This window comes from Podarcis raffonei, chromosome 17 (assembly GCF_027172205.1).
Source record: "Podarcis raffonei isolate rPodRaf1 chromosome 17, rPodRaf1.pri, whole genome shotgun sequence".
NCBI classification, from domain to species: Eukaryota; Metazoa; Chordata; class Lepidosauria; order Squamata; family Lacertidae; genus Podarcis; species Podarcis raffonei.
The window spans coordinates 35,859,650-35,981,138 of NC_070618.1; the positions used below are offsets into that span (position 1 = coordinate 35,859,650).

A 121,489-nucleotide genomic window follows, 5' to 3' on the forward strand; every position below is an offset into this window, starting at 1 on the left:
CGTGAGCCGGCGCTGTCCGCAGACACTTCCGCGTCACGTGGCCAGCGTGACGAAGCTGCTCTGGCGAGCCTGCACCAGCGCAGCACACGGAAACGCCGTTTACCTTCCTGCTATAAAGCAGTCCCTATTTATCTACTTGCACTTAAGAGTGCTTTCGAACTGCTAGGTGGGCAGGAGCTGGGACCGAACGACGGGAGCTCACCCCGCCGCGGGGATTCGAACCGCCGACCATGCGATCAGCAAGCCCTAGGCACTGAGGTTTTACCCACAGCGCCACCCGCGTAAGTGACCTTAGGTGGCTCTAAAAAGTCTACTCATGGGGTGGGGGGCAGCAGAAGAGGACTACTGCCCCCATGTCCTGCTTGCAGATTCTCTAGAGGAAGCTCTGGTTGACCACTGTCCAGAACAATGCTCCTGCTTCAAAACTGTCATGCAAAGCCTGTGTTGGCAGCTGCTGTCTAGCACACTCTTCTCTGGTTTTCACCTAGGTCCTGCCAGCCGTATCCAGTAGCAGGATGCACTCTGCTGTGTAAGAAGAAGAAGAAGAGTTTGGATTTGATATCCCGCTTTTGTTGTTGCTTAGTCGTGTCCGACTCCTCGTGACCCCATGGACCAGAGCATGCCAGGCACTCCTGTCTTCCACTGCCTCCCGCAGTTTGGTCAAACTCATGTTAGTAGCTTCGAGAGCACTGTCCAACCATCTTGTCCTCTGTTGTCCCCTTCTCCTTGTGCCCTCCATCTTTCCCAACATCAGGGTCTTTTCCACGGAGTCTTCTCTTCTCATGAGGTGGCCAAAGTCTTGGAGCCTCAGCTTCAGGATCTGTGAGCGCTCAGGGCTGATTTCCTTCAGAATGGATAGTTTTGATCTTCTTGCAGTCCATGGGACTCTCAAGAGTCTCCTCCAGCACCATAATTCAAAAGCATCAATTCTTCGGCGATCAGCCTTCTTTATGGTCCAGCTCTCACTTCCATACATCACTACTGGGAAAACCGTAGCTTTAACTATACGGACCTTTCACTACCCTAAGGAGTCTCAAAGCGGCTAACAATCTCCTTTCCCTTCCTCCCCCACAACAAACACTCTGTGAGGTGAGTGAGGCTGAGAGACTTCAGAGAAGTGTGACTGGCCCAAGGTCACCCAGCAGCTGCATGTGGAGGAGCAGGAATCGAACCAGGTTCACCAGATTACAAGGGGCGTTGCTCTGCCTGACCTGCTGCCCACACTGAGCCTCCCAGCAAGCTACTGTCTAGATTCCAGTCAAGCATCTTGAAATTACACTTCCTTATTATGTACTGGAGGCAGTTGGTGGGGTGGGGGGCAACATTACTCAATTAAGCACTGTTTAAAGAACTGTTTCTTATATATTGTGTGACTTTTGATACTCATTTCCAAGCCTTGGCCCTTCTGGTTGGCTGGCTTGGGAGGGTGCAGAGTTAAGCTTTGCTAGACTGGAGTGATTCCCGGAAGGTGTGGGCCTGCCCCAAAGTTCTTGGGGAAGAGCAGGGGATGCGCGCTGGCGCACCTGTCTCCCGCACTCCTGCCTACCTGAGAGCATCCCTTGCGCAGCAAAAAGGAAGGCAGGAAAAGCGGGAGAGGCGATGCAGAAAGGCAGAAAGACACCAGGAAAGGGGTGTGCGATGAGAAAGAGAGGGGTGGGGACTCGGAAAGGCTAGAATGGAAGGAACGGAGCCGACCTCTCCCTCTCCCTCTCATACTTAATGCATGGGGAGCGCGGGGGGGGGGGGGGGAGGCGGAATTCGCCATCCTGGGCTCCCCCCTCCCATTTGCACTCCAATCCTCTCCAAAGCCGGGTGCATTAAAGCGCGAGGATTTTCCGAGCGGATTTCCCTGCCCGCCGCTTCGCTGCCGTCTCTAATTCCAGCGGGCGCCCAGCGGCTGGGCAGACGGGGCGTCAAGGCGCCACCCGCCGCCGCCTGGGGACGCAGGCGAGCCCGGGGGAGTCCGAGATGCCGCGCGGAGACGGCGGCGAGAGCCAGGGACCCCGAGGGCAGGCGACACCGGCGGGGGACCCCGGGGTCAGGTAGGAGGAAGAGGGCGGCGGGGGCGCAGAGGAGCGGGAGGGGGGCGCTTCAGCTCCGGGGACCCCCAGTGCAAAAGAGGGGGCGCGATCAATAGAAAGGCAGTGCCTCTGAGCGTGTGCAGAGGGCTTTCCTCCCGCCGCTGCCTTCTGCGGGATGCATCCAATGTTAGCCCGGATCAGGACCCGTCGCGATCAAGGGACGTGACTCCCTCAGGTCCGTTGGTGTCAATGGGTCTACTCTCAGCGCAACTTAATGGTATATATACAGCCCTGATAATAATGTAAAGCCGGTTCCCACCAGATGCAAAAGAGGACCCCGTTTAATTTCTACACGACAAAGAGGCGCGGCGGGTTCAGATGCGGTTGGAATTGCTGCCGCCTCTGATCTGAAACCCCCTGTTGAATCACTCCGGGATGAAGGAAATGCACTCTGTACCTGCTCAGAGGCACTTTCGTTTGTTTAATTTTCTAAACCGGACGCTGGGCTGGGGCTGAGCCCTCGGAACAAGTCAACGCCGCCTCCCTCCTTTCCTTAAACAATTGCAATGAGAGGTGAGGTTTGTTTGGTGTGAGGGGTTGTAGAAACAGCTTGCGGGGGGGGGGGGGAGAAGAAACTGCCGTGGCTGTTGGGAGTTCCTTCTTCGACACAACTCTTGTTCTTAGTGCAAGGCAACAAATTAAAAAGAAATGAAATTCCGACTAAACATCGGGGGGGGGGGGACTTTCTGACAGTAAGAGGTGCTTGACAGTCTCCCTCTGGAGGTTGTGAAGTCTCCTTCCTTGGAGATTTTTAAGCAGAGGTTGGATGGTCATCTGCCATGGATGCTTTAGCTGAGATTCCTGCATTGCAGCGGGTTGGACTAGATGACCCTTAGGATCCCTTCCAACTCTACAATTCTGTGATTCTATACCTTCTATGAACATAGAATATATGAAACAGACACCCCCCCCCAAAAAAAGCATGGGGAAAAACAAACCCCACCCTCCCTTCAACTAACCACAAACCCATTTTACACTTCATTACCCTGTTAAAGAGGCGCAGAGATGGCAGGGAAATGGGTCTTTGCTTTTGCTAACTTGGACAACAAAGCCAGCAGGATTATTATTCTTGGGCCTTACAGGGCAGGGCAGAAGTGGCTTTTCCAAAGGACAAGGTGAGGATTGGGGGAAAGCATTAAAGACCACAGCAGTGGCATGCGGTGCGGTTTTTCATAGGGGAACAGTTAGGGCCCGAGATGCACGTGAGCATTGTGCCTCCCTCCCTTAAGCTGAGCAGAAGCTTCCCGGGCTTTGGGAAGGAGGCACCAGGCTGTAATACTTTAATACTCTAATTTACCAGGAACATTTAGGAGACTAGCCTAGTCCACTGACCACACGCCACTGGACCACAGGGTGGGAGAAGGACAGATCTGTTCCATGGGAGACAATCTACTGCACATGGTAGTGCTCTTGTGCAGCTCTTGTTCATGTCAAATAATTTTGTGCAGGAGAACTTCCCAGTGGGCTGAGCCCAAAGATAATTTGTGCACAAGGAAGTGCCATTTTGGATATTCCAAGTCGGGCACAGGCTGGGCCCTGGGCCCGCATCAGCTCTGAGATCAGTGCCTCCTCTACAAAAAGACAAAGACCTCACACTGTCACTCAGCCAGCGAATTGGTTGGGAAAGTGATCATTGCTCCCACTTTGCAGGTGAACAAACTGAGAGGCAAAGAGCAGCTTCTGCAATGGCCTCCAGGAGCCACCATGCTGAATTCTGGTGTAAAGGCTGGTACAGGAGGTGCTGCCTGGTGCAAGGGATCTGGTGCAAGGCAGCAAAGCAGAAGGGAAGAGCTCATCATTTCGCAGAGGCCAGCAGGGCACATGGGGCAGCAGCCCGTTCAGGGCAGCTAAGTGGAAAGAGCAATCCCTTTGGTAGCCAAAGGCCCAGGCCCAGCCCAGGAGCCCAAGTAACCCAAGGGGCTGCTTGGGGTGGTGGTGTCTTTAGCAGTGCCCATGAAGCAGCACTCTCTCTCTAAGGGAAGCAACCCGCAGGGTCTCTTGCGATGACACAGAAAACACACAGAAGTTGCCTTATACTGAGTCAGACCAGTATTGGTCCATCCAACTCAAAACTGCCCCAACAGAAGCTCTCCAGGGTTTCAGGCAGGGAAAAGTCCCAGCCTTTACCTGGAGCTGTCAGGAATCGAACCCGGGACGTTCTGCATGCCAAAACAGAATTCTACGCTTGGAGGGCTACAGCCCTTCCTCTTAAAGGTTTCTGATCATGTCCAAACTGTGCATGATCTCCCAGCTTTTGTAATTCTTAAAGGATCCTCTGGGTCAAATCTCTGGCATCCGTTGCTTCATTCTGTTCTTGTAGGAAGAGTCGTGAGATACTCCTATAAACACATGATCAGTCAATCACTGCTGCTGCTGCTGTGGTGCAGGAGAGCACACTCAGAGTGGGTGACTTTGCTAGAGTGAAGTCTGCAGGCCTGCCGTTCAGGGATTAAAAACTGGATGAGTTTTGCAGGGCAGCTGTGCACCCAGGGATCTGAGCTAGCAGCTCTATGAGGTGAAGCAAGAATGAGAAGGTAGAACATGCTAAAAGAAGTCAAAGGACTTAAAAGATTCCTCTTCGTTGCCTAACTGTGCCAGCCCTGTTGGCTGTCATGTGGAGAAGACCAAGGGAGGCTCTTTGGAAGTATAGAGAGAAGGGCATATTTGGGTAGTGGCGCCATCTCTTGACCATCAGAGACATCGAATCATAGAACTGTAGAGTTGGACGGGACCCCATGGGGTATCTAGTCCAACCCTCTGCAGTGCAATGCTTTTAAAGGAGGTGTGGGTACCTGTGGCCCTCCAGATAGTGTTGGGCTCCAGGTTCCATCAGGCTTAGCCAGCAGAGCCAATGGTCAGGGAGGGTGGGAGCTCTGGAGGGCCACGTGCTCCCCAGCTCTGCCCTAAAGCAGCTGGTCCTTGCTCTGGACTGGATCTCTTCCTTCCGACACCAGGGCCTAGTTCTCAGGCTAGTATACAGTACTTACATTCCACCTTTCCTCCAAAGAGTTCAAGGCGGCACACAGGGTTCTCCCACCTCCCATTTTATCTTCACAACAATCCTGTAAGCTAGGGTTGAGTAATTGGCCAAGGATGACCCTCTACAGTTCTAGGGTTTTAGGATTGCCTGGTGAGTTCATAGCTGGAGTGGAGATTTGAACCCAGCTCTCCCAGGCCTTAGTCTGTCACTTGAACCACCACACCACAAGGAAAACCTCAGGGTGACAGCTCAGAGCCAAAGGGGCCAGGTGTATCCTGTGAAGCTTGAACACTTTTGTTATTCACTCTACCTTGGTGCCCAACAGCCCTGTCCCTTACTTGCTGTCACAGCCAGGTTGTGTCCTCAACCTGCCAAGCGATGTTCTTTGCCCCCTACAGCTTCTGTTAGCCTCTCCTGCTGCTGCTGCTCTAGCGTCCTGCCCCTTCTTAGGAGCTGAACCTGAGGAGAACTGGCAATGCCTCATCCAGGGGTGAGGAGGCCTCAGACGCAGGAAATAAATGCCTGGCTTTAGGAAGTCTCCCCAGTCCTCACCCTCTACCAGTCCTGATTCACACACTCCTTGAGGGTTTTTGCCTGGCTGGAAAGTGTCCTTGCACTCCAATTTTATCTTCATCTGCCTCTACCAGACAATCATCTGACATCTTGATCATGTCAGGTGACGGACAGGTGGGCGGTCCTGCCCAGCTGTCAAAGTTGACCTGCAGGGGGTGGGTTGGGGGTGTCTGCTTTGCCAACGTGCTCCCCACAGGGGAAGCAGCACCCAGCAGGATTGAACCCCAGTCCTGCAAGCCCATCAGCTGAAGCCACCCAGTGACATCAGTTGATTGATGGGCGGGTGTGGTTTGGGGGACATGGCCAAGCTGGACCCTTCTGGCAGAACCAGATTGACCCATGAGGCAGAGGTTTCCCACCCCATGTTACAGGCTGCCTCAAAGTTCTGCCTGCACTGGCTGAACAGCAGGTCTGTTGGCCTCTCTCCTGGCTTGTTGCCCCAGCCTCAGTCCTGGACAATATCCGTGCAATGCCATGCAAGGCGGCAGTTGCAGTCGATCCAGGTGATCCAAGGCGGCCATCTCTGGACCAAATGGGGCAGGCATTGAGCCAATGCAAATCAGTTGCTCTGAATCAGCCCAATAGAAGGGGCCCAGAAAGGAGAGGTTCAGTGGAAGAGTTCATGCTTGGCTTGCAAACGGTTCAGCCCTTGGCATCCACAGATAGGACTCGGAAAGACTCTTGTCCAAACCTCGGGAGAGTCACTGCCAATCACTGTAGACCAGGAGAGGGGAAGCTGGATCCAGCCAGATCGACAGTGGCGGCCAATCCACTGTGGGTCCACTTTCCAGCTGGGCAAGGAAAACCACCCGTCAATCACCTAACATCATATGGCGTCCAGTAATTGTAACGTCAAGCTGCAGCTGCCAAGGAAGAGTTGGGAGCACACACTGTCGATGTGGACCATACAGAGTTTGATGGTCCAGCTTGGATGGCGTGAGGCCTGCTTCCTGTATCCCAAAGTAGGCAAGGCTAGGCAGACAGTTGCTCTTGCCCAGGCTAGGAGTGTGGGAGGTTGGGGTTGGAAGCGACCATTGATCCAACGCAAAAGGCAAGGGGAAAGGTTTGCTGTGGTTTTTGGGGAGGTGCCTGTGCATGAGAGCAGGTCCCCAAATCCTGCTCCCTCTTCCCATCTGCCCCCTAACGTGCTTGCCCTGGGGCACGCTCTCCCCCACCCACCCCTTGCCTGGCCAGTCGTCCTCTTTCCTTTTTAATCCTATTTGGAAAGAAGAGACCCTCCATTTTCATCCCCTGGCCCCAGCCTGATCTCCGCAGATGCATTCCCTTCTCTCTGCCTAATGTACTGTGCTATTATCCCAGCCGTCCAGGCTTTGGCACCAATCCCCTTTCCCCGGAGAGAGGGAGAGAGAGGGAGAGAGACCACTTTCAGCTTTAATCGGCTGCATTTCAGTCACAGAGGGAAGTAAATAAATAACACACACAAACAGCGCTCAGAAATCACAACTCCATATTGAGGGTCTTTAGCCCCGGGTGGCTACCGCTGCCTTTCCTCCAATGCAAAGCCATCTCCACCCTCCTCAGTTCTCAGCCACTACCAATTCCCCCACCTCAGGGGATTCCAGTCCTTGTTCCTGGATTCAGATCTGATCTGACCTGTTCATTTGGGGGGTGTTCATAGCGGTGGTGGTGGTAGTAGTAGTAGTAAATAATAATGCTTGTAGTCCTTAAGACTTCAGAGAAATCGCAAAATTATATAGGCAGATCCTGATGGCCGCTGGGTTCAGCCAGACTTGGATGAGACTCAGCACTCTGCCCAGCTTTTTGCCATTCCACCTTCCTTTCCCCTGTCCCTGAATCCCCTTCCCCAATTCCTATTTCCCCAATTCTCAGTCCTTCTCATACTATTCCGAATTCTTGGGAAACCTGACTCTTCTACACAAATCAAAAACAATGTTTTTTAAGTATGTAGTTCTGCTCAATGTGTGCACTATATTCAGAATGGTGAAGTTTCTTTTGAAGCACTGGGGGCGGGGAGGAACCCTCTTCTATTCTATGCTCAATTGGTAAGAGCATGAAACTCTTAAAACTCCGATTTGTGGGTTCGAGCCCCACATTGGGCAAAAAGATTCCCGCATGGGGGGCTTGGACTAGATGACCCGATGGGACCCTTTTCAACTCCACAATCATTCTATAATTCTATTCCAGCCTTGGATTCTCTGGCACTGACTGCCTCTTCTCTCTTTGGTAAACACACAAGATGTAACCGGCTGTACGTTTGAAAAATTAATATATACTATTCATTATATTGAATTGTAGATTTCAATGAAAGTAGCTCATAAAGTTCAAGGAACAAAGTAGAAGACCCAGTGGATCAGTTCATTCTCTAACCAGTTTATGCATAAGGTCCATATATGTGAAAGTGTCTATTCCACTTGTCTCTTCATAGAGTCCAACAGTCTACACGAAAGGTTGTTGCAGTTCCGCAGAATCCTTTCACAGAGTCTAAGACAAGGATTTTTGGAATATTAGCCTTGTTTCGCCGTCTTGGGCTTCATCAGTGGTACAAACTCATATATGATATCACAGGACAGTGGATCTTATAGCATAGTAGTAGCTGCTGACTTTTGTTGAAATCTACAATTCAATACAATGAATAGTGTATATTATTTTTTCAAACGTACAGCCGGTTATGTCTTATGTGTTTACAGAATAGGTTTCACGTAACCAGAGGTTTGTTGTTGTTTTGCGCATCTCTCTTTGGGGCAGGAGAAAGCATTCCTAACCCAACTATCACTGAGAGCAGTTGCAAGCGGAAAGTCAGGCAGATTTCTGGGGGAGAGTCATATTGTGTCCAAGGACACTCAAGCCCCAGACATGCCTTCTGTAGGAACCACCAATAACCAGGCCATCCAACCTCTCAGGCCAAGTGGGCCGCAATAATACTTAGACACAGGGGCCACACGCTGAATTAAATTCCTGTAGCAATAATTTAAAGTGTTTGCAATAGAGTTAATACAAGACAATTTGTTGTTTGTTGTTGTTGTTTAGTCATTTAGTCATGTCCGACTCTTCGTGACCCCATGGACCAGAGCACGCCAGGCGCTCCTGTCTTCCACTGCCTCCCGCAGTTTGGTCAAACTCATGCTGGTAGCTTCAAGAACACTGTCCAACCATCTTGTCCTCTGTCATCCCCTTCTCCTTGTGCCCTCCATCTTTCCCAACATCAGGGTCTTTTCCAGGGAGTCTTCTCTTCTCACGAGGTGGCCAAAGTTTTGGAGCCTCAGCTTCACGATCTGTCCTTCCAGTGAGCACTCAGGGCTGATTTCCTTCAGAATGGAGAGGTTTGATCTTCTTGCAGTCCAAGGGACTCTCAAGAGTCTCCTCCAGCACCATAATTCAAAAGCATCAATTCTTCGGCGATCAGCCTTCTTTATGGTCCAGCCCAGCCTTTCGTTTGATGAATTCTGCATATAAGATAAATAAGCAGGGAGACAATATACAGCCTTGTCGTATTCCTTTCCCAATTTTGAACCAATTAGTTGTTCCATATCCAGTTCTAAGTGTAGCTTCTTGTCCTACATAGAAATTTCTCAGGAGACAGATGAGGTGATCAGGCACTCCCATTTCTTTAAGAACTTGCCATAGTTTGCTGTGGTCGACACAGTCAAAGGCTTTTGCATAATCAATGAAGCAGAAGTAGATGTCTTTCTGGAACTCTCTAGCTTTCTCCATAATCCAGCAAATGTTTGCAATTTGGTCTCTGGTTCCTCTGCCCCTTCGAAATCCAGCTTGCACTTCAAGACAATATTCACAATTAGTCCATATAATCAAGCACACAAGGAATTGATTTGATATATTTATTTTTTAAACAGATCAGAGGCTGCCAAGTGTGATGGGAATTGCTGGATTCAGGAAGGACTCTGGTCAGGAAAGAAGGGGAGGGAGAAAGTAAGGAAGTTCTTGCCAGCTCGCGGGGCGGGGCGGGGGAGGCAAAATTTATAGTCAAATTATAAGCTGTAACCAAGATGCTTACAGTGATGGCAAGGTGGAGCAGCAGATGTACACCCCATACATGTAAAGCCCACTTAAAGCACATGGCTTCCTCCAAATATTCACAGGAATTGTAGTTTACCCCTCACAGAGCCACAATTTCCAGCACCCTTAAGAAACTATAAAGGTAAAGGTAAAGGTACCCCTGCCCGTACGGGCCAGTCTTGACAGACTCTGGGGTTGTGCGCCCATCTCACTCTATAGGCCGGGGGCCAGCGCTGTCCGGAGACACTTCCGGGTCACGTGGCCAGCGTGACAAAGCTGCATCTGGCTAGCCAGCGCAGCACACGGAACGCCGTTTACCTTCCCGCTGGTAAGCGGTACCTATTTATCTACTTGCACTTTGACATGCTTTCGAACTGCTAGGTTGGCAGGCGCTGGGACCAAGCAGCAGGAGCGCACCCCGCCGCGGGGATTCGAACCGCTGACCTTTCGATCGGCAAGCCCTAGGCGCTGAGGCTTTTACCCACAGCGCCACCCGCGTCCCATTAAGAAACTATAGTTCCCAGTAATCTTGGGGGGAAGTTGTGTGCTTTAAATGTTTGGTGTTTCTGCATGTTCCTAAGTGATTCTGCCCCATGTGAATGAGTGGAAATCCCCACCGGGATTTTCCATCCCAGGCAATCAAATGTCTTCGCCTCACCCTTGGCGTGATTCTCCCATGAGTGATTTTTCAATGCCATCTGAGTGCAACATCCCATTCATGTGTAACAGATGGAGAAGGTGTTTTCATTCCCACTAGGAACAACAGCCTTGCTGTGGGGTACATGTAAACAATCATGTTGCTGTCAAGCACTTTGCAAAAAAAATAACAGCAGCTAAATGAGTATTCATGAGCATGGGTTTTACTGGAGAGGAATGCAGAAAGTTCAGATGATGATGATGATGATGATGATGATTTATTTATACCGTGCCCATCTGGCTGGGCTTCCCCAGCCACTCTGGGTGGCTTCCAACAAAATATTAAAATACAGTAATGCATCAAACATTAAAAGGTTCCCTAAACAGGGCTGCCTGTTTAGAATGAGGCAGAAATGAAAGAATGTTGGTGTTGATGATGATGTTGTTGTTTTAAAAATGAGATTGGATGTGGGGACAGCAAGACAAAAGCATCTGATGGATGCACCTATGAAAATAACCTGGCTGTAGCCAATGCTAGTCCTACTCAGAGTAGACCCATTGGAATTAATGGACACAAGTAAGTTAGGATTATTAATTTCAGCAGGTGTACGTTGAGTAGGGCTAGCATTGGAGACAACCCCCTGGAACTGTCCTAGCAATGAATGGGCTGTTTGTGAAAGAAGCTTTGCATTTCCCCTGCAAGCAGATCAGAATGAATGCACGACAAATAGCCATCGTCGTTTAAACTCCCTGCAAGCTTTGTGCAAACAAATCAGGATGGATGCACAATAAACAGGTTCTCTGGAAGCAGCCACAGTCCACAGGGAAACCACAGAATAAAAGCAGCAGAGCCAACAGCCTAAACCTATTTAAAGGAGACAGGGTGAGCTCCCATTGCTCAGTCCCTGCTCCTGCCAACCTAGCAGTTCGAAAGCACGTCAAAGCGCAAGTAGATAAATAGGTACCACTGTGGCGGGAAGGTAAATGTCGTTTCCGTTCGCTGCTTTGGTTCGCCAGAAGCGGCTTAGTCATGTTGGCCACATGACCCAGAAGCTGTACGCCGGCTTCCTCGGCCAATAAAGCAAGATGAGCGCTGCAACCCCAGAGTCGTCTGCAACTGGACCTAACGGTCAGGGGGTCCCTTTACCTTATAAATATCATTAAAAGTGTGTAATAACTTTCCACTTTCCCCAAGAGAACTTACAGTTAATTCATTACCCTTCCTACATGTCCAGCCCAAGGGATCTGCCCACCCTCCAAAGTCACTTTTCACTTCCCAAAACTTGTACCCTGAGTAACGGCATTATTGTATTGCAAGGAACAGAAACCTGTATCCTTCCAGATGTTGCTGAACTTCCATCAGTCCCAGCCAATATAGTCAAGGATCAGGAATACGGGAGCTGTAGCCCAACCACATATGCAGGGCCAGAGATTCACCCTCTGCCTCCCACTGCCTTACTGAATACTTCTCAAGCTCTCATGTAGAATCCTTGATCTGCCAAGCAATCACACTCATCCCCTGCTGGTGCACAGGGCTGTCGACAGGAACGGTGGCAGAGTCCGTGTGGCAACAAAGACCAAACACCTCACTCAAAACCAGGGCCAGCCCAAGACATTTTGGCACCTGAGGGGACCCACAAAATGGCGACACCCTCCCTGCCAGGGCAGAAGGGCCGAATGAGCATTCCCTCACTGCAAGAAGTGAAGTTACAGGGAACAAGGCAGAGGGCCTTCTTGGCAGTGGCTCCATTCCCATCAGATGTCAAGGAAATGAACAACTATCTGACTTTTAGAAAACCCTGTATTGGGAAGTTTTTAATGTTTGAGGTCAGGGGTACCATCTCACCATCAGGATTGTGGGTGCCCGCTACCGCAACACGAACGTGCGATGTCACAGACACTACGGGCAGGTGTGTGGGTGTGACGTCGCACGTCTGTTTGCGGCGGCTCCTCTTCTCCGCAGCCAGCGAGGCACCCTTTTCCATGGCGAGGGGTTCATACTCAGAGTCTGCCTTCATGTCCGAGCCCCCCACCCTGGTCGGAAAAGGGTGCTTTGCTTGCTGACTGCAGAGGACGGAGCTGAACTGCTTCTTTCTCAGAGGCAGCACTGCTGCCGCCTGTCGGCTTTTCCCATTGGCTTTGCGGGTGCCCAGCCCCCACAATTATATTATTATGGGTGCCCAAGGACCCTCGGCACCCTGGAGTTGGCTCTCACATTTGAAGTTTTGCTATGTTTTTATATGTACTGTAAGCCGCCCAGCGTGGCTGGGGAAACCCAGCCAGATGGGCAGAGTATAAATATTACCGTATTATTATTATTATTATTATTATTATTATTATTATTATTTATTATTATTATCAGGAACAAGAGCAGGGGGAGGGATAAAGATTAAAATCAGGGTCAACACATAAGCTACGGGACAAGGATAACTGTGACTTTCAAGATGAATGGGAACCCTTTACAAAGTATTTGAAGACGCAACAAAGCAAACTGGACTCCTTGGCTGGCTTTGAATAAACACTCACAAACTTTTTATTGACAATAATCAGTTAAATAATTTAAGGATTTATACAACCTCGTAACATGCAGAGAAGAGCATTCACAGAGAAACCAAAGACTGGAACTGAGGGAAGTCGGGGGGTGGGTGGGGGTTGTGTGGGAGGGTGGGGGGAGGGAGGGAGGAAAATGTGGGGGAAACTAAGGACAACATGTTTTTGGATAATATGTTTTGTTTAAATCTTTAATAAAAATTATAAAAAAGAGATTAAAATCAGAGTCTGCTGCCCCTGTGGATCTGCTGTCTGAGGCAGTCGCCTCAGCTTGCCTCATGGGTGGGTCGGCCCTGCTCCAAAGAGTATCTCTTTCTGATTGCGCCACTGCTGCTCATGTGCACCAGAACAGAACTATGGGAAGTGCCCATAAGGAGACAATAACTGGCAGGGTTGGAAAAGGCATGTTTAGCGCTTTAGGGCTGCCTTGGTCTCCTGTGGTGCAGAAGCTTAGACTCAGTGGTGGAGCCAAAATGCAAGGGGCAGTGCTGTAAGATAGACAGTAGCAGTTTTTGCCTTCTTTTAAATTCTCCTTTCAACACCAGCGCAGAATTACCCACTGCAGAATCGGAACCCTCTTTCCTTTGTGCTTTCAGAAAGGTTTGTTACTTGCAGTCATACAATGGGGGAACAGCTATAGCTCCGTGGCAGAGCATCTGCTTTGTGTGCAGAAGGGCGCAGGTTCAATCCCTGGCATCTCCCAGGAATTGTATGACTGTAAGTAACAAGCCTGCTTTTTAAAACACAGTAAGAGAGAGATACTGTATTGGCCCTAATATAAGCCGCATCCAAATATAAGCTGCACCTTTAAAATTGGAGGGACAGAAAGAAAAAATACCTGAATATAAGCCGTTCCGTTCCTCGCTGCTCTTGGCTGCATGCTGGAAAGTCGTGAATATAAGCTGCACTTTAACTTTTCACGGTCGGAATTTGGGGGGAAAGTGAAGCTTATATTCAGGCCAATACGGTAAATGTCTCTAATGGCCTTCTTTAAGATGGTCAAAAGCTTCCTTTTTAGGGTCATAAATGGTTCCTCCTTTTCAAAGTGGTTTTAATTGCTGCCATTATATTATTTTTGATGGTGGTTGCGTTTTTAAATAAATATTTTTCTTGTACCTTAGTGTTGTATGACTCCCTTGCTATATTTATTGCTGTGGTCAAATTGTTTAAAAAATGGTTGCATTGCTGTTAAAGGTCTTTTGTGAGCCACTCTGGGCTCTTTGGCATAAGTGTTTCAGGCAGCAATCTTACGTGGGGCTTACTCTGCAGCAAACGACACCATCGAGTGTTCCCCCTCCAATTTCCATGGACTGAAGCCGGCCAGCCAGCCAGCTAAATTTAGTCCTGGCACTGGCAATGGGATGGCATTATCCACCATGGCTTTCCTTCACCCCTGAGGCCTCAGGTGTTGTTGGACTACAATGCCCATCTTCCTCAGCCATCTCACCCAGTGGTCAGGGATGGGAGTTTGTTGTCCAACCCCCCCCCCAAAAAAAGAATATTTGGAATAGTAGTTTAAGGGTGCTGGGAATTGTAGCTTTGTGAGAAGCAAGCTATAGTTCCCATGATTCTTCAGGGGGAAGCCTTCCATGAATAATAATAGCTTAAAGGTCCTGGGCCCTAAAGCAGCCAGACTACCCTCCACCAGGGCCGGGGCTTTTTCAGTGATGGCTCCGACCTGGTGGAATGCTCTGTCCCACGAGACTAGGGCCCTGCAGGACTTGATCTCCTTCTGCAGGGCCTGTAAGACAGAGCTATTCTACCTGGCCTCTAATTTGAATTCAGCCTGATCTTTTATTTCCCTTTTCCCTTTCCTTTTCAATGAAGAAACCCATCTGGGACCCCACATTTAAACTCTTCCCTGGTCTCCTCACTGGCCCTAGTAGGACCAACTTGGCCAGTTAGCCCTGGTGATCATTTGATGTTTACTGATTGGGGTTCCCCCCCAAAAAAACCCCCTGAATTTTTGTATTTTATTGTCACTGATGCTGCATTTATGTTGTATTTTATGCTGTTTTTAAGTCACATTTTTAATCAATGTTTTATATCTGCTGTTAGCTGCCCTGAGCCCGGTTTTTAAACCAGGAAGGGTGGGGTATAAATAAAAATTATTTTATTATTATTATTATTATTATTATTATTATTATTATTATTATTAAATGTATGCTGTGTGTGCGGTCAATGGGACAGGGGGTTTTCCAAGAACGCTGTGCCACCCCACCAGAGGGCAGCAAACTAGTTTAAGGGGCCAACCCCTCACTGCCACTCCTCCTGCACCCCAGCACCTGTCACCTGAGGCAGCTGCCTTGCTCTGCCTCAGGGTAGGGCCAGCCCCGCCTGCCACAGGAAGAGGGGAGGGGAGATGGGTAGGCAAACAGAGGCAGATTTGTCTGGGATTGCTAGAAAACAGAGAGCCCCTCCCTCCCCAGTGGCCTCATTTCATCCCAAAGCGGAGCTGTATCTCTTGTTTCAGAGCTAAAGCAGCTGAGAAAGAGTGCCCTTGTGTGTCTTGGGTCAGGTACTAGGAAAAGCTTTTAGAGAGCCGCTCCTTGCAGCTTTCCCTCTCTGCCTTTTCCTCGCTCCCTCCTTTCCCTCCCGTCCCTTTTAAGCGCCTTCCTTTCTCACTGGTTTTCTTAGCTTCGGCTGCAAGTCAGGTGGGTACAACTCTTGCAGGCTGCGGGCCACATTGCCTTCCAAGCAGCCTTCCAGGGGCCACAAAAGAGTGATGGCCGGTGGGACAAGAAGAAGTGCGCAGAGCATGGAATAGAAACTTTTGCCATATGTGGTGGGGGTGTAAGATGGTATGACAATTTTGGAACGAGCTCAACATCTCTGCCTCAACCCCAAAAGCTTGTGTCCGGATTTTTTACTTTTTGAAATTGGCAACCCTAGCAGAGTGGGGCTGGTGATGAATTGCCTGAGGAGAAGGGCTGTGGCTGAGGAGGAGGAGGAAGAGGTGAGCCTGGGAATAATCTTGAGGGTCAGAGAGAGGGAAAGGCCTGGAGGGATACATTTGGCCCTGGGGGGTGAGCTTCCCCACCCCTGTGTTACTGCAGTGAAGGCGAAATGTGAACTCAACCAAGGGATTTTATTTTTAAAAAATAATCTTTATTAATTTAAATTACACACTTATACAAAGAATTTACAATCTCATACTACAAAAATAAAATTAAAGAAAAAAACAATTAAGAAAAAAGAAAAGAAAATACAGAAAAAAGAAAGAAGAAAAAGCAAATTTACGTACATAAAAAAAAAATCTTCCTCATTAATACTTAATTAAACACTTAAATAAAAAAGACTTCTGACAAAATGAGTCTTCCCATCATTCTCATTGTACTGTTTATACTGTCGTTTCCCCCCCCCCCCCACAGTTTTATATTCTTTAATATTGTTCCAGTCTACTCCACAAACAGTATTTGTTGTGTTTACAAGTATCACTCAAGTTCTGCCAATATGGTGTGATTGGTACAATACGATCTTATATAATCCTTAAATATTCTCCATTCTCCAAATATTTTCTGGTTCAATACTCCTCTAACCCTTCTCGTCAGTTTTGCTAGTTGTAAATATTCTAACACGAGTATCTACCAATCTGTAATTGTCGATATTGTTTCGTTTTTCCATTTCCTCGCCACAAGAATTCTTGCTGCTGTGGTGGCATACATGAACAGCGGTCTTATGTCTTTTTTAATTTCTAATAGTAAAATGCCTAAAAGAAAGATCTCTGGGGGTTTTGTTAAAGGTAAGTGAATAATTTCTTAAATTCCTTATAGATATTATCCCAGAAATTTTTTATTGTCGGGCTAAACATTCAGATGGCACCTTCCCAGTGCTGGCTTTAAGTTTGAGGGCTCCATGGCCAAAAGTGCCCTCTGATGGACTACCCTACCCTGCTCCCTCTCCTAACTCTTCTTTCTTCCCAACCCAGACCGTAATCCTCCCAGCATCCCAGCAAGACAACCCAACATGGACCCAGCCGGCTTCCTGCTGCTCTGTCTATGGTCACTGTGGACCTTGAGATGCAGCCAAGCAGCTACGCAAGCAGACTCCATCAAGATAGAAGGAGACATCACGCTGGGAGGGCTGTTCCCCGTCCACTCCCGTGGCCCCGCTGGAGTGCCGTGTGGGGAAGTGAAGAAAGAGAAGGGGATCCATCGGATGGAAGCCATGCTGTACGCCCTGGACCAGATCAACAGTGACCCCGACCTGCTTCCCAACATGACGCTGGGTGCTCGCATCCTGGACACCTGCTCCCGCGACACCTACGCCTTGGAGCAGTCGCTGACGTTTGTCCAGGCCCTGATCCAGAAGGACACTTCCGGCGTGCGCTGCTCCAACGGGGAGCCACCCATCATCGCCAAGCCCGAGCGCGTGGTGGCTGTCATTGGCGCCTCTGCCAGCTCTGTGTCTATCATGGTGGCCAATGTGCTTCGCCTCTTTGCTGTGAGTAGAGGGGCAGGACTTTAAAATGGCATTTCCCCAGAAAAGGCCGAACAGCTATGGGGTGGGGGGCAGGGTAGGAATGGGGGGAAATCATAGAATTGCAGAGTTGGAATGGACCACAAGGGTCATTAGCCAACCCCCGCAGTATAGGAATCTTTTGCCCAACTCACATAATTCACAGCTTCTGAAGCAAACGAAGTAAGCACCTAATTGTCAACACAACCTACAACCTTTGACTGGTTGTAATAGTTCTCTGGCTTCAGTATATTGAAATGAGCTCTTCTTAGCCATTGTTGTTGTTGATTAGTCGTGTCTGACTCTTCGTGACCCATGGACCAGAGCACACCAGGCACTTCTGTCCTCCACTGTCTCCCGCAGTTTGGTCAAACTTTCATGCTGGTAGCTTCGAGAACACTGTCCAACCATCTCGTCCTCTGCCGTCCCCTCCTCCTTGTGCCCTCCATCTTTCCCAACATCAGGGTCTTTTCCAGGGAGTCTTCTCTTCTCATGAGGTGGCCAAAGTCTTGGAGCCTCATCTTCAGGATCTGTCCTTCCAGTGAGCACTCAGGGCTGATTTCCTTCAGAATGGATGCATTTGATTTTCTTGCAGTCCATGGGACTTTCAAGAGTCTCCTCCAGCACCAGAATTCAAAAGCATCAATTCTTCGGCGATCGGCTTAGCTCATACCCTACAACATTTGTCCAATGAAAATAGGGACATCCCATTCCATACTGATAATTTTACTGTTTATACCCCACACATCTTATTGGGTTGCCTCAGCCACTCTGGGCAGCTTCCAACGTATAAAAAACATAACAAAACTTTAAACAGAAAAAAACCTTCCCTTTACAGGATTGTCTTCAGACAGTCAGGGGTCAGATAACTCCATATCCTCTAGCATTTCTCTAATGGAAATAGGGACATTCTAAGGAAAAGCAGGATCAAATCAGAAACCGGGACGGCTTCTCTGAATCAGTGACGTCCCTGGAAAATAGGGACACTTGGAGGGTCTGTTAGGTGATGTGTGTTACTGGGTGTTCAGAAACATTCCAACTGCTCAGAAGTCAGCACACTCAGGTTAAGAACCAGATGGCACTGTTCAGGTCCTAAGAAGGGAGAAACATCTCTATCAAAGTGACAGTCAACTGCTACTAGACCAAGAAAGGGGAATCTGTGGCCTTTCAGATGTTGTTGGGCACCAACTCCCATTAGCTCCAGCCAGCATGGCCAATGGTCATCGTGAATAGTGGAAGTTGAAGTTCAACAACATTTAGAACAAGGCTGAGAGAGCTTTTCTGAATGGAGGAGAAAGAGAGAGAGAGCGTGCACGCTAAAAACTGATGTCTTGTGTACACATGTCTGATGCTGCCCGAAATGTGGGTGCCTGAGAATTTTAAAAATGTTTTAAAAAAGTTCCTAGTCCTCATGTTTGTGGAGATGTGTTTGAATAACAGGACTGAAACTTCTAAATTTATTTGGGAACTTCTCCCTTTCTCATGGCTTCCTCCTTTTTACCCTTACTGCTCTTGCACTTCATAGCCACATAGTTATGGTAGCTAAAGAGGTTTAAAAGTACAGAACTTTCATATTTGCAATTACATCAGAGAGGAGAGTTTGCATAGGTTGGGAACTGAACGTTCATTTTCTCCAAAGATGGGGAGAAAAGCAATGGAACCGAGCATTTGATACCAGACCTTAAAGACTACCATCCCTTTTTAACTCAACTCCTGTGCCTTTAACCCATGAGGCAGAAAACCAGCAGGCAAAGTACTTCCTGGCATGAAATGTGATGATGGGAGAGATTCACCTGTTGAATTTCTGCCTGTCACGCTGCACTTAAAGGCACAGCAGGAGCCCTGCAGGCAGAGAGAAACTGAGGCGAGCCTCCCTGAGCACTTGATCATGGATGAGTAGCCCAGTCACACATAAACACATGCCTGACCTTTTAACTATACTCAGCTGGGAGTCTCTGGGGTGGTGGTGGGGGGTCGCAGGGTCAGTTTGAGCTGTAGGACAGATGGCTTTTCCCTGACATGCCAGATTTGGCAGAGGTGCTTAGCAGCTGCCTAGGGAGGGAAGCTAGAACTGGCAGGGCTGGTAAAAGGGGCAAGGGAGGTGGGCTTGGGTGGAAGGGTGGGCAATAGCTACAAGGCTGATAAGTGAGTGTGGCAGGGAGCCTGGCACCACCAGAACACCACCTTAAAACCATTACAAACTGCAGGACTTTGGGGCATCTGCACCACACACAGCTCCACCCCACCTCCTTGTTTCCCTTAACCTCCAGCCCAATGAAGCGTTCTGCGGAACCTGGAAGCTTGCTCATTATTTTGTGACATTTTGCACAACGTCAAAGGAAGGTGCTGCCCTGTTGCGACTTCGGGATCATGGGGCTCATAGCCAGACACATGGACACAATGCAATGGACATGCATGTTTATCCATGGGGCCCCTTCCCCACACCCCACACCAGGGGTCAGCAAACTTTTTCAGCAGGGGGCCGGTCCACTGTCCCTCAGACCTTGTGGGGGGCCAGACTATATTTTTTTGGGGGGGGGAAATATGAATGAATTCCTATGCCCCACAAATAACCCAGAGATGCATTTTAAAGAAAAGGACACATTCTACTCATGTAAAAACACACTGATTCCCGGACCGTCCGCAGGCTGGATTCAGAAGGCGATTGGGCCAAATCCGGCCCCCCGGCCCTTGGTTTGCCTACCCATGCCCCACACCAATTACACTGGGGCTGCAGGAGGTGGGGAGAGACAGTGCAAAGCTTTCCTGTCTGCTGTGCTCTCCCGATCCTTGTACTTTTGGGTTTTTGGGGTTTTTTTAAGCATGCACATTCATTGCCTCCATGCCATTAACACCATATCTCGTCTGATCCTTCAATGGACACAGAGAAATGGAGGCAGACACAGAGAATGAACTTTCAATGGTTAATGGTTGAGCAACCTTTTTTTACTATTAGCCAACACCCCCCAAAAAAAGCACACACCCCAAGCCTTTCTAGAAACAGCTGATTCATCAGGGCCAGCCCTACCATTAGGTAGATTCCTTAAGTGGCAGATGGGAGGGAGGGGAGGTAGAGCCATACATGCCACATGGTCTACCCAGTGCCTCCAATGTCTGCTGACATGGGTGGTGATGGGTGCCATCTTGCCATTCCCCTCAAGCAGCAAAATGCCTGGGAGTGGGGGTGGGGAACGTTTTTCAGCCTGGGGGCCACACTCCCCCAGAAGCAACCTTCTAGGGGCCGCATGCCAGGGACAGGCAGGGAAAGAGTTGGCCAGGCAACAGATAGTTAGATGGTTAGAGCTAATAACTGATAACTAGTACCAATCCCAAGGAGCAACCAATTTGTATGGTTCTTGAGTTTGCAGGAGCTGAGAATATGAGTGCATATTTCATATTGTTCAATGTTCTGTATAGATTATATAAAGAGTTTATATTGACATCGCATTGTTGTACTTGGGCATGTGTTGCCTTTGGATATTACTGAGATGCAGACCTGCCTGCCTTGTCCACATTCTTGCTATGCAGATCTAGGTAAATGTGCTGTTCCGCACATGGGTCCTGCTGAGCAGCCTCAGCCTTGCAAGCCCCCCCCCTTCCCCAGCCTCAGCTGTCCCTGACTGGAGCTGCTGCTGCTCATTTTGCTAAAACCCCTCTAATCCCCATCACTAATCGCTTTAATGGGGCTTCTCACAGACCCAGCGAGGGCGGGAAGCAGAGACATGCTGTGGAAAGGGAAATGGGACAATTTGGTGCAGCTAGGAGAGGAGGACGGGGGTGGGTGGGGGGCAGGATAATGGAAGCCAGCATTCTCACTGGGAAACTGGATTTTGGTGAGGGGGAACCAGGAGTCCTGGGATCCATCTGCCTCAAAGATTGGGAGACGATCCAGGAGACGTGGGTTGGAATTGGGAAAGAGCCAGGATGATCAGCTCAGTTCTGTTGGATGCCCTCTGCCCTCAGTTTCCTCACACTGCCCCCAAAATCTGGTATAAAACACCACTCTAATCTCTGCCTTCCATTTCCCATTTAGCATTTCTGTAATAATTATCCACAGACAAGCACAGCAGTGCTATGATATATGCCAGCTGTCCCCAGCCTGGTGCTCTCCAAATGGTTTGGGCTACATCTCGCAGCATCGCTGACCATTACCCATTGAGCTTCATCATGGATCTGGGTTTTGAACTGCAGCCTCCTGCATCTTCTAAGCCCAACTCTCAGTCCTCTTCTGTCAGAGCGGCTCCAGCAGCTATTTTTCCGCTGCCTGGCCTGGCGCACAGCCTCTCGGGTTGCTTCTGTGCTACAGGCCCTTTAACTTCTGCAATCAGCTGGAAGAGGGATTGTGCACCATGTCCACATGGCACTATGTTAAATGGCAATCTCCTTCCCCGTGGTCAAAATCTTTCTCCTATGTTTACTTGCAATTGAATGGTAGCCACCAATGTCCCCTGTAATGTTAATTGGTAGCTTCTTGTTTTCAGGCTCTGCTCATTTTATTCCTTCCTGTTCTAAACAGCTGGAAGTTTTGAGATGCACTGCCCCTCAATAAGTCACGTTCTTTTCACTATTATGCAGGGAGAGCTTTAATTACAGGCTTCCTTTCACTATTATTTTTCTTTTATAGCAAAATAACTATTTTTCTTTAAAAGAAAAGAAACTGGTTTATTAACTGCACCACCACTAGGCAGGAAACAGAAGCTACCTAATTAAGGGTCTCTTAAGGAGCAATTGATCTCTAACCACCTGGCAGCACTGAACAGGAAGTGATAAAAAGCGCAGAACCTCCAAAGAGGAAGCTTTTAATCAGAGGCACAGTAGTTAAAAGCCTCAATAGCATTTTGACTGCCTGCAGTTGGCAGGCAGGTGCTGCAGTTATGCTTTATTGCAACCCCGCCCCTGAAAACCCCCTCAAAGTGGGGGGGGGTTCAGAAAACACTGGATTGGAAGAGGGGGGATCATGGTGTAATCTTTATTCTCTGAGAGGGGGGAAAGGCAATATGAAAGAAAGGGGCTAATCTGGAAGCTTTCCTGATCTCATCTGCTAGCAGCTAGGGAATGTAATGCATATGAAAAAGAAATCATATTCCAGAACCTAGAACTGAGCCTCACATACCTCATTGCCCTGTTACAGCATCTTTGGGTTTGAATAGTTTCCTTCACTAGTCTGGAATTGTTTTGACAATACATATTTATAGGCTGGTACTTGGTTTCCTGTTTCAAGTGAATCACCCTTTTCAATTCTACAATAACAAAGCTTGGGTATTAAGTGCGCACACTGGGGCCAGACTAGAAACACTGTGTTTGCCATGTGGCATATAGATGCTTCAATCTGCTCTGGAGTTTGGCATGGCTGTGCAATGATAGTACCCCATAGAATTATTGTTGTTGTTGTTACTATTACTATTATATAGGTTTCTTACCCACCCTTCATAATGAGGTCCCAGGGTGAGTAGCAACCATTTTAAAATACAGTATTAAAATACTGATTGGCTAACCTTTGGTTAAAGGGATGCGGGTGGCGCTGTGGGTTAAACCACAGAGCCTAGGACTTGCTCATCAGAAGGTCAGCGATTCGAATCCCCACAATGGGGTTCCTTGGTCCCAGCTCCTGCCAACCTAGCAGTTCGAAAGCACATCAAAGTGTGAGTAGATAAATAGGTACCGCTCCGGCGGGAAGGTAAACGGCGTTTCCGTGCGCTGCTCTGGTTCACCAGAAGCGGCTTAGTCATGCTGGCCACATGACCCGGAAGCTGTACGCCGGCTCCCTCGGCCAATAAAGCAAGATGAGCGCCGCAACCCCAGAGTTGGCCACGACATGACCTAATGGTCAGGGGTCCCTTTACCTTAACCTTAACCTTTGGTTAGCATATTTGTGAAATGCTGCGTTCAGCCACTGGAAAGTACAGCAGCCCATTATCTATAAGGGTCAATTCATATGTAATAATTTACATATTTTTATATTTTATTAGGTTTATGTTACATGCACTCAGTGCTTTTTTCTAAAAAAAAATGTTTAGGGGTACTCTCATCTTCAAATATCTCAAGGGCTGTCACATGAAAGAGGGAAGAAGCTTGTTTTCTCCTGCTCTGGGGGGTAGGACACGAACCGATGGATTTAAGTTACAAGAAGGGAGATTCCGACTAAACATCGGGAAGAACTTTCTGACAGGAAGAGCTGTTTGACAGCAGAATATTAGGAGCTTGTGGACCCTCCTCCCTTGGACGTTTTTAAGCAGAGGTTGGGTGGCCACCTGTCCTGGGTGCTTTAGTTGACATTCCCATATTGCAGGGGGTCAGTCTAGATGAGTCTTGGGGATCCCTTCCAACTCTAATTCTATGATTCTAATGGAGAAGGGAAGGATATTCCAGGCCTAGAGAGGCCTGGGAGCAGGTCTGTAGCATAATTAGGGTAGGACAATGTACCAGCACCTAGCGATTCCCAGTGTGGGGAAGTGGTTAAGAGTGGTAGACTCGTAATCTGGTGAACCGGGTTCGCTTCCCTGCTCCTCCACACGCAGCTGCTGGGTGACCTTGGGCCAGTCACACTTCTTTGAAGTCTCTCAGCCCCACTCACCTCACAGAGTGTTTGTTGTGGGGGAGGAAGGGAAAGGAGATTGTTAGCCGCTTTGAGACTCCTTAGGGTAGTGATAAAGCGGGATATCAAAGCCAAACTCCTCCTCCTCCTCCTCTTCTTCTTCTTCTCCTTCTCCTTCTTCTCCTCTCCACCCCTCCAGATACCCCAGATCAGCTACGCCTCCACGGCGCCTGAGCTCAGTGACAGCAACCGCTACGATTATTTCTCCCGCGTGGTTCCTCCGGACTCCTACCAGGCCCAGGCCATGCTGGACATTGTCAAAGCCATGGGCTGGAATTACGTCTCCACGCTGGCCTCTGAGGGCAACTACGGCGAGAGCGGTGTCGATGCCTTCATGCAAATCTCCCGTGAGGCTGGTGAGCCAGAGGATACCTGATGGGTGAGGTGGGGGGGGGCAGCAGAGCCAGGAGGAGAACCCAGAGAGACCTTTCCGCTTGAGCCGCCACTTTCCTCTGGGAGAAACTGCGGTTTGGCGCTGACTCAGAACAAACGACAATCGGGTTTTCTGCAGCTTGCCGTCTGTTCCGATTGAGCACCAAAGAGAGGGTTTTCCAGCGGGGAAAAGGCAAAAGTGCTCAGAAAGGACAGGGCAAGCAGAAGGGACAAGCAGAAACAGCGCCTTCAAGGAAGGTGTTCGATGATCGTAAAACGGTCCAGGAGGTGGCCGTGGCAGAGGACAGAGGGGGGAGGGGAGGGGGGAGTTAGCAGGTGGGTGGGGAAGCTGTGGCAGCAGCAACAGGATGGTATCTCAGCATCCCAGCGTGCTCCGTCACAAAAAAAGCACTGAGCAGAAGTGTTGACAGGCCCTTGGCCAAACCCCATGGGTGCAATAACTATGCCTGACATTCTGGAGTGTTTGTGGGGAGGGGGAGAAGACACATGCCAGTCATGGGCATAAAAGCAGGAGTCTACTTCCCCATACCCACCTGTCTTTATATAGTTAGAGAATATCTATCTAAGAAAAGATGTCATCATGCTGCTGTTCTTGCCCAACTGCAGCTTAGGGAGGGAACAGCATGCAGCACAGGCAGGTGAGTCCGCAAATGGGGCAAGCTGCCTAGGATAGCGGCCCCATGGGAGCCACCAGGATGGGCCAGGCAGGGGTGTAGGAAGGGGGGTGGGGTGGTCCACCCCAAGTTCCATCATAGAGGGAGGTATCAAAAAGGAAGAATTACTGCCCTACTAGGGCGGTTCATAAAAAAACTTTTTTTAAAAAAAATGCCTGCTCCAAAGGTCTTAACTTACTAGGGATTACATAGCTATATCTGAAATTTCACACATATCAGTTAATATCTTGACCCTCCTCCACGAAAATAACTGCTTACTTTGCCATTTTCATACGTCGTGAAGGCTGAAATTTCAATTCAGTGGAGCCAAAACACAATCCATCCTGTATATTTAAGTATCTGTCCACAGTCCCCTCCTTGTTATCAGAGGCCCATAATCCACATTCTTTTGTAATAAAATATGAAATAACGTAAAACTATTTTTGCAGGCAAAAAAAAAAATCAATGGGGGGGGGAGGTGACAAGAAATTTTCCACAGTGGGTGCCACCTGACCTTCCTACACCTCTGGGACCAGGACAGCTCTCCAGCAACCTCACACTGATGTGAAAAAGGCACTGGGGAGGGGGCCATTTTAAAGAGGGAAATGTGCCAAAGAGAAAGGCTCACGAGTCCTTTCCTCCCACAGTTTCACCTGTGGCTCTTCAGCTGCAGAGGTTTAAGTGCTGGACTAGGACCTGGGGGACCAGGGTTCAAATGCCCTCTCAGCCATGAATCCCATTAGGTGACCTTGGGCCGGTCTCTCAGCCCAACCGACCTCACAGGGTTGTTGCGAGGATAATAATGGGGGGAGATGCATGTCCGAAACCTTGAGCTCCTTGGAGAAGAAGGTGGGGTAGAAATGAAATGATATGAATAATAAACTCCCGTAAGGCCTAGCAAACATGGCCAGTGGTCACGGGAGCTGTAGTCCAGCAATTTCTGGAGGTCCTTGCCTGCTCTGAGCGGTGGCAGCTGCCTAGGAGTCCAAGCAAGGCTCTGTCATATCTCCTGGCACCTTGTCCTTTCTGAAATGGAGGGGCTAGAGACTTAATCTGGGATCCGTCGGGCTCCTCCCAATCACTTCCTGAGGCTTTCTTACACCTGTCAGGTGGAGTCTGTATCGCCCAATCCATCAAGATCCCGCGAGAACCCAAGCCGGGAGAGTTTGACAAAATGATCAAGAGGCTGATGGAGACCCCCAACGCTCGTGGCATCATCATCTTCGCCAACGAGGACGACATCAAGTGAGTGCGCTGTTAGCAGCAACGCAGAACGCGTCCTCCAGGGGGAGCGTTGGGTGAGGTATTACCGTACTTTTCCGTGTACAAGACTAGGCTTTTTTACTTTAAAATTATGTGGAAAACTGTGGGTCGTCTTATACACAGGGCAATCTCTCCCCCCCCCCATTTTCTTAAATTGGAGTCCTAAAAATAGTCTTATACATGTGGGCGTCTTATACATGGAAAAATATGGTAATAATAATACTATAATAATTTATTATTTATACCCCGCCCATCTGGCTGGGTTTCCCCAGCCACTCTGGGCAGCTTTCAACAAAATATTAAAATACTGTAATACATCAAACATTAAAAGCTTCCCTAAACAGGGCTTCCTTCAGATGTCTTCTAAAAGTCTGGTAGTTGTTGTTCTCTTTAACATCTGGTGGGAGGGCATTCCACAGGGCAGGTGCCACTACCGAGAAGGCCCTCTGCCTGGTTCCCTGTAACTTGGCTTCTCGCAGTAAGGGAACCGCCAGAAGGCCCTCAGCGTTGGACCTCAGTGTCCGGGCTGAACGATGGGGGTGGAGACGCTCCTTCAGGTATAACTCTCGCCCCCTGCAGGCGAGTGCTGGAGGCTGCACGCCGGGCCAACCTGACCGGCCAGTTCCTTTGGGTCGGATCCGACAGCTGGGGCTCCAAGATCTCTCCTATTCTGAAGCAAGAAGAGGTGGCTGAAGGAGCCGTCACCATCCTACCCAAGCGAGCTTCTGTGGAAGGTAGGCGACAAGACGGCACTGGGGCCAATCGTAGTAGGAGAGAGTATGACAGGCAGACGTAGACCCCACACCTTTTTGGACAGGATGTTTTGGGACATGGGACCTCAGCTGACCCTCATTCTTCCCATTGCTTTATTTCTCACCCGAACGCGCTTGCTTTCTAAATTTAATCTGCTCTTAAGCACCGCACCATAATTGCCCTGGTTGAGAGTACGAGAAGGCGCTAAAGGACATTAAGTGGTAGCTAATCCATTTTAAGGGGATCCCGGGTCTGTGACTTAACACACTTGCAAACCAGCCATTCATAGCTATGAGAAAAGACTCTCCGTTCACTTTTGTTGCCTGCTTGAGGGTTTTAATCTCCGAGTGACTTTGAGTACAGGACCATGGCTGGCAGTCATTCTGAATTTATTCCTCTGGAACCAAAATAGAGGAAGGGAAAGATCAGGGAGCCTGAACGAATATTTGCTTGGAGGGTAGACTGACTATTTCTGTAGAAATAGGATCTTATGACTTGGGCTGCCATTTTTATTCACTTGCCAGCAGCCTATGATGCAGGCAGAAATCAACAGGTGCAACCTTTCCCTGTCTCAGCAGCTCTAGGCTGAGCAAAGCTGGTTGATTTCTGCCTGTTCTGGGCTGGGGAACTGTAGTCTTCCAGATTTTGTTGGACTACAACTCCCATGATCCCTGATCGTTGGCCATTATATCTAGGGCTGATTGGATCCAGAGGTCAACAATCTCAGAGACACACACACAGAGAGAGAAAGAGAGAGATTTCCCATCTCTGCCTTAGATAAGATAGAAGCATCACACAGCATTCCCCCTACAGGATCACACAGCATTTTAAAAATAAAGTACTGTAAAGGTGGGATGCGGGTGGCACTGTGGGTTAAACCACAGAGCCTAGGACTTGCTGATCAGAAGGTTGGCGGTTTGAATCCCCGCAACAGGCTCCTGTTGCTCGGTCCCTGCTCCTGCCAACCTAGCAGTTTGAAAGCACATCAAAGTGCAAGTAGATAAACAGGTACCACTCCGGCGGGAAGGTAAACGGCGTTTCTGTGCGCTGCTCTGGTTCTCCAGAAGCGGCTTAGTCATGCTGGCCACATGACCCGGAAGCTGTACGCCGGCTCCCTCAGCCAATAAAGCGAGATGAGCACCACAACCCCAGAGTCGGCCACGACTGGACCTAATGGTCAGGGGTCCCTTTACCTTTACCTTTATTGTAAAGGTTGGGTTGCCAGCTGACTAGAAAAAAAGTCAGCTTGGCTGGCTCTTGGGCGCTTAATAGCAGGATGATCTGATGAAATCAGTAGGCAAAACTTTTCTTGCATGGATGGGGAGAATATTATCAGCTGCTTATGTCTACAGAGGTCAAGCTCCTATTACAGCTGCAGCTACGGAGGCTGGTGAAAAGTTGGCCATGCAGTAGAAGGATGCCCACAAAGGCCATGACCTCCCTGTTTTCTCCCCCAAGGTTTTGACCAGTACTTCACCACACGCTCCTTGGAGAACAATCGGCGCAACATCTGGTTTGCTGAGTACTGGGAGGAAGATTTCCGATGTAAACTGACTCGTCCAGGGTTGCAGCCTGATGAAGGGGCACGGAAATGTACTGGTATGGAGGCTTTGGGAGAGAGCTTAAAACAGGGCAGGGTGGTACCAGGGATGGGGGAGGAATTCAAGTAAGTTCTCATTTGAAGATGAACCTACCATGGAATCATAGAATCATATAGTTAAGGGACCCTGAGAGTCATCTAGTCCAACACCCTGCAATGCAGGAATCTCAGCTAAAGCGTCCATGACAGATGGCCATCCAGGCTCTGCTTAAAAATCTCCAATGAAGGAAAGTCCATTCCACCCTCAAACAGCTCTTCCTGTCACAAAGTTCTTCCTGATGTTTACTTGGAATCGCCCTTCTTGTATCTTGACGTCACTGGTTTGAATCCTACCCTCCAGAGCAGTAAAAAACAAACTTGTTCCTTCTTCCATGTGACAGTCCTTGAGATAGTTGATGTTGGCTATCACATCTTTTCTCAGTTGCCGCTTTTTCAGGCTAAACATGCCCAGCTCCTTCAACCATTCCTCACGTGGTTTGGTTTCCAAATTTTCACTTTCAGAAGCCATATGTGAACCAAAACACAGGCATCCTTCAAAATTTGCAGTGCAGCTATTCAGCCAAGTAATATGCACAAAATGCATATGCTAGGCAACAGTGTGCATAAAAATGCATGTATTTGTGAAAACAACATACAAACATGCATTATATTAGGAAAATTTGCTTTGCAAAAATGTGCATGGTAGGCTTATTGGGAGAAGTATGCAGTTGAAATGCCAACACATTCTTATGAGGATTTTTCTTTTAAAATCATAAATTGCTGCAGAAATGTGGGGAGTTGAAGTCAGAATGCAGAAATGCGAACAACTTCAGGGTTAGAAAAAGGAGAAAGTGAGAGAACCAAAAGTGACAGATCCATCTGTTACTTAGAAGATACATAGAACAGCTGTTGCCAAGTGATCCCCACTCACCTGGTTCACAACTATTTCCTCCCAGCCTGGCTGTGCGCTAATCCCTATTTTTGAGAGGCAGCGGCTTAGAAAGGGAATATTATCGGGGAGCTGCAGCGCCTGGGTTTATTTCACCGCTCTGCAGGGAATGGAGGGGATTAGAATTCCAAGTGGTGCCATCCCAACCCCTCCACAGAATGTCAAAGTACTGGTTTTCCCTGCCTGGAGCCCCCAAATCCAGCCTCCCCTGGCTGAGATACTCGGGTTGAATCTGGCTTTTCTCTGAGGGTTCTGCTATTGCCATTATCACAAAGGTTCCCAATTCTTCTCACCTTCTCTCCTGAGCTTCTGCCTGGACCCAAACTGCTCCATGTTGCCTGACAAAACCATTTGGGGGTTGGTTTGTTTTCCTTCTCAGCTGACACCTAGCTGTAGCTGAAATTATCAGTATGGTGCTGAATTCTTCAATCAAAGGATGTGCATCGTAAAATAATGAGATGTCTGCGTTATTACAGGAAATAATTTTTTATTATTACAGGAAATAAGTTATTAGTTGGAAATAAAACCGGCAAAAGTCTGTAGCCAACAAAAAAAAATTACTGGCCCACTTGTCCACAATATACAGTCATACCTCGGGTTGAATATGCTTCATGTTGAGAGCGTTCAAGTTGCGCTCCGTGGCAACCTGGAAATAATGGAGCGCGTTACTTCTGGGTTTTGCCGCTTGAGCATGCGCAGACGCTCAAAATGATGTTACGTGCATGCGCAGAAGCAGCGAAAAGCAATGCGCACATGCGCAGACATGCCGTCACTAGTTACGTTTGCTTCTGGATGCGAACGGGGCTCCGGAACGGATCCTGTTCGTATCCCGAGGTACCATTGTACATAAGTTGGCTACCTGTGGCCTAAAATGGGGAACTTTTTCTAAAGCTTCCTTCTTTGCCCACCTGGAGGCAATTCGTACCCACAAGGGGCAAAGAAGAGTCTCCTGCCTCTTTCCCATCTTGCTTATTCAGCTTAATTAAAAGTTGAAAGTACATAATCCTAGTGAGCAATGACTAAAGTGGTTATCCTGGTTTTGTTTCCTGCCTTAAAGTTAATCTTACTATTTGTCTGTGTGGCAACCACTGTTTCACAGGAGGTGCTGATTAGATTTTACTGGTAACTAGATTACATGTGCTGATCTTTACACAAAGTATTAGGAGCTCAGGATAACTTCCAAGACACAGACTGCTTCTGAGGTCAAGAAAGATCATAACGGAGATCTCTGTCATATTAAGTTATGCCAGCATTTCCCCATGCAAAAGACCATGGCAAAAGTTTCAGAGTAACACTCACCTATTCGCAGTTGCACTCCAGCTCCCACCCTCTTCCTCAGCCGTTGGCTGGTTGGAGCTGATGGGAGCTGGGAGTCCAGAGAGCCACAGCTTCCCTTCCCATTGTCATACTCTAAGTAGACTCATCATTGGCTCTCACCCCTCTGTGCTTGGTTCTGATCCACATTTTACCCTTCCCCGCCACAGGCGAAGAGCGGATTGGAAGAGACGCAACGTACGAACAGGAGGGGAAGGTGCAGTTTGTCATTGACGCCGTCTATGCCATGGCTCACGCCTTGCACAACATGCACCTGGACCTCTGCCCAGGCCACATTGGGGTGTGTGAAAAGATGGACCCCATCCATGGCCAGACTCTGCTGCGCTACATCCTCGCCGTCAACTTCAATGGTGAGATGGGCAGAGTCCCTTTGACCGCAGTAGCGTCAGGTTGCTTCACCTGGCCTCAGATACAAAGGGCCCTTTTAAAGATTTGCCTGCATTTAAGACTGAGGGTTGTCTCTAGTGCTAGGCCAACTCAAGAGTAGGTCAACTGAAATGAAGGAACCTAAGTGAGCCAGGTGTGCCAGGTTAGGAGCATCCCAGACCCTAAGATTTCAGGGCCAAAGCTTGAGATCTGGGAATGGCCCCCAGTGATGTCACAGGAGCAGCCCAAATCAAAGACATTCCCACCCACCTGGAGACTCAAGGCCACCATCTGCCAACAGGGTGACGGGCAAGGAAACCTGAAGCCTTCAGGTCAGACCTGGAAGTCTGGAAACCCAAGCATTGAGCTAACAACAGAGGCTGGTTTGGCCAATTCAGTAGATCTCTTCTACAGCAAACCCCCTTCTTACAGATACTAGATACAGGCTTGGTTGGGACCTGCGGGCCTCATCCAAACCAACCCCCAATACTATAACAGTCTGAAGAGCCCTACTGGCATCCATCCCATTTAACTCAGGACCCAGTAACTCACAGTGGACAGTCAGACACCACAATGAAGTCTTTCACTGCTCTTCCAGCAACTGGTAAATTAGAACTGTGTTGCCATGTTGCCCTTGAAGGTGTCACAAGCCATTGTGTTGATAGCCCCGTCCTCCTTGAATTTGTCTAACCCCCTTGGAGAGCCATCTCATTCAAGAGAGGTAGTGAGCATCCTGCTTGCAGTAACCCTCCTCTTCCTACAGGCAGTGCTGGGACACCTGTGATGTTCAACGAGAACGGAGATGCACCCGGTCGCTATGACATCTTCCAGTACCAGCTGACAAACACCACAACCCCCGGGTACAAGGCAATCGGGCAGTGGACAGAATACCTACGTCTGAATGTGAGTGACCCAAACATAGCACTAGAGGTTGCTGTGGGGCCTGGAACACAGTGGGGATTTGGCCAGGAATCTGTGTTCTCATTTGCAGCCACATCATGTTGCATTCTGACACCATCAGACCAGGATATTTGAGGTGTAGAAAAAGGCCAGAGTGCAACACAGTCCTGCATATGCAGGGCAGGAATGCAGCATGGTTTCTAGGACAAACCACTCTGCCCTCTATATCTCTATGGTGCCTAGATCTATTTGCCTGTCATTGGTTGCCTCACTGGTCATTCAGTCGGTGGCCTGACTTTGCCTTCTCACCTGCCCATCCCCACCCCTCTTTTTTTGAATGAGGAGAACCCATACTCTTTTCTGCTAAGTTCCCATTCAAAGCCCAGGCCCACAACTCACAACTCACAACTCACCTTCCAGCCCAGAACCCATCACATTGTTCTCCATGGAAGTTGTCCTTCAAGCTTGTGCTTGAAGGCTGCACAAGTCCTATAGCCTCCTCCTCCTCCTCCTCTTCTTCTTCTTCTTTAAATGCACCACATTGGTTCAGCACTGCCCATGACAACCATGGTTTGCAAGACCCATATACCGGGAAAGCCCATAACCATGTTTCCAATTTGTTGTACATTTGGGCAGTGTGATCATGGCAATTTCCTCTGTCAGGCTGGCATTCTTTGCAGATGGTGCAGCTGTGTCTCATGGTCATTGAAGAAACATTTTAGTAGAAGAGGCGTTTCCACCTAAAACATAATAAAGATACAAAAAAGATACAAATAAAAAAACACAGCAACAACCCCCAGCCAACAAACCCCCCTAAGCAATACCCCCTATGCTGTTCAGCACCCTCAGCTTTTGTAGCTGGAGTCAGTGAGGGCCCTGCCCTCTCAGGCCAGGTGGGAACAAGCCAGCCGGTTTCACAGGACTCACAGCCACATTAATAATTTTTCTCTGCAGAGGTGTTTTAAAAGTGTTCTGCTTTTAAGAAATACTTTCCACAATGACCTTTAGGTGCCCAGGAAGCCCTGAGAGTCTAGTGTGGAACCCCCTGTTTGTTACAAAGGATTCTGGGGCATGCTCTGTGATACACTCGGTTCACAGAAAGGCCTCCACAGGTTGGGCCTCTCTGGCCTGGATGACATTGCAGAAGATGGCCAGTAAACTCTGTCAGGGAAGCTTTTCCACAATTACTGGTCCTCTCACTGGTTTATCCAGGGATGGGGAACCTTTGACCGTCCAGAGAAGTTGCTGGACTTCCATAATCCCTAGTCACTGGCTGGGGTTGATGGGAGCTGGAGTCCAACATCTGGAGAGCCAACATCTGGAGAGCTTAATCCTTGATACACTTCCTGGAAATGCTCAGGTTCCTTGGAACCGTTTGGAAACCACTGCTCTGTGGCTCCCATCTTGTTTATGTATCTCCCTCTATAGATTGATGACATGCAGTGGTCAGGTGGCCAGAAGGAGATCCCGTCCTCCGTGTGCAGCCTTCCCTGCAATCCCGGCGAGAGGAAGAAGATGGTGAAGGGCGTGCCCTGCTGCTGGCACTGCGAACTGTGCGACGGCTACCAGTACCAGCTGGACGAGTTCAACTGCGAGATGTGCCCCTTTGACATGCGGCCCAACCGTAACCGCACAGCTTGTCGCCCGACCCCCATCGTCAAGCTGGAGTGGAGCTCCCCCTGGGCCATTCTGCCCATCTTCTTGGCCATGCTGGGCATCCTTGGCACCGTCTTCATCATCATCACCTTCATCCGCTTCAACGACACGCCCATCGTCCGAGCCTCCGGCCGCGAGCTGAGCTACGTGCTGCTCACAGGGATCTTTCTGATCTACACCATCACTTTCCTGATGATTGCGGAGCCTGGCACTGGCGTCTGTGCCTTACGGCGCCTCTTCCTGGGCTTGGGCATGGCCATTAGCTACTCCGCTCTGTTGACCAAAACCAACCGCATCTACCGCATCTTTGAGCAAGGCAAGAAGTCGGTGACGCCACCCAAATTCATCAGTCCCACCTCCCAGCTGGTCATCACTTTCAGCCTCATTTCAGTCCAGATAGTGGCTGTGGTCATCTGGCTGGGGGTTGCACCTCCCCACAGCATCATTGACTATGAAGAGCAGCGCACGCCCAACCCAGAGTTTGCCCAGGGGGTGCTCAAATGTGACATGTCAGACTTGTCCATCATCTCCTGCCTCAGCTACAGTATCATCTTGATGGTCACCTGCACAGTCTATGCCATCAAGGCCCGTGGCGTGCCAGAGAACTTCAATGAGGCCAAGCCCATTGGCTTCACCATGTATACGACCTGCATCGTCTGGCTAGCCTTTGTGCCCATCTTCTTTGGCACAGCGCAGTCAGCAGAGAAGGTGGGAACAACCAGGCCAAGAAGTGGGTTGTAGAGGAAAGGAAACCGGGTAGGCGTGGCAGGGGTCGGGCTAAGCAGCGCACAAGGACCAAGCTATTTATTTCCATCTAGAGGCCACCTTTATCTTCCAACGATCTCAAGGTGGTGTACATAGTTCTCCTCCCATTTGATCCTCACAAAAACCCTGTGAGGTAGGTTAGCCTAGGAGATGGTGAGTGGCCCATGGTCACCCAGTGAGCTTCGTGGCTGAGTGGGGATTTGAACCCTGCTCTCCCACATCATAGTCCAACACTCTAACCATTACACCACACTGGCTAGAGGAGAACATGTGAGAAGTTATTGATAACAGCAGCAGAAAGGGAAGGGATGTTTTTCCCTTCTGCCTTTTGTCCAGTCAGAATTGCCCTCTCCAGGCTGCCTTTCCCTCCTCAGGGAAAGGATGCAGGAACCCTCTGTCTTTACAGTTAAAAAACAAACCCAGAAGGCCCAATTTCAGGAGACTGTTCACACATCTTCTATATATTGTATGGTTTGGCCCTAGGAGCTCAAACAGACAGGCAGAAGCTCTCTATGAAACGTTTCTTGCTGGGCTGTACCAATTCAGATTGCAGGTGGGAAGTGGGGTGGGCACTTTGTGAAATAATATGAGAACTGAAACATAAGCACCTTTCAAAATTTGCATTTTTCCGAATTTTGCAATGCAGTTATCTAGCCAAATAATGGTTACAAAAATGCATATAATTAGGGGAACGTGCACATAAAAGTGCATGTTAGTGAAGACAACTCACAGAAATGCATTCTATTAGGCAAAACTGCTTTGCAAAAATCTGTATATTAGGGGAAATTGCATACAAAACTGTTCATATTAGGAGAAATACACACTTAAAGTGCTGGTGAATTTTCATGAAGTCTTAAAACTAAGAGAAACCAAAATTGACAGAGTGGCCAATTTCTAGTCAAGACTTTATTTCCCACATTTGCATATGTAATACCTACTGGTTTGTCCCTTGTTGAGTTAACCTGAGCTGGTCACTATTTCTGTAAGCTTAGCCAACCTTACAGGGTTGTTGTGAGGAAAGAGGCGGGATAACCCCACATCTGCTGCCCTGAGCTGTCTGGAGGGAGGAATACCATTGCAATAAAGCAAGCAGGACGGGAACTTAGAGCGATGACCCACCCCCAAGCCTTCCTCCAGTTCTGTGCTGCTGGGATTTAAATGTCACAACATTTCCTGAACTATCGAGTCTGTCATTCTCAGAGGGTGTGCAGCGAGAGAGCTGCTAGGGGTGCCATGATAAGTCACATTCATTCAGTAATTAACGGTTGCCTAGGAGCGCAATGTGCCTGCCTGGCGCATCTCTGCGCCAGCCGGTCCCTCTCGCCTTTTTGCCTCCCACCCAGTTCGGCAACTCATGTAGTGAGTGAGACAGATTTCTCTCCAGGTGGGTAAATCCTGACTCTGCCCCATTTCCAAAGTGAACCTTCTCTGGTATAAAGGTGAGGCATGCCTCTGATTTCAATCCAGGGCAGAGTTGGGGGGACAAGGGTTAGCTCTCAAAAGGTTGGGGCGCAATGGACTTCAGTAGTCCAGGCAGACTCATATGAGCTGACATGGCGCACCAGGACAGCCTGATCCAGTCCCAAGTTATATAATAATAATAATAATTTATTATTTATACCCCGCCCATCTGGCTGGGCTTCCCCAGCCACTCTGGGTGGCTTTCAACAAAATATTAAAATACCATAATACATCAAACATTAAAAGCTTCCCTAAACAGGGCTGCCTTCAGATGTCTTTTAAAGATAAGATAGCTGCTTATTTCCTTCACATCTGAAGGGAGGGCGTTCCACAGGGCGGGCGCCACTACCGAGAAGGCCCTCTGTCTGGTTCCCTGTAACCTCACTTCTCGCAATGAGGGAACCGCCAGAAGGCCCTTGGTGCTGGATCTCAGTGTCCGGGCTGAACGATGGGGGTGGAGACGCTCCTTCAGTTGGGTGTCTCTTAGGGCCCCTTTCGGGCAAGGGTGCCAGTTCCTGGGGACTGAAGCACTATGGGCCCCCAACCCTTTTTAAGGAGGCCAGGGGCTCCCTCCATATTCAGAGGGCCCCATGTGCAATGTCAGGACATTGTGTCAGGCCCCTTCAATCATTTGGAGAAGCTTCCATATCAGGGATGATTTGTGCCTACTGGGGCAGTCAGACACAATCCTGCTTTAAATTCTGTGCCGGCCTGCAAAGGTTTTGGGATTGTTACACAGCTTCATTTCCTATTTGTGCATATCCGGTCACTTCCTGCTAAAATCCTGCAACTTTTCAAACCATTAATGTTTGAGGCTGGGGGTGGGAGAGGGCTCCTACTACAGCCCCTCCAGACAGCAATAATGTGTTAGCATTGAGAAAGCAGCTAGTTAAGCGGAACAAATCTGCCACCAATACACTATTATTGCGTCAAGAAGGTGTTGCAGAATGGGCCCACAATAAAGCACCATTCCAGAAGGGTCTTAAGTCCACTGACATCAACAGTCTTAGACATCAAACATTTAAAACTTCCCTAAACAGGATTGCCTTCAGATGTCTTCTATAAGTCAAATAGTTGTTTATTTCCTTGACATCTGATGGGAGGGCATTCCACAGGGTGAATCTGATGGGACATCTGATGACATCTGTGACATCTGATGGGAGGGCATTCTACCGAGAAGGCCCTCTGCCTGGTTCCCTGTACCTTCACTTTTTGCAGTGAGGGAACCACCAGAAGGCCCTCGGAGCTGGACCTCAGTGTCTGAGCTGAATAAAGTGGCCCCAATCCAGTAGAGGGAGAAAAGATAGCCCTCCTACTTTCTTGGCCAGCCTCCCGTTCTTCTCCCTGCCAGATCTACATTCAGACGACAACACTGACCATCTCGATGAGCCTGAGCGCCTACGTGTCGCTGGGGATGCTCTATGTGCCCAAGGTGTACGTCATCATCTTCCACCCAGAGCAGAACGTGCAGAAGCGGAAACGCAGCTTCAAGGCAGCAGCCACGGCTGTCAACGCCTCCACAAGGCTCTCGCAGAAAGGGGCGCAGAACGGCGAGAGCAAAGATGAGAAGCCGGACAGTAAGTAGCCAGAAAGTAGGTATCGCTGTCTTATTTTCTTTTTCGATGGCCCCTTCCTGACGTGCCTCAACTGACCTCCGTCTGCCCTGTAAGTACCACCCCCTCCCTTCTGCCAACCCCAAGATGTTCCCACTCTTCCCAGTACCACCACCACTGTGCCTTTGGGCCTGACAGAAACGGGGGCTTTCTGCCCCCTGTTGTTTGGAGGAAAGGCCAACTTTGATCTTTTTCTCTCTCTCATTCCTCATTGCAGTAACACACCAGAGCCAAAATAGCCTCGACGTGAAAGGAAGTGTGCTCTTAAACTTCAGCCCCACTGGTTAAAAAAAATTCCATCACTAAAAATGGGCCTTACCAATTAATCAACTGACATTTTCCTTGATTAATCTATCAGTTTAAGTTTTCAGACCTAACAGGAAATCCTGAAGAACTGGGGAGAGTTTCAGGGCCATCACCTAATCACCCTTTGTTTCTCCTGTTGGAAAGGCCTGGTAAAATAGTACAGTGGTGCCCCGCAAGACGAATGCCTCGCAAGACGGAAAACCCGCTAGACGAAAGGGTTTTCCGTTTGCGATGCGCTTCGCAAGACAAATTTCCCTATGGGCTTGCTTCGCAAGACGAAAACGTCTTGCGAGTCTTGCCATTTCCCCCCGCTCCCCCCCCCTTTTTCAAAGGCGCTAAGCCACTAATAGCCTTTTAGCAGCTTAGCCGCTAATCCTTTAATAGCCGCTAAATCGCTAATAGCGCTAATCCGCTTAGCCGCTAATGGGGTTGCTTCACAAGACGAAAAAACCGCTAGACGAAGAGAATCGCGGAACGGATTCTTTTCGTCTTGCGAGGCACCACTGGAGTTGATAGGTAGTCAGGGCTACTTGCTAGTTGGGAATTTGCAGCAGAAATGGGGGGCAAGGAAGGATGGGGGCGGGCTTTGAAAGCCCCGTGCTCTCTCTCAAGCAAGCTGAACCTCACTGTCTTCCTGATGGTTTGTGGGGATCTCAAACCTCCTCAAGAAGTTTACAGTAAGCCTGATGAAGTCTAAACATAATGTGACTTCAACAAGCTTGAGTTAACAGTGCTACCCTGGAGTTATTGTCATCGTTCTTTGCAAGCCTGGAATAGACATGCCACCTTGTCCTTTTCAAAGACCAGGGAAAACCAGGAAGTTGTGTTGCTTCAAATTTTGTTGGACTGCAGTTCCCACTGCCCCTGGCCTTTGGCTGTGCTGGCTGACGCTGACAGGAGTTGGAATCCCTTTTATTTAGAATAATTTATGCACTGCTTAATCAAAGGAACCCTATGCAGTACACGTAAAATGTAAAGCAAGTATAACTTAAAACAATTATCAACATACAAATAAAATCAGCATATATTAAAGACGAGTACAGTGGTAGCTTACAGGGACGTGGGTGGCGCTGTGGGTTAAACCACAGAGCCTAGGACTTGCTGATCAGAAGGTCGGCGGTTCGAATCCCTGCGACGGTGTGAGCTCCCATTTCTCAGTCCCTGCTCCTGCCCACCTAGCAGTTCGAAAGCACATCAAAGTGCAGGTAGATAAATAGGTACCGCTCCAGCGGGAAAGTAAACGGCGTTTCTGTGTGCTGCTCTGGTTCACCAGAAGCGGCTTATTCATGCTGGCCATGTGACCCGGAAGCTGTATGCCGGCTCCCTCGGCCAATAAAGCGAGATGAGGGCCACAACCCGAGTCAGTCAAGACTGGACCTAATGGTCAGGGGTCCCTTTACCTTTTACCTTGGTTTACGAACTTAATCCATTCCGGAAGTCCATTCTGAAACCGAAACCATTCTTAAACTGAGGCACGCTTTCCCTAATGAGGCCTCCCACCGCCAGTGCCCTTCCACCGTTCGGATTCTGTTCTTAGACCAAGGTAAAGTTTGCAAACCGGGACACTTCTTCCGGTTTTTGCGGAGTTCATAAACTGAATTGTTTGTAAACAGGACTGTTCTTAAACCAAGGTACTACTGTACACACCACTTATTTATGTGCCAGGGCAGACTGCTGCAATGGAATTTATTTTGAGCAGGCATCTGAAACAGCACGACAGCTGGAAACTAGTCATCTTTATTTGCTGCTCTGCCTTTGGCTTAGCCCACCTTTGACATATGGGCCCCAGAAGGGGAAACTGGCCCTTGGGCTGGAAAAGTTACCCACCCCCACTTTAACAGGAGACGGGCAGGGCTTGAGCCTCCCCACACATACATCCCAGCATGCATGCACCCCACTGGGTCGCCCATTCAGACAAGCAAGAGGCACGATCAGAGTTCAAGGGCAAATTCCAGCCAGGCAAAAATTCCTAAGAAGAGTGTGAAGCAGGAATAGTGGGTGTGTGGGCCACGGCCAGGACCCTGGAGCCCAACAGAGAGCCTTTGAGGTCCGCATTTGGCCCATGGGCTCAAGGCTTACACCCCTGTGTTCAGAAGTTCAGGCACCAAAGATGAACGGGGCCTCACAGAGGCCTGGAAGCTTCCTCAAGGGCTCCTGCGTGGCGTTCCAAAGCGTGAGCGAAGAAGACGGCAGATTCGCTCCCGTCGCGTTTTCTTCAGCTGCAAGCAGGCCTGGAGCCCCTTTGCACACTGGCCTTCGAGGGGAAAGCTGGGCGGGGGTGGTTCTGGAATATTAATAGCCACCCTCTGGGTGAGGATGTCCCAGAGCAGATGGCAAGCGCTGACAGCCAAGAGCACACGCCTGACCAAGCAATGCGCAGAAACAAGGCGAGACCCAGGAACCTTGCCTGTTCACGCTGCCTCTGCCCTCTCACTCTGCCCCAGGAGATGCCACTTTGCCCACGTTCTCAAGATCACATACTTTACTTAAAGCAACAACAAACCAGCAAAACAATAGAAAAGCCATCCCCAATTTTGCTTCTGCTCAAGCCAGTGGGGATTCAAATGCCCATTCTGTTCATCTGCATGCATTGAAAGAGGGGCAGGAATCCAACTTTCTGCCATCTCAATTTAATATTCATTGCTCTATATATACCTGGCCCAACTGTAAGAACATGGGGATTCCCTTGCTGATTTAGACCAAGGGAAATTGAATGCAGACTCTGCTTCCAAATGCAGCCAGCCCCAAGTGCTTGGCTGCCCATGAGCAGGGCATGACAGACAGGACACACACATCCCAGTGTTAGTTCCCACTGCCTGCCATTCAGGGGTATACTACAGTACTGCCTTTGAACATGGAGGTTCTGTTTAGTTGTGATCTTGAGAAACGTGTAGCGATGGCGTACCTAATGGCTTTTTTGAAAAGCAAGCCAAGCTTTCACCAATTCCACTGCCCAAGAACCTCACCCCCTCTGCTGTGTTTTAGATCAGGAGTGGGGAAGTTCTGCCCCCACACCAAGATGTGGCTAAACCACAACTCCCATCCGCCCTAGCAAGCATGGCCAAGTGCCAGGGATTATGGGAGTTGTAGTTCAGCAACATCTGGTGAGCCAAAGGGTCCCTGCACTTGTTTTGAGTTATCATGGCAGCTTGAAAGTGTGGAAATGTTCAAGGTGGCAGGAGAGGATACATTGTTTATTAATATCCTTCCCAACTTGTGCTAGCAAGTTCTTTTATGTAGCAAAGTTAAATTCCCCCTTTTATATGCACAGCAGATAGCTGGTTGCAGGCTCGTGTGAGCCTCTCACTATTATACAATTCAATCTGTCTCAGATTGAATTGTACATTCCTGGTAAGTTCCCTTGAATCCCTCTTAAAAGAATAAAGACGCAACAATCTTATTCAAAGTCAATAAAAGAAGTTTACTCACATCAGTTCACAGTTGGATTCCTGAAGGCAGACTTAGTTACAAATATGTACATGTGGATCTATCCCATATGGGGGAATAATCCCAGTGCTAGTGCTAACTGAGAGCTAGCAGAGTAGTTCTAGCTAGAAGCTGGTCAAACAAAGAAGGAAGTCAAAAAGAGGGAGGTGTGCTGCATGACTCGTCCTTTTGTTACCTGGACAGGTTAGGTCACACCCACCTTCTATCACATACAAAAGGAAGGGTGCTCCAGCCAGGAGGAACAGGAAGTATCGACTGGCTGGACCAAACATTCCCTCGTATGTCTTCTCTAGTAATTCAAGGAATATTGTACTTGACTGCCTCTCATGGATCACATCCCACAAAAAGCATGGTGGCAGCGGAATGTATATGTGCAAGGGCCCATTAATCTAGAGCAGGGGTCAGCAAGGCTTACCAGGCATGGGCCGGATCACTCCTGTGGAGATTCTCTGTGGGCCGGGCCAGCGCAGCGTGACGCCGAAATCACATCTGCGCATGTCCGTGGTGCCAGAAATCGCTTCTGCACATGCCCAGACTCTGAAAATTCTGCCTGCGCAGAAGCGATTTTCATTGTCTAGACATGCACAGAACCAATTTCCGGAGCCATGGAAGACAGCCCCCACACCATGCTGTGCCAGTTTAGCGCAGCACGTGGGGACTCACCGAGTGGGCAGCTCGGTTCGGGAGTGGCTTGTGGGCCACTTAAACAGCCTCCATGGGCCGCTCCTGGCCCAAGGGCCTTAGGTTGCGTACCCCTGGTCTAGAGCCAGGTTTGACGTAGGTAGGGGAAACTATTGGCCCTTCAGATCTTGTTGGGACTCCACGTCCCATCGGCCCCAGCAAGCACAGCCAATGGTCAGGGATGATGACAGAGGCAGTCCAACACTAGCGAGACTGAAGTGTCTCCGTCTCTGATATAAACAGCTGGGCTGCAAGTCTGTTGAGGGCTTTTCACGTTCGCCCGGGCGACTGTGTGGAAGCCCCCAGATTACGAACCAGGTTCTTGACTTAAAGTCCTTCCCCCAGAAACTGAACAGCTCCCCCCCCCCCCCCGCAGGCAGGTTTTCCCATTCGGGGGTCCCAGCGTGGCCCATCCCTCCCCGCACCCACCCCTCTCTAACAACTCCCCATTTTGTGTCCTTTGCAGGCCTCCCTAAGGTGATGTACATCAGCTACACAGAACTGACCATGGGGCCCACATGACCGAAGAAAAGGATGGGCACAACCATTGCGGGGAATGGGAGGGGGGAGGGTTTTTTGCGGGGTGAAGCTCAACAGAAGGGGCTGGGGTGGGCATGTGTTGGGGAATAAACCTGTATTTTTACAACACCGCTTTGCTTTTTTTTCTCCCCCAGCTTCAGCCTAAGGGCATTCAGGGGGCCCTAACTGAGGCCCGAGTGCAACCGGACACCCCCTTCGCTACTTCTTCTTGGCAGGGGTAGAGAACCCATGGAATTGCAGGTGTTTGCTGGGACACAACTCCCATCACCCCTGCCCATTAGCCATGCCAGCTAGGGTGGCTGATGGGAGTTGCAGTCCAATGACACCTGTCTCTCGAACCCAGCTCTAGAATGGAACTGCCCACATCAGAAAGGCATCGTATTTTCGGTGTGCTGCCCTTCTCCCAGCCCTCCTGTTACAACAATGAAGGCACCTGGAGGCTCATTGCCTAGTCCAGATCTGGGCTGCAGAAAGTGCCCCCCCCCAAGCCAAACACCAAGCACTGGCGATCGGGGTGTGTGTGTTATTTACAAAGAGCAAATGAATTCAACTGGAACAGACAACTTGGTCATACTTCTGTAAGCGGAGGGATGAGTGAATTCAACTCCAGGCAACCCCCCACTCACTGGGGGTGACTGGCAGGGGGATAATTATGCCCTCAGTTGCTCTGTGGTATCTTCTGAAGCAGCCAGTTCCCTCTCCTCCATCCCCCCCCACCTTGTGCCAGACATTTTGCTACCTGATGCAGAGCCCAAGTGAGTCCCACCCCCCTGCCAGGGAGACAGCGTTTGATTGGACCGGACAGTTGTCATGCTGTGTCCTTCTCCCATACTGAATGTGCACATATCCTGGCATTCAGTGATGAAGTCCTAGCAGCTGAGAAACTTGGCTTATTTTTTAAACATTATTTTATTATTATTATTATTATTATTATTATTATTAATTAATTAATTAAATTTGTATACCGCTCTTCTTCCGATGATCTCAGGGCGGTTCAGTGCATAAAAATACAGAATAAAATGACAAAGTACATAATAAAAACAAGAACAGAAACAAAATGATACAATTGATACAAATACACTGGTACCTCTGGTTACAAACTTAATTTGTTCCGGCGGTTCTTATCCTGAAACTGTTAACATGAGGCGCCATTAGTGAAAGCGTGCCTCCAGCGTGCTATTTCCGCTCACATGCCAGGGCAAAGTTTGCATCCGGGAGCAACTACTTCCAGGTTAGCGCAGCTCGTAACTTGATACGTGCGCAACCAGAAGCATTCGTCTCCAGAGGTACCACTGTACACTTAAAAGGACATACAGTGGTACATTGGTTCTCAAACTTAATCCGTTCCGGGAGTCCGTTCAACTCCCGAAACATTTGAAAACCAAGGCACGGCTTCCGATTGGCTGCAGGAGCTTCTTGCACTCAGGCGGAAGCCGCGTCAGACATTCGGCTTCCAAAAAACTTTCGCAAACTGGAACACTTACTCTGGGAGCCAATTTTTTCAGGAGCCAAGCTGTTCGAGAACCAAGGTACCACTGTAGACTGTTCATCAGCTGAAGGCTTGGCTGAAGAGGAATGTTTTCACCTGGCACTTCAAGATGTATAATGAAGAATATATGCTAAAGTTTTTTGTTTTTGTTTTAAAGCTAAAACTCACATTTAAACATTTCATCTGTTAACATTTAATATCCTTCACAGGGACAGGGAAACTGCAGCCACCCAGATGTTGCTCGATTTCAAGTCCCATCATCCCTGACTATTGTCCTCGATGGCTGGGGATGATGAGAGCTGGAGTCCAACAAGACTGGGAGGGTGTCCAGTTGGGGATGGATGGCTTAAGGGAAATACCATCTCTCAGTGGCAGAGCATCTGCTTTGAACGCAGGAGGTCCCAGGTTCAGTCCCCAGCATTTCCTGGAAGAACTGAGAGAAAAATGCACCTGAAATTCCAGAGAGCCATTGCCAGTCAAGTGTAGGCAAGACTGAACTAAATATACCAACAGTCTGACTCTGTATAAGTCAGCTTCCTGTGTTTTTATGTCCAGAGCCAGCCCATTTTTTGCTGCTTGAGGACATTTAAAGGGTATCTAAGGAGGATATCTCGAAGGGACGCAGGTGGCGCTGTGGGTTAAACCACAGAGACTAGGGCTTGCCAATCAGGTGAGCTCCCGTTGCTCAGTCCCAGCTTCTGCCAACCTAGCAGTTCAAAAGCACATCAAAGTGCAAGTAGATAAATAAGTACCGCTCCGGCGGGAAGGTAAACCAGCATTTCCGTGCGCTGCTCTGGTTCGCCAGAAGCGGCTTAGTCCTGCTGGCCACATGACCCAGAAGCTGTACGCCGGCTCCCTCGGCCAATAAAGCGAGATGAACGCTGCAACCCCAGAGTTGGTCACGACTGGACCTAACGGTCAGGGGTCCCTTTACCTTAAGGAGGATATCTACAGGGCTATGACGTGAGGGATGGAGCAAGCTTGTTTCCTCCTGCTCCGGAGCTGAATCAATGACTTCAAGTTGCAAGAAAGGAGATTCTGACTAAACATCTGGAAGAACTTTCTGGCAGTAAGAGCTGTTCAACAGTGGGACAGACTCCCTCCGGAGGTGGTGGACTCTCCTTCCTTTGAGGTTTTTAAGCAGGGGTTGGGTGGCCACCTGTCCTGTATGATCTAGTTGAGCTTCCTGCACTGCAGAGGGTTGGACTAGATGGCTCTTATGGTCCCTCTAAGATTCACTCCCTCTAAGTGCTCCACTCCAATTTCATGTACAAGCAACCAGACTTCATTTCAGCACTGGGACAGCACCCTCCACCACAGTTGAAGACAGCAAGCTAGCTGGAGGGGGGATAGCATCCAGCTCTGTCCTAATACAGTGGACGGTCGGGTTGCAAATGTGATCCGTGCGGGATCCACATTAGCAACCCGCAGCATTCGCAACCCACAGTGGTGTGTCTGCGCATGCACGGGTTGCAATTCATCACTTCTGCGCATGTGTGACCCCCAAAACCCAGAAGTAACCCGTCCCGGTACTTCCGGGTTTCAGCAGGTCCGTAACCCAAAAAAAGGCAACCTGAAGTGTCTGTAACCCAAGGTATGACAGTACTTTGTCAATGCTCCCCACCTATATCCTCCATGATATGCTGCCTGATGGCAGGGCTGGCTCTGTGTATAACCACCCATGCTGTCGCACTGAGCAGCAGCCTGCTATGAACAACCACATCCCATCATTTCCCTCCACAAACACACTTCTTTGGCTCCTCCCTTTTGGCTCAGCACTTGCTGTTGATACAGGACAGGCATCCAGTTTGGCTGCCCACACTGCTCCCTTTGGCACCGTCCCCTGGGAGGGGAAGAGAGCGCAGAAGCTGCTTTGGCAACAGCCCTTCCCAGAGGCTTCCAAGCGCCGCCATGGCAGAGCTGCCAAGAGCCGCAGCGCATCCGCTGCCTGGAGCTTCGTTTCCCCACCCACCCACCCTGACTCCTTTGACAGCCACCTCTCTGCCTAGGCTGTTGGCCAGCAAGACCTGGAAGCATGCTTGGTCACCCAAAGCCCAGCGCCATCTCTCCTCTCATGTTAAATCTCTCTCTCACACCACCACACAAAAAAACCCCACAAAAACCCACAGGGAACTGACAAAACTGGGCAGGGAAACAAGAACAGATGGCTCTGAATTGGGGCACAATTGGGGTGCCTGAATGGAACAAGAAGAGGGGTGAGAGGCAGAGGGGCATAACCCTCCATATTTTGTTGCATTCCCATCAGCCAGCATGGGAACTGTCAAGGGTGATGGAGGGTCCCAGGCTCTTCCTCAGCTCTGAACTGGATTCTACACCCTGCCCAACGCTGACTAGCCAACTTCTTTGGGTTGCCAGATGACCAGAAAAAGACAAGCCTGTTTTGTGCCCTTTAGCAGCAGAAGCCAATAGCTGGTTTACTCTCTTCTGCCCCCCACCAGCAGAAGTAAATTGCAGATCACGTCCCAATGTCTTGCAGATCACACTGCACAACTACAGTACAGTGACAGAGCCAGTGTGGTGTAGTGGTTAAGAGTGGTGGACTCGTAATCTGGTGATCCGGGTTCGCTTCCCCGCTCCTCCACATGCAGCTGCTGGGTGACCTTGGGCCAGTCACACTTCTCTGAAGTCTCTCAGCCTCACTCACCTCACAGAGTGTTTGTTGTGGGGGAGGAAGGGAAAGGAGAATGTTAGCCGCTTTGAGACTCCTTAGGGTAGTGATAAAGCAGGATATCAAATCCAAACTACTACTACTACTACTACTATTCCTCTTCTTCTTCTTCTTCTTCTTCTTCTTGGTGTTTTCTCCACGTTGACTTGGGGCGGGTGGGAAAGGGAGGAGTAAGAGGGGCACACAGATGAAGTGTGGAGCTCCAATGGAGTGGTCCTGTCTGCTCCAGCAGCAGAGAACAAGAGCAGGGGGCAGGGTGGGCCTGTGGGGCAGAGCACCTGCTTTGCATGCAGAAGGTCCCATGTTCTAGTCCTGACGTCTCCACTTAGCGCTGGGACTGTCCTGTCCAGGAAGCCCTGGAGAGCCACTTCCACTCAGCGTAGGCAGATGACACAGAACACTCCATATAAGGCAGCTTCCCATAACCATTTAGACCAGCCTTTCTCAACCAGTGGGTCCCCAGACGTTGTTGGACTGCAACTCCCATCACCCCTAGCTAGCAAGGCCAGAGCTCAGGGATGATGGGAGCTGTAGTCCAACAACATCTGGGGACCCACAGGTTGAGAAGCGCCGATTTAGACTCTACCTGAAGCAGCTGGCATGTCCTTCAGAAGTCAATAGGAACCATTGCCTTCTATGGGGGGGGAGGGAGGAGCGTGGTGTGTTTTTGCAGTACGACTTGTCACCTCCTGTGGGATACTTGCCATGCTTTTGGGTCAATCAAGTTTCCTCTCCTTACATCAGATAGGGAAGTTGGGTTTCCTCCAGATGTTGGGGTATTCCAACTCCCATCATCCCTGACCAATGGAGCTGCTGCTTGGCACTGATGGGAGCTGAAGTCTAGTGACATATTGGGGTACCACAAATACCCTACCTATAGGCTAATCCATGCCATCTCCCACCAACTCATCTTCCTCTTAGTCCTGTCAGCGGGAAGCACTAGAGTTGTGGCCTGCTGACAGTTTTGCATTCACTCATTTGGATACCTGTTGCCTTGCCAGCTCTGACAAAAAGGTCCACTGAATCTTACATTTTGGTTCCAAGTGATTGGCCACATAATGCAGTTGGTCTCCAACTCCCATCCGCCCAAGCCAGCACGGCCAATGCAGGGCATCCGTGCCCAGTGTTGACTATCGCTGCTCTGGGTACTTGACAAGCCTGCCATGAAGCTGATGGTCTTGCCTTGGTGGTTTCCCTCCAGCTGGTATTCAAGGTATACTGCCCCCATCCATGGAGGTTAGCGTTTAATTCTACCATTAAATAAAAAATGCCCAGCAGTACAGGCTTTCCATGTTTAGGGATATGATATACAACTCCTTCAGCTGAATATTTTTATTTTTTAAACAGATCATATTCAAAACATGCAATGCAACAGAGGAGAAATGTAAGCTATGTTGACGGTTATGAAAGGTATTGTATACACCACCCACCCGCCCCCTTTAAAATGTGCTAAAATTAGCTCTAAAATGGACTAGGATGTTCCAACAGAGAACATTGCCTTGTTGAACAAGTACAAAAGAATGGTTTAAAGAACAGGATGTAGAAAGCCCAAGGACATGGCGTAATCCTAGAGAAAAGACTCAAAAATTAATGTCCTGAGCATGTTCCAGAAGGCAGTTAACAGAGTCTTAAAGAAAGAGTTAGTATACAGAGGCTGCATTTAAGCCCCTTCTGGGCTGAGGAAAGTGTAAAACAAAACAAAAACAAAAACAAAAAAAACCATCAGAGTAACTCTGGCAAAAAAGTGGACTGCCTCTGTCCAGACAGGAATTCTTACAGCAGGTGTCACCAAGCTTGTGGGCACATTTCAAATTTTGAGAGCGCTGGGGGCGATAGTCACAAAATGGCTGCCACGGATGGGGCAAAATGGCTGCCATGGGGAGCATGGCTCAACACAAAATTAGCGGGACAACCACCCCCAACCAATTTATGCTTACCATATGAAGTAAGCTATGGTTTGCTGGTTCTGATCATAGAAATCTCTCTCTCTCACACACACACACATATAAACAGCATTCCTCAGGGAAATATACAAGGTATTGACAACACTTGTATTTCAGAGAAATCAGTTAGGAGCCCTTTACTTTCTAGGAGGACCAGAGATCTTTTTTTAAAAAAAGAAAATGAGAGCGAAACACAGCATGAGAACAGGTGTCCTCTGCTCCTTGGTGTTCACGGGTATCCCTCTCTCCCATCTAGGCTGGCTCCTGCTATGTGCCAGTGTTTTCATGCATCCAAGACTGCGACATCTCATTCCACGGCTTCATTGTGCGCCCCATTCTGCCCCATGACCCTGACGCTGCCAACCTTTTCCCAGCCAACCTTATCCAAGCGCCTCTTTTCCGGAACGAACACTGCCCAGTTCTCAGACACTGTTTAAATATTTCATCGTGCAAGACCAAGCAGAAAACGCTCACTTAAGGCTTTTCCCGACTCCCACTTCAGGTGGGTAAATATTTCATGGGCAGCAGCCTCACCAAACCCAGACTGCTTTGCATCCAAGGGCAAAAAGTCGAGGTTGTTGGGCAGGCCAGATACAGGGGCAGCTTCCATCTTGAGCAACAGGTTGATGACCCAGGACCTGCCAAATCACGAGGAAGATTTACAGGTTTCAATTCTCCCCTCTTAATAAAAAGAAAGAAAATAAATGGAGAGGAAGGTAGATCTCTAAAGGGGGCTCCTGTTTCTCAAGACACACTTTTCCATTCCCACCTCTGACTAGTGGAAAAGCTCCCTAAACCAAGTCCTAATCCAACCTATCCCAGGAGCTTCAGTAAGTAGCTGCAGGCTAACAGAAAAGAATAAAAAAATCTGACATTCTGGGGTTGCAATTCCATGCACTTACCTAGGAAGAAGTCCCATCGAACTCAGAGGAACTTACTTCTGAGGAGATATGGATGGAATTGCACTGTAAACAAGCAAGTGGAAGTGGAAGGGGACACACACAGAATTTAAAGATCAGAGCTTAAAAATATGGCAAGGCCCAAAAGCTGCCCCCCCTTACTTTGTCCCTAAATCAGCCAACCAAGAACACTGCACTGGCCCCCATTACCTCCTGGCAGTTTAGCTTTCCACCTCCCAGATCAGGGCCCTGAAACCAGCCATAGACAGCCCCTCATGGCTCCCTCTATTTACGTCATCCATTATGCCTTGATCCTCTCAGAAAGAAGCCAGGCAGCCACATTTATCCCTTATGCGGCAAGCAAAGCCCCCTCAGCCCCCTCCCCACGACTCTGGCCTCCCTGGAAACCCAGACCCTCTCAGCCTAAGCCAAGCTGATCTGCAGCAACATCTCCCCCACCCCCAATATTTTAGGTAGACAAGGAAGGGAAGGAGGAGCATTTAAGAGCTGCAACAGGAAAGGAGGCAGCGAACAAAGGCAGATGCCTCAATTCTTGATGTCATACACAGTTTCACCCTCAGCAAATGTAAAAGAGCATACCTGTGTGCACATACAGCAGTACCTCTGGTTATGAACTTAATTCGTTTCAGAGGTTCGTTCTTAAGCTGAAACTGTTCTTAACCTGAGGTACCACTTTAGCTAATGGAGGGTCTCCTGCTGCCGCCCCGCCGCCACCACACAATTTCTGTTCTCATCCTGAGGTAAAGTTCTTAAATGAGGTACTACTTCCGGCTTAGCGGAGTCTGTAACTCAAAGTGTTTGTAAGCCAAGGTGTTTGTAACCCGAGGCACCACCGTATAGGGAGGGAGGGAGAGATTGGTCTAAGACAGGGGTCAGCAAACTTACCACACCTTGGGCCGGTGTCTCCAGCGCAGATCGCGCGGAGGGTCGGGGAGAGCGTGCCCATACGCTATTTCTGGCACACTTCTGGGTTGGAGGAGCACCAGAAATAGCTTGTCTGCATGTGCATGGGCCTCCTCCGACCCGGATGTGCACTGAAAATAATTGTGCATGCGCACAAGTGGGCAGCAGCGCAGTACCGCTAAGAGCGGGCGGCGGCAGTCGCCGTGGGCCGGATAAACGAGTCCCTTGGGCCTTATCCGGCCTGCAGGCCTTAGTTTGGGGACCCCTGGTCTAAGAGTTCTACCCTTGCTTGTAGAACTCTAAAAAGGAAGTAGTAGCCATTAGGCTGGTACCCAATGCTCCACTTCAAATTCAGCATTCATGGTGGGAGGGTAGAAACCTTCTGTGTGACTCAGATACAATTTCTTGGGGGGGGGGGAAGACCACCTGGAGTGTATACACTGGCCTAGAATCAAAAGCAAGCAGGGGGGAAAGTAATCCTGGGTGAAGGGGGGGTCTGAAAGATCACCCTCTAGAGTTGCATCTGTCGCTCCAGGTAAGGCTCTCTCTTTGCAAGAAGTGTGGTGAAACAGCAGCACCAAGTGGCAAGATGCAGAACTCCGCCGACCAACAGGTGCCTGCTTTAAGCACATAGGAAGTTGCCAAATGCTGGGTCCGAGCATCGGTCCAACTGGCTTAGTACTGTCCACACTGACTGGGAGCTGCTCTCCAGGATTTCAGACACGATTCTCTTCCAGCCCAACCTAGAGATGCCCAGAACAGGATGCAAAGCAGCTGCTCTGCTCTTCTGTACACATTGAGTTCTCATCACCAAATTAATAGTATTTTTGGTCCACGTAATGAAATGCATGGCTACATATTTTTCCCCCTACCTCTAATGTTCGGAGTTCTGCTTTTTTCTGTTTCAATTTACTTTATTACCTTCAGTCCGTTTGTGTTCTTGTTCTAATTCAGTTATATCTCCAATAGTGAATCCTTCCTTCTGCTTCTTTCCTTTTTAAAATGATTATTTGCACTGATTCTTGTATGACAGCCTTCCAAGTCTCTCGTAATAAGGCTTCCAAGTACTGTGATGAATCATTATGTATATAGAATTCCTCGATTTTTAATTTGATGCAGGGTTTTATTGAACAGAAAACAGCAAAGTTTCAGAATGTTTAGAAGTAAAGTCAGACACAAACACACGTAAGGATGAGAGGGGGCTTGAAATGTACAAGAGGAAGATCCACTCAAGACAAAGAAATCAAAACTGACCAGGGGTTGAGGGGGAAGGAACTGAAATGGGCCAGCACAAGAAAGGAGAATGCAGCTGTCCCTGGTTAAGTCTCTTCTCCTTCCCCAGGATAGAGGCAAGGAGAGCAGCTCCTTAGCAAGGTTCTAGTCCCAAACCTTTCTTCACCCTGCATGGGCAGAGGGAGCAGCAGCTGCTCAGGCAAGGAAAGGAGCGTTGAAGTCTACGGCACTGAGATATTCCAGCCAGTCCCGCAGCGAAGGTCTCTCCTGAGGGGGCTGCCAGAAAGAAAGAAGATTAGTGCATCATGGCCAGGGCTCAGAAGAAGAAGAGTTTGGTTTTGATATCCCGCCTTTCACTCCCCTTAAGGAGTCTCAAAGCAGCTAACATTCTCCTTTCCCTTCCTCCCCCACAACAAACACTCTGTGAGGTGAGTGGGGCTGAGAGGCTTCAGAGAAGTGTGACTGGCCCAAGGTCACCCAGCAGCTGCGTGTGGAGGAGCAAAGACGCGAACCCGGTTCACCAGATTACGCGTCCACCGCTCTTAACCACTACACCACACAGCCTCAGGAAACCACAAGGAGCTCCTAGGAAATGGATACCCAGGAATCTGAGCATCTCGTCTAACTGGTGCAAGGCAGGCTACTAAGAGTTTGATGCCACTGCTTAAAACAAAGAGAAGGGCACTGCCCCTCAGATATCTTCCATAAAAACATCTCATGCCTCTGTGACCACACCGCAGTGTCCTTTTGAGTCACTTTTAACATGAGGGTTACGGCCAGAAAACAGAGAAGGAAGCAAGCAAAAGCCTATAGATGAGGGACCTTTAGCCTTTCACCCAGAAAGAGGCCCCTCTCCCCCCAAAAAACATGATTCCCCTAGGAATCCCCATTCCTTTGGGACATCAGCAGCCATTTTACAAATCCCACCCTCATTTCTATTTGCATGCCTAACAGCCTAGAGAGCAAGTGCAGCTATGCTTAATTGGGCTGGAAGCAAAGGGTCAAGAATGAGCATGGGCAGATGCACTGACCCCTCTTTACAGCTGCACTTCCATGCGCACCCCCAATGTTTGGTGCCCATTTTTCTACCCCAAATAGATCTCTAGCCAGAAGGCAGGAGAACAGAGAAAAGTGGGACAGTTGGACACGAGAGGATCAAAGATTTTAACAGCCTCCTCTCCTCAGAGTCTTAACTCTTGCTGTTTCGTTTACCCCCATTCAAGATCACCACCCACCCAGCGCTAACCTTATAGGAAGTTGCGTCAACTGTGCCATGCTGCACCTTCACTGAGCAGAGGGAGATGCCACCGCTGGCTGGGTATCCTGGCTCCACATAGAGGTTACAAGTGGAGCTGGGCTTCAGGTAACTCAGAATCCTTTTCTCTTGCTGCCAATCAATAGCAAAACTGCAGGGGGAAGAGCAGAGGGAGGGTTAAGGCATCAGCAATGGCTGGCATGGAGACAGTCAGTGGGGACAGAAATACAACCTCCCTCCAAAATGGGAGGGCATTCCCTTGAACGTAGCAATCCCCACTACACATAGAGGCCAGGCAGTTCTCCAAGAACAGGGCAGGCCAATGCCTAAGTGACGGCTAGCAAGCACAAGAGAGCCAGGTCTCATTGATGCCAGGGGTCGGCCCCAGCCCCAAGGCTGCCAGCTGCCAATCCCTACTAAGAGCCCACTGGCAGATACCTTGGCATGTCTCTTTTCTGTACAGTGCCTAAACAAGTATGAAAAGGGATTAAAAGGGAACAGAATCTTCTAGGTTCACAGATGTTTTGGGGGGTGGAGGGCATCTCACAGCCTTCCTTCCAATCTTTTCCAGCCTTGCTTTCATCCAAATGGCTTGAAACACACTCTCAGTGCTCCAAGTGTTTTCAGTTGTCTTTAGAACCAGCCAGAGGAGTAGTGAAAAGGTGAGAGTGTGGCTTGGTTAAGAAGACCACCTGAGTTTCTGACGAAGATAAGATCCCAGTTGGGGTCTGAAAACACATCAAAACAGATATCTCTAAACAGCTGCATCAGTGCAGGCGGACTAATGCTCGTGTACTGGAAGAAGCAAAGATCACCAGTGTCGAAGCAATGACTCTTCAACATCAACTTTGTTGGACTGGTTATGTTGTGCGGGTGCCTGATTATCGTCTTCCAAAGCAACTATAGTCATACCTCATGTTACAGCTGTTTCAGGTTGCGTTTTTCAGGTTGTGGACCGCCGAAACCCAGAAGTACTGTAATGGGTTACTTCTGGGTTTCAGCGGTCGCACATGCGCCAAATCTCTAAATCACGCTTTGCACATGTGCAGAAGCGTTGAATCGCAATCCGTGCATGCGTGGGCTGCAAATGCTGCGGGTTGTGAACGTGCATCCCGCACGGATCACGCTCGCAACCCAAGCGTCCACTGTACTCTATTCCAAACTTAAAAATGGAAAGCATAATGCTGGTGGTCAATAAAAGAGGTTTAAAGCCTCTCTCAAGGCAAATCTTTAAAAATGTAGTACGGTGGTACCTCGGTTACAGACGCTTCGGGTTACAAACTCCGCTAACCAGGAAGTGGTTGCTCCAGGTTAAGAACTTTGCCCCAGGATAAGAATGGAAATCACGCACCAATGGCGCAGTGGCAACAGGAGGCCCCATTAGCGAAAGGACGTCTCAGGTTACGAACCGTTTCAGGTTAAGAACAGACCTCTGGAACGAATTAAGTTCTTAACCCGAGGTACCACTGTATAAACACCGACAACTGGGAAACACTGGCCTGCGAATGCTCCAGTTGGAGAACAGCCTTTACCAAAGGTGTCATAGCCTGTTGAAGATGCTTGAACTCAGGACGAAAGGGAAATGTTTAGAAAACCCTCACCATGATCAACTCCCTCCCAGAAACCTATGTCCCCACTGTGGAAGGACGTGTGGATCCAGAATTGGCCTCCACAGTCACTTACGGACTCACTGTTAAAACTGTGTTTATGGAAGACAATCTTACTCGGCTACAAGTGATTGCCAAAGAAAGAAGAAGCTATCAAGTGATCAGAGGAGTGTCGATTTCACATCACTGTGAAGGGACGTATTCACAAAAAGCTGGAAGCTGGCCAAGAAACAGAGCAATGTGCACTTTAGTCTTAACAATGCCAACCTTTCGCTCTGCAGCGCTCATGCTGTTAACTCCCCTCCTGGAAAAGGTTAAGCCAGTCCCTCTCTCTCTCAAGCTTCAGGCAGGCAATTAAAACCTTCCTATTTTGCCTTTCCTTTCGTTTGCATGCACACGAAAGCTCATACCAATAACAAACTTAGTTAGTCTCTAAGGTGCTACTGGAAGGAATTTTTTTATCACTATTCCTAGTTCTCATCTTAATAGTTCTTCCTCATAAATTCAGAAACTCGGTCCTAGTATTGACAGCTCTTTGGTTATGCTTTTGAATTCAACACGCAAAATTGATTTGAGTGACGTGAGCTGCTTTTCTTGTGTTTTATGTATGTATTATCTATATTTTTTATAAACTGCTTTGCATTTGATTTTTGACAAAAGATGAGGGCATAAATTTCTAAATAAATTCAATTTGAGCAGATAAACTAGCAGGCTTGCCAAGGCAGTTTCGGAGCCCCTGTGATCCAACCCCACTTCACCTGGTCTACTTCATTTGGCAACGGGTCTCTGCTCCGCTCCCCTACATGCTCCAAACTGGAGACGCCAGGAAATAAATCAAAGCAAGGTCTCTAGTGCTGAGCTACACCAGCCCCTGCAACTTCCTCTCTGTGTAAAGACAGAAAAATTTCAACTCAACCGTGAACTCCAGAGGCCCAAAACGACTCTACAAAAGCTATACAAGAGCAAGGAAGCTCACCAGCTGTGCAGCAACTCAATCTCAGCCAGAAGTTGTGCTTGCTGGAAGTAGCTATTCTGCAACTCCAGGACAATGGCTCTGATGTTGCCGCAAGTGCCTTCGGGAAGCACCAAAGAGGGAGGGAAGAAAGGGCTGTCGCTCTGCACGGGAGAAGGAGATCCAGTCATCGGTCTGAAAACTCTGATCCAGGCCAGAACCCGATTCTTGCTCTCACTCACCTGCAGCATGACACTGCCATCATCCCTCCAGTGCAAGCGCAGCTTCAGGGCGTGGGGAGTGGCAGCCCCCAGCTGGGCCGGGGAGATCAGCTCAAACTCCAGGTCACTCTTTGACTCAGAAAGTAGCCTGACCCCTTGCAAGGTCTCCAGAAGGGACCGGAAGTCAGAGATCCTGCGGACAATGAACAAGTCCAGGCGGGGCAACAAAGAGGAGGAAATCTGGAGGCATATCTCCAACAAAACTCATGGTGGAGCAGTCAGGGTGGTGGCTGGAGTACTGAAGGGCTGGATTCCTCCCACCCTAACCTTTTAAAGGCAGCCTTAAGACTGAAGATTTTAACCCATGCTATAAAATAAGGCAATGAGTACTCCAGACAGACAAAATCTGAACTCTGCACCAGGTAACCTGCAGTCTCTTGTGGATTATAGAAATTACCGTATTTTTCGCTCTATAAGACACACTTTTCCCCTCCTAAAAAGTAAGGGGAAATGTGTGTGCGTCTTATGGAGTGAATGCAGGCGGGAGGCTCTGCTCAGCACTCCCTTTAAAGAGCAACGTGGAGCGTGTGTGCGGCTCTTGGAGGCTTTTCCCTGAGGAGGAAGAAGGGCTGCCCTGTGCACGCTCTGTGCACTCTTTAAAGGGAGCGCGGCTCTTGGGGGAGCCTTCCTCCCCCTGCCCAGAAGAGGCTGCGCGCGGCTAAGGCAGAAGCCAGGACAGCAAGCGGGATCGCTGCGCAGCGATCCCGCTTGCTGTCCTGGCTTATGGCTATCCCAGAAGCCAGATCCCTCTTGCTGTTCTGGCTTCTGGGATTCAGAGTATTTTTTTTCTTGTTTTCCTCCTCCAAAAACTAGGTGCGTCTTATGGTCTGGTGCGTCTTATAGAACAAAAAATATGGTGGCGTGATTCCCTTATTATGCATAGTTTGATTCAACCACCATTAGTTACAGGGAGCTGCACACATCTACAAAGGACACCGCAGAATTTCTCAGCCACCCCTCTGGCTGCCCAGCTGAAAAGAGGCAAGGCCCACACACTTGTAAGCATGCATCTTTCCTCGCATGAGCAGAACCTTAACTTTCAACGACGGGGTAGCTGTGCATATCCTGCCCCAACTGCAGATATGGAATCAGGGGGTGGCCATTGGTCCCTATTCCAAATCCCAGGTGCATTCTTGGGCACATTTCAGATTCCATTCCCCGCAGCCGGAACCAGCGCCCTCACCTCTGGACCTCTTCCTGCCAAGCGCAGGCCTGGCGCTCTTCTTCCTCCAGCTCCCTCCGCAGCTGCTGCAGCTCCTCGCGCTGCGCCTGCAGACTGCTTTGCAGCTCCACCATGCGCTCCTCCAGCCGCCGCCGCTGTTCACACAAGGCGTCCTGCCGGGGTAGAGGCAACCAGGATCAAGCCAAGGGACTCAACCAGCTGCTATCCCCACTCCGGACCAGCTCAGATCTAGTTCACTTGCCCTGTTAGCCCCACCTGCTCCTTCTGCAGCCGCTTCTGGGCGCTCCTCGCCTTCTCCTCCATCTCCAGTTTCTGCAAGGGAAACACAAAATAAGTAAGTGCAGGATTCCCAAATGGCTGGGTCACAACCTACGCCTTATCAATATACACTGTTGGCTGGGCTTACAAACAAGCGTTACCCCTGATGGGACATAACAAAGGGAAGGTGTACTCCATCCCACCCCCCATGATAATACTTTGGCTACTAAGGGGCTTCTTGAATTTGAACCCAATGAACACAGCATGTGGTTAAACTACAGAATTTGCTACCGGGTACAGTGGTGCCTCTGGTTGTGAACGGGATCCGTTCCGGAGCCCCGTTCGCAACCTGGGCAGAATGCAACCCGCGTCTGCAGGTCTCGATTCACCGCTTCTGTGCATGCGCATGGCGTCATTTGGAGCGTCTGCGCATGCAGAAGTAACCCATTTCGTTACTTCCGGGTCACCGCGAGACGTATCCTGAAAAGATTTAACCCGAAGCGTCTTTAACCCGAGGTATGACTGTATTGTCAACTTGTATGGCTTTAAAGGAGGACCAGACAAACTCATGGAGGATAAAGGCTATCAATGGGGACTAGCCATGAAGACCACGTTATTTAATTTTTCAGGTTGCAAGAAAGGAAATCCAAACTAAACATCAGGAAGAATGTTCTGACAGTAAGAGTTGTTCGACAGCGGAACCTCAGGAGGTTGTGGACTCTCCTTCCTTGGAGGTTTTTAAGGAGAGACTGGATGGCCATCTATCAGGGATGCTTTAGTTGAGATTCCTGCATTGCTGGGGGTTGGACTAGAGCAAGGGTAGGCAACCTAAGGCCCATGGGCCACAAGCGGCCCATGGGGGTCGTTTAACTGACTCACGAGCCACCCCTGAACCAAGCAGCCTCCTCAGCGAGTCCCCGTGCACTGCACTGCAGTGTGGCGTGGGGACTCGCTTCTGCAGCACCAGATATCGCATCTGCACAGACGCCGGAAATCACGGGCGTGCACAATGCGGCCCATGAAAGGATCTCTGCTGGAGTGAACCGGCCCAGGCGAGGTAAACCTTGCTGACCCCTGGACTAGAGGACCCATGTGGTCCCGTCCAACTCTTCAATTCTATGATTTAATGTTACTTTAGAAAATTTCTATCTTGCCCCTCCTCCTCCCCAAAGGCACAAAACATCAAAAATTTGAAATGATTGTGTGTGTATAACATTTCGTAACGTTAAAAAAAATCTAAAAGCTTTTCATAACATTTTGAGCACCTAAAAACATTTAAGCACAGTCACAGTTCAGTGTTGCCACGGCCAGTATCTTTCAGCTAATAGGTCCTGCAAATAGCTCCCTTGCACCTTCCAAAGGTCATTTAGACTGCGGACACACCAAACAAAGCATGTGGCTTCCAAAAGAAATCCTGGGAACTGTAGTTGATTCCTCGCAGGGCTACAATTTCTAGCACCGTCAGCAAACTACAGCTCCTAGTTTTTTGAGAGGAGTAATATGCTTTAAATGTAAGGTGCTTACACAGCCTTATTCCTTAGCAAAGATGTGGAACGGTACCTGGTGGAGAGGTTAAAACCTTTGTCTTTTGGCTGATAATGCGGGGGGGGGGGCGGTTCTCTTTTATTTTTCATTATTTAGTGTAAAAGATCAAAGCGAAGTAAAGCCAACCATTCCAAAACACAGCATCAGTTCCAGAGACATTCTGGGCACACATTTCAAAAGCAGGCAGCAGCAGAACTGCTAAGATCATTGCCAGCTGCCCCCTTTGCTTCTATGTTTTATCCACTAACCTCGCCACCTTGTAAGAGAAATCCGGTGCCCTTTTAAATGTGTTGTGTTAGTATTACACGCCTCCGATGCTGCAGGTGAGATTGGTGTAAATCACATCCCTGTCTGAGAAGAGTGTGGGAACGGAAGACAGTCTTATCTCTTCCGCTGTATGTACTATTTGTACTGTACTTTTGCTTTTACTTGTGACTTGTTCGTCTCTCGGAGCTGGAGAGAAAAGACGCCATGAATCCTTTGTCTGTGCATAGTGTGTAAATAAATATGTAGATTAGCTCTACAATGTCTTCTTGCTGTGTTATGCTAGAAGATTAGTGTGCATATATCATTTGATACATGTCGCTGAAGCGCACTGGAGAAGAAGGGAAAAACCTTTTCCAGAGCTGCGCATACTGGAGGACGCTCGGAGTTTGGAGGCTGCAGGGGCACCCCAGGGCGTTTTCCAACAGTGGGAGGGGTGATTATTGTGGGGGTTTTTTGGTTCTCATTTATATTATGCACTTTGGGGGGGGGGTAATATTGTAATTTTATGTTCTGAACCACCCTGAGATCTATAGATGAAGGGTGGTATACAAATTTAATAATACGAATACAGTGGTACCCCGCAAGACGAACGCCTCGGAAGACGTGAAACTCGCTAGACGAAGGAGTTTTTCGTTTTCTTAGCCGCTTCGCAAGACGCATTTCCCTATGGGCTTGCTTTGCAAAACGAAGCTTGCCCCGCAAGCTCCGGGGATAGCAGGGAAGCGCAGCGCGTCTTCCCTGCTGTCCCCGGACCTCTTTTGAAGCAAGGGGCGGCAACGGGGAGAAGCAATCTTCTCCCCGCCGCCCCTTGCTTCAAAAGAGGGGACAGAGGGGAAGGCGCGCGCGCCTTCCCCTCTCTCCCTGGAGATTGCGGGGCAGGCAACGGGGAGAAGCAATCTTCTCCCCGCCGCCCCTTGCTTTAAACAGGTCCGGGGACAGAGGGGAAGGCGCGCGGCGCTTCCCCTCTGTCCCCGGACGGTCTCCATAGGAACGCATTGATTGATTTTCAATGCATTCCTATGGGAAACCGTGCTTCGCAAGACGAAAAACTCGCAAGAAGAAAAAACTTGCGGAACGAATTAATTTCGTCTTGCGAGGCACCACTGTACTAATAATTACTTTTTAAGCTTCCCTCCACCTGAATCTTTGTAAGGGTTTTTGCTTTCCCCTCCTTCAACCTCCAAAATTCTGCTGGGCGAGATGTCTAGGCCACCCTGGCTTTAGCATCTTGTCTAGGGGCAGCTTGCTTTAATCCAAGGGCAGGAAATCTCTGGGTCTCTAGGTCTGGTTGCTCTAGAGCTCCCACCATTCCTGAGCCATGGGAGCTGACATCTGGAAACATCTCAAGAGCCACAGGTTCACCACTCTTGCTATAATCAGAAAGCAGGGGGACAACTCCATCCCAGGCTCCCCATCAACACCCCCTAATCAGCAAAGCACCTTGTCTTGGTAGCGTTGCAGAGCTTCTTCCAAGAGCTGAGCTCGGTTCCGTGCCTGCTCCAGCTTGAGCAGCAGTTGTGGCACACCCTTCTGGATGCTCTCCACTTGTTGTTGGTACTCAGCTTTGAGCTTCTTCCACTCCTGCTTCGCTTCGGCTACCTCCTGTCCTGCAAGAGAAGGGTGTGGCAGTGGGGAGGCCAAGATCAGCCTTGGAGACAGAAGAGGCGGTACAGTCGTTTCACCGAGTTTCTCAAAGTACCAGAAGTAGAAGCAGGAGTTTCCAACCCACACTATGACCAGCCACAATAAAAAAATAAACTCTCCATGGAACAAGGCTGATGTTCATTAAACCAGCTTGCCCAATACACCTACCAGTCACCGGCTGAAGAAATGTAGCTCCACAGAGCGCATTTCAGCACTGCTCAGCTTGGACTCTTGGACTGAAAGCACAGAATGTGTTCTGGGGAGTTTTAAAAAGTCATTTCCTGCTTTGCATTTATTTTTATTTTGTGGGAAATAAATGCAAGGCAGTTAAAAAAATATATAGATAAAGATTTAAAAAATTAAATTAATAAATTTAAATTAATAAATGAAATAATAAAAATAAAAACCCCATTTGTTAATCCAGGGGTGGCCAACGTGGCATGCTCTGGATGCTTTGGACTACAACTCCCATCAGCACCTGCCAACATGGACTGGTGATGATGGGAGTTGTAATCCAGCAACATCTGGAGGGTCACAGGTAAGTTGCCCCCCTATTTTGGCCCTGGAAACAGTTTAAGGTTGTATATGGCAAGGAGGAAAGCAGTAGTGCAACGCTATGGCACAATTCCATGGGAGTTGATCCAAAAACAGGTTTAACTACACTAAGCAATCCACAATGCAGGGCAATTTTTCAATATATGCAAACTAGAGATATTTTGATTCACACTACACCCTCAATAGTTTGGACACATAGAAAACCGTGACTTGTGCAGGACGCATACTCACGAACGGAAGATTTGGAGGCGTTCTCAACGCAAAGTCCAGAATCAAGGAAATCCAGACAGAACTTCAACACTTGCAGCTGCATCAACATAAACTTGTGGGCGTGCCTGGTGCTCTGGAAAAGACGCACCAAAAGCAGGGTTCAAGTCAGCACCCTGGGAGCTCTCCGCCCGTTGAGCCAGCCAGGACTAAAGCCAGCATCCCCTCCAAGGGAAAAAGGGCTACTACTCACCACGGCATGCTCAGCCAAAACCTGAGGGGGTAGGTCAGCCTCGACCCCATATTGGGCTTGGCTCTCAAAGGCGAGTGCATCCTTCACCCGAGCAAGGAGCCTAAGGAGAACATGAAGAAACCACAACATCAAGAAACTAAAAGAGCCCTTTCAAAACTTTGTATGTCCCAGGAAGCATTTCAGCTGCCACAGCGACCCTCCATACTGGTGAAAGATTCAAGGTCATATTCTTACCTAGTCCAGGGTGGGCAAATGTGGGCCCTGCAGATGTTGTTGGATTACAAACTCCCATCGTTCCTGACCACTGGCTACACTGAGGCTAATGGGAGTTGTAGTTCAACATCTGGAGGTCACAAGATGTCCACGCCAAGGGCATACATCCAGTTCAGCTGGGATACTTGCCAGGCTAACCAGGGTTCAGAGTTGCTCTATGCAAACAGGGAGCAACACCTTGAACGCCACCTAACACCAATGTGGTATAATGGTTAAAGTGTTGGACTAGGATATGGGAGACAAGGATTCAAATCCCCACAATCATGAAACTTGACCCACCTCAAAGGGTTGTTATGGGGACTAAAGGGGGTGGAGAACCACATACACAGAACTGAGATCCTTGCAGAAAAAATGTGTGATAAAAATGCAATTAAATAAATAAATATAGCTGTTCAGGTGGTCAGAAATGACGGGAAAGTTGTTCTATACAGGGAAACCTGTCTGTTTCACTGCCTCACTGAGAAACCAGTTAAGCCTATGCTGCTGTTTAATATGTTCTTGATTAACGATTTTGTACTGGTTTTTAAATGGTGTTTTATGTTTTACTTGTTATACGTATTGTTATAAGCTCTTTTATGAGATGGAGGCATATACTTTTATAAGCAAACAACCCCCTGATGAACTTTCAAGGAACTTGGGTCTGTGGAAAATTCATAGAATCGTAGCATCAGAAGTTGCAGGTCAACTACTCCAGCCCCCTGAAATTACAATGTTTTCAAGCAAATGCAGCAGTAGAAACTAGGGAAATGCAGAATAATGTTTTTAGCAGGTACTGCCAAACTAAAGGATTGAGTTCAAGCGCATAAAATGGGTATTATGTGGCACCTCCCGCAGTGCCAGTAGCCCCAATTCAGAGCGGTTGAGTGGGCACAGGGAGGGTCAGTCGACCTCGCATGCAAGCTGGTCCAAAGATATGTACATGTACATATGTATATGTATATATATATGTATGTGTGTGTGTATATATATATATATATATATATATATATATATATACACACACACACACACACACACACACACACACACATAAATGACAACCATTCTTCATTCAATGCCCAACGAAATAGTTAAGTGCAAAGGGGGGGAAGTACTGCAGCTCTCCCAAACGAGTCTGCTTGATGTATAAATGATGGTTTTAGGCGACCTCGTAGGTAAACCGGTCCCAAGCTGTTAACCTTCTTGAGATTATATGGATTTTTAAAATTTAGTGCGTTAACGAGACAGAGAAGCAAAGTCCTGTCGCTCCCAGAAGCCCTTTAACCACTGGAACCCAAATACATCCGTCGCCCGGTGAACTAGCACAAGAGTATTTCCCCCATATTGTTTTAATGCCTTTATTTACACTGCTTGGTTGTTCCAAATATAAAAAAGCCCCTAAGCTGTTCACAAAAAGGCAAGACATATAAAACCTGGAAAAGTTTGCCATATATATATATATATATATGTTACGCGTGCAATAAACTAAAACAAGATTAAAATACCCTAAGATTTATACCAGCTGAAGAGAAACCAGAGCACGTATATATTTTTTAAAAAATCCCTATTTCTTGGGAATAAGCGGCAAATAAACAGCACTCACTCCGCAGCCTCCGAGGCCGCCATAGCCGCTCAAAGTCGCTGCGCTCCTCGCGCCTTTTCATTTGAGTCCACATCGCCCCACTTCCGCCCGCCAAGCGCACCAATCGATGCTCGGAGACCAAGCAATGCCCCGCCCAGTGGCTTGGATCCCGCAGCGCCATTGGACAGAAGCCGCGCGGAGGAGGGAAGATGGGCGGCGACCGAAATGAACGTTCGCCTCCATTTTGAGAAAGGCGTCTGGCAGGGCGGCCGGACTGGGGATTGTGGGGAGGAGGGAAGCGGAGCTGGAGGGGCCGGGGCGCCACAACAACAACAACAACAACAACAACAGCAGACGCTCAATGCCTCAAAGAGACATATTGGCCGTTTCCGAGGCTGGGGAAGGGGTCCATCTCAAAAGAATGAGATTAAATAGAAAATGGGCATAATGTCTCAACAAATGAAACCGATTTGTTGTTGTTTTTTAAAGTGTTAGGTGGAAAAAAATACGAGAGACATTGCACATACCTTTGTAAATCAAGAAGATCTTTAATAAAAATAAATTTAAATAAAAAAATAGAAAATGGGCAGCCCCCACTTCCTCGTCTGCATTTGAACACGTTGCTGAAGTTGGTTCCCAGTTGCTTATTTGCTCGAGATTTCGAAAGTACTGTACGCAGTTCCCTCAACATGAAAAGCAAAGTTTATATGGCCCTCAGCCCCAGAAATAAAGCTTGGGTTAACTCATGCTATATGTATCTGCGTGGTCATGGGGCTCCCCTCCTCAAGCACAGCAATAAGTTTATTCAGTCCGAAGTAGACTGCTTGTAAAATGTTCCTAAATGCGTGATGACCCCCATAAACATCATAAATGGGTAATGGGGAGGGGATCCCCATCTCAAAAACTGTTTTGGGCCAGGGTGAATAATGGCCAAGCAGATGGCAGACCATCCTCTGCGATGTGGTGTATCCTGCTTTCCCACGGGTGAATGGAATGGTCGAGGGCATCCATGAACACCATAAATAGCCAAAATATTTAGAAATAATTGGGGTTTCCCCCTCCCCAACCCCCCACCAATATGTACTTCTGGCCAGAACAAATAATACACTCAAGGAAATGGACAGTGCCCTCTACAAGATGTCGATGCATTCTGCCTGATCCAGAGCTTCATTTGGGTGCATGTCACAATTAAGGACATAAAAAAAATTGGTAATGTGTGTGTCTACTCCATCCCTCCATCCATTCCTTTTATTTGCATGCTGTTTTCTCACACCCCAAAAATCATGCTCAAAGCAGCTTACAACAAAGAAAACAATAATGCATTTTAGACAAACACTACAAAAACAATTTCATGATAACATATCAAAAAAATATGAACTACAATAACGTACAAAAAAATGACATTTCAGTGTTATAAATATAACAAGATTACTTAAACAACATGCAGTGTCCAATAGCAAAAATAACAAGAGAGCTTCACAGTTTCACCTTAGTCCTAGAAACACCCTACTTTCCCTGGTTTTGCTCACAGTCCCTTCCCCGGATGTCGATGACAGCAGGATACCACCCACAGTGAGCATGCCCAATATGCCCACTACTCCATTGCCCCGCACCTCTCCAGCAACAGCTTCCTATAAGGCTTCCAAAAGTATGATCTGGGCCACCATGAATCATGCACCTCCTCTCCTCCTCCTCCTCCTCCTTCTTCTTCTTTCAACTTATACACCGCCCTATATCTGGAGGTCTCACAAGAGATGATGGTGTGATATTGAATGATATGGAATACCACTTCTCCCAGAGGGTCCTCCTGGCGCAGGGCACCATCAAGGAACATCTAAGCACACCAGCTTTAGTGAAGTGTTTATTTGTTTTTTTAACTTAAAAGTAACTTTGGGAGATGTTTTGGTGTCATTAATTGGAAAGAAATTAGATAGCAATACTGACAGGCATTTGTACAGTATGAGCCTAGGCATGTTTATTCAAAAGTAAGTTTCACAGAGTTGAATAAGGCCTGTTCCCAGGTGAATGTGCATTGTATTGTCGCATTATCATAGCTGTCAACTTTTCCATTTTCTTGCAAGGAATCCTATTCGGAATAAGGGAATTTCCCTTTAAAAAAGGGAAACGCTGACAGCTATGCGTATTATGTATATTTTTAAGTTACTCTGGATGGTATAGTCACAATGAAGCTGTAGCATGAAACTGAAGAATTTGGCAGATTTTTCCTTCTGTGCCTCATACCCAGAATTCCTCATTAAGAGCTTAGGATAAAATCCAGGGTTGTGGTCCATTTGTGCATATGCATAATTGTGAGACATTTGTCTTTCAGCTTTTTTATGAATGAGCCTCGTTCTTTCCTGCATTTTATTCTGGTCCTACGAACTTCTGGTTTATATTCAACTTACAGCTCCCATGGATCTTTAGTCAGAAAGAAGTTCCACAGAGCTTAGGGAGTCTTACTTCCGTGTAAGATTGCGTGGGGATGCTGCCTTTTAAGACTGCCACTTTTTCTTCTAACTTCTCCCGTAGTTAAGCTTTTTATTCCCACTTTTCTCCATGTTAGGAAAATTATCTTGCTTTACTTCTGTGAGTCCGGCTAGAGTTAAAACACCTCCTGTTCTTGCCTTACTTCCCTAGTAAATAAATTATGTTTGGGGCTATAAATACATTGTAAACTTAGCTGTAGCTTTGTATTAAGGCTGCAGTTCTTGTAAGCGCTTAGTGGAGCATCTCACTGGAAGCAGCGGGGCTGTACTTGTGAGAAAATGAACATAAAGCTCAGGCTGTAATTGTAAAATCTCATAGCCCACTCTAGGTGGCCTATAGATGCCTCTCTGAGGCTCCTAGGCTTATACGGTACCAGGCTCTCCAGGAATTTGAACTACTTTTTTTTACTTACGCACACACACAGAGAGAGAGATAGGACTGGCCTTCCTTATCACCAGTTCCTTTCCCAAGCAGCCCCACCCTCTCTACAAAGGCCCAGATTGCAGTCTAGCAGGTGCATCTGGCTTCCCCGGGAAAGCCATGGAGTGGAATCCGGAGAGGAGGAAAAGAAGCTCCGTGAGTGGCAGCAGCTGGGGCAACTCGAGCTGGATGAGATTCCAGTAAGTTTCCTTGCTTTGTTTTCCCTTGAGCTTCCTGCTGTGGCCTCTGGCTGGGTGGCTTGCAAAACTTTGTACAGACATTTTACAGGAAATGCTTGCTGGCATACAACTCCTGCTTGAACTCTCCCTGCTTCTTTCCTTGATTTTTAACTAGTCCATCCTTTTTCGCTCTCCTTGCTCTGGATCGCTTTGGTACCGTAAACAAGAGATTCTGCAAGGGCGCTGAGCTCTTCGTTCAGTAGAATGGCACAAGAGCAGTTTGTAAAATGACGGGCGCAGAGGCAGGCAGGGTTAACAGGCGCAACTTGCTATACAAGGGTTTGGCATCGCCCAAATTCCTTCCACCCTGTTTTCTTGAATTGGAGACTGGTATTTCTCGGTTGCCTTTGCACCTCCCTCCCTCTGGTCTCTTCCTCCCCACTCCTTAGCCGTAATGAAGACTGCAAGCCCGTCTAGGCACGAACCTCTTAGGGTGAGATGCAAGGGTACTTTGCAGCCTAGCAGTGCTATATAGTTAATATTATTATGCAACTTATTGTACTATGTTTTTATACGTGTTGTAAGCTGCCCAGATGGGCGGGGTATATTATTATTATTATTATTATTATTATTATTATTATTATTGTTACTATTATTATTAACTATATTGGAGCCTGGAGTTTAAGGGTTAATAAAGCGAGTTCTCAGACCTCCAACTACCCCATCTCCGTTCAGTTCTACGAGTCACTTTTGCGCAACGCAGTTTCAGCGAAAGCTTCCCCGAGTATATGCAAAACAACAAAATGCCCCCCCTCCAAACACATATTGGGACTTTGTGATGACTACGGGCAGGGATGCCAACTTGAATACAACATTGGGGATGGGGCAAGGTGAGCCCCGCCCCACATAATCGATCACACGCACACTATCCGAAATGGCAATGCCCATCCACTTGGGGGCGTCTGTCTCCCTCAAATATTTTAATGGCGGTGGGGGGAGGGACCCGGGTCCCTAGGAGTTGGCTCCTATGACAGCGGAAGTGGCTTCGACGTCGAGACTGGATTAAGCCCCTTTTGATGCAAGGAGCAAAGGCGGGGGGAGCAGCGGAGAAAGGAGAAGCGGCGCGGGGGAGAGGAGGAGTTCTTTCGTTGTTGTTTTACAAACGCTACCCGCCCCCGCCCCCGCCCCGCCTCATCCCCGATGGGGAGATTGCACTCTGCACGTGCTCTGGAGCGCGCGCACCGCAGCAGCTGAGCAGCGAGGCCGGCGAGCAACCTCTGGGCGGCTGACGGCGGCCTGCCACTCGCGTCCCCTAAGCGGCGCCCGGCCACCTCCGCCTCGGAAGGGCCGGGCGCCGCCGGGCCCGCATGCGCCGCCGCCGCGCCTTGTGGGCTGGAGCCGCCGGTGCTCCTCCTCCTCCTCCTCCTCCCGCCTTCCTTGTCGTCTCCGCCTTTTTCTTCCGCTGCTCTTGCTGCTGCCGCTGCCGGCCATCGCCGCGGCTGAGGACCCGGGAGCCACTGCTGCAGGTACCGTCCGCGTCCCCAGCGCCCCTTCCACCCGCGGGACCCCGACCCGACCCTCCGGCCGGCTGCCCTCGCAGGATGAGGCCCCCCTCCCTCTCCCCGGGTCCGGTTGCCGTGGAAACGAGCCCGCCCCTTGCAAGGTTGGCCTCGCCTGCCTCTCCCGGCGAGGTGGTCGCCATGGAGACCCCGTGGTCTCCCTGCCTTCGGGGCATCCCGCGGACACAGGCCCTTTCTCAGCGCATCCACATCCCTCCCTCCCTTGCCTTCCTTCATCCCCCCGTCCTCTTCTCATCACCATAGTAACCAGCCCATGCCATCACCCCCGAAATGTCTCTCCCCACCCCCCACGTAATAGGGAATTAATTTTCCTCCCATCAAAAATGCTTACGGGATTATTCCGCTCCTCCAGAAAATCAGGCTGTCATTGCTTCTCGTTCCCGTGATATCATACCGCATCGTGAGCCCGTTCTTCCCTTTTTCGTCACCCTCCCTCCCCCCAAATCAGAAATTTGGTCCCTTTTGAGGAAAGAGCCAGCAAAAATTGTCCACTGCAAAGTCCAGTTGTCGCAGATGATGCTGGTGCATATCCCCCTCTGACCTTCCTCTTTTCGGGGGAGTGTGTAGGGGGGTATTAGAGACCAGATGGCACCGTGCAAAAGGCTGGATTTGGCTTAGGGTTCACTCTTATCTATCTCGTATGGATGCTCTAATGCAGGCACGGCCAATTTTTTAAGTTATGGGGACTGGGCCCCTTTTGCAAAGCCGCTGTAGGGGAGGGACGCTCCTCCCTGGGAAGAACTGCCAAGAATTATTAAGGTACTAATGTGTGGAGGGGGCAGATGAGAGTCATGCTGCAGGTCTCCTGACTGGACGGTTTGCAATCCCTGCTCTAGTACCTTTTGCAATCCTGTGGCCCATATGCATTCCCTGTATTAGCGCTGTCTGTTATGTGGAGGGAACATTAATGTCAAATCCAAACCTTTCTTCCCTCCCAGTAAAACAAGTCAGCAGACTACACAGTGGCTCCCGTATGTGGGACGCACAATTCATGCTCTCCCTTATGCTGCAGGAAACAAAATACTACCACCACACCCATTGGTGACCAAGCCCCATCGTCTGCCTCAATTGGCTCTTCCTTAGCATGTCAGAAGCACTGTCACAGAGCTGTTTTTTTCCTGTGGGAGTGGAGTGTGCCTTCCCTTTCAGTTGCCTATGGCCAGTTTCACAGCTAAGGCTTCTTTTGTCATAGCCATCTGTGCGCCTCTTGGCCTGGAAGTTGCATGCTAATGGATGGGCCATCACGTTGCGCAAGCCTTTAATCCCTCTCTGCGCCCATCTCTGAAGCTGATTTCTCTGTGACCTCTCAATTGCAGACGCCCACTTACAAGCTCCCCTGAGCGGCCAGTGGCAGTGTGGGGCATGGCAGCAGTGTGGCAGCAAGTGTTGGCTGTAGACGCACGGTAAGTGTAAAGGAGTAGGGCCCGCAGGGGTCTTGGGCAGTGCTTTGTGCTGTTGGGGTCTACGTGTGCTGGCAGAAGTAGTGTCCTTCTGCATATCAATTGCTGGGAATCACAAATGAGGAGAGTGCTACTGCTCTCAGGTCCTGCTAGTGGGCTTCCCACAGCCATCTGGTTTGCCATTGTAAGAAAAGGATGCTGGGCCTTTGGTCTGATCCTGCAGGGCTCCCCATGTTATTATGGGAAGAGCAAGTCCAGAGAAGGAGCTAAATCAGTCTTGTCTAATTGTTCAGGGAGATGGGTGTCTTGTGTGAGAATTCTAGATCCATGTTTGGTGGGAACATCAAATATGCTTTCACAATTACCCTTGGTAGTTTCTCCAGGTGAGTCAATCATTTTTGATGCCGTACTTTCAATTAGTGCAGGAATTACCATATTGGTCTGAATATAGGCTGCATTCCGCTCTTCCCCAAACCAGGCCTGTATAAAATCATGCTCTTACAGGGGTGCTTTTTAGGGGTGCTTCCTATATTGGGGGAGGCTTGTATCCAGACCAATATGATCAAACCTCCACTAAAGACATGTCCTGAGAAAGGGTCAGTGTCTTGTATCTTTGGACAACTAAGTTTTAGAAGCAAAATACCAACATTTTAGAGGTAGATGGTGGATGGGTGGATTCCTCAAATCTGACTTCCTACTAAAGGGATTTTATTTCCAGTTGCTGAATGTTTTTCATTTGGTGGCCTCAAATATATTGTATAATGCCATTATAGTGTTATGAGCTGGAGTACTGACCACAGTGTGGCAATGCAAGATACTGTGCTGCAGGGGAATCTTGAAGGAGATTCTCTCCGTTCAGTTGGTGCTAACCCCAGCACAATGCTAAAGAGCAAAAGAGCGCAGGGTGAACTGAATTAGAATGCGGCAGGCTCAGGCTTCCAGCAGCTGATGCACCAACCCCTATTTCAGGTACAACGCATACCGCACCCCAACCTTCCCGCAATTCCGCACACAGTACATCCGCCGGCGCAGCCAGCTGCTGCGGGACAACGCCAAGGCCGGCTACGACCCCTCGCTCCGCAAGCAGTACCTGCGGCTGCGCAGCCAGCTCCTGGCCCAGCGCTACGGCCCCCTCTCAGAGCAGAGCAGCTTCCGTGCCTACAGCAACAGCATTGTCCGAAGCAGTCGTACCACACTTGACCGCATGGAGGTAACCAAGGGCAGCTGGGGGGACGACGAGAGTAACACCAGCCCTGTGCATTTGGCCCGGGACATCATGTATTTAAATGAAGCCTATTCCATTGGTGGGAAGAGGGCCGTAGGTGTTTTGCCGAGGTCAGCACTTGCTCAGAGGAGAGAATGATTCCTTGCCAACACAGGAGCATTTGAGCTCCCACTCCGTGCAGCACAGTATTCTTGTCCAGTAGGATCAGGGCTGTGTGTAATCTGTCCCCCAGGGAAGCCAAAGCTAAACTATGCATGTGCCATGGGCATATCCGGGGGGGGGGCAGGGAAGGGCAGCTCCCCCCTCCAGATCAAGTAAAACAATAGAAATACTTAACAAACTGACCAACCACATTGGTTTTGCTCCCCCTAACAAAATTCTTGGCTACGCCCATGGCATGTGCAATAGACAGAATAAGTTTATTTGCATAGAGCCGCTCACATAATTCCAATCCCAATATTCAAATTTTCAGAAAATTTGGCAGATTTGGGAAAACAGACAAGAAAAATGGGAATGTAGAGAGCAGAACAAGGTAAGGGCACAGTTAAATAGGTATTCCTCCCTCTGCAAAGGTTCCAGAGCCTTCATTAAGAGCCTCAAGACACATTTTAGTCATCAGGATTAGAAAATAGACAAACAAAACAGAGGGAACAGAAGCACAGGTTAGAAATCTGAGTCTTTTATAAAGGCACTCTGCAACTTAAGTGCTGGCTGCCATTTCCTTATCTTCTCATTGCTTCCTCTCTGGAATCCCTGACCTTGCAGATACGCCTGTCTCTGCTTCCTTCAGTAATGCACCCAGCATAGCATGTCATCTAGCTCCTTGTTATCTTCCAATGTAACTATTTTATGCATTGTGCCATAGGATTTTGATGACGACCCAAGGGCACTGGGTGCCCGAGGCCACCGCCGCTCTGTCAGCCGAGGGTCCTACCAGCTGCAGGCGCAAATGAACCGAGCTGTCCACGATGAGAGGTATAAGGCCGACAGATCTAATCTGGGGCGAAAAGCGGGCATGGCATTCATCTGCTCATTTGGTGTATGCCAATTCTTTGACTTCCAAGTTTTTGTCAGAACCCTGGATGCTGTTCTGACTCCAGTACAGGTGAAGCAGCCAGGACAAAAGCTCTCTGCTCCCATACTGGTCTCCCCACCCCACCCCCCATTCCATTGGAAACAAAATTCGAGGTGTGTGCTTATTTCATAACAATGCCTTGTGTCTTCCTTTAGACCCCCTGGCAGTGTGGTCCCCACTTCGGTGGCAGAGGCCAGCCGTGCAATGGCTGGGGATACCACCCTAAGTGAGAACTACGCCTTTGCTGGCATGTACCATATATTTGACCAGCATGTGGATGAGGCTGGTGAGTAGAGCAGTAGCTAAGGTTTCATGGGGTAACTACTAACTGTCTCCATGTTGTCTTTTGATGTCACATTGGTAATATGAACCAGGGTGACAATGAAGATTGTGTTTTGGAGAGAACTATATAGAAGTGACACACCACACACCCCTGCAAAAAAACAAAACAGACGACTCCAGGACAAGTCGTGAGATTATTATTCCTGCCTTCTTGAGGTGGAAGCAAGCAAGGGAAAGTGGAGGGTTGGAAAAGCCTTTACAGGCTGGTGTTGCTTCTTTTGCTGATAAGCATGCTTAAGTGCAGCTGTTAACTATTAAGTAGCCTAACACAAAGCCTCCCTTCCCCCACAGCCTTCCTCAAATGCTCCTTAGAGAGCTCTGTAATTGTGTTGATGCAAGAAGGGAATCATGTTCTGAGTGGTATCTGGCAGAGAGATATTTGTAGCTGGAGTGCATGGAAATAATTAAGAATCCCTTAAAACTGTCAGCCTCTTAGAAAGTGGGTGCTGGTGCTGCACTGGCCTTTGCTGTCAACATCCAGCTAACAACCATTTCCCCTTTTCTTCCCCAGTGCCCAAGGTTCAGTTTGCCAACGATGACAAACACCTATTAGCCTGCTGTTCTCTGGATGGTACCATTTCTGTGTGCCAGCTAGTGCCAACTCCCCCTGTGGTGCTGCGGGTGCTGAAGGGACATAGCCGTGGGGTGTCAGACTTTGCCTGGTCCCTCTCCAACGACATCATTGTTTCTACTTCACTTGACGCCACTATGCGCATATGGGCTACAGAGGATGGCAAGTGCATCCGGGAAATTCCAGATCCAGATGCCTCTGAGCTGCTCTGCTGCACTTTCCAGCCCATGAACAATAATCTCACAGTGGTGAGTGAAGGCCTAGGATATAGTGCCCCTGCCCACTTCCGCCTGAGCTAATAAACAAAGCACTGGGCCTTTCCCCTACAAGGAACATGTGCTTGCATACAGTTGAGGTTTCTTCCTTTCTCCCCCCCCCCCCAAATGATGTAGGTACGGAATAAGTGAGCTGAATCAAAATAAATGGGGACTGGAATCAGTACTGCTAGGGGTGAAGCAAAGGCAGTCTGGTCACAAGTCAAAGGGACTTGGCACAGATAAAAACATAAACTTTCTCCTCTAGGTGTTTCAGGTCCATAATTAACCAAATGGTGGTGAGGGGAGAGTCTCTTGGGGGGTAAGAGGAAAGAAAGAGTATGTGCCTGTTACTCATTCTTCTGCTCTGTAGAATAGTATGAAACTGACATCTTTATTTGTCCATAAGGTGGGGAATGGAAAGCACAACCTCCATGTGGTGAACATCTCGACAGGGAAAAAAGTGAAGGGTGGCTCAAGCAAGCTAACTGGCCGAGTGCTGTCTCTCTCCTTTGATTCCCCTGGCCGTATCCTCTGGGCAGGAGATGACAAAGGCAGCATATTTTCTTTCCTCTTTGATATGGCAACAGGTGAGTGGAGTGGGATGGGGAGCATAGTAAGGACAAGGATTAGCACAGATTGGCTTCAAGCCCTCTGCTTCCTTCTTCCCCCCTGCAGGAAAACTGACCAAGGCAAAACGGCTGGTAGTTAATGAGGGCAGTTCTATCACCAGTATCTCAGCCCGCTCTTGGATCAGCAGAGAAGCACGGGACCCCTCCCTCCTCATCAATGCATGTATTAACAAGCTGCTGCTATATAGGTGAGGGGCTTTCCATGGCATTGCCATGCTAGAAGACAGACACTTGCTCTACTCATATGTGCAGAGTGCCAATGAGCCCCATATTAGAGGATAGAATATGTGATACATGTTTGTGTAATGCATGTGCAGAGAAGCAGTTTGCTATGATTAAGCTATTTATCCATTGTCTGCTCTTGGCTACTTTTTCCTGACAGGGTAGTGGACAACGAAGGGACACTCCAGCTTAAGAGAAGTTTCCAGATACAGCAGAGCTCGCATCCTGTCCGCAGCATCTTCTGCCCCCTCATGTCCTTCCGCCAGGGAGCTTGCATTGGTATGATGCCCATGAGAGTTCACTCTCATTGTAAAGGGGATGCTGGACAAGACATTCTCACTTGGAATTTCTTGCAGGTTGCCACTTCCTTGCCTGCAACTCTGCTCCTGCATGCAGCTAATCTGTATGACACATAATTATTGCAGAGCCTAGTCCCCTCACCCCACAAAAAACAAACAAACAGGGAAGCTTTTGTCCCCTCTAATTACTTCTCTTTGTGCATTTCAGTGACCGGCAGTGAGGATATGTGTGTCTACTTCTTTGACGTGGAGCGAGCTACCAAGGCTATAGTCAACAAACTACAAGGTCATAGTGCTGCTGTGCTGGATGTCAGCTTTAACTGTGATGAGAGCCTGTTGGCGTCCAGTGATGCCAAAGGCATGGTTATTGTCTGGAAAAGAGAACAGAAGTAGCATTTCTCCCCTGATGAGTGGAAAGAAGTACACTCACTCAACATTGTTGAAGGAGACAGCCTGGGTGAAAGTCAGGAACCCTAAACACCATCTGTCCTCCTCTTGCTGGTAGTTTTATTTATATCTTCTGCAGCTGTGAAAGTACTGAGAACATCTTTACAGTGAACCAGCATCCATTTCTTCCCAGGTTTTCAATTAGTGGGATTTTGTATAGCAGACAAAGGATGCAGGTTATCCTGTGAGAAGTTTGGCTTACTTCTGTTGTGGTTTATGTGTTAGATGTCCAGGTTGCTGTTGGCTGTAATCAACAGGACACAATGTATGCCAAAAGGGAAGGTGGTAAACAATGCTGCAGAGCCTCTCTGCCAACTGGCAGCATAGGATTTGGGACTACATGGGTTCTTTGGCTTACGAGCATGAAATTTAGTGGTCCTAGCTCCCATTTAGTAGTAGCTTTCTCCTTGCTGCTGCATAACTACTTTGCTGTTGCAATGGTCCATTCCTTCCTGGAAATACCAAGGACATCAAACTCCAGAAAGCTGCATCTTCTCTTTGCCTCCTTCAAGTGCCAGACTGAGCCATCAACTTGGAAGGATCAGCCTGCTTTATTAGTGTGCCTGTTGGATATGTGAACTTCTGCAGCTACAACTTTGTGGACAGATTCCCCTCCAACATGAAAAATCTTGCAGCTCATGTCTACATTGGGCTCTTAGTTCTGGCATGTGTTTCAGGAGCAGCTACCAGTGATGAAATGTCTTCCGATTACCGGGAAGAGGAAACTGCAGGTGCTGAATAGATTTGCTTGCACACCAACACAGCTTGCTTGAAATATTACTAGGAATGTGTTTGGAATATCAAGAAACTCAATCTGGAACATTCCTGACAACTGTATTCAAAAGCAGGTGGTGGAGTAGAGTCTGCTAAATTGAACTTTGCAGCTACTTAATGCAGTTGCTTTTTGCCACTTATCTTCCACAGCATGTGTGGCATTGTAACAGGGAAGGGGGTTAGTTGTATTGAAACTCTTCTGTATTGTGGCTGTGATAGTTGCTTTTTCCTCAAATTTGTTCTTTCTGCGGACTAGGAGAAAAGATTTCTAAATTCACTTTTACTTGAAAAAAGTAAGTGGTAGGATTTTCAGGCAGGTACGTGGAAGGTAAGAGCTGATGGGATGGTGCTTCAAATTTCCTCATAGGTACCACATCAGTCACCTTATGAAGAACATGAGTTCAGCTAAGGGGACCCTGTACATGGGGTGGCAAGCCAGCCACATCTTTGCATCAAACAGATTGCACAGCCTATTGTTGCAGGGTTGAGAGAATCGTGGCACTCAGAACTGGACACAGCATTCCAGGCATGATTTGACTAAGACAGTATAGAGCAGTAGTATAACTTCCCTTGATCTGAACACTATACTTCTGTTGATGCAGCCTAGAATAGCATTCATTTTTTGACCTGCCAAATGCCTTTGGAAAACCCACAAGCAAGACATGAGAAGAATAGCCTTGTTGCTAAAGATCAATAGTAGATTCAGAGGCATACTTCCTCCGATCTTGAGGAAATAGTGCCTTCAAAACTAGTAGCCCAATAGTCTTGTCCTCTATGAATCTGGCAAATCCCCTTTCCAAGACATTTAAGCTTGTGACCATCATTACATCTTGTGGTAGCAAACTTTTAAAGAAAAAGTGCTGTTTGAAGAACCTCCTTTTGTCATTCCAAAATATCCTGCCAAACAACTTTATTGAATGACTCTGGGTTCCAGTGTAATGAGGATGGAAAACTGTATTTCTACCCACTTTTTCCACACTACACAATTTTATAAGTTCCTGTCACACCCTCATTCTTGTTTTCCCACCCTAACTTAAAAGCCCCAAGCACCATAGCCTTTTCCTTATTATAAGAAGTATTCTAAACCTCAGTTTATTTAGTTCAGCCTTTCTGCATCCTCTCAAACTAAACAACCTTTTTGAGATGTGGCAACCAGCACTGTACACAGCACTCCAAGTGTAGTCACTACACTACATGTTTATAAAGGCATTGGAATCTCTTGGGCACATGAATAGCAATACAAAAAATATAACACACTGGCAACCTGGACAACAACGCAATAAACTAAACAATGGCCCAGTTTGGTCTCACTATGCTTTAGTGAGAAGGAGCAAGCTTTGCTCCTCCCCTGGCCTTGCTGTTTTCAGACTACCCAGAGCTCACCATTTGTCTTCCCCAAAGAAACTACCAGTGGCAAACCAATAACAAACGTCAGTTGTAACTCACGGTTCATTAGGAATAAATGAACAACACTATTAATCTTAAATATGTGCACAGACCTGTCTCCTTTGCCATGGGCCAATGATGGAGTGCTCTTTTCTTCTGGCAAGAATTGCATGGCACCTGAGCTTGGATGCTACTAGCATTCTCCTTTTTGAGAGAGGTGGAAGCGGACTGCTTTTCCACACTACATTGTAATAGTTTCACGACATGCAGAAATTCAGCTCATGGAAATGAAAATGATGGGGAAAAGATCACCTATTACATATTTGCCTGGCCTGCAACTATTAAAAACAGATAACCTCAGTCAGCAAAAAAGCATAGCATCATTACCAGGCATCATACTAAGCCGGTTCTTGAGTTTCTACACTGTGAAGGTCAAATACGTTGCAGTTCACTAAAATGAAAGCAAGATTGATGGCCCTAAAAGCCTTTTTCAGTTTTAAGCAATGAAGAATGAACAAGTGTGTGAATAGACTTCTGATATTTCTTATAGAGATTTACAAGGATGTAGGGCCAGGGACTCTTCCCCTGAAATGGACAGAGCAAAGCAGGATCAAGCTCCACCTTGCACACTGAATGAAAATGCAGAAACACTTAACTTCCTCTCCACACATGACATGCTAGTTTCTTTTTCATTTAACATGGCATCCAAACCTAGTATCCTTATTCTTCGTGAACTCTGTTTAGAGGGGCTGCCCCTAGAGATGTCCCATTTAATCATCTACAGAAGTAGGATAGAGAGGCCTGGTCCCTAGACTCGAGGTTCCCTACCACAGATTTATACAGCTGATTACTTGTGTGAATGACGGGTACATGGAAAATGGATGCTAAATAAAATTACCTGAAATTAGTAAAGCCTCAGTTCTGTATTCCAAACCTTAGTGTATACCCCCTTTTGTAGTTCTTTAGGGCTGATGCAGGTAGCACAAAACAAGTGAATGAGCTGAAGAACTGGAATGACTTTCTGGAATATGTTAGGCTAACACTGGTTTCTAGTTCCCACTTGCCCCACACACTGAAGTTCTCTGAGTTTTTGCTTCAAAGAAAGAAATACAAGATGATATGCCACAAGCAAAATAAGGAACCCAACCATCTAATTCATTTCGTCAGTCATAATTAAAAAGCTTCATCACAGCTTCCAGTGGTTTCCAGAAGCTAGATTCTTTGCCCCAACCCATTTCCAATATATATATATATATATATATTTAAAAACATATTCTCTTCAAAACAAATGCATTAGTTACAAGAGGCAACATTGTGGCTTTTCACTTTGCATAGGGCTTTATGATGGTTATTAAGTGCGACTTCAAGTACAAATTACATGGGCCTCTCCCATCCTCAATCAAAGCAAGTTCTATGGATGTGGAAAGGTGGGGAACAGTCATACGGCACACTGAGGTAATACAGAGTCTTTGTGCAGATAAATCCATTTTTTAAATGGCTTGTGTTTTACCACTTACTCATAAATGTGGCTAGAAAGCAGTTCTGCTGTAAAACCAAGACTTGTATCCCTTAGAAAACCACACTGAAGATAAGAAACTCATCAAGTGTTCTCTGCCACGTTGCACTCACAATCAAGCCTTCAAAATAGTAAAAAGCTATAACAGGTTCTAATAAGACATCCAGAGACTTATGAGATACTATGCTGTGTTTTTCCAACCAGTACATCAACAGCAAGTTTGACAAGTCGAACCAATCTCCTGCCTGCTGAATAATCTCTCAGCTGCTGTAAGAATATTTCAGTCTGGCAGTAAGAAGCAGCCAGTCATGGCTGGGTAGCATAAGAAATGTCAGTTATTGCTCTCTCTGCAATTCAAAGTACTGGGTGTTTTTTGTTTTAAGCAGGTAAGTTCCTGACTCTTACCCTCTGCCTTCAAACTTTCAGCAACTGCCACTTCTGTATTGAATTCTAGTCCAAGTCTATCCAGACAACTGTAAAGCAAAACTGGCAAGGAACTAGAAGAGGTATTTCCGGCAAGACTCTGTGCCACATTTACACTCAATGCGCATCCGCTTCTTTGGAGAGCCAGCCAGGCCTCCAACTAGGCCAAAATTAGAGTCCATCCTTGTGCTTTCTGCATTTACTGGGTCCACTGTGGGAGAGATAGGGAAGGTGGGAAATCAGCACTGGAACCAGAATATCTTCCATCATAGCAGACCTGTCATTGAATTTTATCTAGCGAATGCACCCTATCCACAACAAGGCTACATACTGGCCAAAAGATTGAACTCATAAAAGTTCCCTGTTCCTTTAAGCTCCTACCTATCACACTATTAAAAAGAAAAGATAGCAGAATTATCTTAGAATACTGTTGCTATGCTTTACTTGAAATTCGAGGAAATCTAACCAGAATTTTTTAATGGTTCAAAGCATGATCTTCATTCTTAATCCCTGCCTCCCAAAATGAACAGGTCTCAATGCCCACCTAAATTTCTCAAGCACTCCCCTTCTTACCTTGCATGTTGTAGTCAAAGGTGAGTTCCTCACCAACACGAATAGGTCGAGTAGCAAAGAAGGCAATGCGTGGCAGCCGCTCATCCAAATTTTCAATGAAGACATTGTAAACCTGTAGGTTAGGGTTACACTGGAAGCAGAAAACAGGAGTAAGAGGGAAGTAAGACAAGCTCTACATTAAAAGTTATGTTAAAGATATGGCTCCCTCCCCACTGTGATCTACCCCACTCACACTGTGGTTGACAAAATGTGAAATGTTGCCATAGTATGCGGCATCCACTGTGTATACATCTTCTACGTAATCAAGGTCAAAGAGGTATGTGGCACCCTGTCGATCATAGATCTGACCCCGTCGTTCAGCCTCCTCTGATGTGATTATCTGGGAGAGATGCAAAAAACAGTAAGCACTGCAAAAATGGGGCTACTGCATCTTTCTTAGTAATCTATTGAAAATATTCATCCAGATCTCATTTGTTCCCTAATTTCTGCTATCTCTATGCTGGGTAACCTTTCTACACATGCTTCTACACATGCTTTTGGTTATGAGTTTAAATCAAAGTTCTAAATTCTCAGAGAAGATACGATCATGGATAGAAAACCTTCTAAAGTCATTCCCCTCATGGTACATTAATTTGCCAAAATGTTTTTCTTCCATGAATCTTTGATGTTCAAGATTACAGTACTGAAAGTTGACTGCCTAATTATTTCAGTAAGGACCTAAAATCTTGACCATCCTTTATGGTAACTTCACCCATCTAAGCCTCTCTGTGACACAGGTATCCAGGAGGTGGCTCCAAAATGCCTCACTTCTGCAGCAAAACTCATTCTACAGGTTCTACTACCCACATGTTTAAGAGTATCAGGTAGGAATCATACAATTACGGCCTTCTTGCTATTCAGCTGCATTCAGTGCTGTTTGTGTGCAAGTAGAATAGACTTCCACTCATGCAACAAGGCTCCCACTGGCCTCACAGTCCTCAAAATCTGCTCCTGAGAGTTCCTCAGTCCTCTGGAGCATATTTGAGGGCATGCAGGGCAGAGAAGAGAAGACCATAGAAGTCTGGTCACACAATATCAGAAATTTTATAAATAAACACTGGGCAGAATCTATTTCCCAGTTTGATCAAATAGACCTTGAGGGGACTTATATGTAATTGCAATGATATACACACATGCATATTCACAAACCCAATATTCACAAGCCCATAGTCCCCTGGTTGATGAATCACTAAATCTGTGGTGTCAATATGTCATAGGATGATTTACTGAGCAAAATAATGTTGATGTTCTTAGCTTTTGGCACTATTCCCCAAAACTATTTAAATTGTATAAAAGATCTCTCACTTTAAAATGAGATACAGTGGTACCTCGGGTTAAGTACTTAATTTGTTCTGGAGGTCTGTTCTTAACCTGAAACTGTTCTTAACCTGAAGCACCACTTAAGCTAATGGGGCCTCCTGCTGCCGCTGTGCCACCAGAGCACGATTTCTGTTCTCATCCTGAAGCAAAGTTCTTAACCCGAGGTACTATTTCTGGGTTAGCAGAGTCTGTAACCTGAAGCGTATGTAACCCGAGGTACCACTGTACAGTTTATGACAAGGGCAGGGCTGGCAGGGACACAACTAAGATTTTAAGAAAATTTACTGGTTACATCAGATGAATGTTCAAGTTTGAGTGTCAACCACAATATCTATACAGTAAATGTTCCTTTCTTCCTGAATTTGTCCATCTACTTGTCCCACTTGAATTAGCAAGACCTACAGAAACCACCCACAGCCTTCCAGAGCCCAGTAATGTAGAGATCATCATACGTGGGAGGGGGGCTTATTCCAGGGATCTTCCTGATTTCATGCAATGTTGCCTTTTGTGAGCGGACCTCAGGAATGTAACTCCTGTGTAAGTTTTGGGCCTACTGCATTTAAACTCCACAACTTTCATGTTTGAGAACCCCTCAGAATTCAGGGGTCAGCAAACTTTTTCATCAGGGGGCTGGTCCACTGTCCCTCAGACCTTGTGGTGGGCCAGACTATATTTTGAGGGGGGGGGAATGAATGAATTCCTATGCCCCACAAACAACCCAGAGATGCATTTTAAATAAAAGGACACGTTCTACTCATGTAAAAACACGCTGATTCCCAAACCGTCCGCAGGCCGGATTTAGAAGGCAATTGGGCCAGATCCAGGCCCCGGGCCTTAGGTTGCCTACCCATGCCTCAGATGGATCAGTCACAAAGAGCCTCACTATCCTTGTAATGTAACTGATATCCCCCTGTTCCCTGATCAAAGCAAATCTTGTCAACTGACCATATAAAGATAAATTTTATCACTTTGGAAAGTAAGTGCAAATATAACCCCTCCATCTTAGACTGGAGCCCATGCAGTATAGCCATCTATTTAATAATGCCCAGTTTGACTGGAATATTTCAAGTTCCTATCCTTGTCGTGTGTAAATATGCATAATACCTAGCCCTTTTAGAATTTTGGTGAAGAGTTGCTTCTGACTGACTGGAGCATTTCAGAAAATCAGAAAACATTACAGGCAGTTAAAATAAGTGATACCAGAGCAGAAAGAGAAAGAAAGAGAGAAGTAAGAGATATTTCCATTCTTTATAGTTTCAGGGTTTTTTGTTTGGTGTTAGCAACAAGTGATATGGATTATATTTTGATAAAATGAAATGTTTGTTGTTTATTCCCAATATACTGTTATGTTTTATGTGTATTGTTTTTAATGTATTAACTGATTTATTATTATTATTATTAGACACTAGTAAATCTGACTGAGTTTAATAGGGTTTACTCCTAGGTAAGTGGTTATGATTGAAACCTAAATATCTCTGCCTTTTTGATGAGTCTGAAGTACCATATTTTTCGCCCTATAGGACGCACTTTTTCCCCTCCAAAAATGAAGGGGAAATCTGTGTGCGTCCTAGGGGACGAATGCAGGCTTTCGCTGAAGCTTGGAGAGCGAGAGGAGTGGGTGCGCACTGACCCCTCTCGCTCTCCAGGCTTCAGGAAGCTATCAGCAAGCTTGGGGAGCCCGCGGGAGTTCCCGCAGGGCTCCCTAGGCTGCGGATAGCAGCCTGCTGCCCAGAGTACAGGGCGCGCTGAAGCAGAGCGCCCCGCGCTTCAGGAAGATACCCTTTTCTCCTCTAAAAACTACGGTAGGTGCGTTTTTAAAAGCTTGGGCTTCCCCCGCGGCGGGGGGGGATAAAAAATGTTTTCTTTATTCCCCCCCCCCCAAAAAAAAATTAGGTGCGTCCTATGGGCCGGTGTGTCCTATAGGGCGAAAAATACGGTAAATATTTCTACCTGAAGCTCACTGCTGGAGCATGTCACGTACAAACATGGTGTTACTGCTTCACATGTTATAGAATGGAACAGGCCAACCCAGCTTCAATTTTTCTTTCCTCCTGTACCCTGGATCACAACTAAACTTCTGGTCCATGCCTGCTCATCCTACCTCTCCTACATACTCCATGACAAAGCTGTTCTTGCGGATCTTCTCCAGTGTGCGCACACCCCAGCCACGTCCATTATCTGTCCGGAAAATGCAAAGATCGTAACGAATGCCTTTCTGCACCACACGGTTAGAGCAGTCAATCCCACAGCTGCAGCGAGAATTGCACTCATAGATGGGCATGCCAGCCTTGATCTTCACTTGGCCAAACTCATTATACGCAAATTTATGGTGTGAAGCACCAGGACAACAACCTCCTGCTGCTTCTGAAAAACAGTCCAAGCACTCACAACCCACAGCCACCTGGTTGAGAGTGATGCCCTCCCCAACCTTGTACTCATTAATGTAGACAAAGTCCCGGGGAGGCCCTTCCAAGTCCACCTCATTCTCTACCACAATGCATCCCTTGTGGTTGCGCTTGGCATTGAGTTCATATTCCCAATGCTGCAAAGCCCGCCGCTGTTTGGCCTTCTGCACTAGGTAGTTGGAGATGCCTTGGTCAAGCAAGCGTGTATTCTTTCTGAGCTTGCTTCCTCGTCGAATCAATGCCTGCTCTAGGTCCCGGTGGAACTGTTTGAGTATACTGATACAGCGCAGGTTCTTTCTGGGCTCCCAAGTGTTCTGTGACTCAGGGTAGCCCCGCCACTTCACCAGGTAGTATTCCTCATCCTGAGTAAAAGGTAACCATGCACAGTGTCAGCTTAAAACATGACAATTCTCTTCCCAGAACTGAAAACAAACCCCAGAAAATAATCTCTCCCAATAACCCCTTCTCCTCTAACCTACTAAAACCCAGAGTAAAGGACAAAACCCAGGTATCTCATGCAAAATTAAGCAACTCTGCAACATTCTCTCTTAACAGCTTCAGTCCTGTAAACTATGGGCCACCAATCAAAGGAAAGGGAGATTATCTGGATCAGTAATGCCTGGCTAAAAGTATAAAGAGCAGAAAGAGGGGTGAAGGAGTGCCAACTAACACCAAATCTCAATGTACAAACACTTAACTGAGAGCTAGGGAAAACAGAGGCAAGGTTGAATAAAAGGTGTTGCTAAAGTTGCAAGAGGGCCCAAGTAACTCACCCGAGCTTTCTTGTAGTCACAGAGATATTCTACTTCAAAATCACAGAGGTTTTTTCGGGTAATACCCAAACCAGGGCAGCAAACTTTCTGCAAACGGCAGAGATCCTGGAGGTGGGACCAGGTTGATTTGCAACAAACAGTGCAGGCTATGGGAGATAAGGCAGATATACATTAGAATAACTGTATATTTTCCTTTAACAAAAAGTGGTAATATACTTTTCTGGCTAGCTCTATCATTGTTTTTAGGATCATAAGGAAAAGGGAAATCTCAGAATGTTAAGTCTTACACACATTTCTGATGTTTACTGCCACAGAGGGCAAGAACTCTAAAATTTGTGCAATGCATCCTAGAAGGTACAGATTTAATTTCCCACCTCTGTTCCCATTCCAGTACTAAACATACCACATCCCAACCATAATTCCTTGCCTGTGTTTCACTTTCACATCTGAGGTTTGCTTGTTCTTTTGCAAACCTATTTGCATATAGTGATGAATCTTAAAACAGGTCGAAAGTTATCACATCATGTGACTACTCAATGTATTTAATTCAACTAAATGCCCTGAATACCAACCCACAGCAAAACGTGGCAATGTAGCACAAGATTTGTGCTGCAAGGCCTCATACATTTTTGTGATAGCTCTGTCATAATTCTTGCTCTCATCCCTATCTTCTAACAACCCCTGAACAGACCTGTATCCTAGTTGCTTATCCTTAGATAGCTAAGCAACATACTTACATAAAACTATGTCAAATGTTATGTCCCAAGCAAAACATTTTTCTGTTTGGCAGCATTTCTAACCAGTTCAGGTCCCACAGAGTAGGATTACTTCCCTATTTTACACAGAGGACTAAACATACAGCTTTTCTAGGAAAATTACTAAAACACTTCACTGTTCTAAGAGTTAAAAACCTTCTTCTGGTCTCCAGCTTCTATTTGTTGATGGTCCATTTGCTGTCATTATTATTATAATTTATAAAGCACCAAAATTGCTAGGTGCTGTACAGAAATTAGAAATAACACAGCCCTTGCCTTCAAACTTACAATCTATTAATAAACTTGACACACTGGGGGTGGGGGAATTATTTTTTTCTAATGAACAGTGGCATACCTGATTCTCCTCCACCTCCTCATTTAATCCCTACAACCCTGTGAAGTAGGTTAGGCTGACAGACAGTGACTGGCCCAGGGTCACCAAGTGAACTTCAGGGCCAAGTGAGGATTCAAACCCTGGTCTCCCAGAGTCCTACTCTGACACTTTAGCCATTACACCACACTGACTCTGAAAGGAGAATCAAGCCAAGGTGAATAGGTTTTAAAACATGCAAATGAGAGTTTTCAACCCACTTTCCCATGCAGTGTCTAGCTGATGGAAGAGTTCAAGAAGGTAGTAAAGTCAGAGAACCTTTTTCATGCAAAACAGATGCTCTACCATTAAACTACAGCCCTTCCCTCAAGTCCTCATTGTTTCTCTCTTCTTATTAGACCCAAGGTATCTTTAAATGGCGTTTCCGTGCGCTGCTCTGGTTCGCCAGAAGCGGCTTAGTCATGCTGGCCACATGACCTGGAAGCTGTACGCCGGCCCCCTCGGCCAATAAAGCGAGATGAGCGCCGCAACCCCAGAGTCGGCCACGACTGGACCTAATGGTCAGGGGTCCCTTTATCTTTACTATCTTTAACATAAATAAGCAATTCTCCCTTCTGTTCAAAATATGTTAACAAACTCCTGGAAGGCACCATAGCTCAATGGCACAGCACCAGCTTTACATGCAGAAGATTCCGTATTCAGTCCTTGCCTGGCATTCCCAGGTACAGCTGAACAAGTTCTCTGTGTGAGACCCTGAAGAGCTACTGTCAATCTATATACAGATAACACTAAGTTAGGGTAACCAGTGGTTGAATTCATAAGGCATCTTTGTATATTCACACAATCATTTCGGTGGATTTTCTTGGGGGCATTTGAGTATAAATTCCCCATTCTGGGGCTTTGATCAACAAAATCCTAAGTGAACAGAAATTAAGATGCTTTGTAAAGTCTCTAGGAAACTAGTTTGTTCAAACAGCTTGCCTTTCACCTGCAGGATCCTTGTTCTTTTCAAGCCTATAAAGCTGATAGCACTAGATGCAAGGTGAACACCAAATGGGTCAAAGATCCGGAGTCTTGTGATTAGCGCACTGTCATCAGCCTTAAACCTTTGGCATCAGACAGACTATAAAATATGGTGCAACAAAAATAGATTGCAAGGACAATCACAGTTGCATTTTGAAGAGCTAATTGGTAGGTGGAGGTTATCATAAACTTGCCATAAAATCCATTTATTTATTAGATTTATATACTGCGCATCATACGATCTTAGAATGGTTCACAGGATAAAAACATGTAAAAAACTAAAACAAAACAGCAAAACAATTACCCCCCTTCCCTACTGTACTCTGAAGGCAAGATTAACATAAGCATACTGAAGCGGAAGCGCCATGAAAATCATTTCTTTCAGTAATCTCTCATTATGATGAGAGATTCCCCCACTCACTATTCTGAACAACTTAAAAAAAATGCAAGAGTGCACTGCACTAAGAACACATGTACAGTTTTACATAAATAGGTTACAGGGATTGCCAAATCAGAATTGTACTGTCATCTTAAATTTATGAGGAAGACCTACTTAGGGAACTAAAGTTCTTGTGAGCGTTTTAATCAAAGTGGGTTTTTACTTTTCCACCAAAAAGTGGGAGTATATAAATACAATCATTGCTGCAAATATTAAGAAAACTAGAATAACCAATGCCTTTTCTCTGGCTTCTGGCCCATGTAAACTCTCTGAAGTTTCTCCACCAGGTATCAAGCTCACTGCCTCCTCCTGCTCCATGACAGGAAGGTATCGGGATTTGAAGGGGGGGCTTCAAAACTGCACGCCCAGGGTAATGTCCCCCCGAAACAGGGCCGGTCACTCTTAGCCCAGGGGTTTCACAGCTGCTTCCCCGTCTCCACCTGCTGCCAATCTCCCGACTTCCGCACACAAAGTTCGTACAAGTGGCTGAGCTGGCTGTCTCTCTCGGGTGTCTGACAGGCCAAGGGTCCGAAAGCAAGGCAGCCTTTCGTCAGGAGCCCAACCTTGTGCCATTTCTTACCCCAAAACCGAGAGGCCTAAATGAAACCTAAGCCTAAATGTCTAAAGGCGTTGAAGGCGGCAAGAGTTTTTCAGGGGCGGCAGAAGGAAGGAAGCACATGGCGAAAACACAAGGCGGGGAGCGGGACACCGACACCCACAGAGACACCCACATATAGGGGGAGGGCGGCTGGCAGAAACAAATGACGGGGGGACGGACGACCACAACGGGGGCAAAGCTCCTTTGCCCAAGAAAGAGGAGTCGGAAGGGCAGGCCGGCGTTTTGGTCCTGGGGGGGGGGCGGGGAGAGGGGCGCTTCTGCCTCTCAGCAAGCGAGACCCCCGCCCCCACATTCCCCTCACGGCTCCCGTTCTTCCTCTCCCCACGCGCGCCTCCGCCGCCGCCTCCTTCCTCCTCCTTTCCCGCCCTCAGCGCGAGGCGGCCGCCCTACGGCCCCCCAGCCGCTTACGCCGCCTCTCGCGCGCTCTCCCGGCCCCGGTAACGGCCGCCCGCGGCCGCCTCAGAGGGGTGGGGGGTGTGCCGGGGGCTCCCGCCCTCGCGCCGCCCCCTCGCCCCCCACCTCCGCCACCGAACGCCCGGCTGCCGAGCGCCGCTTCTGCCCGCGCGGTTCTCTCCATCGCCGCCGGCGCCGCCTCACGCGCCCAGCCCGAAGGCGCGTCTCCTCCAGTCTCGCTCGCTCTCGCCCGTTTTCCCTCTCACCTTTTAAATTTTCCGCCATCTTGCGCTTTTTTCTTTTTTTCCCCCTTCCAACTCCGCTCCAGCCACTGAGGCCGCCGGAAACTTTTTTCGTCTCTCGCGGGGAGCGCCAGAGGGTCGGCGCGGCGGAGGCGGCGCCAGAGAGTCGCAGGCGGATCCTCGGAGCCATCCGCGCGCGGCCCAATGGCGAGCCCCGCTCAGCTCTGCAGGTCCCGCCCAGCGCCGCCCGTGACCAATGGCCGCTCCCTCCCCGGCAGCCTCAGTCGGCCTCAAGTTAGTGGAAAAAGGCGGCGCGTCGGTAGGGACCGTCACTTGGGAAGACAGGCGAACTAATGCCCGTGTACTGGAAGAAGCAAAGGTCACCAGTGCTGAAGCAATGACTCTTCAATGACTCTTCAACATCAATTTCGTTGGACTGGTCATGTTGTTCGGGTGCCTGATGATCGTCTTCCAAAGCAACTCCTCTATTCCGAACTTAAAAATGGAAAGTGTAATGCTGGTGGTCAACAAAAGTAGCTTAAAGACTGTCTCAAGCATAGCTGTCAACTTTCAGATTTGAAAATAAGGGATCAGCAACCTCACCTGTCCCTGAGACAGTCTACAGGATATCTAACAATCCAGGATAGCAGCGGGAAACTGCGCTGAAATAAGGGAATTTCCCGCAAAAAAAGGGAAGGTTGACAGCTATGGTCTCAAGGGAAATGTTAAAAAATGTAGTATAAACACCAACAATTGGGAAACACTGTGAGCGCTCCAGTTGGAGAACAGTCTTTACCAAAGGTGTCATGGGCTTTGAAGACACTCGAACTCAGGACGCAAGGGAGAAACGTGCTAAGAGAAAGGCACGCTTGGCAAATCCACACCGTGATCAACTCCCACCTGTAAACCAATGTCCCCACTGTGGAAGGACGTGTGGGTCCAGAATTGGCCTCCACAGTCACTTACAGACTCATTGTTAAAACCGTGTTTATGGAGGACAATCTTACTCGGCTATGAGTGATCGCCAAAGAAGAAGAAGAAGACAGAATGACCACTTAGGAATTAGTACCATGTTCTTCCTCCTCACCTCCCTGAACAGAGCACAGCAACACACACCACACACACAAGCTCATGTAACTAAGGTCTTATTTTATGTAAATATAAAAAAAAAAGTTTCTGCAACATCCCAATCGAACTGACTTCTATGGAATTCCTGCATCTTCTCCACCATAGGTAAAATACAGAGGGTAAACTGTACCTCATTTCTACCCTTGTCCATCAGACAGACACAAGGTTTTCTCTGGCTGGGGCAGAGAAAGTGGAAAGGGCAGCATTATTTATTTCTCAGCACCTAGCAACTTGCACATTTTAATCCACACTCCCAATACGTATATTTTTATATATATAAATAAATCTGGGTCATATGGTGCCGAATCCAGGCAATGGCCATGCTCCTATTTACTTACTTAACACACATAACTTTTTGTTGGAATACTACTGCCTCTTCACAAACGAAGGATGAAGCCATTTCCTATAGAGAACATTATTCTACCCAAAAAGAGGATTTATAGGAACCATGGCTATTGATCCCTTCGGCAGCTTTAGGTCAGGAGATGTTGGCAGGATCTCGTAGGTACATTACACCTAAGAATCTAGAGAATCCAGTCCTTGGCCATTTGGGGTGTGGGAAGAAGCCGCAGTTGCTCAACTACCTGTAATGCAATCCCATGCAGGTTTCCTCACATCTAAGTGCCACTGTGTTCAGTGAGTGTTTATGCCTAGTATTGCAGCCACAACAGGCTTGCGAAACATTGCAGTTTGATTTCCCTATTCTTTCCCATCTCTTCGGGCATTTCTTAAAATCTGACTTCTCCCATCTTGGTCTCATGATTGCCCAGGGCCTGTATATAAATGCCTGGCAGTGAACCATTCTGCCATTAAACTTTTTGCTCTTGAACTGCTGTCAGTACTCTTCAGGACCATACTGTCCTCTTTGCCCTAATTTTCCAGTGTGTACCTTTATCTGCTCTCTGTTCTGCCCCTACTGGCTGCTATCTGCAATATTGCGTGGCTATCTTTAGTCCGAGAGCTGCACATTCTCCTATCCTGAACTGCATGAATGTGTTACTTAACGCTCACCAGGGTTTATCTAGATCAGGGGTGGCCAACTCCCAACAGACTGCGATCTATTCACAAAGTTAAAAACTGGCAGTGATCTACCCTCTTTTAGGGAGGGGAAAAGCCACGTTTTTGGGGGGTGCAAGGCAAAGATGTTGAGCTTTTTTTAGGGGAGCCAAACTTGTTGAGCTTCTTTGGGGGTAGCCAGTGATCTACCAGTGATCTACCACAGATTTCCAGTGATCTACCGGTAACACACGATATACCTGTTGGACGTGCCTGATCTAGATTCTGGAATGGGTACACCATACCTGTCAACCAGATAGACCAAAATGGAAGTCTTGTAGTAAATTAGCCTTCTATAAGACTGAGCCAAGCATCTTCAAAAGATTCTGATATAACAACTTTAAAAGATAATCATGCTTTACAATCTGAAATGCACAACCTATGTCTTCAAAAATAGTGCAAAGGAAAAACCAGTGATAGTGAAAACAAGGGCTACCCACTGTACATTTGTCACAATACAGTAATATGTTTTGAATGCATTATAAACATGCAACACCAGATGGCACCAGAGAGCAAAAAGGATTTTTAATGGATTTTTACAGAGGCTTCTTGTTGTTGTTATGATTTAATTCCTGACTTATTTATAGCGTTTTTAACCTGTGTCTAGATCCATCCCAACTTAGAGTCAGGCAACCATTTGGTTTCTTTAACAGGCTTGTTGCTGCAGAAGATACAGTTGCGTCTTCTGCAAAAGATCTCTTCTTCCCTGCTGTGGTATAATTAGGGTGTGTGTGTTTTTAGCTGGAACTCAGTTCCAGCATCTCTCAGGTGGGTGCCATTGCCATTTTAAGAGAACAAGAGAGGTGTTCGTGGTGAGTTCTAGCACCTCTTTTTCTAGAAAAATAGCACTGGGAATAATAATAATAATAATAATAATAATAATAATAATAATGGTGTCCTGTTTGCATCCAGGAAGCTGCTGCTGTTGCACCCTCAGTAATGTAGTAAGATCCAGGATGTCAAGATTCTTGGCTACATGGTGTTCAACAATTATCCCCTCTCCCTGTGCAAATAAGGTTGTGGATTCTACATAGTTGGGGGATATCCTGGGTTGTATCCAGTAATCCACAAACAGAACTCCACTTGCACAGCAGGGCTACCTCTTCCTTCCCTCCATGTGCCCCCAAAATCTGTTTCAGACGGCTCTCCAAGTCTCTGGAGATGATTTTGTGAATGCACAGGAGGCTGCAGCGGAGAAGAGGAGAACGTCTAGTGGAAAATGAACAGTAGTTACCACCCCTGGGTATACAGAAGTAACTAAGCTTCCGAAATGAAATAAAATTACATTTAAAAAACTTTAATGGAAACCTTTGTCTTTACTTAGTTACTCTGTTCATAGCTGTTGAGACTGTAGAAAGAAAAAAGGATCTAAAGAAACAAGAAAGACTGTGGGCCAATCTAGACATGACACAATGTGCCACTTTAAAATACGTTACAGTTTTTAAAAATATATATATTATAGGCACATAGGTGGGTGTCAATTTTAATAGGAACTGCAGCACAGGGAGTGGAAGGAGATTTCACCCTTCTTTCCCTAGTTACAATCCTGACCAAATTTCCTCTTCATGATGCTATTAGCCCTAAAAGAATAAAGCTCACGTTGGCACCAAATTTATAATGTTCATATACTACCAGACAGCATTTCCCCACCCTGTTGCCACCACAGCACAATGTACTACTTTTATGTTTCACTAGCAACCCTCTAAATAAGAGAATAATGAATCAGGAATAGAAAAAAAGGGTGTCTGACTTCAGAAGGTGAAAAGTACAGGAGGCTGAGGCTCAGTCCCCCTTCAGAAAACCTGTTTATTGAACATTTATCTGTATTTGCTTGCATAAAGCTTGATTATATATCCTATCATTATTGAGCATTCATCTGGATTCATTTACAGAATGTTTATATGTCTGTCCATTAGTCATATGTTCATCCCACATGTTTCTATGCATTTCACTATCACTTTCTGAACCACAAAAAGACTGATTCCCCCCCCCCCAAAGTGGATTTGTTGGACTAGGGTGTCAGAGCTGTTTAATCCACTTTAATTATGCAAACTTAAAGTTCTGGTATGTGCTTGAATCCGTGGCCTCCGGAAGGCACCCTCAAAGAAAAGGATCCTGTGTCTGTTCTCCAAGTTGCCCAGTTTCTTCTGCACAATGTCAAAACACCAAAGGTGAAGCTAGGATTTCCTGTGTAGAGCTACTCACTTGAAAAGTCTCTAGTTACTACAATATTAATTCCATTCAAAGGTAAGTGGCATAAGCTACCGTTTTTTTTGCACCATAACACTCACTTTTTTCCTCCTAGAAAGTAAGGGGAAATGTCTGTGCGTGTTATGGAGGGAATGCCTACAGGTGGCATGCCTACGAATTTTCCTCCTCTAAAAACTACGTGCGTGTTATGGCTGGGTGCATGTTATAGAGCAAAAAATATGGTATTTATTTGTGGTCTTCCAGATATTTTTTTGTTTTCGTTTTGTTCTGTCCAACAGGCACATTAAGATCCAAGCCAATTTTCCTTCCCCAGAATAGAACAGAGTTCATGGAACTGGACTTTCCCACCTCCCCTTTCTTTCAAAACCTTCTGCGTCCAGTGGGGACCACTGGGAATGGTGTAAGATATGATGTGGGGCGTTGCAGACCGTTTGGCAGAAATCACACACCCCCTTGTGCGGAGAGAATAGCAAATTAGGATCCAAGCCACTGAAAATACTTTAGTTTCCAGTATATATCTCTATAATACTGTAAATAAAAGAATAATTCATTGAAGTCAAATCTGGATTTGCGTCCTCTCTATCACACTGCAATCAAAACAACCAAATTTGAAAGTAAATAGGTACAGTATACCTGTCTTAAAGTTTGGAGACTGCATCCTGACCACCCCTACCCAAAGGTAAAACTAAAGCAAGGGAAAACATTCCTCTGAAAGGTGTGCAAATAATTCAGACAACTAGGATTTTTATGTGTGTTAACAATGCACTGGTTATTTTATAAGACAGAGGTTTTGCTTACATTCCTGTAATCTTCATACCTGTACATTGGCCTCAAAGGGGGAACCACTTCTTAAAGACACACAAGATTATACATCGAGGAGAAAGAAAGGAGGATGAAGGGGCTGGATGAAAGATAATATGGCTCTTAGAAAGTTAGAGGAGATTAGAAGTGGTATTGTCAAGACCGAGGGTTTGAAAGAGGGAGGATTACAGCCGAACTTTCTAAGACTGTCAAAGGCTTGCAGGTGCACAGAATGGGAATTACCGTATTCTTTAGCCTAAGTTATGCTGGAGAGGAGGAATGGGAAAATAATGACCTGTCACTGTAGAGGCTAAAGCAGAGCTGCCCTTGCACCTACTGGATTTCTGCACAGATTGTGAGGGAGACCATAACAAGGTAGCAGTCTGATTAAATGCCCACAGCAATTCAGACAGCAACAGATTGTCAGAAGGATCGGGCTTTGCGTCCTTCTGGACTCAGTCATCCCACTCGTCATCTTCTTCATCATCACCATTGTCTTCATCGTCATCTGTGGGTACAGTAGAACAAAGGAACAATTTGAGAGGAGGAATTCCTGAATGACACTTCTAAAGTGCACCTACACCTCTTTTTCCATACAGGAATGAATGGTCATCCCATTCATTCATCCAAACCACCACTCCATACTTACAAGTTATTTCAGCCTACCCTTCTTCCTTGAAGTTGTATTCAGTGCTAATCCTACTCAGAGTAGACCCATTTTTAAAAATAATAAATGAGTGGACTAAAGTTAGTAATCTCTATTGATTTCAATGGTTCTCCTCTGAGTAACAGTGGCATTTGCATTTACAGTCATACCTCATGTTGCATTTGCTTCAGGTTGAGCGTTTTCAGGTTGTGTCCCGCGGCGACCCAGAAGTACCGGAAAGGGTTACTTCCAGGTTTCGCCGCATGCGCGGAAGCTCAAAATAACGCCACGCACATGCGCAGAAGCCGCGAATTATGGCACGTGCAGACACGGGTTGCGTTCTGCTCATGTTGCGAACGAGGCTCCAGAACGGATCCCGTTCGCAACCAAAAGTACCACTGTACCTGTTTAACACTAGATACAATACCAGTGCAGGAATCAAGATTTCACCCCTTGCAAAATGCCACTGGCTCTGTCTCAGATCTTAGCTTTGTCCTTTCCAGTCAAGCACAAAACCTTAGACAGGTTGATAAGTTTTTGTCTGTAAGCACGCAGTTCAAAGGATGAGATGTATCAGATGCAACAAAATTCACCTGAGGAATGAATGACCTTGCTTCTCTTCTGCATCACGTGCATAAGAGCTCCTACCAGGCCTTCAGAGCTCTGTGCAGGCGATGGCGGTTCCAGCACATCAGGTGTCTGAAAGGTAAAAGGATTGCAAGTGGTGTCATTAGGGCTTCGAATGTTGACGGCCCTTAGAGCCCGCACAAACCTTTCAACCACACAAAGCTGTCTTTGTTCACTCTGCTCCTCCTCAAAACAGATACAGCTGTCACAATCCAGTGGACAGTGGTAACAGGGAAATATTTAAGACTAGTTTGCACAAATGCAATCGACCATGTCTGGGCTATACCACTTTAAATTACAGGGGGGCTTATACCACTGAATGTTCTTTCAGAGATAACGCTTCCTTCCACATAAAATTCTAAGTAATAGAGAGAAGGGTTCTGGCCTAGTTTTCTCCCTGTCACGCTAGTAGGATTTTTTTTTATTTGCCTTTAATTTTCTATTGAGATGTTTAAAAGGGTAAAGCAAAGCAAAAACAAAAGCAAAGAGAGAGAGAGTATAATGCCATCACAATATTACATATATGTGTACATAAGCATAAAGACAATTAAGGCAAATTGTCAGTAAGTGAAAAATAGGTGCCTAGCAAAATGAAAACACATTGTCTCAGAATTTAGTACAGCAGCACTTCTTAAAAATACGTATATTAGTCCATTTCTCTTTTCCTTCCTTTTAGGTGCATAAAAATATCAAAAAGTAGCAAAAAATATAATGTCCAAATGAAACATTTAATGATGGCAGTTAGCAACTGTGTTCTACTACACTAGCAAAGTTAATTGTTTCAAAAGGGCCCTTCTATTTCTGGCCAGGGGCAACCAACCCTAAACTTTTCTAAAGTTTTTTTCTAAACTTCTAAATTTTTCTAAAGCAGCAGTCTGCTATATTCTCTAATACCACAGGTCAAACCCCACACCATGAAAATCCTTAGTTGCAAGCTATGATGGTCCTTGCACTGATAACTGCAGGGCAGGTTGAGCCCACTGTTCAATGTTGGAGTTAATTTCCTTAAACATCACCCCACCCAGAATGTTGATGCACAAAGACATTCCCACCACATGTGTACATATGTACCAACAAGTTGGAACCCTCTCTAATATATAGGAGTTATTTCCCCCCCCACTCCCAATTGGGGAGTATTCCATCATGTGATTCCCTACCTGCAGTCTGAAGTGGTAGATAACTGGAGAACTAGGCTTTAATGTAATGAGAACAGTTAAGTCTGACATCATATTTCTTTCCTCCATTATCACACATTGCCATAACTTTGCTATCCTCCTGCCACATCTGATTCTTAAGTAATTCTCTAGCCTAGGGGTGGCCAACTCTCAAGAGACTGCGATCTACTCACAGTTAAAAACTGGCAGTGATCTACCCCCATTTTTGGGGTGCAGGGCAAAGATTTTGAGGGTTTTTTTAGGAAGGAAAGCCCTGTTTTGGGGGGTTCAGGTCAAAGTTGTTGAGCTTTCTTTAGGGGAGCCAAAACTGTTGAGCTTCTTTGGGGGGGAGCCGGTAATCTACTGGTGATCTACCACAGATGTCCAGTGATCTACTGGTGGATCACAGTCTACCTGTTGGACATGCCTGCTCTAGCCAATCCAACCAGGGAAATCATATATGAGAAATCATAACACACTAAGCACGAACCATCTTCTGATGCTCTCCACTGTGTCTTACCTTATTGAGTTGTATTCCTTGGCGTATCTGATCCAGTAATGCACCACGTCCGGTGGAGGCAACAGCAGGTGAGCTAAGCCCTCCAGAGGGGGGAGGGGGAGGGGGACATGGGGAAGAACTTGGGAATGCAGGAGGGGGTGGCGGTGGTGGCGGGGGTGGCGGGGGTGGCGGTGGGGCTGACCCAGCTGGGGGTGGTGGGGGACGAGCTGCTCCCGGCCGAGAGACAGGTGGAGGAGGCCCCCACTGAGGGCTGGGCTGTCCTCGAGAGGGCTGTGGAGGCGAAGGGACAGCTCCCCTGTTTGATACAGGCGGGACGGGTGGTAGAGGACCACTTCGGCTATGTCCAGGGCCAGAACGATTTGGGGGTGGGGGTGGAGGATGACTTGGACCTGAAATGAGACAAATATCAACACTAAAATCCCAGTGGGCAGCTTTAGCAGAGAACTATCCATGTATTTTAGAACTAGCAAAAATATTTTGATAGATGACTTATTGTGCAGATCACATTTAGATCTGTGAGAACAATAAAGATTATTGTCTCTCTCTGAATACCAGTTGCTGGGAAGTTACCAGAGCATAGCTCTAGTAGAGCATAGCCTATGGAAGCTAGGTTACCCCTGGCAAATAGTATACTGGTAGAAAGCGCTCCATGCAACTGTGGCCCCCTGTGCCTCACATAACAGAAAAAGATCCAGGAGAATCACAAAACTACAGACTTCTTCCTTCAGAGAGACTGCAGCCCCATCAAGAACATGCAGCCATCCAGTCAGAAGAGCCACCCACTAACAATAGCTCCGTCTTGTCTGGATTGAGTTTCCCTTTATTGGCCTTCATTCAGTCCATAACTGCATCCAGGCTCTGATTCAGAACATGCACCACCCCACCTGCTGAAGTTGAAAAGGAGAGATAGATGTAAAGGTCATCAGCATACCGATGAACACACAGTCCAAAATTCCACCACTCAATGGTGAAAGATAAATGTATACGCATAGACACACCCCTGCATGCCAATGCCAATTGTGGACTACAATCCATGCATCTCATAAGTGGACTCTAAAAGGTAAAGGTAAAGGGACGCCTTGACTGTTAGGTCCAGTCTCGGACAATTCTGGGGTTGTGGCACTCATCTCGCTTTACTGGCCGAGAGAGCCGGCGTACAGCTTCCGGGTCATGTGGCCAGCATGACTAAGCCACTTCTGGCGAACCAAAGCAGTGCACGGAAACGCCGTTTACCTTCCCACTGGAGTGGTACCTATTTATCTACTTGCCCTTTGATGTGCTTTCAAACTGCTAGGTTGGCAGGAGCTGGGACCGAGCAATGGGAGCACACCCCATCGCGGGGATTCGAACCGCCAACCTTCTGATCGGCAAGCCCTAGGCTCTGTGGTTTAACCCACAGCGCCACCCACTACTAATCCACAAACATTTAAGCTGTCATAAATCAGTAACCGTTTGAGGTGACACAAGGATCTTTGTTGTTCTTACTGCAACAGACTAACATGGCTACTGCTCCAGAAGTTATTACTCAGATCAGTACATCCAAGCTCAAACAAAACGTTCAGCATGGATAGGCCTTCTAATAGTCAGTGTAGTATTAGTTAGAGACCAGGATCTGGAGCCATTCACTGGTCCAGTCTCAGAGAGGCAGCCAATGATACCTGAGGTTGGAGACCCTCCCATTCCAGCAGCTCACCCTGTCGTCTCAGCTCTTCCTTCACAGCCTCCAGCCCCCCTTGGCCTTCAATGAAGTCATAGATAATCTTTGAAGTCTCAACATCGGTCAGTTGAGCCTCACTGATTCCTGCCTGGGAGAAGAATGTCTTCAAATCGGGATCTAAATTATTCACCTGAAATAAAAACATAGACAAATGTGTGTGAGAGAGAGAGAGAAAGAGAGAGAGAGAGAGAGAGAGAGAAAGAGAGAAAGAGAGAAAGAGAGAAAGAGAGAAAGAAAGAAAGAGAGAGAGAGAGAGAGAGAGAGAGAGAGAGAGAGAATGTGTTGCCATGTCTGTTCAGTGCCCATCTACTTCAGCCAATGCTCAAGTCACGATGGTCATAGGGTTACAACTGATAGGACCTGGCTTCCAGCATAGAATGAGGTACCTGGTACGGTTAAAACAATTATACAGTCCTAACCTTTGCCTAATTTAAGGTACCCCTGCCCGTACGGGCCAGTCGTGACCGACTCTAGGGTTGCGCGCTCATCTCGCTCAAGAGGCCGGGAGCCAGCACCGTCCGAAGACACTTCCGGGTCACGTGGCCAGCGTGACGAAGCTGCAACTGGCGAGCCAGCACCAGTGCCGCACACGGAAACGCCGTTTACCTTCCTGCTATAAAGCGGTACCTATTTATCTACTTGCACTTAGGGGTGCTTTCAAACTGCTAGGTGGGCCGGAGCTGGGACCGAACGACGGGAGCTCACCCCGCCGCGGGGATTCGAACCGCCGACCTTACGATCAGCAAGTCCTAGGCACTGGGGTTTTACCCACAGCGCCACCCACGTCCCTCCATGCCTTATCTACCATCACCTTAAACCTTCTTCATTGTCAAATCAATCTTAAAACTTCAACTATCTTTAAGCATTACAGTGGTACCTCTAGTTACAAACTTAATTCGTTGTGGAGGTGCGTTCTTAACCTGAAACTGTTCTTAACTAGAGGCGTTCTCAGACTGGGGCAAAGTTCTCAACTCGAGGTAACTCTTCCAGATTATCAGAGTTTGTAACCTGAAGCGTTTGTAATCTGAGGCGTTTGTAACTCAAGGTACCACTGTACTTCTGACCACTGGCCCTGAAGGCTAGGGCTGAAGGGAGTTAGAGTCCAGCAACAACTGGAGGGTCCCACATCCTTCCTGTAGCTGTTTAGGCTGTGCCTTATCACCCAACTCCAGCCAAATGCAGGCAGAAGACTAGCCATACCAGCTGAGAAGTGAGAGTAGGCCAGGTGATATCCCTATAGAAGCTTCTGAATCAAAGCTGTTCAATGAAAAGAGTAACTAGGAGACCACCTGCTCTTCCTAAACTAAATAACAGCATTGCTTCCTCTTGGCTCCAGTCTAAACTTTTTGGCACAGCAACTAGCTCTGACAACACCTTATAACTGGAATATACAAGCAAACCTTGAGAGAAAGGGCCTCATGTTTTCAGTCAGGTATGATGTAAATAAGCAGGTCATGCATTGCAGGGTCCCTTCCAACGCTACAATTCTATGATTCTATGTATAAACACAGAGTTTGCTGGACTTCAGTAACTCAAAGGTCTCATAGAATCATAGAATCATAGAATCATAGAGTTGGAATAGACCACAAGGGCCATCGAGTCCAACACCCTGCCAAGCAGGAAACACCATCAGAGCACTCCTGACATATGGTTGTCAAGCCTCTGCTTAAAGACCTCCAAAGAAGGAGACTCCACCACACTCCTTGGCAGCAAATTCCACTGTCAAACAGCTCTTACTGTCAGGAAGTTCTTCCTAATGTTTAGGTGGAATCTTCTTTCTTGTAGTTTGGATCCATTGCTCCGTGTCCGCTTCTCTGGAGCAGCAGAAAACAACCTTTCTCCCTCCTCTATATGACATCCTTTTATATATTTGAACATGGCTATCATATCACCCCTTAACCTCCTCTTCTCCAGGCTAAACATGCCCAGCTCCCTTAGCCATTCCTCATAAGACATCGTTTCCAGGCCTTTGACCATTTTGGATGCCCTCCTCTGGACACGTTCCAGTTTGTCAGTGTCCTTCTTGAACTGTGGTGCCCAGAACTGGACACAGTACTCCAGGTGAGGTCTGACCAGAGCAGAATACAGTGGCACTATTACTTTCCTTGATCTAGATGCTATACTCCTATTGATGCAGCCCAGAATTGCATTGGCTTTTTTAGCTGCCACGTCACACTGTTGGCTCATGTCAAGTTTGTGGTCAAGCAAGACTCCTAGATCCTTTTCACATGTACTGCTCTCAAGCCAGGTGTCACCCATCTTGTATTTATGCCTCTCTCTTTTTTTGCCCAAGTGCAATACTTTACATTTCATAGGCATGTCTCATGTCAGGAGTGCTCTGATGGTGTTTCCTGCTTGGCAGGGGGTTGGATTCGATGGCCCTTGTGGTCTATTCCAACTCTATGATTCTATGATTCTATGATCTCATACGCATGTGAGACCTCAGGATAATTTCCCCCCACTGAGATTCTCTCTCTTTCAAGTCTATTGATGAATCACCATGGCTACGTACGTCAAATCCACTGTTGGGATCCCATCCAATGTGCTGGATATGCCTGGAAAGGAATCACAGAAGACATTCAATGAGTGAAGGCCTTGCATTGCAATGCGTCCACATGACGGCCTCCAGACCTCTTCGACTTCCCCTCTACTCCTTCCATCTGCAGCATATTGTGACTTGCTTGCATCCTAGTTATGTTCCCACCACATTTCCATATGGGGCAGCACCTGCGCATGTGCAAAGCACAGCATGGCAGTCCTCTGCTGTGGGTTAGGGTTCAGCACACTATGCTACGGAAGTAGTTCTCAAGCTGTATTTCATAGAAAATTTCCATATGCAAGTAAAGAAACAAGAGTTTCAACGGCAAAACAAAGAAAGCCTGATATGAAAACTTCAGAAAAAGAAACTGAAGTCAAGGAATCCTTTCTGTTACGTTGTTTGAAATTTGAAGGTGTCCTACTCTCCCCAGATCCCAGTCTTTGAGAGTCTGCATAACTTCTGCAAGCACTCACTTGAACCCACTTGGAGCGCCAATGTCAGCCTTTGAAATCTTTTTCTTCCCCTTCTTTTTCTCCACTGCAGTAGGAACAGGAAGTCCACGGTAGCGGGAAAATGTGATGTCTGGATTCTGGATGTCAACAGTTGCCAGAGGCAGAGATGGTGGAGGAGAGTTTGGCTGCACGCCACGTCCTTTGGGGAACATAAGATGGGATGAGGAAGAGAACACCTATCAATCAGACCTCCCTCTATAACACTCCCTGTGTTGCCCGCCATCTCATACATTGTTTTCCTTTCTGTGTTTCATCTCTTTATTCTCTAGCATTGTTTGACTGTATCTGTGTGTTTATTTTACCTAAGTCACTGGGAACTTTTTCAGCTAAAGAGCTGGATAAATATTGCCCTGCTGTGAGTGCTGAAGACGGCTCCCTGCAAGACCCTTTCCACCTGGCCTAGGGGACAGGGCCCAGACTCACCCTGCTCAGCGTAAGAGACTCCTGGGAGGCCGCGGGACATTGCCCTGCTGTGAGCGCTGGAGCCCAAACTCACAGGAACAAAGTCTGTGGTTGGGGCAACTGTTGAAATTGCTTTTAAATGTTTTTAAACGTTTTAAAATAGTTTTTAATCTATGGCATTTTAAATTTGGGTTCTTTGTTCGGTTTGTTTGTTTTTTGCTCTGTTGGGGTGGGATAAATGTTTAGTTGGGTCTGGGGATTAGTTTAATTTTAGTATACAGTCATACCTCGGGATGAATACGCTTCAGCTTAAATATTTTTGGGTTGTGCTCCGCGGTGACCCGGAAGTAACAGAGCGTGTTACTTCTGGGTTTCACCGCTTGCGCATGCGCAGACGCTCAAAATGACGTCATGCGTGGAAGTGCCAAAACGTGACCCGTGCACGCGCAGACGCGCAGTTGCGTCTTGCGTTCACTTCAGGATGCGAACGGGGCTCTGGAATGGATTCTGTTCGCATCCAGAGGTACCACTGTAACTGCAATTTTTTATTATTAGTTTCTACTGTTTTATTGGTTTATTGTATAGTTTGTATAACACATCCCAGGACTACCTGGGAGTGGGTCCCAGTCAACAGAATGGCTGTGGCAGGTTCCAAGGGCACTGGGACAACTGATCTCAGTGATCACGGGTAAGAGGAGGAGTTATGCTAGGACCAGACCATGTCATTACCGAGGAGGCAGGCTCAGTAGTTGTTTGAAGACTATCTCTGCCTCCAGGTTTGGTCTTGACCAGAAGGATACTGGAATCAACAAGGGAGACCCACGTGACCTTAAGGTGCTGCTGTACAATGCCAGGTCAATGATTCACAAGACCCCTGTCATCCACAACTTGATTGTGGATGGAGGACTTGACCTGGCATGTGTAGCAAAGACTCGGTTGGATAAAGCAGATGGGCCTGTTCTTGCTGCTGCTTGTCTACCAGATTTCTTTTAAGCACAGCAACCCAGGTCATATGGGGGGGGGGTGTTGCAGTGATTTTTAGGAAGTCATTAGTTTGCACCAGACATCCTATTTGGAAGACCCAGTTTTCTGAGTGCAGATTTGGAAAGAGGTAGACCCCACCACGGGAGCAGGGCTGGGGCAGAAGAGTGCTAGAGTCCTGTCTAGTCAAGTTGCATGGGATCAGTTCCAATCTGTTACCTCCAAGGATGTGGACAGGCTGCTTGGATGGGTGAACTGACCACCTGTCTCCTTGATCCTTCCCATCCTGGCTCATAAAAGTGAGCCAGTAAGGGCTGGGTGATGGGCTCCACAGGGTGGTGAATGCTTCCCTCTGTGGGGGAGCCTTCCCAGACCCGCTGAAAGAGGTGGTTATTAAACCGCTTCTTAAAAAACCATCTTTGGACCCGGCCAATATGCCCAAATGTCGCCCAGTCTCATTCTTGGGCAAGGTGATTGAGCAGGTGGTCACTGAACAACTCCAGGCACGCCTGGAAGACATGGACCATTTGGATCCCTTCCAATCGGGATTCAGGCCTCATCATGGGACTGAAACTGCCTTGGTTACGCTGAGGGCAACCCTGTATCAGGAAATTTTTAATGTCTAATGTTTTGCAATTTTTTATGTGGTGTAAGCCACCCAGAGTGGCTGGGGAAGCTCAGCCAGATGGGTGGGGTATGAATAATAAAATTATTATTATTATTATTATTCTTTAAACAAACAAACAGATCAGGCGGGCTGCCCCTATTTTGCTTGTGCAAAACCACACATCTTCCCCTTTAAAGAAAACTGTGGTGAGGGGAGCATACAAAGGGTCTGACGAAGACCCTCCTCTCCTCCCCAGACCAACATAATGACAGTATATGGAGCTGCTGGTACTGGAACAAGCAGCTAAAGAAGAAAATTTGACCTTATTTTATCTTGGTCACCTAGAAAAGTGTAGTGGTGGGCTCCCATAAGCCCAAGGATGGAGAGATGTACTCTTCATCAAGTGGTACAGCACCATGGACAGGGGCGTCCAGTAAGGATGCCCTGCTTTGGCAATGACAGGTGACCTTTTAGTTTACAATCCAATGCACTACTGCCACCTGCAACCCTACAACTGGTTAATAATAATAATAATACCCATAATAGTTTTATTATTTATACCTCACCCATCCGACTGGGTTTCCCCAGCTACTCTGGGCAGCTTACCGCATATATAAAAAATTGTAAAACATCAGACATAAAAAAATTTCCCGATACAGGGCTGCCTTCAGATGTCTTCTAAAAGTCAGATAGTTGTTTATTTCCTTGACATCTGATGGTTGCAGAGAGTAGTGAAACTTCACAGTGGCCCAGCACAGGATGTTGCCTCTATTATAAAAGATCACTTTAGTGATCTTGTATATCTTTTGGAATTTTTTAAAAAAGATTGAAATTATTTTTTATGGCCCTTGTACCAAGAGCTCTTTTGCCGTGGTTCATTTTGGATGCTTCTTTTACTGAAAGTTTCTGATTTTATTGCTGAATTCTCTGTTTTCATGCTGCATTTGTTAGCTGACCTGCGAACTTGTAGTTGTGGATATGGGTACACATTAAATAAATGAAGAAATAGCACGCAAACAGAGTTTCTGCAAGCTGCTTACCATTTGAGTCAATCCCAAAAGATGGCGGCTGGGGGAGAGCTGGTCTTCTGTCTAACAGATGCAAAAAGAGTAGTGATCAGGATGTAAAGAGGCAGCAATTTCCATCCCGTCCTGTGTTTGTCACAATCAACACTGTTTCTATTCTGCTGCAGTTCAGCTTGTGATAGAACCTACATTGTTGGTCTTGCTATCGGCTATGGACAAAACTGATGGGATTATATAATTACCTGATTATTTCAATGAAAAGGAAACATCAAAACAATGCAGAAAATACTGTAATTATTTAGGCAGCATTTGAAGATTTCCTTTCCTCACCTCAGACAAGCATGTGGATTTTGGCAATTTTCACTCCCGCTTGTGTTTCCAATGGAATTCTCTGACATCCCTAGTGATAGCTCACCATCAACAGCTCCCTGTGGAGAATTCCCTGTGGGAGCTGCTGAGAACTTCTTGAAGACAGCACTGCTATACACAGGCTCTAAAGCAGGAATGCCATATGTCCAGAATGCCATAGGTGGGATACAGCATGTTCAGGCAGAAATGCAAATGTCTAGATGCAAAACTTTAAAAAGCTTTTCTGTCCGGATTATCACTTTTTGAAATATGGAACGCAACTCTAAAGCAAAAATTCAGGATTCAGTTGTACTTACAGCAATACTTCCTCTCTGGCAACTAGGGTGAGCCCTCAACCAGCAGAGTTTACTGACAAATTATGATTATCTCTATCTATCTATCTATCTATCTATCTATCTACCTATCTATCTATCTATCTATCTATCTATCTATCATCTATCTATCTATCTATCTATCTATCTATCATCTATCTAATTTTTTTAACATATATGTTCCAACAATCATTTAACATAACTTCTTATCTTATACAGTATTTTAGACTTCCGTCAACAACCTCTGAAGATTTTCCATTCTTTATCACTTGTTCTGCATTTCTTAATTTCTCTATTACTTTTAATTGTCCTTAACTAATAATTCTTTTCAAAGTCTTCCTTGCAATATTTCACAAAGTCCTCCTTACAGAACTTCTTGCAGTCCTACAATTGCTTTTCAAATAATTCAAATATTTACTCCAGTCCTTTAAGAATCTCTGATCCCGCAGGTTTCGAATCCTTCCTGACAAATTATGACTATCAAGGGCTTTCGCCCTGCACTTAATAGCTCAGCTCAGGTGCGAGTAACTTGTGGGGCCCAGTCTTATTTTAAAAGCTCCCTGTCAGTGTTAAGTGGGGCTTCCGGTAAGAGCAATCTACCCCTCCTCTGGCAAAGCTACAGGGCAGGGAAAAATAGGGGGAGAGAGAAAAGGAGGTATGATAAAGAGAGGGAGAAAAGTGTGTTGTAGAAAGAGATAAAGAATGAGAAGGGGGGGGTGTCTGCTTCTGGCTCTGGTTTTGGACCCACCCACAGCTGGCATGTGCCCACCAACAGATTATTCTGAAAGGAATGTAGTCCTTGACAGAAAAAGCACCATTGCCCCTGCTCCGACCATACACAAAACAGTATAGGGATATGTGGGCTGGACAGATACATACCTTCATTGACTGGAGGTGGAGGTGGCGGCTGTCTGTCTATAAAACAGGAAGAGGTTTATGAAGAGGAGACAAGGGTTTCTGCCATGCTTCAGGGGTACCTGGAAGAATCTGGCCCCTCTTAGATGGAGTCTGGGTCAGCAGAGGGGTTCATTGTGCTGTAGGAACCACTCACTCATCAGTGTATATATATATATACACAGTGGTACCTCGGTTTAAAAACAGTCCAGTTTAAGAACGATTCGGTTTACAAATTCTGCAAAACCGGAAATAGTGTCCCGGTTTGAGAACTTTACCTCAGTCTAAGAATGGAATCCAAACAGTGGAAGGGCACCGGTGGCGGGAGGTCTCATTAGGGAAAGCGCACCTCGGTTTAAGAATAGTTTAAGAACGGACTTCCGGAACAGATTAAGTTCGTAAACCGAGGTACCACTGTATATATATAGAGAGAGAGTTGCTCACTCTTCAGCTCCACGTGGATGAAATTTGGTACTTTGTGAAAATGTTGAATTATTGAGAAATTAATTGAGTTTCTATTCCTAGCCCTCATGGTTGGGGCAACAAGTTTGCATTCCATGTCTGGACTAGAGTTCAGGGGATGAAACGCCTAAACGCTGCATGCCAGCATGTCTCTTATTCATGTCCCCCACCTGTTTAGCTCAGTCGTACACCAGCCTGAAGAAGAGTTTGGATTTGATATCCCACTTTATCACTACCCGAAGGAGTCCCAAAGCGGCTAAAGATCTCCTTTCCCTTCCTCCCCCACAACAAACACTCTGTGAGGTGAGTGGGGCTGAGAGACTTCAGAGAAGTGTGACTGGCCCAAGGTCACCCAGCAGCTGCGTGTGGAGGAGCAGGGAAGCGAACCCGGTTCACCAGACTACGAGACTACCGCTCTTAACCACTACACCACACTTGCTCTCACTGCATTCTCTCTTCTTCACCCATGACCCTGCTGCCAACAAATCCCAAAGCCTATAAAAAGTTGGCATCCCTCTTGGTACATACACACTGACACAACTTTGTAACATATTCAGAAATATTTATCTGAATGTTTATTGTTGTTTTACATGTAATTTTATGGGGGATGAGGTGTCAATTTAGCATGGGGAAATGGCTGGCAGGGAAAGGGTTAAGCCACCACTTTTTTTTTTTGCTCAAAGAAGCACCCCTCCCCAAACTGCTTCGCATCAGAAAAAGCAGCCACTTTTTCTCCATTTGTTTTTAGTGTCTGATTTGTCCCTGAGTTGCAAACCCTGCAGACATATTTCCTTACAGCCGCCATTTTGAAAGAGGCATGACACCTACCCATTCTCTGGTTCCTCTTCTGAATCTTCTCTTCCACCATTTGTTGAAAATTGTATGCCTCATTCTCATCGGCAAAGTTGAGCCCCACGCTGCACTCCTGAAAGCAATCCCAAGTCAAAACCTCTGGGGTATGGGACCATGGCCGTTCCCATGGGAATAACCCTATATGACTCCAGCTCCTTTAACAAAACTGTCACACAGCTCAATGCACATCCGAAAAAGGGAGCTGGAGTTTCCCCAAGTTTACATTTATTTATCTATTAAAATATAATTGAATAACTTTTATATTTTGAAGGCTTAGTTAAAAAACAACAACAATAGATGTACATTTGAAATTATATTGTTACTTTATGAAAAGCAACAAAGCAGAAAATGCTTTCATCTCCACATGCTAACTTTTCTTGCACACAACACAGTAGAATGTGCGAATAAAAATGCTTGCTTTATTTTTTCTGATGTGCTTGTGCTTCTTCTCTGCAGCCTTTGGCCTTTCCCTCCAGCAGAGTCACAGGACATTTTAGGAATCCTACACACAGTGCTTTTTTACTGGGGGTAAGCATAACCCAAATCATTTTGTGAATCTTTGTACTTTTGACCATTTACTGTATTTATTTCCCCCGATTTGAACTCTAAAATGGTGATTTTCTTGAGTCAAAAGGAGAGTACCCCTAAACATTTTTTAAAGAAAAAAAGCACTGCCTACACATATATGCACATATTCACATACCCACATTTTCATCAATCTAAAGAGCTCTCACATGGAAGAGGCTTGCTTTCTCCTGCTCTGGAGGTCAGGATCTGAGCCAATGGCCTCAAGAAAGGAGATTCTGACTAAACATCAGGAAGAACTTTCTGACAGGAAGAGCTGTTGGATGGTGGAACAGACTCACACGAGAAGATGGTCGTCTCTCCTTCCTTGGAGGCTTTTAAGCAGAGATTGGATGGTCACCTGTCATATATGATCTAGTTGAGATTCCTGCGTTGCAGGGGGTTGGACTGGATGACCCTCAGAGTCCCTTCCAACTCTACAATTCTATGATTCTATGAGTCAATACTCACATCTCCTGAAAAGGTGTGGAAATAAGAGGTGGGAGCCAAGTAGACCAGCTGGCTGCACAATTCCTGCTCCCAGGTCATCTTCCTATCCTGAAACAAAGGAGCAGAGAAGGGATAGAGGAAGCAATTCCCCTTAATATGATGCATTTCTGTACATTATTTCCACCAATATATGCATTTTTATGCCTCCTTGACCCCAGTATGTGCATTTTTGTATACATTACCGGGCTGGAGAGCTGCATTGACAAATTCAAATAAGTGTGAATTTGGAAGGCTAGCTATAGTTTGCTTGGCATCTAGTCCAGAAGGTGTGAATTAGGTACAGTAGGTTGGCCTTTGAATAAAAACTGAATCAAATGTTTCCCTGGTCTTCTTTCACTCCTGTGCCCGTGCCAGTCAGACCTGGGCTTGTGGCTAAACCTTCTCTCCTCACTAGCATTTGTTGTGAGTCAAGGAGATAAAATAAGACACATGGACACAAGTATTTTAGGTTAATGGACTAAAAAAGGCCATAACTTTATTGGTTCCAGGATGTGAGTGTATTGGCTGAGACATTGGATCAAACAGACTATAACTTGGCTCCCAAATTTGGAGGGTTTTTGAAGCATGATTGTAAATTTTATATGGAGTTTAATCTGGACTGTGGAAAAGGGGTTGATTTGTTGAGAAGGGTTAATAACATTATCAAATTGGAATTCACACGAGAGAAAGGAGATTTAGAAGAAAAATTGTGGAAGGGACAGGGAAGTGACTTAAGGGCCTCGGATATAAAGTTACCAGGTTAATGTGCTAGTTCAATGAGATAAAATGGACTGACAAAGCCCGGGGCCAGGGGGAGGGGACACTGGATGAATTTATGTTTTTTTTCTTTTCTATTTGGCTACTAGGATTTGTGGTATATAATTGATGAATGTTAGAAAGATGTTTGAAAGGAAATTGTTTGGCTTTAGTATAAATATTTAAAGGATCGGGCAAGAGTATAATGGATATGAGAAGTTAGGAAAAATAAGCTTAAAGTATTTAATTTTAAGGTTTCTTTTTTACAAGATAAGATGAAAATAGATTAAGATAATGTAATGAAAGATTAAGTTAAGTTAAAGTGGGAAAGGATTTGCTGAATTAATAAATTAAATTGGAATACAAAAAAGGGAGAGGTGAGGAAGTCTGGGAAACAAGCTAATGAAAGATAAGTAAATTAAGATGGAATGTGTTTTTAATTATTTTTATTTTGTATCTTTGTTCTTTTTTCTTTTTTTCTCTTTTTTCTTTTTTTACATTTTTGTAATATTTTGAAATCTCAATAAATATCTATTAAAAAACAAACAAACAGACTATAACTTGACTCCTGCCCATTCTGCAAGGAATCACACAAAGGTTAACAACCTGTAGGGGGAGCTTGTTGACTGGAGGGTCGTGCCATGGCCCTAGCCACCACCTGGGCATCGGACAGGAACCATGACCGCCAGATTCCTTTAACAGAATACCCTTCAAAGGTAGATGATGGCCACAACCTCCCCTTCGACACACAACACATTTTCCAATGCCTAACAAAGTTGTGACAATTTGCTACGAGGTAGGCGAAGAACCAAGTGGTTGGGGCCAATCTCCCAAGTGGAAAAAAATTCCTTCCCAAAATACAGATGTGCCTTCACACTGGCCAGATTGGATGTGATGCCCTCTGCCGTACTTGAGGGCAGGTACCAAAAGATTCAAACTGAGAAACGACTCTCTCTTAAATTTAAGATAGAGAAAGGGACACGACAAGGGTGCCCAATTTCCCCATTGCTTTTTATTTCAGTTCTGGAGGTTTTGCTAAACATGATTAGAAGGGACCGTCTGATAAAAGGTATACAGGTCGGAGCTAAACAATATAAATTGAAGGCATTTGCAGATGATTTGGTATTGACGGTACAGGAGCCAGAATCTAGTGTTAAAAGAGCTTTAGAATTGATCCAAGAATTTGGTCATGTGGCAGGATTTAAGTTGAACAAGTCAAAAACCAAAGTCCTTGAGAAAAACTTAACACCGATAGAGAAAGAAAGGTTTCAGAAGGAGACAGGGTTAACATTGGTAAGGAAAGTAAAATATCTGGGGGTTAATATGACTGCTAAAAACTTAAACTTATTTAAAGACAATTATGAGAAATGTTGGTCAGAAGTGAAAAAAGATCTAGAAATATGGTCAAATTTGAAGCTTTCCTTGTTAGGCCGAATTGCTGTTATAAAGATGAATGTATTGCCAAGAATGTTGTTTTTGTTTCAATCATTACAGATTTTGGACAAAATGGACTGTTTCAAGAAGTGGCAGAAAGATATTTCTAGATTTGTCTGGCAGGGCAAGAAGCCTAGAATAAAATTTAAAATATTAACCGATGCAAAGGAAAGAGGTGGATTTGCCCTGCCAGACCTTAAACTTTATTATGAATCAGCAGCATTCTGCTGGTTGAAAGAATGGCTGCTTCTTGAGAACACAGACATTTTGGATTTGGAAGGTTTTAATAATGTTTTTGGGTGGCATGCATATTTGTGGTATGACAAGGTTAAAGCTCATAAAGCATACAAAAATCATATTGTCAGAAAAGCATTGTTTAATGTCTGGATAAGATACAAAGATTTACTTGAGAACAAAACCCCAAGGTGGTTGTCACCAATGGAAGCAAAGGCTCAGAAAAAGCTCAATATGGAGGCCAAATGGCCGAAATATTGGGAAATTTTGGAGCAGGAAGGAGATAAATTGAAATTGCAGAGTTTTGAGAAATTAAAAGATAAAGTGCGAGACTGGCTTCATTATTATCAAATAAGGGAAGCTTATAACTTGGATAAAAAAACCGGCTTCCAGGTGGAGAAATCGAAATTGGAAACTGAATTGTTAGAGCCAAAAACAAAGATACTTTCAAGAATGTATAACTTGCTGTTGAAATGGAATACCCAAGATGAAACGGTTAAATCTGCTATGATTAAATGGGCACAGGATGTTGGACATAACATTATGTTTGCTGACTGGGAATGGTTGTGGACCACTGGTATGAAATTTACGGCATGTAATGCCCTAAGAGAGAATATTATGAAAATGATATACAGATGGTACATGACACCAGTCAAGCTAGCAAAAATCTACCATTTGCCCGATAACAAATGTTGGAAATGTAAAGAGTCTGAAGGTACATTCTTTCACCTTTGGTGGACGTGCTCAAGGATAAAGGCTTTCTGGGAAATGATATATAATGAAATGAAAAAGGTATTTAAATATACCTTCTTGAAGAAACCAGAGGCCTTTCTTCTGGGCATAGTCGGCCAACAGGTGCCAAAGAAGGATAGAATTTTCTTTATGTATGCTACAACAGCAGCAAGAATACTCGTGGCAAAGTATTGGAAGACACAAGATTTACCCACTCTGGAAGAATGGCAGATGAAAGTGATGGACTATATGGAGTTGGCGGAAATGACTGGCAGAATCCGTGACCAGGGAGAAGAGTTGGTGGAAGAAGATTGGAAGAAATTTAAAGACTACTTACAGAAATACTGTAAAATTAATGAATGTTAAAATGATGTTGGACTGGACCTAAGTGGACTTAGTAATAAGATCAGTAAGAATATGTAAAAATGGTTTGATAATTGGTTAAAGTATAAAGATGTAAATTTGTTGAAAAATAGAGTTAAATGTTATAAAACAAAGGGGTAAGGATTTGCTGAATTAATGATGTGATTGGGAATACAAAAAAGGGAGGTGTGAGGAGGTCAAAGAAACAAGCTAATGAGAATTCTGAAAAATGTGAAAAATTGATTTGTTTTTTAATTATTTTTCTTTTTGTTTTTGTGTTGTTATGTGTTTTAGTCATTTATTGTTGTATTTTTTTGTAATTCTTTTTTGTATGTTTTTTTTCTGTTATTACTTTTCTGTTTTGTTTCTTAAAAATCTTAATAAATATCTTTTTAAAAAACAAACAAACAAACTGAGAAACGACTCTGCCCCTGTGGAGATGGCAATCTGGAAACAGTGGCTCATGTTCTCCTGTCCTGTCCCCTTTATAAAGATCTGAGGAATGAGATCATCACGCCACTCTTACTTACCATCCCAGGCCGCCCATCTGAGGCCACATTGTTCTTTCTTTTATCAGATCAAAATGATCAGACAACAGCAAAGGTTGCTAGGTTTATTGAGGGTGCAATGAGATTAAGGGCTGGTATCTGAACGATAATCTTGGTCATCTGATTGTCCTTTTTAACCATTGTTGTCTTTTTAATTGTATATATTGCTTGTTTTATGTTGCTATGGCCGTTGGCTAATACAAATGAAGTTTATCTATCTATCTATCTATCTATCTATCTATCTATCTACCATCTATCTATCTATTTATCATCTATCCTACCAGGCCCCTTGGACAACCAAGGCGACCAACCAAAGTCCATAGCAAGGTCAAGAAACGAAGCAAAAACCTAAAGAGAGGGAGGGCAGGTGATCCGAGGAAGCCAGGAACAAGAAGGGAGTCTGTGTGCCCGCAGTCATTCAAATACAGCTAAACCATGCCCCCACCCAGCCATATTGGCTGGGTGGTGGGCATGATGCGGGCACAGGACTCAGTGATGCAGGGGGCTTGATTACACCCCCTGTGAATGCGGGCAGCGGTTCCCGCTCACGACACCTCCCCTCCAGCTTATTCTCATGAATGAGCTCCAGGTGCTCACACCTGGAAGGGTGACAGGATGAAGGGCAAGGTCACAATGGAGCCAGGGAATTGGTACCTTCAAATCATAGAAGCGCATGAAATAGGAACGTCTGGGGTTATCCTTCACGAAGCACAGGACCCCGCAGCCTTGCTTGGACCAGCTTCTGCTGCCTTGAGGCAAGGCCAGGAGGAGTTGGGCCACAGTTGTGACCATGGTCTAGCGGGAAAGAGCACATGCATGTTAATGATCTACACCTCCTGCAATTTCCTATAAACCACACCAAATCCCTAACCCAAAGATGGAGAACCATTGACCAGGGGTAAAATCAGGAGCAGATTTAGGGCACTGTGAGCGGTGCAGTTACAGGGCTTTGAGAAGGAGTGGGAAAATGAGACAACAAACTGTCATTCCGGTAAATTATTAAAATGTACTTCTCCTAGGATCCAAGTCGTGTTTTGTGGAAGTATTATATTTTGGAATCAAGGAGGCCAGGACCCCTGTTTCACTATAAGGGCAGGTCTCAACTGGATTCAAACCATGGAGGAGCCATGAAATGGGGATCTGTGAACAGAGGCAGAGCCAGGATTTTTTTTGGGGGGGGGGGAGGGCAAACGTTGTTGAGCTTTTTTTTTATGGTGAGATCATGAGTAGAAATCCCCCCCCCAAAAGAGGATGTTACAGGAGGAAGACTTGAGGGGGGCGGGGCGGAACCTCAGTGAATTGAATATTTTTAATGCTTTTCAAAGATTTTTTTAGGATTCAGGGGGAGGCAGCTGCCCCCACCCGCCCACGCCCATTCCTGTGAAACTTTCCTTGGGACTCTACTTCCCATCGGCCTCATCCAGGGACGTACCTTGAAGGTTGTTCCCTGCCAAGGGTGCAGGCCAAAGGAGGAGCAAAAATTACGCCTCTCTCCCCCCCCCCGGCTTGGAGTGGCTAGGAGGAGTGTGTTGTATGATGCATATCTCAAATTAAGTGATATTTTATCTTGTCACTACAGGTCATGAAATATACTCAGAGTCGAGTGTGGATTTCATGCTCTTTATTCAGCTCATAATGGTGAGGAGGAATGGAAGTTCCCCCAGAGTGTCTGCTTTATATACATTATTTACACAATGGGCCCCACGTGATTGGCTAATTCCGGGATTCTCCTGTAAGCCAATCAGGTCGCAGATTCACTTCCACCTGGAGCTGGATTGGGTGGCTCCTGTGGACCAATCAGACTGTTGCATTCTGAATCCTATTGTTCTAGGACCAATCAGACTGCTGCCTTTTGGATCCTATTCAACTCAGTACATAACAGGCCACACATCTGTTTGTGGATAAGGATATTCCCCTTCATATTTTGGTCGGTCCAGTATTTTTGAACCAGGTGAAAGGGTCTATTCTGAAGGCGGGTATGGCTGCACGATGGGGCTGTCTGGATGTCATCACTGCCCAAACCACCACACTGGGCCTCTTGAGGAAGTGGTTTTCTTCCCCATTTCCTGCAGACAAGGCAGCCTACAAACTACGACCTGCAGCATTCTCACTTTACAAATCAAGCGATTGCTTCATAGCAATACCTCCAGTCTCTTCTACACGGAAGGTGAGAGAGATTCAAGATGCCGTGAGAAATCAGGTTTTCGTTGAGCATCCCAAGCCTAGAGCATTGCCATTTGCTGGTTTCAAACCACCCCGACCGGGGCATCTTCTTATTTCCAAAACGATGCTAGTCAGTTACCAATTTAAGTCTTCATCAAGAGGCAGGAAGTTCCAAAATGTAGGTGCTGCCACACTAAAATATTGATTTCTTACAAATATGAAATGAGTACTATGTGGCACCTGTAACAGAACCGGTTCCAGAGACTGAAACTCTGAAGTGGGCATTTGTGGGATGATGGGGTCTCGCCCCCCAGAGGTACTACCCCTACCCTACCCCACCCCTTCCTGACTACTCTCTTACTGTTTGTCATAATTTTCTAGCATTTTCTCATTTATCCTCAAGCCAGTGCAGAAAGGGAAGTCAAGCTGAAAGGGACTGGCCCCAGGCTGCCTGCTCCGAACCAAACCCAGGGGTCCTCTGCATTGTACCACTTGAATCCCCCACCCCCAAATGTGGCCATTAAATCCCAGTCCACAACCACCTGCCGTCCTTCTGGCAGCCTCCTCCCTCCCCTCGACTCTCAGGAAGTTCTGGCTTCTGCTTCCAAGGCCCTTCCGCCCCTGTGAAATGATAACAGAATTACCGTGCACTTTCTGCCCAACAGTTCAAAGACCTGCTGGTTCTCGTGGTCCTCAAGGAGGGAGGAGGACACGTTCTCCTGCTGCGTCCGGGCTGCTGGCTTGGACCTCCGGCTCATCCTGGCCCTGTCAAGATGCCTCGGGGCTCTGCGCTCTCTGATCTCCCCCAGAGCGAACTTCCGCGTTGCGAGGGCTTTTCAACAGGAAGCTCAGAAACCACCGGGTCACACGCATGCACACACACTGAGCTAGGTTCCCCATCTGGCTGACAAGGCCCAGCCGCAGGGCCAGTCAGAATAGGACCCCGGAAGCCCAGATACGTGCATTGGAGCAAAATGTGACAAAACGATTTCACCCGAGAGCTGCGCATTAGTGCATTGGCCCAGCAAAAGACTAGAGAAGCATTTACTCAATGATAAATTTAAAAAATCAAATGATTTCCTTCTCTCTCTTTTTTGGTGCCTTGTTTTCCTGTTCCCTTTTTTATTATCATTATGGCTAGGGCCCTCAAGAGCTGGAGGTGGCCTGGGTCTCCCTGAACCTCTTGAGAAGGCCTCCCCAAAGCTATCCAGCAAGATTGAGGCACAAATAAAGAAGCCAAGCCCAGTCTCAGATCTTCCATTCTTGGGCAAGGTGATTGAGCGGGTGGTTGCTGAACAACTCCAGGCACGCCTGGAGGATGCGGACCGTTTGGATCCCTTCCAATCGGGATTCAGGCCTCATCATGGGACTGAAACTGCCTTGGTCACACTGGTCAATGATCTCCTGTGGGCTAGGGACAAAGGTGAGAGCTGTTTCCTAGTTCTGCTGGATCTCTCACTGGCTTTTGATACCATCGGCCATAACATCCTTCTGGACCATCAAGAGGGGCTGGGAGCTGGGGGCACTGTTATACAGTGGTACCTCGGGTTAAGTACTTAATTCGTTCTGGAGGTCTGTTCTTAACCTGAAACTGTTCTTAACCTGAAGCACCACTTTAGCTACTGGGGCCTCCTGCTGCTGCTGCGCCGCTGGAGGATTTCTGTTCTCATCCTGAAGCAAAGTTCTTAACCCGAGGTACTATTTCAGGGTTAGCGGAGTCTGTAACCTGAAGTGTATGTAACCTGAAGCATATGTAACCCGAGGTACAGTGGTTCTGCTCCTTCCTCCTGGGCCGTGTCCAGAAAGTGGTGTTGGGGGATGAGTGCTCAGACCCCTGAGCTCTCATTTGTGGGGTGCCTCAGGGTTCTGTCCTCTCCCCCATGCTTTTTAATATCTATATGAAGCCGTTGGGAGAGATCATCAAGAGGTTTGGGCTGGGTGTATGCAGATGATACCCAGCTCTACTTCTCTTTTAAATCAGAACCAGTGAAGGCGGTGAAGGTCCTGTGTGAGTGCCTGGAGGCGGTTGGAGGATGGATGGCGGCTAACAGATTGAGGTTGAATCCTGACAAGACGGAAGTATTTGGGGTAGGTACAGGCGGTGGGCAGGTGTGAAGGACTCCCTGATCCTGAATGGGGTAACTGTGCCCCCGAAGGAGCAGGTGCGCAGCCTGGGAGTCATTTTGGACTCACAGCTGTCCATGGAGGCACAGGTCAATTCTGTGTCCAGGGCAGCTGTCTACCAGCTCCATCTGGTACGCAGGCTGAGACCCTACCTGTCCGCGGACTGTCTCGCCAGAGTGGTGCATGCTCTAGTTATCTCCCGCTTGGACTACTGCCATGCGCTCTATGTAGGACTACCTTTGAAGGTGACCCAAAAACTGCAATTAATCCAGAATGCGGCAGCTAGACTGGTGACTGGGAGTGGCCGCTGGGACCATATAACACCGGTCCTTAGAGATCTGCATTGCCTCCCAGTACATTTCCGAGCACAATTCAAAGTGTTGGTGCTGACCTTTAAAGCCCTAAACGTCTTTGGCCCAGTATACCTGAAGGAGCATCTCCCCCCGCCCCCCGCCATCATTCAGCCCAGACACTGAGATCTAGCGCCGAGGGCCTTCTGGCAGTTCCCTCATTGCAAGAAGTGAGGTTACAGGGTGCCCGCCCTGTGGAATGCCCTCCCATCAGATGTCAAGGAAATAAGCAGCTATCCTATTTTTAAAAGACACCTGAAGGCAGCCCTGTTTAGGAAAGTTTTTAATATTTAATGCTGTATTGTTTTTAACACTCGATTGGGAGCTGCCAGAGTGGCTGGAGAAACTCAGCCAGATGGGTGGGGTATTATTAATAATAATAATAGTAATAATAATAATTGGTAAAGATGAAGGCTGTGACCCAGACTGTGTTCATTTACACACACACCCATTCGGATAAACCTTTAGGAGTGGGAACAGAGGCACTCACACCTGACCTTCATCCAGGCAACTGAGAAGCATGATCTAGAGTTCAACACCACATCTGCAGCCAGGGAAAAACACTCAAGGATCATATGAACCTGGGCTTATCAAGGATGTGGCCTGGGAAGAGTCTCAAGGGGCACTTTTGACCCCCAAGCACCTGAGATGCCCCATCCCTACACCGTTCTATTTAGATGGCTGGTCTTAACCTCTGAAGCCCTCAATGGTTTGAGCTACTTATGTGCCCACCTACATATCTGCACCTGTACCATGATGTCCTCTTGGGATGGCCATCTCCTTAGATCCATAAGCTGGGTGACAATGGGGGGGGTCTTCTCCATGGTGGCCGCACAGACTTAGAACTCCTTCTCAGCAGAACTGTGGCCGAGGGCTACATATCAGGGTCAGAAGGCCTTAAAAGACTTGTTTTGGTTGGCCTTCCCCAAAGTCATTTTTGTTCTGTTTGCTAAATAGAGGCTGGGTAGGTCTTATTCCATAAGTTTTCTGTAATGGTGGGTGTACACACACAAAATAACAACAACAACTGCAGTTTTGACTGAGATAAACCACTTTGGATGGGCATTTGCCTAGAAAAGCAGTGCAGAAAAACTTAAAAATGAAATAAACAAAACAAATTCCCTGATATTAAAATATGAAAGATGGCACAAAAACAATGTACTCTTTCCCCCTGCCTCCTTTGTTGATTCACAATGGATGTATGAGCGAATACGCTTGTTTGCATGTATAAATTACATGTGCACACATGTTCAAAAGTTTGAAAAACCATTTTGGAAGGCCGTGTACCTAAAAGGCAGCATGTGAACATTTAAAATAAAACAAAAAACACATACATAAAAGCATTCAGACTGCCTCAATGGAAAGTCAGTCATTCTTTATTGAATTCCAAAATTATACAAATACTGTGTCCTTACATCCATTTCACATTTTGAATTTGTGTTCCCTCCTCCCTTAAATCCAAATCCCTCCCCTACCCCCAAGCAGAAACAGAGCCCTTGAGTCTATGTAAAAAACTTCCAGAGATTTTCAGACACGGGGAGAAGGGAAGGACAGAAAGTTAAGAGGTCACCTGGACGCGAGTGGGGAAGGTGCGTTTGTAGTGAGATATATATATATATCAAGCTGGGGAGAAAAATAAAGGCGGGGATCTGAACAGGTAAAGTGTGTGAGAGAGGCCTATCCCATCAATGGTACAAATGGATCCTCCATCCGGCTGATTGGCTCAGTACAGGTGGATGCTCTCAGCCAGGTGCCCTGCGTAGCATTCTCCTTGCTTCTGGCCCAGGTCTAACTAGAACTGGAAGAAGGCAGCAACTACTATCTAGGCCAGAGGTTTTCAACCTTTTTGTGTCTGCGGCTCCCTTGACCAAATACAGTGGTACCTCAGGTTAAGAACTTAATTTGTTCTGGAGGTCTGTTCTTAACCTGAAACTGTTCTTAACCTGAGGTACCACTTTAGCTAATGGGGCCTCCCGCTGCCACCGCACCACAATTTCTGTTCTCATCCTGAAGCAAAGTTCTTAACCCAAGTTACTTATTTCTGGGTTAGCGAAGTCTGTAACCTGAAGCGTCTGTAACCCGAGGTACCACTGTCCACTGTACGTTCTTTCTGTGGCACCCATGTGGGGCTCAGGAGCCCAGTTCTGTCACCCCTTGCCTGCTGAGCTGGCAGCCTCTCACCCTTTTTCAAATACCCTCCTTTGTGGAGGGTTCCCTCAGCCTCCTCCCCTCTCCTTGGAAGACCTCTGGGCAGCCACTGCCACCACCCTTGGTCTCTGAGCTGCCCCATCTGCCCCAAAGAGAGGTGCCTCCTCACACTGCCCCACAGGGGCCTGGGAAGAGGATGTCCCCAGCCTTAGTGGCTCAACAGAGACTGGCCAAAGATGAACGTGAGGCCAGCACCTTACCTTGGGAGGGAGCACTGGCAGCAGCGGGTGCTGCCGGGCCTGCAAGATGGAAAGGCTCCCTTCAGCACCAGGCATTCAGCCTCCCATGCAGGCCTTTCACACAGCAAGCACAAGAAAGGCCAGCACAGCCACTGCCTGCCAGCCCTCCCATTTCTCTGCCCATTCCCAACAGCAAGGGCTGATGCACTGGCTGAATGGGTTCCCTCACCCGCTTGCCTGCTTACTCCAAAGCTGCCTTAGCTCCTGGCAACCAGCACCCCCCGGGGAGCTTTCAGCCAGGGCTGCTGCAACCAACAGCTGTGCAAGCCTTTGGGAGGCAGAGAAACAAGAGTAAGGTTACCAGATTTTTTTCAATGAATCCGGGGACACATTTCAACTTCAATGGATTTTGTATGGGGACTGATTTGTAAATCCGGGGACTGTCCCCGGGAAACGGGGATGTCTGGCAACCTTAAACAAGAGGGCATCAGAAGAGGGAGGGAAGGAAAGAGGGACGGAGGCTAGTGTTGCCTGATCACCATTCAAGGCACCCCAGGGTGCCACGGCACACTGGTTGAAAACCACTGGTCTAGACAACTGTGATAGGCGTCTTCTCTCCTCTGGTGTTTCAAAATGACCATCCGGTGGACTCAGCAATGGGATGGTGCTAGCACCTCAAGGGCAAAATATACAAGCACTCCTTGGGTGAACAGAGACATGGGTTTCGGGAGGCCTCTAGGTCACCACTGGGCACCTAGAAGTAGCGGTGGCATGGCTTTTGAAGTGATGCAGGACATGTTCCGCAACAGATGTCAGATGAAATCAGGTAGACTATGTTGTGTGGACAAGTAGCTTCTCCTCGAGTGGGATGGACAGCAAGCAGTCATGGCTACCACTGGTTTCAGGAGAGGATGCCACTTGTGTGGAAATCTTAATTTCAAAGTGTGCATTTCCAAAGCTCCCAAACACTGTACAGTTTCAGGATTTCAAAACCCAGTATACATACTAGCAAACATGCATGTAGTAGATCAAGTACTGTAACAAGTTTCCGTTAAACAGGTCCACATGTTGAGGTCATCTGATAGGAACAGTACATACAACTTAATCCGACCCAAGGCATCCTTTTTATTGTGCATTCACGATTATTTGTGGTTGTACAGAATCAATACTGTGTGTGTCTGCAAAAATTTTGGGGTGGTCACGCTGCTTCATTTAATTCCACAACTGTTTATACCACAACTGATGCGTTATAGGTTTTTTGTGGCAAAAATGTGGTTGCACTGGGCAAGCATCTCATAAGAAACTAAAGCAGGAAAAATCCACTGTTAATGCATTACTGTGTCAAGAGCATGCAACAGAACACACCTGCGATAAAACGCCCAATATGGAGGGGCTCTGGGTAGACAGAGGCAACCTGTGCACAAAGGAAGCGACAACAACACAAACTGGAAGGCAAACTCAGAAGAAAACCTCTAGCCAGAACACCCATTTGCTAAAGACTGTCCCAAATAAAAGTATATTGTGGTGGAGGTAAAATGGAATATGACGGGTAGGGTGCCCACAAGAATCGACAATTCTTATCACTGTATGAGAAAATCCGTGATAATTATAATTCTACTTAGAAGCTCTGTCCCCAGGGACGCTTTGCAGGTGGATCACAGAGTTGTGGGCTCTTTCAGATCTGGAAAGTAGTTTATGTGCAATCCTATGCAACCATACTTAGTAGTATGTCCCTCGGAACTAAATGAAGCTTACTTCACATGCACAGGACTACCCTGTTAACCTGGGAATGGCCAGTCTTTCATCATTAGAGTTCTTGTACAGTGGTACCTCTAGTTAAGAACTTAATTCGTACTGGAAGTCAGTTTTTAACCCGAAAGTGCTCTTAACCCAAGGTACCACTTTAGCTAATAGGGCCACACAATTTCTGTTCTCTGTTCTGTTCTCATCCTGAAGTAAATTTCTTAACCCGAGGTACTACTTCCGGGTTAGTGGAGTCTGTAACCTGAAGCGTTTGTAACCTGAAGCACCACTGTACTTTTAAAAAGTTGTGTGGGTATTTTGGCAGATATAGCTGTCCTGGCTTTTATAACACCTGAGTATGCAATAAGCCTCTGATAAAAACCCCTCCTTCTGCAAGGCGTAGGAACCCTAATATTGCTAGCTTAACCATTTCCAATTTAATCTAAATCTTGTATTTGCAAGCTCTTTATGGCAGGGACCTATTTTATTATTATTATTATTGCTTAAGTTACGCCAAGTACATTGATGGTGCCATGTGAATAGTAAGTAACAACTTGGGCATAGATGTTATGCTCACAGGGATAGGACGAAGACTGAAGTCCTAAAGAACAGGACTAGATATCAGGGGCTTAAGTTACAGGAGGGTAGATTTTGGATTAACATTAGGAGAAACCTCTTGGAAGCAAAAGCACTTTGACAATGGAACCAGTGGGGTAGGCTCTCTGGCTGAACGCCTTCAAGCAGAGACAGTCATCTGTTGAGAGATGTTCTAGATCTCTCGATTTCCTACACTGAGAAGATTAAATGAGGTCCTCTGCAACTCTTATGATTCTTAAAAAGTCCCCCCTCCCCAAATTAGGTAATATAGCAGCAGAAATTACATGGCACGTCATGGTATCTGTTAAGAGAATGCACAACTCTAATGAAATTGAGTCAAGACTATTGAGAAATGATATATAATGAGATTAAAAAGATGTTCAAGTTGATCGTTTCCCAAGAAACCCGAAGCTGTTCTTTTAGGAATTATAAATAACGATGTATCAAAGAATTGGCTAACCTATTTATGTATATAACAACAGCAGCACGAATATTGTATG

General features: G+C 47.1%; 5 protein-coding genes across 7 annotated transcripts; 2 read left to right on the forward strand and 3 right to left on the reverse strand.

The window, feature by feature from the left end:
* The first annotated feature begins 1,774 nt into the window (after positions 1–1,774).
* On the forward strand, positions 1,775–42,576 carry LOC128405035 (metabotropic glutamate receptor 6-like). The gene is made up of 11 exons (XM_053371207.1): positions 1,775–2,042; positions 16,745–17,259; positions 24,009–24,225; positions 26,025–26,160; positions 26,758–26,912; positions 28,390–28,530; positions 30,944–31,144; positions 31,924–32,063; positions 33,489–34,424; positions 37,294–37,519; positions 42,456–42,576. The coding sequence occupies exons 2-11, from the start codon at positions 16,783–16,785 to the stop codon at positions 42,509–42,511; spliced, it is 2,685 nt and encodes an 894-aa protein (XP_053227182.1). The 5' UTR covers positions 1,775–2,042; positions 16,745–16,782; the 3' UTR covers positions 42,512–42,576.
* An 8,990-nt stretch (positions 42,577–51,566) lies between these two features.
* LOC128405044 (ZW10 interactor-like) lies at positions 51,567–68,627 on the reverse strand. Of its 2 annotated transcripts, none has more exons than XM_053371220.1 (10): positions 68,545–68,627; positions 61,714–61,813; positions 61,485–61,596; positions 60,495–60,661; positions 57,240–57,296; positions 56,985–57,136; positions 55,763–55,934; positions 55,545–55,684; positions 52,953–53,112; positions 51,567–51,982 (listed from the first exon to the last, which is right to left on the reverse strand). In XM_053371220.1, the coding sequence occupies exons 1-10, from the start codon at positions 68,610–68,612 to the stop codon at positions 51,902–51,904; spliced, it is 1,209 nt and encodes a 402-aa protein (XP_053227195.1). In that variant the 5' UTR covers positions 68,613–68,627; the 3' UTR covers positions 51,567–51,901. The 2 variants fall into 2 exon arrangements, with proteins under 2 accessions (XP_053227195.1, XP_053227196.1); XM_053371221.1 differs by lacking the exon at positions 68,545–68,627 and adding an exon at positions 63,569–63,674.
* WDR13 (WD repeat domain 13) lies at positions 66,544–76,940 on the forward strand. Of its 2 annotated transcripts, none has more exons than XM_053371211.1 (10): positions 66,544–66,654; positions 69,530–69,616; positions 70,583–70,823; positions 71,704–71,813; positions 72,069–72,199; positions 72,767–73,074; positions 73,490–73,670; positions 73,759–73,900; positions 74,095–74,213; positions 74,442–76,940. In XM_053371211.1, the coding sequence occupies exons 1-10, from the start codon at positions 66,575–66,577 to the stop codon at positions 74,624–74,626; spliced, it is 1,584 nt and encodes a 527-aa protein (XP_053227186.1). In that variant the 5' UTR covers positions 66,544–66,574; the 3' UTR covers positions 74,627–76,940. The 2 variants fall into 2 exon arrangements, with proteins under 2 accessions (XP_053227186.1, XP_053227187.1); XM_053371212.1 differs by lacking the exon at positions 66,544–66,654 and adding an exon at positions 67,995–68,159.
* A 1,034-nt stretch (positions 76,941–77,974) lies between these two features.
* Positions 77,975–87,823, reverse strand: SUV39H1 (SUV39H1 histone lysine methyltransferase). Its single transcript, XM_053371217.1, has 6 exons — positions 87,716–87,823; positions 83,890–84,035; positions 82,813–83,478; positions 79,585–79,731; positions 79,353–79,482; positions 77,975–78,990 (listed from the first exon to the last, which is right to left on the reverse strand). Exons 1-6 carry the CDS (start codon positions 87,732–87,734, stop codon positions 78,854–78,856), a joined length of 1,245 nt encoding a protein of 414 aa, XP_053227192.1. The 5' UTR covers positions 87,735–87,823; the 3' UTR covers positions 77,975–78,853.
* A 4,934-nt stretch (positions 87,824–92,757) lies between these two features.
* Positions 92,758–115,417, reverse strand: WAS (WASP actin nucleation promoting factor). Its single transcript, XM_053371216.1, has 12 exons — positions 114,433–115,417; positions 112,280–112,420; positions 107,541–107,627; positions 106,478–106,578; positions 105,177–105,208; positions 103,633–103,683; positions 100,564–100,741; positions 100,064–100,106; positions 97,528–97,681; positions 95,835–96,223; positions 94,127–94,232; positions 92,758–93,395 (listed from the first exon to the last, which is right to left on the reverse strand). Exons 1-12 carry the CDS (start codon positions 114,544–114,546, stop codon positions 93,343–93,345), a joined length of 1,449 nt encoding a protein of 482 aa, XP_053227191.1. The 5' UTR covers positions 114,547–115,417; the 3' UTR covers positions 92,758–93,342.
* Between the last annotated feature and the right edge of the window lie 6,072 nt (positions 115,418–121,489).

Bases quoted from the DNA above. Each gene is read 5' to 3' on its own strand.
- SUV39H1 (XM_053371217.1), bottom strand. The intron at 83,479-83,889 runs GTGAGTTACTTG...CCTTTTACTCAG, and splicing joins GTGACTACAAGAAAGCTCGG to GATGAGGAATACTACCTGGT. The intron at 79,732-82,812 runs GTAGGATGAGCA...CATCTCTCCCAG, and splicing joins TCATGGAGTATGTAGGAGAG to ATAATCACATCAGAGGAGGC.
- LOC128405035 (XM_053371207.1), top strand. From the start codon at position 16,783: ATGGACCCAGCCGGCTTCCTGCTGCTCTGTCTATGGTCACTGTGGACC. The intron at 17,260-24,008 runs GTGAGTAGAGGG...CCACCCCTCCAG, and splicing joins ATGTGCTTCGCCTCTTTGCT to ATACCCCAGATCAGCTACGC. The intron at 28,531-30,943 runs GTATGGAGGCTT...TCCCCGCCACAG, and splicing joins AGGGGCACGGAAATGTACTG to GCGAAGAGCGGATTGGAAGA.
- WDR13 (XM_053371211.1), top strand. From the start codon at position 66,575: ATGGAGTGGAATCCGGAGAGGAGGAAAAGAAGCTCCGTGAGTGGCAGC. The intron at 71,814-72,068 runs GTATAAGGCCGA...GTCTTCCTTTAG, and splicing joins CGAGCTGTCCACGATGAGAG to ACCCCCTGGCAGTGTGGTCC. The intron at 72,200-72,766 runs GTGAGTAGAGCA...TTTCTTCCCCAG, and splicing joins CCAGCATGTGGATGAGGCTG to TGCCCAAGGTTCAGTTTGCC.
- LOC128405044 (XM_053371220.1), bottom strand. From the start codon at position 68,612: ATGCGGTATGATATCACGGGAACGAGAAGCAATGACAGCCTGATTTTC. The intron at 61,814-68,544 runs GTAAGCATTTTT...TGTTCTCCTTAG, and splicing joins TGGAGGAGCGGAATAATCCC to GCTCCTTGCTCGGGTGAAGG. The intron at 55,935-56,984 runs GTGAGGGCGCTG...CATTGTCCGCAG, and splicing joins TGGCAGGAAGAGGTCCAGAG to GATCTCTGACTTCCGGTCCC.
- WAS (XM_053371216.1), bottom strand. From the start codon at position 114,546: ATGAGCCGGAGGTCCAAGCCAGCAGCCCGGACGCAGCAGGAGAACGTG. The intron at 105,209-106,477 runs GTGTCATGCCTC...TTTTATAGACAG, and splicing joins AGGAACCAGAGAATGGGTAG to ACAGCCGCCACCTCCACCTC. The intron at 94,233-95,834 runs GTAAGACACAGT...TTTACCTTTCAG, and splicing joins AAGGAATACAACTCAATAAG to ACACCTGATGTGCTGGAACC.